The sequence below is a fragment of the Hevea brasiliensis genome, chromosome 3 (genome assembly GCF_030052815.1).
Source record: "Hevea brasiliensis isolate MT/VB/25A 57/8 chromosome 3, ASM3005281v1, whole genome shotgun sequence".
NCBI classification, from domain to species: domain Eukaryota; kingdom Viridiplantae; phylum Streptophyta; class Magnoliopsida; order Malpighiales; family Euphorbiaceae; genus Hevea; species Hevea brasiliensis.
The window spans coordinates 12,683,087-12,827,265 of NC_079495.1; the positions used below are offsets into that span (position 1 = coordinate 12,683,087).

A 144,179-nucleotide genomic window follows, 5' to 3' on the forward strand; every position below is an offset into this window, starting at 1 on the left:
TTTTTATAGGTACCCTAACTGCTATCATTTTTAAAAGAAGTCTAGAATAATTTGAAATTATGAGTAATTTTTACTTGTCTTCCTTTAACTATATAGATTATTTTGCTTTTGTTAATCATCTTCAATTCGTTACCAAAAAATCTTTAAACTTTAATTTTATTTTAGAAAAATTCCATTAACCTACAATTCAAAAATAATAATAATAATAATAATAATAATAATAATAATAATAATAATAATAATAATAATAACAGTGCCATCCCGACTTACACATTTATTATGCACATCTCCTTGTCACAAATAGTTCATAAATTTAAATTACAACATAATAGACATGAATAATATGATAATATCACAATCATTACGTTAAAGTTAAATTATATATTGCTTTTGAAATTTAGATCACTATCCATTACAATACAATTTATTCACTATCATCCTCACTATCATCATCATGTTCATGGAGTTCTTCTTCACCGCTTGCTATTGTATGATTTAGATCTGCCTAGTCCAATAGTTCCTCTTTTTCAATGGTTGTAAGCTCTAGTAGTTCACCACTTGAATCATCTAATGGTCCAATATGTTGATCTTCTACTTCCGTATTAATTTGTAACACTTCTACTACCTCATCTTGAAATGCTTGGTCTGGTATTTGCTTCGTTACATTTGTCTGAGGCATGATGACAACAGACCTAGGCTTCATTTTGCATACCGCATACCAATCAGCTTTGTCTCGTCTCAAGCTAGGATAAGGGATGTAAACCACTTGTTTAGCTTATGAAGCAAGTATGAATGGTTCATATTTATTTAATCTTTTATGGTGATTGATATCCACAAAGTTATAGTGTTTGTGAACCTTAATACCAACATCCGGAGTTAGATCAAACCATTCACACTTGAAGAGAACAGTTCTCTTTATTTGTAATGCAAGGTACTCAAGTTGAACTATCTCTTTCAAGATACCATAGTAATCATTGGAGTTGTCACCATATGTTGAACCCCTAATGCAAACTCCGCTATTTATTGTGGATCGATTAGCACCATGGCTGCTTGTGTGAAATCTATAACCATTTATGAAATATACAGGATATGATTTCACACTTCTTAATGGTCCCTCTACTAAATCCCTAATGAATTTATTATCAATATTTGAACGCCTTGCCTGATAAGTTAAAGAGAATTGAAATCGTTATTGTTACGTATTATATTTTTTAAAGATTGATAATGAAATGAGTTAAATAAATTGATACTTACATAACATTTGAACCAATCTGCAAATCTTTTTTCTAGTGCTTCATCAACTTCTGCATCACTAATATTACGTGACACTTGTCATATTTCCGTTAGGAACAAACTACATATACAATTAAATTGGGCCATTTTTAGAGGGAAAGGAAAATTCACAAGGACTTCTAGAAACTTAACTTAAATTTTGGATTGTTGATAAACTTACTTTACATATGTGTCAATTTCAGGGCAATTTAGTAGAAAATATATTTGGGTAGCCTTATATTCATCATCAGCCAACACCCTTGTTTTCACTCTACCAGATGGTCGACTGGGATACTTGAAAATTGATAAATATCCTTTGGTATCAGCATCATCCCCACCATCATCATTTCGGGGTACTTATCGATCCCGCGTTATTACATGACGCTCAAAGTAATGTGTACAAAAATTGGATGCTTCTTCAACTAAGTATGCATTACATATTGAACCTTCTACTTTTGCTTTGTTCTTTACATTTTACTTTAGGCGGTGGAGAAATCTAAAAAAAAAAAAAATGGCAAATGGCTTACAAAAAGTTTACAATACATTTCATAACATTTAAAGAAAAATAAGAAGTATCTATTACCTCTCAAAAGGATACATCTATCGATATTGTACTGGGCCTGTAATTTTTGCTTCATATGGCAAGTGGGTGGGAAGATGTTCCATTGAGTCAAAAAAGGCAAGAGGAAATATGCGCTCTAATTTGCAAATAATAATGGGAATTTCTGCTTCTAGACGCTCCTTATCTTGAACCTTAATATTTGTAGAAGTAAGATATTTGAAAAACAAGCTTAACTCAATTAATGCTTGCCAAACTATATTCGGAAGGAGCTCACGAAATGCAATAGGTAATAACCTCTACATAATATTTTTTTAATTGAAAAATTAAACTGATACTTTAATTTAAGAAAGCTGTGATTCTGAAATTTGTTTGGGAAGAAGTAAAGGAATCCACTTAATGGAATTGGAAAAGGAATATGTTGCCCAGTTGGAGAACAGGATTATGAGGATGAGAAAACACCACTTAAAACTAAATGTTAGGCAGTTGTTGTTATGATGGGAAGAGTCATCACATCAATATGTAATCAAATTCTCATAACCAATAATGCACCAATTAAATTACACATATAAACAAGGCATTCCTAGTCCTACAAGCATTGAAGAAAGATCTTCTTGATCTCAAGAGTGAAAGGAGTAATAAAATAAAATGCCCCACAAACATTATATATAGTATGGCCATGAAACATAAGTATTAAAAACCAATCAATAACTCCATGAAACATTACTGCTTGGGAAATATGCATAATATCAGCACCCTAAATGCCTAAATACAAAGAAAAATGGCAGATGAAATTTCAGATAAAAAAGACTAGAGAATGGAGAAATATATAAACACAGCAAGGTGAAATTATGCCTTATCATACTAAGATCCATGGAAAATTTTTTCACTAACAAAGACAGTACGCTGAATTTCTCCAAAAAATATACTTATTATCCAGGCTAAATTAACAACCACTTCTCTAAGACTCCACTAATTCCCATGGATAGGGTGACCAGACCTTTCAACAAAGATTATAAACAGATAAAACATGAGAGTATTTCCCTAGATGCACCAATCCCATTTCCAAAACCAGCATTGATTTTGAATAGGTAAATACTAATGAATTTTATACCCTATATGATTATTTGTTTAAAACAATTGATTTGGGTTTTATATTTTACTTATTTCTATTTAAAATTTCTTAAATTAATAAAAAAAAAAAAAAACCAACCCCTCTTAACACAATAAAATCCCTTTTAACACAATAAAATCCCCCAAAACCTTTTCTATTTCATTTTTCTTTTACTATGCAGCGAAGAATGAATATAGAGGGAGAGAGAGTCTTACATATAAGGATTGAATGAAAATATTTACTTAAAAATCTTCAGCTTTCATTACTTCCTTACAAAACCTTTCCTACACTTACCAACCTGATGACATAATGGAAAAACCTATTTTTTAAATTTAGACTAACCAATTTGGCATTCGCATAGTAGATTTGGTCTCCCAACATATCTAATTCTTTAATTTATACTAATTCACAAGATGAAAGCAAGCTAATAAACTTAGTTTATATTTAATAGTAAACTTCATTAAAACTTCAACTAACAATACTCTCGCCAATTTCCACTTATCACTTTAACTATATTTGCAGAAAAATGAAAATTGAAACTGCTGAGTTCTTATCTAAACTTGTGGTTAATTGCATCGAAATAGTGATAGGAAGACCAGAAAAAAAAAAAAAGAGTGCAATGTATTCAGATGTATCAAACAACCAAAAAATAGGTATAAAACAGAAAGATTCAATTCCAAATTTGCAATTGCAGATAATATATATCACTAAATGCCTATCTGAAATCAAAAACAAAGTAAGAAACAAAAAGGAATCTACCTCTAAGTCATCTGCAAAACAGTATCACGAGCGTGCCTAGCAAAGCAACAACAATAGATACGGCAGCAGGGAAGTAATAAACAGTAGCCAAATTGGGATTTCGGAAATGTGCCTCGGCCGAAAAGATGGATGAGGAGGTGTTTGGGTTCTGTAGTGATTAGAGATTGAGGAAGAAAAGGAAATGAGACTTGGGTTTCACGAGATAGATGAAAGATAGCTAATGTGTGGTGTCTTTAGCGATGGATTTTATAGGAGACGATCTCACCGTGGGTGAAAAAACGAGCTGACGAAAGAGAAGAAGCAGCTGGATCGACATTAGAGAAATTTATATAGTATGATCCAACGGTCTAGAATAAAGACCTAAAATAAATGGCTATGATCTCTTTCTTCCTTTTTATTTTATTGCTTTCATTTTTCTTTTCTTTAATTTCAATTCTTATTACATATATTTTTTTAATTTCTTTCCTTTCTTTTTCTTTTATTCTTTTAAAATGATAATGCTTCTAATAAAAATCATGGAATAAAATAAAACAATAAAAAATAAAAATTTAAGTAAAATTTAACAAAAAATCAGTATTGAAAGTAATAATGAAATAGGCATTCTGACAAATTTTGTTTAATATCAACCAACTCATCCCTCTAGAATTTTTCTTTTAAAATAATATATTTATTTTTTTTAAAGAAATACCAAAAATCTTAATGATGAGTCAAGCTACCTGTCACACCTTACCCTCTATAAGATATGATATGATCCTCAGAGCATACCTAATGAATTACCAAACTCCGCTACCGATAATCCATTAAATATATTACAAGGATTTTGACTAAATCAAATTTATTATTTTGTTTTAGAAAAACTGCGTGGTGACAGCTATAATTTTAACAAATCCAAAATATTAAACCTGTTAAAAATCAACCTATGATAAATTGTATACATAAATTTAAATCACTCAATAATTAAGTAATTTTTTTCTCTTCATTCCACTTCAAGAAAATAAAATCATCTCATTTACAATTCAAAAGAAACACTCATTTACAATTTTACCACTCAAAAGGATATTTAATTACAAATTTACAAACTTCAAAGTTACAAAATATTATTACAATTCTTTTTATGCAACTGCTCAATTGTCTTTTATGTACATATAGCTACTCATTTACATCAAAATATAATCTACAGGGTATACCTATTATACCCGTCGTCAATCAAAACACTGCTTCTAGTAGTTCACTCAACCACTTTATCTTTCCTTTGACCTGCGACAACATACAAAACCTATCGCTGAGTAATGCTACTCAGTAGTGCACAACTAATAATTTTAAAAGAAAAATTTAGTACCAACATATTTGCCAAATCATAAAAGGTATTTGCAAAATTCATATTTCCCATAAACCATGAAAATAACACATTATCTTTCAATCAATACCAAATCATTTGATTTCAATCACATTTTATTTAAGCAATCACAAATCACAAGTGTTACCAACATTCACGTAGTTTAGACCATGATACAAAATTTCCAATCAATGTCGCGTTGTACACTATGACAAAGCAATCTCAACCTTACTACTCATCTGAACTCAACCTCAACTGGAAAGCCAGAGAGGGAGGTAACACAATCAAATTTCAAACCCCAATTAGTCGTTACTAATGGAGAATACCGTAAGGGATCATCATGCCAACTGTGATTTCAAAATAATCTTAAAATAATTTTCCATTCAAATAATCACAATTACAAATCAAATAGTCACATTCAAACATTACAAATCCTCATAAATGGTTGGCAACACATCAATTCTCAAAACACTTCTAAATATATTTAAACCGACTCACCCCCTTGCTACAATGAAATTAAATAGCCAACATCCACCTTTTCCACAATTATAAATTCATTTCAAGATTCAAGAATGCTCAAGATAGTATAATCAATTCCTAAATGCAAAAGAAAATCATATTTGGCTTGTAAAAGTTCATTCACATCATTTACAATTTTTAAAACAAACATAAAGTCAAGTTGTGCACAAACACAAACCTTCTTTCAATTCTCTTTACTTGGCTTAACTCTTCCCTTCTTTGGAAGTCTCCTTATCCAATGAAATTACACAATTACAAAGTCTTAATACTCATTCTAACCTTCACCAATAGCCAATCAAATAAATTCCTAAGTACTATGCAATTTAATAAATTCAGGTTCAAGTGTGTTTGGGATCTGACTTTAGAACCCAATTTCAGCCTAGTTCCAGTTAAAATTTGATAAGGTGATCTTTATGAAAGTTATTCCTATATGTCTTAGCTTTAATTACCTTTTGAATCACTCAATTTGAAGTTCTGGATCTCTAGTTATAGCCAAAATACTAGACACTGTTCCGGGTGCCTTATCCTACTGATTTCAGGCTTTCTAGATTTTTACCTTAAATTTGCATTCTATATCCGAGTATCTTAAACTTAGAATTAGCATTAGGTCTCTGAAACAAAGTTTTAGGCCTTTGTTTTAAGTTTTCAAATCATTTTATAGCACCTCAATTGGACATGTACAAAGAAAGTTATGCTCTATTTACTACACAGAGGTCACAGGACAAAATTACTGAATTGCAAGAAATTTCAGTTTTGAAGTTCTACCTTACTCTAACATTTCAACCACTTTGCCCTCACATCTGGGTCTAGGTCCAAACATGAAATTTGTAGTCCTATGTCTTATGGTTATTTTGGCTTCAGAATCACCTAATTTGCATTTATATAGCTTGAGTTATGGTCACTTTACTAAAACTGGTCAGATGCCTAAATTTTCCTGTGTTTGTGTCTAGTCCGTAATCAAAGGCATTCCTAAGCTCACCTTTTTCAAGCAATTTAGGTGAGTTGGGGTCATAATTTATCTTCATAGTCTTCATATGAATTATTCCCCTGTGTCTTAAGATTACACAAGTTTAAGAATTACCCAATTTGGAGTTTTGTGGAGTGAGTTATGCTTAGTTAATTATGTATTGTTTATTTGGTTAATTTTTCCAGGTCTAGATTTACCAATCTAGATTCAAGCTCTAATTGAGGTATCCTACGGTCATTTTCTAGGCAAGTGTTCTTCATGAAAGTTTTAGTATTTTGTCTTAGGTTTCATCTCCCATTGGTTTCACACCAATTGGAGTTATGTAGCTCAACTTATAAGTATCTAACCACACTAGACTCAAGCTGTCCAGATTCAAAACCTAGGGCTCAATTCCATGTCCATTAATTCCTTTACCAAACCAACATCATTTCTCATTCAATGCATACCAATTGACCATAATATGACTTTATGAACATTAATTGAGCTTCATACCAAGAGAACCCTAATTGCTCAAAACCCTAATTACTCATCTTCCAATTCCAAGCAAATTCAAACACATAATTCATGTTTACATCATCATCCAAGCTAGAAATCAATTCTAATTGCATCAAAGTTCATAAACACTAACCCTATCATCTTGGCCGAAATTCTCCCCTTTAATATCATGCATGATTTTTATCACTTTCCATCAAAACTTCAAGAATCAAGCTTAAAATCTATGAATTCACAATTAGTTAAACATAAATCTCTACTTACCTCAAATAGCAAATTTCCAATCTTCCCAATCACTCCATTTTCTTGAGTTTTCTTGCTTTTTTTCTTCCAATCTAGGGCTAATTCAAAGTTTCCTATGAATTTTGTATGGAAATTGTGAGGGAAAATCAATGATTAAAAGCTTGGTTTGGAGCATCCATGGAGGTGAGAAGAGAGAGAATGGGACGGCTTGAAGGAGGAAGAAGATGAGAAATTTTCTTTTGTTTTTAATGTATTTTGTCTCTCATATATATAGATAAATATCCTAATTAAAATATAATAATAATTTTAATTATTATTATTTTTACAATCTTAATAATTCCTCCTATGTCCCTTCTCAATTTTCATACACCAATTACTTAATTAATTCCTATTTCAATATATTAGCCTCACTCATTTTAATGGACATTTAAGTCAAAAGTTAACTGTTGAAGTGGATTGACCAAAATGCCCTTCATCGGGTTATAGTCTATCTTTTTCAGTAATACCGGATGAGTCCTTAGTAGTTGTTCACCTTAGGTTTTGATTTACTTATTTGTGCCTATTCCCTTTTCATTTCTTTGCTTTATTAATTCCCCATAATTCCTCAATAAATCGTTAATTAAGGATTCTATAGGATCCCACATGAATTTGGGGTGACAACTGAACTCACAGTTGCTTCCCGTATAGGTCACCCATCGCTGAAAACTTAGGCTCATTTAACCAATTTATACTCAATTTCTTTTATTTTCCTTCAACCTTATTTGATCTTTATTAAATTAAAACATGACTCTTTACTCTAATTTAAGTGTGGTTCTAGACATTCTAGCTGTCTAAACAGACATTAGTTTCCAGAACAGTAGAATGTACGGAACTACCTAATGTGAGGGTGTTACACTTTCTTCATCAATAGTTTTCCTTCTCATTAATCCTATCTTTATATAAATATCTTTTATTTTTCTTCAAAAAGTGGTGATATAATTCAATTTTTTTATATTAACAATATTTATTTTAAACAGTCTAATTTAATTCAAATCATAAACTAAAGAAAGAAAAATTAAAAGTGTATTTTAATTATTGAATTATCTCAACCCAAAATTGAATTAGCCACTTCTAAATATATGCATGAAAATTTTATGAGGTGTTAATTGAATTACCACTTCTCTCAAATAGTAAAATTTAGTTTTTATTTGATTTTAATTTTATCGACTAAATAAATATAGCTAATAAATACCAACTAAAATAATATTTAGCTGATAACATTTCTCGCGAATTATAGAATTTTATTTGTATTACTTTTAATTTTACTGACTAATAACAAACTTAGTTGATAAATACCAACTAAATAATTATTCAGTCGGTATTATTTTTTTCGAATCATAAAATTTTATTTTTATTATCTTTAACATTATTGACTAATAATAATATTAGTTGGTAACTACTAACTAATTATCTATTTAGTCGGTAATATTTCTCTCGAATTATATAATTTTCTTTTTACTAGCTTTATTTTTACTGACTAAACATAACATTCGTTGGTATTTACCAATTAAATGACAATGTAATCTGTATTATTTCTCTCAAATTATAAAATTTTATTTTTATGAGCTTTAATTTTACCGACTAAAAATAAATTAGTTAGTAATACCAACTAAAACTCTATTTAGTCAGTAATATTTCCTTCAAATTAAAAATTTTTATTTTTATTACCATTAATTTTACCGATTAACAATAAAATTAGTTGGTAAATACTAACTAAATCACCATTTAGTCGATAATATTTCTCTCAATTTATAGAACTTTTAACTTTATGAGCTTTAACAGTACAGACTAAAAAAACGTAGTTGGTAAATACTAACTAAAATATAAGTTAATCGATAATATTTCTTTCGAATTATTAGATTTTATTTTTTTAAGATTTAGCTTTACCAACTAACAATCAAATTAGTTCGTAAATACCAACTAAATTGTCATATAGTCAGTAATATTTTTCTCGAATTATTAAATTTCACTTTTATTACCTTTAATTTTACAGTCTAATAAATAAATTAGTTAGTAACTACCAACTAAATCGCGTTTTAATCGTAATATTTCTCTCGAATTATGAAATTTTATTTTTATTACTTTTAATATTACCAACTAACATAAAATTAGTTGGTACATGCTAACTAATGTACTATGTAGTCAGTACTGTTTCTCTTGATTAATAAAATTTTATTTTTATTATCTTTAACGTTACTAACTAATAACAGTAATAGTTAGTAAATACCAACTAATTATCCATTTAGTCGGTAATATTTCTCTCGAATTATATAATTTTATTTTTATTAGCTTTATTTTTACCGACTAAACATAATTAATTGAATTACCACTTCTCTCAAATAGTAAAATTTAGTTTTTATTTGATTTTAATTTTATCGACTAAATAAATATAACTAATAAATACCAATTAAAATAATATTTAGCCGATAATATTTCTCGTGAATTATAGAATTTTCTTTGTATTACCTTTAATTTTACCAACTAATAACAAACTTAGTTGGTAAATACCAGCTAAATAATTATTCAGTCGGTATTATTTTTCTCGAATCATAAAATTTTATTTTTATTATCTTTAACATTATTGACTAATTATAATATTAGTTGGTAACTACTAACTAATTATCTATTTAATCGGTAATATTTCTCTCGAATTATATAATTTTCTTTTTACTAGCTTTATTTTTACTGACTAAACATAACATTCCTTGGTATTTACCAATTAAATGACAATGTAGTCTGTATTATTTCTCTCGAATTATAAAATTTTATTTTTATGAGCTTTGATTTTACCGACTGAAAATAAATTAGTTAGTAATACCAACTAAAACTCTATTTAGTCAGTAATATTTCTCTCAAATTAAAAATTTTTATTTTTATTACCTTTAATTTTACCGACTAACAATAAAATTAGTTGGTAAATACTAACTAAATTACCATTTAGTCGATAATATTTTTCTTAATTTACAAAACTTTTAACTTTATGAGCTTTAACAGCACAAACTAAAAAAATGTAGTTGCTAAATACTAACTAAATATAAGTTAGTCGGTAATATTTCTTTCGAATTATTAGATTTTAGTTTTTTAAGAATTAGCTTTACCAACTAACAATCAAATTTGTTCGTAAATACCAACTAAACTGTCATATAGTCGGTAATATTTTCCTCGAATTATTAAATTTCACTTTTATTGCCTTTAATTTTACCGACTAACAAGTAAATTAGTTAGTAACTACCAACTAAATCGCGTTTTAATCATAATATTTCTCTCGAATTATGAAATTTTATTTTTATTACTTTTAATATTACCGACTAACATAAAATTAGTTGGTACATGCCAGCTAATGTACAATGTAGCCAATAATGTTTCTCTTGATTAATAAAATTTTATTTTTATTATCTTTAACATTACTGACTAATAACAGTATTTGTTGGTAAATACCAACTAATTATCCATTTAGTCGGTAATATTTCTCTCGAATTATATAATTTTATTTTTATTAGCTTTATTTTTATCGACTAAACATAACATTTGTTGATATTTATCAATTAAATTGCAATGTAGTCGGTATTATTTCTCTCCAATTGTAAAATTTTATTTTCATGAGTTTTTTAGATTTACTGACTAAATAATATACAGTCGGTAAATACCAACTAAATACTTTTTAAGTCGGTACTATTTTTTTAGTTGTAAAACTATGTTGTTATGAGTTTTGAATTTCACCAACTAAAAAGCAAATAATCTGTAAATACCAACTAAAAATTAGATAGTCAGTAATTATCGACTATATATTTAGTTGGTAATATTTACTATTTCGTCACTTTCTTTGTCGTGCATTTTTGGCACCGATTTTACCTACTAAAAATTGTAATCGATAATATTTAGTCAATAAACAGTCGGTAATTTAATCAGTAAAAAATATTTTGCATTTTTATTTTATTGGCATAGCTATTTAGTCGGTAATTTGTAACCATATTTTTATAGTCGGTAAATTTAGTTGCTGTTTTTTAAATTTCTTGTAGTGTTTTTTTTTTTAAACTTATTTTGTAATTAATCAAACTCTTTAGTACTTTTATCAAATAAAATGTTAATAAACTTGTTTTACCTTTAAATATTTATACTTTTGTACTCTTTTTATTTTGCAGAAAATATATTTCTATAAAATATCTTTTGTATTTTTTAACATTAGAGGCACTCAGAAAAACGGGTTAAAGGAAAATATTTTTGTAATAAAAAAATTAAGTTATTTCTTAGGAAAATAACTTTCTCTTTTTAAAAGTCAATTTTTGGACTTTAAAAATCTTATTAAAGTATGAAAACAGTTGTACATGTGTGATATAAATATATACTATTAGTTTAACATTACAATCAAATAACGGATTTATAAAAAAATATTTTGATGAAATACATTTTCTTAGAAAACATTTTCCATGAAAAATATTTTTCATATATAAATTATTTTTCAAAACAAATGAAGCCTAAGGTAGTGTTTGGTATAAATAAATTTCATGAAATTTTATAGAATCTATTTGCAAATCTAAAATTTTAGTGTCTGGTTTAAATGTGTAACACTATGAATTTTTAAATAATTATTTTGTGTAGTCAATTGAGTATTGTCTGGTTTGGCGGGCTCAGGAGAGGTCGTATGATGTTGTTGCTGCTATTGTGGGCCTAAGGCCCTGTGCGTTGTTTTATTGAATTTTCATGTAGGGGGTTAGGTCTAGTTACAAGGGAAACTCATAAAATTTCAGCAATACCTTAGGATTTATTCTTACTTTTATAGATTAAATTAATTGATTAATTTTGTCAGTTAATTGATAGAGGTCAATGTATATGTATAGGTGAGAGGTGCCGGCCAATCTTCTTTTATCCAGTCAGACTAGCTATAGTCAGGTCATCCTCTCTGTGAGTAGATATAGATTTTATTTACGCTTTTGATATTATTATGTATTCAAGGCATGTTCATGCATCACTTATAGATATATGTACATAGTTATTTACTAGGCACGCCTTGTATTGCATTTGTGTTTGATGATGTTGTTGTGATTGTTGCTTTATGGCGATCTGGAGCTGTGTGTGTGAGTTAGTGTGTATGAGTTATGTATATGGATATGGATAGGACGGGTAGACGCAGTTGGAGCTTGACTCGCTAGGACCTGATCCTTATTATGGATAAGTTGGGGTAGGCACAGCTTTGAATTGATCTCGCTAGCCTCCACATTTGGTTATTAAGAGAAAGTCTGGCTTTGAGTTGATCTCGCTGGCAGAGGTTGGAACTAAAAGAGCTGTGTAGGGGATCAGCTCCCATATATATATGTGTGAGTATGGATGTGACACACGGGTGGGTGAGTGCTTCAGATTGCGTTTGAGGTGATTATGATTTGATTTGTTTGAAATATGTGAAGATGATGCATTTCACTCTTAGGATGCACTAGACATAGATAGTTATAGAAATTGTAAGTAAAATCAATATCTTACTTTATGAGTCAAACACTTACTCCTGTTCACCCATTTTTTTCAGGTTACAGGAGAGCTTATTTCTTGTGTCTAACCTACTTCCTACCTCACAGGTCTACTAGCAGTTATTTTCATATTTTGTATTGTTAAATTTAAATTCTAGACCTCCACATGTGTAGAATTAGTTTACTTAGCTTGGGATTGTAAGGTTAATTATTTTAGAATTGTAAACTTTTTAATATATGTATGTGGAATGAATGGATGGATGATCATTTTGGATGAGGGAGTTGGACTCCCATTTGATCTTATATTGAGTTGTTGATGATTGTGAGGGAAAGTTGAGCTCCCCATATATATGTATATTGTGATCACATGTTGGGTGAGCTAAAACTTCCCGTTGGATGGTCTAGCTTATGGTCAAACTCTGTTTGGTTGATTTCTTAGAAATGGGCTCAAAATATGGGCCTTATGGATGGTTTAGAGATTAGTTGGGCTTACTATGGGCTTCGGGGGCCTTATGTTGACCCAAGTCCTAGTGTCGATCTGGCCCATAATTTGAGTCATGACAATAATGGTATTAGAGCTTGGTTACAAATTCATGGTAAGTGCATGTCTAGAGATTTAAAAAGGGGTCTTGTTAGGAGGTCACATGCGGAGTATAGGTTCCTATTTCATCTTTTTCTGTAATTCCTTGTTTTTAGCTTTTGTGTTATACCTCGAGTAATATAAGAGTGCTGCAGTTAGTGTCTTGATTTTCGTGGAGTATATAGAGATGTGAAATAGAGTTAATAGACATGTTGAGATCCACCATGGGAATATGTACTCCAAAGAATGTTGTGTTTTTGTCAGTATGGTGCAAACAATGTACTTATCTAGTGCAAGGCACGGGGACATAAATGTGACTTTTGGTAGTATAGCTTGTAACAGCCCGATCCTTCTCCAGTTAGTATTGTCCGCTTTGGCCCATGGGCCTCACGGATTTGTCCCTTGGGAGGTTTCATTCCCAAAAGCGCGCTGACCATGTGAGGAAGGCTCCTACATATATGGCCCAAATCTTTTCTTCCCGTTTCCGATGTGGGACACGAAGTTTCCACCCCAGTGCGTAGCTGGTTGAACAAGCACATCCCAACCCCATCCCTGGGTCGTGACAAGCCCACCAACTTTCGCTTGGTGCGTCCTCGCACCACACACCGTACTAGAGGGAGACTAGCTCTGATACCAAAAAATGTGACGCCCCTTACCCGTCTACCGTATAGCCGAGCAAGAAGTGCCACATTCGGTGCCGGAGCACCCTATCTTGTTTTATCATATCTATTGTAAACTTTTGATGTCATTTAAAACATGTATTCTACACATAGAATACATGTTTTAAATGACATCAAAAGTTTACAATAGATATGATAAAACAAGATAGGGTGCTCTGGCACCGAATGTGGCACTTCTTGCTCGGCTATACGGTAGACGGGTAAGGGGCATCACATAGCTGCCCTAGATGGGAGTGAGGGTGTCACTGCTGGCAGTCGTTAGTGGATAGCCCAATCAGAGAAAGTTATAGTATCAGTTAATCCTAGAGAGATAAAAGATTGGGAAACTAGTTTTTTGGGATGTACCGTAATAACTATGCAATGTTCTCTATGTTTGTGCTAGAAGCTACAGATTACAGTACTGACATGGGATTATTGTGTAGAGCTGCGTGCTTTTTCGTGGTGTTCCAAGATGAGAGTGTTTATAGGTAACCTCTGGTTTGGTATAGATATGCCAGAACAAAGTTCTATATCTGTAGAGGAGTTGAAAACTCCTAGCTAGGGGTTTAAAACCCTTGAGTTAGAATATCAAATGTTATAGTTGGTCAGTAATTAAGGTCAGTCACTCGGTTACCCTAGCACCAATTGTAACGATCGGGCTCCAACCACTAGAGGAATTGTCTGCTTTGGCCATAAGCCTCACGGTTTTGTCCCATAGGTGGAATGGAGAACTTCCCAGGAGGTCACCCATCCTAGGATTTCTCTCAAGCGAGCACGCTTAACCCTGGAGTTCTTCCAACTCTCCAGGCCATTCCACCAAAAAGCGCCTCTAGTGATTAGTTCCCCCATCTTATATATCATTACTTTTGAGCCTAAGACCATCTCCATGCTTTGCCGATGTGGGATTTGCCTAAGGGACCTCAAATGTAATGGCTCAGCCCACTAGTGATATTGTCCGCTCTGGGCCGAAGCCCTCACGGTTTTAAAATCGTGAGGGCTTCGGCCCAGAGCGGACAATATCACTAGTGGGCCAGGCCATTACATTTGTGGTATCAGAGCCAGGTTTAGGCGGTCCTAGACCTAGATAGATAGAAAGAAATAGTTGCATCAAATGCATGGGCCTGTAGATAGAGTCGAGGTGACACTAATGCAGATCTATTCTTTGTCTGTTTTATAGGATCGACGACATCTGATCCTTCAGAGTACGGACCTCCAAGACCGATATAGGAGGAAGTAGAGAGTCACGCACCTGCACCTGCTTTTAATCAGGGGCGCAGTAGCAGTAGAGCAGAACCATCGTTGGGTACTTTAGTAAGGACACAACAGGCCTTCCTAGAGCAAATGACTCAATTGCTCCGTCAGTCCTTGGAGCTATGCCACCACCTCCCGGCTAGTATATAGGACCCGAGAGAGAGTTAGAAATGATGAGCGGTTTAGGAGAGACAGTAGTGCAAGAGAGGGTCGGACACAGTCGATCCAGCGTAGGCTTTCTGAGAGCAAGAGACCCGGGGTCTCGGGGTTAGATCGAGTAGAGAATAGAGGCAGAGGTTCCAATTTACCCGAGGAGAGGAGGTCATATGAGTGTATCAATTGACAGTGCAGGTCCTATAGCACGGAGATCAATCCCGATGCCAGTTTGTACACATTATAGGAAGAACCACAGAGGAAAGTGTAGATTACTAACGGGTGGATGTTTCAGATGTGGGTCCATAGAGCACGTTTTTTTAGAGATGGCCCATGGAGGAGTGCTCCCACAGCTCCACCACAGGACTCGAAGTGCGCCGACAGATCTGAGAGGGTAGAAGACCGATGAGACCAGAGGTGGTACATCACAAAGAGCTTCTAAGACTATAGAACACCCAGAAATTTGAAGTAGCATCCCGCGTGTACGCTATGGCTCGAGAGGAGCCAAATCCGGTAGATGTTATCAGAGGTACATTTCCTAATTATAATACCTTTAAGTATGTATTGATAGACCCTAACTATGTTCACCCCTATATATGCATTGTACCTCCTGTTAAAAGAGGATACCGATAGATGGGTCAGAAGATGACATACTTGTCACCAACCCTTTAGGTCACCAGGTGATTGTAGATTATCAACCGAAAAGGATCGTGTTAAAGATAATAGATGGAAATGAGAAGGAGGCTGTATATGAGATGAAAGAAGATGAGTACAGAACTGGTTGAAAAAAAAAAAAAAGAGTTAGTTTATTGGGATATACCGTAGTAACTATGCAATGCTCTTGATGTTTGTGCTGTAAGCTGCAGATTACAATACCAATATGGGACTATTGTGTAGAGCTACATATTTTCAATAGTAAATCGAGATAAGGATAAGATTGTAGAATAAGGATTAATAAGACAGACTAAAAAAAAAAAGTAAGGTATTATAACACAAAAAGGTGAAAAGACAAGGAGATAGCGGTCCCTCGATTAATTACAGTGTGTAAATTTCGAGGACGAAATTTTATTTAGAGGGGAAGAATTGTAACGCCCTCACCGTAGGTAGTCCGTACATTTTACTGTTCCGATGACTAACGTCTGTTCGGACAGTCAGGATGTTTGGAACTACACTTAAACTATAGTGAGGAGGCATAAATTAATGAAATAAATATTAAAAAAATATAGAAAAAAAAAATTTTGAGAAATAAAATAAAATTTAGAGAATTTATTAATTGGTATAAAAAAATAAAAATAACCCGATGAGCACCATGAAAGGCATTTTGGTCATTTCACCCCTAGAGGTGAATTTTGACTTAAATGTCAAATTAAAATTTGGAAATAGAATAATTAACATAAATTAATTTTTATGAATTTGAATTTGAATTTGAAAAATGAGAAGAGAAAGAAGAAGAAAAGAAAAGAAAAGAAAAGAAAAGGAAAGAAAAGGAAAGAAAAGAAAAGAAAGGAAATAGATTTATGAAATTTAAAAATAATAAAGTACACATAAATGTATATATATAAATAACCACAAGAGACAAAACTCCACCATCCATCTTCTTCTTCCTCTTCTCTCTCCCTCCTTGCCGTCTCCCTTAGTCTCTCCCTCCCCACCATTGTTATCAAGCTTAAAGCTTGATTTCCCAAGCTTTCACTCCCCAAAACCCATAGTCCCCTTCATTAAAAATTTAGCCCACATCATAAGGAAGCTCTAGGTACCCATAGGAAGAAGAAAAATTGAAGTTTTGAGAAAATTTCCAAGTGGGGTCACAAGAGGTTAGTGCTTTTCTCCCTTCCTTCTTCTTTAATACTTGAAAGTGACTTGAGATAAGTGAAAATTTCAATAAATTAACAAGAAATTCATGAACCCATGATGTCCCCAAATTTTGGCAGCCATGAAATGTGTTGGGCTTTATTGTGTTCAAATAATGTAAATGAGTTTAGAGATGATGATTGATATGATTATATGTATGAGAAGTGAAAAGGGATTGAATTGATTGAGTTTGAAACTTGGAAATTAGGGTTTGTGTACATGACTTGGAGATTTTGTGTAAATGCTTGAAATTTGACCTAATTGGGATGAGATTGTTGCTTATAGAAGTGTATTGCATGCCAATTGAAGTAAGGAAGTTGGAGGAGATTGAGTTTTGGAAGTGTCAATTTTCTGCAGGTTGTGTTTGTTGAGGGCAGTGTACATTTTAGGCCATAAATGAAATTGTGTGACCCCAATTGGTATGAGGCCAATTGGAGGTGAAACTAGACCCAAAATAGCCCATTTTCCATGAAGAAACCATACCCAAATTCTGTCCAAAACTTGAGCTAAATACTGCCCAAATTCGGATTTCCCTGCACCCAACCCAGAAAATGACTAAATGAACAGTACGTGTTCATTTGGTCATAACTCTCTCTATATTGGTCCAAATGACCTAAAATTTTACCCATGTAAAGTTTAGACATAGGGCTACACTTTTCATGAAGACCACTTAACCCAGTTTTGCCTTTAACAAATTCAAATTGTTAGCAGAAGTTGGGTCACTGAAACTGCCAACCCAGAAATGACCAAATGAACAATACGTGTTCATTTGGTCATAACTCTCTCTATACTGGTCCAAATGACCTAAACTTTTACCCATGGAAATTTTAGACATAGGGCTACACTTTTCATGAAGACCACTTAACCCAGTTTTGCCTTTAACAAATTCAAATTGTTAGCACAAGTTGGGTCACTGAAACTGCCAACCCAGAAAATGACCAAATGAACAGTACGTGTTCATTTGGTCATAACTCTCTCTATACTGGTCCAAATGACCTAAAATTTTACCCATGGAAAGTTTAGACATAGGGCTACACTTTTCATGAAGACCACTTAAAACCAGTTTTGCTTTTAACCAAATCAAATTGTTAGCACAAGTTGAGTCACTAAAACTGCCAACCCAGAAATTGTCCAAAATATTGTTCTCTGGTATGCTTGACCAGTTTTGGAAAAAATGCCATAACTTGGTGTCCAAAGCTGCAAATTGAGTGAAACTAGTGCCAAAAGTTTTATAAGACATAGCACAACAATTTTCATGTTTTGACCAAGCTCTAGAAACCATTGCATCCTAGGGAAAATATTAGCCAAAGTTAGGAAATGAAATCTAGAAAATGTTAAGTTGAACCCAGAATGCCATTTGATACCTGTGTGTTCATTTGGCCATAACTCCCACTAGGAAATTCCATTTGAGATGTGCCAATATGATCTAGAAACATGATACTTAGGGCTACAACATTGATTTAGACACCTTTGCCAAATTCTTAGTTTAAAGACCCTAAAAAGAGGGTCAAACATACTGCCCTGAAGTTGGTTATTGCCCTTATAGGACTGAGAGTCCAGGTTAATACACTGACTATAACTCACTATACCAAGCTTGAAAAATTATGAAATTGTACCTGGGAGTCCCTAAGACATAGAGGATCATATCTTGTGAAGGAATCTAATTCTAAAAATGACCATAAAATGATCAAATGACTGGTCAAAGTTTATTGACCAGGAATTGTAAATTCTGGACAGCTTAGAGACAAAGGGACCAGTTATGGTATTTTGACCATAACTTGAGTTCTATAACTCCAAATTCAGTGATTCAAAATTTGAAATTCAAGTTTAAACATAGAGAAGCAATTGTTAAGGAAGTGTGACTAAATAGACATCCTAACCTAGTCAAATTCCTAGATAAAGATAACACATCAACATGAACTTAAAGAAAGGTTCATGGGAAAAATGCTATATATGATAATTAAAATACCCATAAGGAAAATTAAATATTAAAAATGATATGAATATGTAAATTGGGACTAATGTCCTATTAATATGAAATTAATGGTACTAATGAACAGTACTAGAAAATAGTAATAGTGAATAGTGCTAAATTAATTAAAAATGTTTAATTGCCCATAGTATACCTAGACTTATTTATTTAGTTTGGATAAATTGGTATACCAATTAGGGACTATAGATAGCAGTACTGCCTACCGAGAAAATCATGAACTGACAATATATGTCTGGTATGATTGTTCTACAGGCTATATGCCTACTTACTGGCCATTGTGCCTACTTTATTTCTGGCTTTACAAGCCTGACAGCGGGTCTCGTGCCCGACAGCTGGCCTCGTGCCTGACAGATGTATATAGGGTAGACATATGGCTGTCTAACCCGTATACTCTCGTGTATCCAGCTTTTATAATTTATTATAGGTTTCTTGGGCATTGATAATAATTAATTAATACTGAATATACAATAAGTAAACAGGAAAGATCCCAATAATTTTAATTGTTTCCAAAGTGTAATAAAAAAAAATGTAAAAGACCCAGAATTTATGATTTGTAAATATTAATTCAATTGTTTAATTATTGTTATTATAAATTATGCACCACTAAGCGTTATGCTTAGCGCGTTGGTTTTCCATCGCGTAGGTACTGAAGATCAGCAGTCGCCATAGTAGTATTTCGATAGAGTTTCGACCAGATCTGCCACCGATCAGAGTCACCTCACCGGTCTGTTGTATTTTGGTAGGGCCCATGTGTAGACTAGTATTTTGGTTCATTATGTCTAGTCATGATGTAATTACTAGTTTATGATGTATTTCATTTTGGACTTGTAATTAAACTTTGAGATTGAAATGAAAACTTGTAATTTATTATCTATGAATTTCTATATGAATGCAATAGATAATACTTCATTTTGAGATCTCATAAATAATTGTAAATGATATGATACATGAGAATATGATATGGAATGTGTGAAATGAATATGGACATGTTAACAGGTGATTAGTGGAACCCGTCAGATGCTAATAAAATAAGGGAGGCTCTGTCCAGGTCTCCACAGAAATAAGATATAAAAAAAAAAAAAAATTCTACACATAGAATACATGTTTTAAATGACATCAAAAGTTTACAATTGATATGATAAAACAAGATAGGGTGCTCCGGCACCGAATGTGGCACTTCTTACTCGGCTATACGGTAGACGGGTAAGGGGCGTCACATTTAATGGCCCAGCCCACTGGTGATATTGTCCGCTTTGGGCCGAAGCCCTCACGGTTTTAAAACACGTCACTAGGGGTTACGAACCACCAACTTATAAACCCAGCATCTCTCCCGTGTTTTGTCGATGTGGGATTTGCCTAGGGTGTTACAATCCACCCCCCTTATGGGACTCAGCGTCCTCGCTGAGGTTTGCCCCACCATCGTTCAAGGTTGCACGCGGAGCGGCTCTGATACCACAAATGTAATGGCTCGGCCCACTAGTGATATTGTCCGCTCTGGGCCGAAGCCCTGACGTGTTTTAAAACCGTGAGGGCTTCGGCCCAGAGCGGACAATATCACTAGTGGGCCGGGCCATTACATTTGTGCATCTCTCCCGTGTTTTGTCGATGTGGGATTTGCCTAGGGTGTTACAATGAGCTAGAGTTATATCAGGACTCGTCATAAGATTAGAGGTTTCAGTATAGTTAAAGTAAAGGTAACAGCTATATAGTGAGACCATCTGGACTCGGATATAGGGTCTTGGATAATTTTGACCTTACAATGGAAGTTTTGCCTAAAGTTTAGTAAGAATAGTATACTCCTTGTGTGTCAGCAAGGTGCAAAGTACAACTTTGCTGCCTAAAGGAGATCGAAGGCTAGGAATAATGTTCATAGCCTATGAGATGATGTTATAGGGAATTTTAGAGTATGATAAGAGAGTAGATATCCTTATACAGTTGTGGTAATATAGTAGATGTAGTAACTCTCTTAACGTTAGATGTATTACAAAGTATGCTAATGTCCTTCAAGTGAGATAGTGGATTATTATTGGTGTTGATGACTAAATGATTGGCATCCCAGTTAGGACAATAAGCTGTGGTAGAGAGTTGTTGACTCAAGTACCGTAGAGAGGGTACAAGTTCCATTGTAGTAATTATAAGTGATCGGATCATGATGGATTAAAGGTCTTTGAATTGAATAACGAGTTTAGGTACCCAATATTTTATGTTTGGCTAATTGAGTGGGTATGGGAAAATAGAATCTCTGTACATATCCTCCATGAGGTAGTAGGGGGTAATATGTGGTCTAAAGAACATAAACAGAGATCATATAGTGAATGCATGGCTACTATTCCTTAAGTTCCTCCTTAGCTTTTTGTTGCTTGAGACAAAAGTATACTCTAAATAAAGGAAAGATAAGGACAGAAGTTAGCATAGATAAATCATAGAATATGTGTAAATATAGAAGAAGTGCAAAAGGGAAAGATAGAAGAGGTGGATCAAATGCAGCATGTAATGGCCCGGCCCACTAGTGATATTGTCCGCTCTGGGCTGAAGCCCTCACGGTTTTAAAACGCGTTACTAGGGGTTGTGAACCACCAACTTATAAACCCAACATCTCTCCAGTGTTTTGTCGATGTGGGATTTGCCTAGGGTGTTACAATCCACCCCCCTTATGGGACTCAGCGTCCTCGCTGAGGTTTGCCCCACCATCGCCCAAGAGGACACGCGAGCGGCTCTGATACCAATTGTAATGATCGAGCACCAACCACTAGAGGAATTGTCCGCTTTGGCCATAAGCCTCACGGTTTTGTCCCATAGGTGGAATGGAGAACTTCCCAGGAGGTCACCCATCCTAGGATTTCTCTCAAGCGAGCACGCTTAACCCTGGAGTTCTTCCAACTTTGCTGATGTGGGATTTGCCTAGAGTGTTACAATCCACCCCCCTTATGGGACTCAGCGTCCTCTCTGAGATTTGCCCCACCATCGCTCAAGGTTGCACGCGGAGCGGCTCTGATACCACAAATGTAATGGCCCGGCCCACTAGTGATATTGTCCGCTCTGGGCTGAAGCCCTCACGATTTTAAAACGCGTCACTAGGGGTTGTGAACCACCAACTTATAAACCCAGCATCTCTCCCGTGTTTTGTCGATGTGGGATTTGCCTAGGGTGTTACACACACATGCAAAGTATGTCTTCCAATGTCTAAATGGTTCTTTTAGACTGCCTATCTGTCTGAGGGTAAAAGGTTACACTAAAGTTTAACTATGTGCCAAGTGCCTCTTGTAGCTTCCTTCGGAACCGAGAAGTGAACTAGGGCCCCCTGTCAGATATTATGGATGCAGAAATTCCATGTGATCTGACCATTTCACGAATATAGAGCCTGGTGCATTGGGCAATAGAATAGGTGGTGCATTGCAAAAAGTGAGCTGACCTAGTTAGACGATCCACAATTACCCATATAGAATCATGTCCTCGTGTGGTATGAGGCAATCCAATCACGAAGTCTATAGTAATCATCTCCCACTTTTACTCTAGAATGGGAATCTCCTGCAACTTTTCTGACAGCCTCTGATGTTCAAACTTCACCTTCTGACAAGTTAAGCAGTTAGACACAAAATCTACTATGTCTCTCTTCATGCCATTCCACCAGTACCTTTCTTTCATATCATGATACATCTTGGTGGATCCTGAGTGAACACTGTAGGGTATGTAGTGTGCCTCTTGTATGATCTCATTCCTGAGGTTGTCCACATTTGGCACATATATGCTAGAGCCTTGTATAAGGGTATCATCTACATCAAATCCAAATTCACAATTTTTCCCCTGCTGCACTCTTTCTATAATTTGCATCAATTATGGGTCTCTGTGCTAAGAAACCCTAATCCTGTCCCGTAGATCAGGCCTTACTCTAAAATGTGCCAAAAGTGCACCCAAATCTATTATGGCCAAGATCAAACCCTGATCCATCAACTCATGCAACTCTCAAATCAACGGTCTCTTTTCCGTTGATATATGTGTTAAGCTACCAGAAGATTTCCTGCTCAAGGCATCTGCCATTACATTCACTTTATTAAGGTGATACTAAATGGTACAGTCATAATCTTTCAGAAGCTCCATCCATCTCCTTTACCTTAAATTTAAGTCTCTCTATTGGAAAATGTACTTTAAGCTTTTATGGTCAGTGTATATCTCACACATCTCACCATACATATAATGTCTTTAGATCTTTAATACAAAAATTACAGCTGCCATCTCCAGATCATGAGTAGGGTAGTTTTGCTCGTGCCTCTTTAACTGCCTTAAAATAAACACAACTTTACCATGCTACATTAAAACACACTGCAACCCAACTCTGGAAGTATCATAATACACTGTATACCCTTTTTCACTCACTGGCAAGGTCAACACTGGAGCTGTAGTTAAACATTCCTTAAGCTTTTGAAAGTTCTCCTCACACTCATCTGACCAGATAAATGGGACATTCTTTCGAGTCAACCAGGTCAAAGGAGCTGCTATTCTAAAAAATTCTGCATAAAATGCATGTAGTAGCCTACTATGCTTAGAAAACTTCATACCTTAGTAACTGTGGTAGACCTAAGCTAATCAGTTACTTCTTTAATTTTCTTGGGATCCACCTGAATACCTTCACTAAAGGCCACATGTCCTAAGAATGAAATATTCTCTAGCAAAAAGTCACACTTTAAAAACTTAGCATAGAGTTGATACTCCCTCAAAGTCTGCATAGATGATTGATAACACTTTACTTATATCTGCCCTTGCTGTAGCACACTAAATACCATCCAATTGTCAAACATTCTTTATAGCATCTATTGACATCAGAAAGTGAATTGGGTGTCTCTCCTGACTTGACAAAAGTTTAAGTATTCTCAAGCCACCAAGTCAATACCACTTATCATATCCTACTCCTTTCCTGAAAAAGGAGTTTCTTAACTTCTGCTTGAAACTTCTTACTATCTGACTTACTTCCTAACACAATAGCACTTAAAACAAGGCTCCACCGCTCCATCAACCTGCCAATTTACTATAACTCATTCTAAACGTCCCTTAGTGTTCCTCTCATACCATTCCTTTTGTCTTTCCTCACCTTATATCTTTTCCTTTGAAGATATTCATCCTATCAATGTTAACTTTAAACTTTTATTAATTCTTAATTCTAGCTTGATTTGCTAATTCCATTACTTTCAAATTCTAACTCTGCGATTTATTTCCACTGGCACATACAACATATAGTGTCATACTATAGCACTAGCCTACAACTCATATTATGGAACTTAAGCAATCCACCATGGATGATTCTTCCTGTATCTCCTTCCTAACAGGTCCATCATTACATTTTCATTCTGTATTATTCTTTATAGGGAATTACCCTTCAGGGTTAGATAGGTATCCTTAAACTTATAGGTCCCACCTATACTAACATGGCAGTGAAAAATGTGTGTTATACCACAATCCTAGATAAGATATGTCACGTAGTCATTCTCCTTGATGTAGCCAGATCTCTTGATCCTCTTTCATTCTTGACATTATATATGCACTTATCATCATTTGCCTCAGGAGGCTGTGTACGTACTAATGCCCATCAAATTCTCAATTGATTGGTCACCTTGACACAGCCTCCTTTCTTAAAACATGAGCTAATTTAAAAAGAATGAGAGATCTTCTCTTATAATTTATAATAATAAATAATGTTTAGCTCATACCTCTTAGTCTTCCTTTTTAATTCCATCATTTCTTTGTAATTATTGTGCTTTATTATAAGATATCAGTTGTATCTACCCTTTGTTGTACTATTATCGTACCTGACATATCATCTTAGAATTTACAATTTCCTTTTTTACTCTGCATTTATCCTCCATACTTATTATTATTTGTCCAATGCTCCTTCTACTTGGTTATATTCTAGAAGATAAAGCACTGATAGATTCTTTCAGATCTACTCCAATCTTACCAACAATCACTCCTCAAATTCATGTGCTTCTCAATATCTTATAATTACATCTATACCTATCTTGTCCTATCTTGACTTTTACTAGTATTCTACTATATATTATCATACTATTATTTATGTTTTCTTACATAATTATCCTATTGGTCACACTAAAAATATTTGTCTAACTCCAATTACAGACTCTAGGTCTCACCATCCTGAATTCTAATGTTAAACCTCTGTGCCATTATCTCTTATTTCTTTCTCTCATCAGGCATATTCAAATCTATTAGGCTGAGTTTTATTCAACTTACTACCTACTGACTTCACTTCTTTGTCTGCTAAAGCTATTCGGGCTATCGTTGCACACCCTCAAGTTACTATCTACTTTGGTTACCTACCTAACCTAGCTTCCCTCATACCATTAACACTCAAAAGGTCCTTGTCCCATTGCCTCTTATTCTACCTTGGGGACAGAAAATAGACAAAATTTATTCTAGATCCTTCAACTTTGAGTTTCATGTTCTAGCTCCTAACACTATATCAACTATGACCTGCTCTGAACTCTGCACTTCTAGGTCCTATACCATGACAAACGTCCTCTTTAATGTCATCCTTTTCTAAGCTCTTTATCCTTACTATTTTGTTTATCTTGTTACCTTTCCTAGAACTGCACTTTGCCTCCTCTATATCTTGACTCTACTTTTCCTAATCTTATCCTATTATGAGGCTTACAATTTGTTCTTTAGCCAACTCCTTTTGTCTTACTCAATTATTCTTTAGTTCTACTATTTTTATTAACCTGATTGTCATGTCAGAAACTTATATCCCTTCACTATCTCTATCAAGTCATCAACACCTAGATGTTACTTAGAATTAGTCCTCTAGCTAGTACTTCTACTGGTATTCATGTTATCTCTCCTGCTGCATTTGATCCACCTATTCTATCTTTCCCTTTTGCACTTCTTCTATATTTACACATATTCTATGATTTATCTATGCTAACTTTTGTCCTTATCTTTCCTTTATTTAGAGTATACTTTTGTCTCAAGCAACAAGAAGCTAAGGAGGAACTTAAGGAATAGTAGCCATGCATTCACTATATGATCTCTGTTTATGTTCTTTAGACCACATATTACCCCCTACTACCTCATGGAGGATATGTACAGAGATTCTATTTTCCCATACCCACTCAATTAGCCAAACATAATATATTGGGTACCTAAACTCGTTATTCAATTCAAAGACCTTTAATCCATCATGATCCGATCACTTATAATTACTACAATGGAACTTGTACCCTCTCTACGGTACTTGAGTCAACAACTCTCTACCACAGCTTATTGTCCTAACTGGGATGCCAATCATTTAGTCATTAACACCAATAGTAATCCACTATCTCACTTGAAGGACATTAGCATACTTTGCAATACATCTAACGTTAAGAGAGCTACTACATCTACTATATTGCCACAACTGTATAAGGATATCTACTTTCTTATCATACTCTAAAATTCCCTATAACATCATCTCATAGGCTATGAACATTATTCCTAGCCTTCGATCTCCTTTAGGCAGCAAAGTTGTACTTTGCACCTTGCTGACACACAAGGAGTATACTATTCTTACTAAACTTTAGGCAAAACTTCCCTTGTAAGGTCAATCCACTAACGATACTATAACTTTCTCTGATTGGACGATCCACTAACGACTGCCAGCAGTGACACCCTCACTCCCATCTAGGGCAGCTATACTACCAAAAGTCACATTTATGTCCCCGTGCCTTGCACTAGATAAGTACATTGTTTGCACCATACTGACAAAAACACAACATTCTTTGGAGTACATATTCCCATGGTAGATCTCAACACGTCTATTAACTCTATTTCACATCTCTATATACTCCACGAAAATCAAGACACTAACTGCAGCACTCTTATATTACTCGAGGTATAACACAAAAGCTAGAAACAAGGAATTACAGAAAAAGACGAAATAGGAACCTATACTCCGCATGTGATCTCCTAACAAGACCCCTTTTTAAATCTCTAGACATGCACTTCCCATGAATTTGTAACCAAGCTCTGATACCATTATTGTCATGACTCAAATTATGGGCCAGATCGACACTAGGACTTGGGTCAACATAAGGCCCCCGAAGCCCATAGTAAGCCCAACTAATCTCTAACCCATCCATAAGGCCCATATTTTGAGCCCATTTCTAAGAAATCAACCAGACAGAGTTTGACTATAAGCTAGACCATCCAACGGGAAGTTTTAGCTCACCCAACATGTGATCACAATATACATATATATGGGAGCTCAACTTTCCCTCACAATCATCAACAACTCAATATAAGATCAAATGGGAGTCCAACTCCCTCATCCAAAATGATCATCCATCCATTCATTCCACATACATATATTAATAAGTTTACAATTCTAAAATAATTAACCTTACAATCCCAAGCTAAGTAAAATAATTCTACACATGTGGAGGTCTAGAATTTAAATTTAACAATATAAAATATGAAAATAACTGCTAGTAGACCTGTGAGGTAGGAAGTAGGTTAGACACAAGAAATAAGCTCTCCTGTAACCTGAAAAAAATGGGTGAACAGGAGTAAGTGTTTGACTCATAAAGTAAGATATTGATTTTACTTACAATTTCTATAACTATCTATGTCTAGTGCATCCTAAGAGTGAAATGCATCATCTTCACATATTTCAAACAAATCAAATCATAATCACCTCAAAGGCAATCTGAAGCACTCACCCACTCGTGTGTCACATCCATACTCACACATATATATATGGGAGTTGATCCCCTACACAGATCTTTTAGTTCCATCCTCTGCCAGCGAGATCAACTCAAAGCCAGACTTTCTCTTAATAACCAAATGTGGAGGCTAGCGAGATCAATTCAAAGCTGTGCCTACCCCAACTTATCCATAATAAGGATCAGGTCCTAGCGAGTCAAGCTCCAACTGCGTCTACCCGTCCTATCCATATCCATATACATAACTCATACACACTAACTCACACACACAGCTCCAGATCGCCATAAAGCAACAATCACAACAACATCATCAAACACAAATGCAATACAAGGCGTGCCTAGTAAATAACTATGTACATATATCTATAAGTGATGTATGAACATGCCTTGAATACATAATAATATCAAAAGCGTAAATAAAATCTATATCTACTCACAGAGAGGATGACCTGACTATAGCTAGTCTGACTGGATAAAAGAAGATTGGCCGGCACCTCTCACCTATACATATACATTGACCTCTATCAATTAACTGACAAAATTAATCAATTAATTTAATCTATAAAAGTAAGAATAAATCCTAAGGTATTGCTGAAATTTTAACAGAGTTTCCCTTGTAACTATACCTAACCCCCTACATGAAAATTCAATAAAACAACGCACAGGGCCTTAGGCCCACAATAGCAGCAACAACATCATACGACCCCTCCTGAGCCCGCCAAACCAGACAATACTCAATTGACTACACAAAATAATTATTTAAAAATTCATAGTGTTACACATTTAAACCAGACACTAAAATTTTAGATTTGCAAATAAATTCTATAAAATTTTATGAAATTTATTTATACCAAACACTACCTTAGGCTTCATTTGTTTTGAAAAATAATTTATATATGAAAAATATTTTTCATGGAAAATGTTTTCTAAGAAAATGTATTTCATCAAAATATTTTTTTATAAATCCGTTATTTGATTGTAATGTTAAACTAATAGTATATATTTATATCACACATGTACAACTGTTTTCATACTTTAATAAGATTTTTAAAGTCCAAAAATTGACTTTTAAAAAGAGAAAGTTATTTTCCTAAAAAATAACTTAATTTTTTTATTAGAAAAATATTTTCCTTTAACCCATTTTTCTAAGTGCCTCTAATGTTAAAAAATACAAAAGATATTTTACAGAAATATATTTTCTGCAAAATAAAAAGAGTATAAAAGTATAAATATTTAAAGGTAAAACAAGTTTATTAACATTTTATTTGATAAAAGTACTAAAGAGTTTGATTAATTACAAAATAAGTTTAAAAAAAAAAACACTACAAGAAATTTAAAAAACAGCGACTAAATTTACCGACTATAAAAATATGGTTACAAATTACCGACTTATTACCGACTAAATAGCTATGCCAATAAAATAAAAATGCAAAATATTTTTTACTGATTAAATTACTGACTGTTTATTGACTAAATATTATCGATTACAATTTTTAGTAGGTAAAATTGGTGCTAAAAATGCACGACAAAGAAAGTGACGAAATAGTAAATATTACCAACTAAATATATAGTCGGTAATTACTGACTATCTAATTTTTAGTTGGTATTTACAGATTATTTGCTTTTTAGTTGGTGAAATTCAAAACTCATAACAACATAGTTTTACAACTCAAAAAATAGTACCGACTTAAAAAGTATTTAGTTGGTATTTACCGACTGTATATTATTTAGTCAGTAAATCTAAAAAACTCATGAAAATAAAATTTTACAATTGGAGAGAAATAATACCGACTACATTGTAATTTAATTGATAAATATCAACAAATGTTATGTTTAGTCGATAAAAATAAAGCTAATAAAAATAAAATTATATAATTCGAGAGAAATATTACCGACTAAATGGATAATTAGTTGGTATTTACCAACAAATACTGTTATTAGTCAGTAACGTTAAAGATAATAAAAATAAAATTTTATTAATCAAGAGAAACATTATTGACTACATTGTACATTAGCTGGCATGTACCAACTAATTTTATGTTAGTCGGTAATATTAAAAGTAATAAAAATAAAATTTCATAATTCGAGAGAAATATTATGATTAAAACGCGATTTAGTTGGTAGTTACTAACTAATTTACTTGTTAGTCGGTAAAATTAAAGGCAATAAAAGTGAAATTGAATAATTCGAGGAAAATATTACCGACTATATGATAGTTTAATTGGTATTTACGAACAAATTTGATTGTTAGTTGGTAAAGCTAATTCTTAAAAAAATAAAATCTAATAATTCAAAAGAAATATTACGACTAACTTATATTTTTGTTGGTATTTAGCAACTATATTTTTTTAGTTTGTGCTGTTAAAGCTCATAAAGTTAAAAGTTTTGTAAATTAAGAAAAATATTATTGACTAAATGGTAATTTAGTTAGTATTTACCAACTAATTTTATTGTTAGTCGGTAAAATTAAAGGTAATAAAAATAAAAAATTTTAATTTGAGAGAAATATTACTGACTAAATAGAGTTTTAGTTGGTATTACTAACTAATTTATTTTCAGTCGGTAAAATCAAAGGTCATAAAAATAAAATTTTATAATTCGAGAGAAATAATACAGACTACATTGTCATTTAATTGGTAAATACCAACGAATGTTATGTTTAGTCAGTAAAAATAAAGCTAGTAAAAAGAAAATTATATAATTCGAGAGAAATATTACCGACTAAATAGATAATTAGTTAGTAGTTACCAACTAATATTATTATTAGTCAATAATGTTAAAGATAATAAAAATAAAATTTTATGATTCGAAAAAAATAATACCGACTGAATAATTATTTAGTTGGTATTTATCAACTAAGTTTGTTATTAGTCAGTAAAATTAAAAGTAATACAAATAAAATTCTATAATTCGCGAGAAATGTTATCAGCTAAATATTATTTTAGTTGGTATTTATTAGCTATATTTATTTAGTCGATAAAATTAAAATCAAATAAAAACTAAATTTTACTATTTGAGAGAAGTGGTAATTCAATTAACACCTCATAAAATTTTCATGCATATATTTAGAAGTGGCTAATTCAATTTTGGGTTGAGATAATTCAATAATTAAAATACACTTTTAATTTTTCTTTCTTTAGTTTATGATTTGAATTAAATTAGATTTTAAAATAAATATTGTTAATATAAAAAATTGAATTATATCACCACTTTTTGAAGAAAAATAAAAGATATTTATATAAAGATAGGATTAATGAGAAGGAAAACTATTGATGAAGAAAGTGTAACACCCTTACATTAGGTAGTTAGTACATTCTCTTTACGGAAACTAATGTCTGTTTAGACAGCTAGAATGTCTAGAACCACACTTAAATTAGAGTAAAGAGTCATGTTTTAATTTAATAAAGATCAAATAAGGTTGAAGGAAAATAAAAGAAATTGAGTATAAATTGGTTAAATGAGCCTAAGTTTTCGTGATGGGTGACCTATACGAGGAAGCAAGCGTGAGTTGATTGTCACCCCAAATTCATGTGGGATCCTATAGAATCCTTAATTAACGATTTATTGAGGAATTATGGGGAATTAATAAAGCAAAGAAATGAAAAGGGAATAGGCACAAATAAGTAAATCAAAACCTAAGGTGAACAACTACTAAGGACTCATCCGGTATTACTAAAAAAGATAGACTATAACCCGATGAAGGGCATTTTGGTCAATCCACTTCAACAGTTAACTTTTGACTTAAATGTCCATTAAAATGAGTGAGGCTAATATATAGAAATAGGAATTAATTAAGTAATTGGCGTATGAAAATTGAGAAGGGACATAGGAGGAATTATTAAGATTGTAAAAATAATAATAATTAAAATTATTATTATATTTTAATTAGGATATTTATCTATATATATGAGAGACAAAATACATTAAAAACAAAAGAAAATTTCTCATCTTCTTCCTCCTTCAAGCCGTCCCATTCTCTCTCTTCTCACCTCCATGGATGCTCCAAACCAAGCTTTTAATCATTGATTTTCCCTCACAATTTCCATACAAAATTCATAGGAAACTTTGAATTAGCCCTAGATTGGAAGAAAAAAAAGCAAGAAAACTCAAGAAAATGGAGTGATTGGGAGGATTGGAAATTTGCTATTTGAGGTAAGTAGAGATTTATGTTTAACTAATTGTGAATTCATAGATTTTAAGCTTGATTCTTGAAGTTTTGATGGAAAGTGATAAAAATCATGCATGATATTAAAGGGGAGAATTTCGGCCAAGATGATAGGGTTAGTGTTTATGAACTTTGATGCAATTAGAATTGATTTCTAGCTTGGATGATGATGTAAACATGAATTATGTGTTTGAATTTGCTTGGAATTGGAAGATGAGTAATTAGGGTTTTGAGCAATTAGGGTTCTCTTGGTATAAAGCTCAAGTAATGTTCATAAAGTCATATTATGGTCAATTGGTATGCATTGAATGAGAAATGATGTTGGTTTGGTAAAGGAATTAATGGACATGGAATTGAGCCCTAGGTTTTGAATCTGGACAGCTTGAGTCTAGTGTGATTAGATACTTATAAATTGAGCTACATAACTCCAATTGGTGTGAAACCAATGGGAGATGAAACCTAAGACAAAATACTAAAACTTTCATGAAGAACACTTGCCTAGAAAATGACCGTAGGATACCTCAATTAGAGCTTGAATCTAGATTGGTAAATCTAGACCTGGAAAAATTAACCAAATAAACAATACATAATTAACTAAGCATAACTCACTCCACAAAACTCCAAATTGGGTAATTCTTAAACTTGTGTAATCTTAAGACACAGGGGAATAATTCATATGAAGACTATGAAGATAAATTATGACCCCAACTCACCTAAATTGCTTGAAAAAAGTGAGTCTAGGAATCTGCCCTGATTCTGGACTAGACCTGAAACCTGGGAAAATTTAGGCATCTGACCAGTTTTAGTAAAGTGACCATAACTCAAGCTATATAAATGCAAATTAGGTGATTCTGAAGCCAAAATAACCATAAGACATAGGACTACAAATTTCATGTTTGGACCTAGACCCAGATGTGAGGGCAAAGTGGTTGAAATGTTAGAGTAAGGTAGAACTTCAAAACTGAAATTTCTTACAATTCAGTAATTTTGTCCTGTGACCTCTGTGTAGTAAATAGAGCATAACTTTCTTTGTACATGTCCAATTGAGGTGCTATAAAATGATTTGAAAACTTAAAACAAAGGCCTAAAACTTTGTTTCAGAGACCTAATGCTAATTCTAAGTTTAAGATACTCGGATATAGAATGCAAATTTAAGGTAAAAATCTAGAAAGCCTGAAACTGTAGGATAAGGCACCCGGAACAGTGTCTAGTATTTTGGCTATAACTAGAGATCCAGAACTTCAAATTGAGTGATTCAAAAGGTAATTAAAGCTAAGACATATAGGAATAACTTTCATAAAGATCACCTTATCAAATTTTAACTGGAACTAGGCTGAAATTGGGTTCTAAAGTCAGGTCCCAAACCTGCCCTGAACCCAGAATTTATTTAATTGCATAGTACTTAGAAATTTATTTGATTGGCTATTGGTGAAGGTTAGAATGAGTATTAAGACTTTGTAATTGTGTAATTTCAGTGGATAAGGAGACTTCCAAAGAAGGGAAGAGTTAAGCCAAGTAAAGAGAATTGAAAGAAGGTTTGTGTTTGTGCACAACTTGACTTTATGTTTGTTTTAAAAATTGTAAATGATGTGAATGAACTTTTACAAGCCAAATATGATTTTCTTTTACATTTAGGAATTGATTATACTATCTTGAGCATTCTTGAATCTTGAAATGAATTTATAATTGTGGAAAAGGTGGATGTTGGCTATTTAATTTCATTGTAGCAAGGGGGTGAGTCAGTTTAAATATATTTAGAAGTGTTTTGAGAATTGATGTGTTGCCAACCATTTATGAGGATTTGTAATGTTTTAATGTGACTATTTGATATGTAATTGTGATTATTTGGATGGAAAATTATTTTAAGATTATTTTGAAATCACAGTTGGCATGACAGTCCCTTACGGTATTCTCCATTAGTAACAGCTAATTGGGGTTTGAAATTTGATTGTGTTACCTCCCTCTTTGACTTGCCAGTTGAGGTTGAGTTCAGATGAGTAGTAAGGTTGAGATTGCTTTGTCATTGTGTACAACGCGACATTGATTGGAAATTTTGTATCATGGTCTAAACTACGTGAATGTTGGTAACACTTGTGATTTGTGATTGCTTAAATAAAATGTGATTGAAATCAAATGATTTGGTATTGATTGAAAGATAATGTGTTATTTTCATGGTTTATGGGAAATATGAATTTTGCAAATACCTTTTATGATTTGGCATATATGTTGGTACTAAATTTTTCTTTTAAAATTATTAGTTGCGCACTACTGAGTAGCATTACTCAGCGATAGGTTTTGTATGTTGTCGCAGGTCAAGGGAAAGATAAAGTGGTTGAGTGAACTACTAGAAGCAGTGTTTTGATTGACGACGAGTATAATAGGTATACCCTTGTAGATTATATTTTGATGTAAATGAATAGCTATATGTACGTAAAAGACAATTGAGCAGTTGCATAAAAAGAATTGTAATAATATTTTTGTAACTTTGAAGTTTGTAAATTTGTAATTAAATATCCTTTTGAGTGGTAAAATTGTAAATGAGTGTTTCTTTTGAATTGTAAATGAGATGATTTTATTTTCTTGAAGTGGAATGAAGAGAAAAAAATTACTTAATTATTGAGTGATTTAAATTTATGTATACAATTTATCACAGGTTGATTTTTAACAGGTTTAATATTTTGGATTTGTTAAAATTATAGCTGTCACCACGCAGTTTTTCTAAAACAAAATAATAAATTTGATTTGTTCAAAATTCCTTGTAATATATTTAATGGATAATCGGTAGGCGGAGTTTGGTAATTCATTAGGTATGCTACGGGATCATATCATATCTTATAGAGGGGTAAGGTGTGACAGGTAGCTTGACTCATCATTAAGATTTTTGGTATTTCTTTAAAAAAAATATATATATTATTTTAAAAGAAAAATTCTAGAGGGATGAGTTGGTTGATATTAAACAAAATTTGTCAGAATGCCTATTTCATTATTACTTTCAATACTGATTTTTTGTTAAATTTTACTTAAATTTTTATTTTTTATTGTTTTATTTTATTCCATGATTTTTATTAGAAGCATTATCATTTTAAAAGAATAAAAGAAAAAGAAAGGAAAGAAATTAAAAAAATATATGTAATAAGAATTGAAATTAAAGAAAAGAAAAATGAAAGCAATAAAATAAAAAGGAAGAAAGAGATCATAGCCATTTATTTTAGGTCTTTATTCTAGACCGTTGGATCATACTATATAAATTTCTCTAATGTCGATCCAGCTGCTTCTTCTCTTTCGTCAGCTCGTTTTTTCACCCACGGTGAGATCGTCTCCTATAAAATCCATCGCTAAAGACACCACACATTAGCTATCTTTGATCTATCTCGTGAAACCCAAGTCTCATTTCCTTTTCTTGCTCAATCTCTAATCACTACAGAACCCAAACACCTCCTCATCCATCTTTTCGGCCGAGGCACATTTCCGAAATCCCAATTTGGCTACTGTTTATTACTTCCCTGCTGCCGTATCTATTGTTGTTGCTTTGCTAGGCACGCTCGTGATATTGTTTTGCTGATGACTTAGAGGTAGATTCCTTTTTGTTTCTTACTTTGTTTTTGATTTCAGATAGGCATTTAGTGATATATATTATCTGCAATTGCAAATTTGGAATTGAATCTTTCTGTTTTATACCTATTTTTTGGTTGTTTGATACATCTGAATACATTGCACTCTTTATTTTTTTTTTCTGGTCTTCCTATCACTATTTTGATGCAATTAACCACAAGTTTAGATAAGAACTCAGCAGTTTCAATTTTCATTTTTCTGCAAATATAGTTAAAGTGATAAGTGGAAATTGGCGAGAGTATTGTTAGTTGAAGTTTTAATGAAGTTTACTATTAAATATAAACTAAGTTTATTAGCTTGCTTTCATCTTGTGAATTAGTATAAATTAAAGAATTAGATATGTTGGGAGACCAAATCTACTATGCGAATGCCAAATTGGTTAGTCTAAATTTAAAAAATAGGTTTTTCCATTATGTCATCAGGTTGGTAAGTGTAGGAAAGGTTTTGTAAGGAAGTAATGAAAGCTGAAGATTTTTAACTAAATATTTTCATTCAATCCTTATATGTAAGACTCTCTCTCCCTCTAAATTCATTCTTCACTGCATAGTAAAAGAGAAATTTGAAATAGAAAAGGTTTTGGGGGATTTTATTGTGTTAAGAGGGATTTTATTGTGTTAAGAGGGGTTGGGTTTTTTTTTTATAACTTTAAGAAATTTGAAAAAGCAATAAGTAAAAGAGAAAACCCAAATCAATTGTTTTAACCCAATAATCATATAGGGTATAAAATTCATTAGTATTTACCTATTCAAAATCAATGCTGGTTTTGGAAATGGGATTGGTGCATCTAGGGAAATACTCTCATGTTTTATCTGTTTATAATCTTTGTTGAAAGGTCTGGTCACCCTATCCATGGGAATTAGTGGAGTCTTAGAGAAGTGGTTGTTAATTTAGCCTGGATAATAAGTATATTTTTTGGAGAAATTCAGCGTATTGTCTTTGTTAGTGAAAAAATTTTCCATGGATCTTAGTATGATAAGGCATAATTTCACCTTGCTGTGTTTATATATTTCTCCATTCTCTGGTCTTTTTTATCTGAAATTTCATCTGCCATTTTTCCTTGTATTTAGGCATTTAGGGTGCTGATATTATGCATATTTCCCAAGCAGTAATGTTTCATGGAGTTATTGATTGGTTTTTAATACTTATGTTTCATGGCCATACTATATATAATGTTTGTGGGGCATTTTATTTTATTACTCCTTTCACTCTTGAGATCAAGAAGATCTTTCCTCAATGCTTGTAGGACTAGGAATGCCTTGTTTATATGTGTAATTTAGTTGGTGCATTATTGGTTATGAGAATTTGATTACATATTGATGTGATGACATGGCCCACTCTTCCCATCATAACAACAACTGCCTAACATTTAGTTTTAAGTGGTGTTTGCTCATCCTCATAATCCTGTTCTCCAACTGGGCAACATATTCCTTTTCCAATTCCATTAAGTGGATTCCTTTCCTTCTTCCCAAACAAATTTCAGAATCACAGCTTTCTTAAATTAAAGTATCAGTTTAATTTTTCAATTAAAAAAATATTATGTAGAGGTTATTACCTATTGCATTTCGTGAGCTCCTTCCGAATATAGTTTGGCAAGCATTAATTAAGTTAAGCTTGTTTTTCAAATATCTTACTTCTACAAATATTAAGGTTCAAGATAAGGAGCGTCTAGAAGCAGAAATTCCCATTATTATTTGCAAATTAGAGCGCATATTTCCTCTTGCCTTTTTTGACTCAATGGAACATCTTCCCACCCACTTGCCATACGAAGCAAAAATTACAGGCCCACTGCAATATCGATAGATGTATCCTTTTGAGAGGTAATAGATACTTCTTATTTTTCTTTAAATGTTATGAAATGTATTGTAAACTTTTTGTAAGCCATTTGCCATTTTTTTTTATTTTTAGATTTCTCCACCACCTAAAGTAAAATGTAAAGAACAAAGCAAAAGTAGAAGGTTCAATATGTAATGCATACTTAGTTGAAGAAGCATCCAATTTTTGTGCACATTACTTTGAGCGTCATGTAATAACGCGGGATCGATAAGTACCCCGAAATGATGATGGTGGGGATGATGCTGATACCAAAGGATATTTATCAATTTTCAAGTATCCCAGTCGACCATCTGGTAGAGTGAAAACAAGGGTGTTGGCTGATGATGAATATAAGGCTACCCAAATATATTTTCTACTAAATTGCCCTGAAATTGACACATATGTAAAGTAAGTTTATCAACAATCCAAAATTTAAGTTAAGTTTCTAGAAGTCCTTGTGAATTTTCCTTTCCCTCTAAAAATGGCCCAATTTAATTGTATATGTAGTTTATTCCTAATGGAAATGCGACAAGTGTCACGTAATATTAGTGATGCAGAAGTTGATGAAGCACTAGAAAAAAGATTTGCAGATTGGTTCAAATGTTATATAAGTATCAATTTGTTTAACTCATTTCATTATCAATCTTTAAAAAATATAATACGTAATAATAACGATTTCAATTCTCTTTAACTTATCAGGCAAGGCATTCAAATATTGATAATAAATTCATTAGGGATTTAGTAGAGGGACCATTAAGAAGTGTGAAATCATATCCTGTATATTTCATAAATGGTTATAGATTTCACACAAGCAGCCATGGTGCTAATCGATCCACAATAAATAGCGGAGTTTGCATTAGGGGTTCAACATATGGTGACAACTCCAATGATTACTATGGTATCTTGAAAGAGATAGTTCAACTTGAGTACCTTGCATTACCAATAAAGAGAACTGTTCTCTTCAAGTGTGAATGGTTTGATCTAACTCCGGATGTTGGTATTAAGGTTCACAAACACTATAACTTTGTGGATATCAATCACCATAAAAGATTAAATAAATATGAACCATTCATACTTGCTTCATAAGCTAAACAAGTGGTTTACATCCCTTATCCTAGCTTGAGACGAGACAAAGCTGATTGGTATGCGGTATGCAAAATGAAGCCTAGGTCTGTTGTCATCATGCCTCAGACAAATGTAACGGAGCAAATACCAGACCAAGCATTTCAAGATGAGGTAGTAGAAGTGTTACAAATTAATACGGAAGTAGAAGATCAACATATTGGACCATTAGATGATTCAAGTGGTGAACTACTAGAGCTTACAACCATTGAAAAAGAGGAACTATTGGACTAGGCAGATCTAAATCATACAATAGCAAGCGATGAAGAAGAACTCCATGAATATGATGATGATAGTGAATAAATTGTATTGTAATGGATAGTGATCTAAATTTCAAAAGCAATATATAATTTAACTTTAACGTAATGATTGTGATATTATCATATTATTCATGTCTATTATGTTATAATTTAAATTTATGAACTATTTGTGACAAGGAGATGTGTATAATAAATGTGTAAGTCGGGATGGCACTGTTATTATTATTATTATTATTTTTTTTTTTTTTTTGAATTGTAGGTTAATGGAATTTTTCTAAAATAAAATTAAAGTTTAAAGATTTTTTGGTAACGAATTGAAGATGATTAACAAAAGCAAAATAATCTATATAGTTAAAGGAAGACAAGTAAAAATTACTCATAATTTCAATTTATTCTAGACTTCTTTTAAAAATGATAGCAGTTAGAGTACCTATAAAAATCACCATATTCGAATCCGAACCTAAATAAAATTTTCAATACTCGAATCGTTCCAAAACCGATTAAAATTTATCTTTAACTATCCGAATCCATCACAAACCCAATTATTATTACTCGAAAAATATTCAAACCTTTTAATTAACAATTTACATAAAGTATTTTTTTATTAATAATATATATTTTACAAATTTAATAAGTCTATAAAATTTTTAAATTCTATTTATTGAAAATATATATATATATTTATAAATATTATTATAAAAAATATATATTTTATATTTAACTAATTAGTTATATAAACGGGTTTGGATAATGAACACCTAATATATAAAACCGAATCTGGTAAGTATATTATTTTTCAAATCTGAATCCGTATCAAACCCGGCTATATGTATACTATCTAAGTTCTATCCTATTAAAGTTATATTGGGTCGGGCATAAATGTCCTCATTGGTTTTATTGTTGTTTTGTGTTAGAAGGTACGATTTGGAACTTCACATAGTTCATGCAAACCTACTTGGGCAGATAACAGTTGTTGGGGCAAAGCGAGGTTAGAAAAATAACTTTCATTTTTTAAAATAGAAAGTCATTTTTCCTTATTTTTTTAGGTTATTTTTTTTTATCAAGTTTCTTAAACACTCCCAAACATTAAAAAATAAAAAAAAAATATTAAAAAAAATATGAAAAACATTTTCCTTCAAACAAATATAGCCATAGTATTATGTGTTTAGTCCTTTTATATTTAATAATTTGTTCTTTTGTAGGGATTTGAAATGAATGCAAGGCCAATTCAACCATTTTATGGAAGATCCCTCTATTTATACAATCCATGTGAGATAATTGGAAATTTTGCTTAAACTTCTATAGGTTATTTCAGAAGAAATTAAGAGAAATCCAAACACGTTAATTGTATTCCATATATATCCTCCATGTTCAATTACAATATAATTAATAATAAAAATTAAATCTTTGAGAATATAATAAAATAAGATATTAGTATATTTTATTTTGTTGTATTGTTTAAGATGTGAATAAAGTTTTATTTCTTTTTTTAATAAATTTTATTAATTAATATTGACTTTGTTCGGAATAAATTATATACAAGAAAAAGAATTTAATAAAATTCATACATAATCATGTTTGTTTTTAATTTTTTTAAAAATAAATATTTATTTAAGTTATAAAATTTAAAATTCTTTTATTTTAAATATAAGAATTAATTAAATTAAATTCTCATAAAATTAATTTTAGATTTCAAACAGTAAATTTTGTTATTACGTGGATTGATTCACATTTAACTTTGCAGAAGTGCCTTCACTATGTATTTATGACTAAATAAAAATATTTAACCTTCAACCATATCCAAAGACTGAAATAAATTGAAAATTATATTGGATAGCATTAAATTGGAGAATATAAATTAGAATCAATTTTATACTTATATTTTTATAATTTTTAAATATATTATATAATTTTAATATAATTATTTATATATATTCATATGTAGATACATATGTTTTCTCCTATTTCTCTAATTTTTTTTAAATAATTTATAGTCATATCCAACGCACATCCTGTTAATATTTTTATAATTGACTTTTTTTTTTAATTTACTATTCACAGACTAAAACTAAATAGAAATAAGTCAAATTTACCTTTTATATTTTTTCAAAATGTCTAATTTAATTTATTTTTTCACTTTTATTTAATTTAATCTTTTTATTTTAATTTAAATTTAAATTGATTTAATGCACAATTCACTCATCACTTATGACTTAGTGTATGAGTTATTTTCTTTTTCTTTCTTCAATATTTGTAATGTTAATTAATTAATTAATCTTTTTAATGTTAATTAAATAATTATAATTAGTTAATTTTTTATATTTAACTCTTTAATATTAATTAACGATATGAAAAAAATAATATTTTATATTTTTAATTTTATTTAATTATAATTTTCTAATTTTAATTAAGAAAATGAAAATATAAAATAATATTTTTTATTTTAAATAATTAAAATTAATAACAATCATAATTTTTAATTTTAATTAATTATATGAAAATAAAACTATTGTTTACCATTTTTCAATTTAATTAATTAATAAAAATATAAAAATAATATTTTTTTCATACTTTCATTTTAATTACTTATATTAAATAATATTATTTTTATTATTTAATTTAATTAATTATAAAAATATAAAAATAACATTTTAATATTAAAAAATAAAAAAATATTAAAAATGGAAAATGCTCAATTTAGTCCCTGCACTTATTAGAAAAGTTCAATTTAGTCAATTTCTAATTTTTTTATCTACTTTAGCAAAAAAGTTTCAATTTAATATCAACTTTAACTCAAATTTTAAAATTTATAAGTTAAATTTCTTAATTTTTTTATTAAAATAAAAAATTAAAAAGTTTAATTTTTTTAATTTTGAGACTGAATTTATTGATTTCTTGATTTAAATCTAAAAATTAAGAAGCTCAATTTATTTATTTTCTTAATTTTTGAGCTAAATTGAGTCTAAATTGCAACTTTTAGGCTAAATTAGATAAAAAATTAAAAATAAACTAAATTAAATTTTTCAATAAGTACAGGTGTGGAATTGAGCTGTAATCTTAAACTAAATTATTATTATTTGAAAAATAATATTTTAATTAATAATTTATATTTTAAAAATTTAATAATTTTATAAAATATTTAAATTCTCTATTTAAATTATAATATATAAAATTTTATAAATATTATTATAATATATATATATATATTTAATTAATTACTTATATAAATAGATTCAGGTAATAAATTCTATATATATAAAAATCAAACCCTTTTTCAAACTTGAATTATTTTAAATCTGATTATATACCATCTAAATTTATTTTATTAAGATTTGGTCTGATTAGATACTTGTAAATACCCGATAAAGTAATAGAAATCGAATTCAATGAAAAATCAAATTGATTTATTTTTTAAATTTTGATTTTTCATTTAATTGATGTGATTTTGATTATTATTTGGGTTACCTCTGTTCGATTTCCATTTAAAAAAAATTAACTTATTGGCTAAAAGAAAGCTAATCCTTAACGATAATTTTATTCAATTTTTTTAATTTTAACAAAATTGGTCAAAATTTTAAAATGTATAAAATTTTATGTAAATTTCCGAAAATTTAAAAATTTATTGCAATTTTATCCATTTTTTTTATATATATCCTCTTACACTTCATTTTTTTATTGATCCAACCTTATCGATACTATTAACTACTTTCAACTTTATTTTGACATCCATTGTACATCAAAAAATTGAAATTTGAGTGGTAAGAGAAGATAAGGCTTAACTTTGTTTACCCTCATCCTTCATTAATTCACATCTTCCTAAACAGAGATAAAATAATTATTTCTCTTAATCTTTACACTCATCCAAACAGACCCTTGACCTTAGCATGAGGAACTCAATAGTACAGATAATACGAGGAACTCAATAGTATAGATAATTAAAATTATAAGGATAAAATAATATAAATAATTAAATATCAATTATTAAATTAATTATAAGGAAACGCGTAAATATGCCTTGCACTGGGACTTTGATAACATTATGTGTAAATACGCGTATATATCGATCCTCTTGTATGCGAATCAAATATCAATTTCATTCAAAACAAATTTTATAACATTCTTCCCTTCGTATTCAATTCAATGCCGATTCATTTTAAATTTTTCAGTGCAAAGGAGTATGATTCCTTCTCGGTGGATAGCTCTGTTATTTCTGTTGATGCTCTGAAACAGAAAATTGTTGAATTAAAGTATAAATCTAAATCCAATAGCTTGTGTTTGGGTACTGATTTGGACCTTGTGGTCGTTAATGCCCAGACGAATGATTGTTACGCTGATGATATGCTGATCCCTAACAATACTAGGGTTCTGATTCGTCGTGTTCCTGGATCACGACGTCGCAAGCCCATCGACAATACAACTATTGTTGTTAGGGAAAAGCAACGGCCACTTAGTTCCTCTTATTGTACTGGTTCTAATTCCTCCAAGATTAGCTCTGAAACTGCTATTACTGCTTCATGCAGAAGCAACCCTGCAAATACTGGTGTTAGTTCTGTTTGTTCAAGTACTGTCACTAGTTTGTCCACAACAAAACCCAATGGGGGTGATGGATTTCGATGTGACGATGGGTTTGGGGATGATGTGTTTGTGATTCCTAGAATGAAGCCAGTTCAGCATAGCAAGTCAACTGTAGATGCAGAATCTGATGAGGACAGCAAGATTAAGGCTTTAGTAAATGCTCCAGCCTTGGAATGGCGGTTGGAAGGTTCAAATGGTGTGAAAAATGGTAGGGGTTTTAGTGGATTGGTGAAGAAAATACCACCAGAGGGTTATGTATGTCACAGATGTAAAGTGCGAGGACATTTTATTCAGGACTGCCCAACAAATGGAGATCCAAATTATGATTGCAAAAGATTGAGGCCTCCTACTGGAATTCCCAAGTCGATGCTGATGCCAAACCGAGGTGGCTCTTATGTGTTGTCAAGTGGTGCAACTGCTGTTTTACAGCCAAATTATCATGCTTTTGAGAAGGAAATTTTTGGCTGCTTGCCTTCAAAGAGATCCTGGTCTGCTAGTGATCTTCCACCAGAACTTCTCTGCCCCTTGTGCAAACAAGTAATCAAGGATGCTGTCTTGACTAGCAAATGTTGTTTCAAGAGCTTTTGTGATAAGTGTATCAGGGTTCATCTAATCACCTCTAAGTTGAAATGTGTTTGTGGGGCAACAAATATCCTTACTGATTATCTGATTCCAAACATGACGCTTAGGGACACAATTAATTGCATTGTGAAATCTGGTCCTTGTTACAGCAGCAGTGGTGAAAATGCCAAAAGAAACTCTTTCCAAGATAAGGATATGGAATTGGCTCACTTTTCAGAACCTCAGATCTCTACAACAAAACCATCTGCAGAATCATTTCAGGAAGAGCAGAAGCCATCACCTGGTGATGTAGAAGATGGGGCAAATAAAAGAAAACTTATTGACGCTCCACACCAGACAACTAAGAAAGCTAGAACTACAGGAGCAACTAATGTATCTGAAGATACTATTGGGCCAATGAGAATGAAAGATACAGCATCACAAGAAGGTGTCATGGGGGTTGAAGAAAAAGTGCAGCAAATAGGGAAGAAAAAGGACGAGAGAGAAGTGGTCAAGGGTGAAGTCAAGCAAAAGGTGGTTTGTGGTGCGAGAGGAAAGAAAAAGAGAGAAAGAAGTCAAGATGTTGAGACTGAGAGCTATATGATGCCTATTGGTTCTTATGCATACAATCCAAACTGGGTTGGTGCGCAGGTGGGGTTGGAAGGATATATGGCACCTTATTATGCTGCTGGTGCGATGATCTATGGATTGAGCTCCTTTGGAACATCATTCAATGGTCTGATGAATCAATACACTTTTAGTATGCAGTGAATGGGTGACAGGAGATGACGCTGTGGGTTAAAAGCTTGGATGTTGACTTTTAATGGCAATCGTTCCTCTTTTTCTAGTTTCTTTTGGGTCTAAATGTACAGTAGGAGAACATAGATTTATGTTGGTCTAACATTGGCCAGTTTTGTAATCGCTGTTTTAATATTCTTATAAAACTCTCATATTCTTTTTTCCAATAATTTTGTTGTTTATTTCATTTATTTATTCTCACAACGAATGTGTCTTTTGCAAAAAAAATAAGGGTTGCAAGGAAGCTTGAAAGTATTGAACAAAGTGCACGAATCTTTTTTTGGATTTGGAAGGGCATTCATTGTTAGCATTCCATTTTGGTAGCCTATTTCATGAGTGCTATATGGTGAATTTTTTGGAAGATTATTCATAATTTTTTATTAAAAATTGCTATTATTGCGGTTTATTAATATTGTGGATCATCTTTTATAATCTAATGTTTGAAAATTGAAGAAAAATTAAGCTGTTGTGGTTCTTAATTAACAGGAGGAGAAAATTAAAGAATAAAAAATAAATTAAAAAAAATTAAATCAGACGAGATCGAATTAGTCAATGGATGACAAAAAAAATTAAAGAAAATTCTGTTTGTTTTTGTCCTCCCTTTTTGCTAATTATTTACATAAAAATAATTGCAAAAACCCACAAATGAATTCTATAGCATATGCTATTTCTTGCCATTTTTAATTGCCAAAAGGAGGAAGAAAATGCTCCGAAGTCAAGCCCCAAACATTGAAATCTACATCTTCAATCTTTCATTTCTCTACCATCTCCCTTTTGTGATTTGCAGACTGTTCTCCATATCTAAAAACTGCGACACGAGTCTTACCACTATGTGCAATATTTAACTCCATCAATAATTATATACTGATAATCTTGCATTACAAATTAACTAAAATGAAAGAATTACTTTTTAATTCTACATTACTGTTCCTAAATGCTTTTTAATGGCATGTGCAAATGTACCCAGGATTTCAGGACCCATTTGATTTGTATATTGGAAATGAAATCAATGTTGGAATCGGAATCGAGCGAAATCAAAAATAAAATGATAAATTTTCATTTATATTTAGTTCATTGTATAATTGAAGTCAAATTTCTTTTTAAGATATTTGATTTGCATATGTAAATTACAAAATTACAATCAAACTTATTTTGTACTTAATGAAAATTAATTTAAATTATTTTTTATACTTTTATATTTTTACTTTTTAATTTTAATTATTATAAGAGAATATAAAAAGAATATTTTTTATTTTTTTATTTGAATTAATTATAATTGCAATTATAATTTTTAATTTTATTTATGCATAAGTAAGAATAAAAATAATACATTTCATCTTTTTACTTTAGATAATTAAAGTTAATTATATTCAAAATTTTTATTTAAATCAATAGTATGAAAATATAAGAATTATATTTTTACTGCGTTTCATTCTAGTTAGGTGTAATTAATTATAATTATAATGTTCAATTTTAACTATTTATACGAAAATATAAAAATAATAATTTTATATTTTAATTATTATTATTATTATTATTTTATTTTTTATTTTAATTAATTATTAAGATTATTTTAATTATTATGATTTTTATAATTATAATTATAATTTTTAATTAATTATTTGAAATATAAAAATATTTTAATGACTATAATTATTTAACTATTGTAATTGTAATTATAATTTTTATTTTTATTTTTAATTAATTATTTTAAACATAAAATATTATTTTCATATTTTTATTTTAATTAATAATATGAAAATATAAAAATTGAAACATCTCAATGAATACATGGATAAGATAATCATTCTTATTCTTGTGTTTTGATTCCCAAAGAGAAATAATGATTCTTGTGAGAATTGGATTTCCTAGTTTGTGAGAATATAAATAAAAAAAATGAATTTTTAAACACCCACAAAAAGAATCATTCTAATTCATTTTCATTTCTAAGTCAATTTTTTGTGAGTCAAATGAGGCCTAAATACGATATTACAAAGATATGATGATAGAGATTGATTTGGGAATTAGTGTTAATGAATTACTTAGTAGGCTCTCATCCTACTGATGGTAAGATTTTTGCATCCTTAAAAGCAACTATTATTCGATTAAAACTTAACGTATAATCCAATGATAAATTTTTGCATTTCATTCAATGCCCATCTAAATTTTATTTATATTTATACATTCATTTATTCAATATGATTAGTAAATAATTACACAAGGAACTTAGAAATTATAATGTGATATTAGAAAATATGAATTAATATAGTTAAACATATCCATTTCAATTATTTTTAATATATATATACCATAAAATAAAAAATAAAATGCAACCACTTAATTAAACCAAATATTTTTATTTAATAGCTGAATTGCTTGCACGGCCAAAATCGCATCTGATTACAAAAAGAGATCCATCGGAACTATTGCTAAGCAATAAGGAGAAATTATATAATACAGCCATAATTCCATATATGATGCCTATTGGTTCTTATGCATATAATCCATACTGGGTTGGGGCGCAGGTGGGGTTGGAAGGATATATGACACCTTATTATGCTGCTGGTGCGATGATCTATGATTGAGCTCCTTTGGAACATCATTCAATGGTCTGATGAATCAATACACTTTTAGAATGCAGTAAATGGGTGACAGGAGATAAGGCTGTGGGTTAAAAGCTTGGATGTTGACTTTTAATCGCAACCGTTCCTCTTTTTCTAGTTTCTTTTGGGCCTAAATTTACAGTAGGAGAACATGGATTTACGTTGGTCTAACCTTGGCCAGTCTTTTAATCGCTGTTTTAATATTCTTATAAAACTCTCATATTCTTTTTTCCAATAATTTTGTTGTTTATTTCATTTATTTATTCTCACAACGAATATGTCTTTTGCAAGAAAAAAAAAATAAGGGTTGCAAGGAAGCTTGAAAGTATTGAACAAACAGTAGAACAAAGTGCACGAATCTTTTTTTGGATTTGGAAGGGCATTCATTATTAGCATTCCATTTTGGTAGCCTATTTCATGAGTGCTGTATGATGAATTTTTTGGAAGATTATTCATAATTTTTTATTAAAAATTACTATTATTGCAGTTTATTAATATTGTGAATCATCTTTTATAATCTAATGTTTGAAAATTGAAGTAAAATTAAGTTGTGGTTTTTAATTAACAGAGGAGAAAATTAAAGAACAAAAAATAAATTTAAAAAAATTAAATCAGATGAGATCGAATTAGTCAATGGATGACAAAAAAAAATTAAAGAAAATTCTGTTTGTTTTTGTCCTCCCTTTTTGCTAATTATTTACACAAAAATAATTGCAAAAACCCACAAATGAATTCTATAGCATATGCTATTTCTTGCCATTTTTAATTGCCAAAAGGAGGAAGAAAATGCTCCGAAGTCAAGCCCCAAACATTGAAATCTACATCTTCAATCTTTCATTTTTCTACCATCTCCCTTTTGTGATTTGCAGACTGTTCTCCATATCTAAAAACTGCGACACGAGTCTTACCACTATGTGCAATATTAACTCCATCAATATACTGATAATCTTGCATTACAAATTAACTAAAGTGAAAGAATTACTATTTAATTCTACATTACTGTTCCTTAATGCTTGTTAATGGCATGTGCAAATGTATTCTAGGATTTAAAATTATTTTTTTTTATACTTTTATATTTTTACTTTTTAATTTTAATTATTATAAGAGAATATAAAAATAATATTTTTATATTTTTTTAATTTGAATGAATTATAATTGCAATTATAATTTTTTAATTTTATTTAATTATAAGTAAGAATAAAAATAATACATTTCATCCTTGTACTTTAGATAATTAAAGTTAATTATATTCAAAATTTTTATTTAAATCAATTATATGAAAATAAAAAATTATATTTTTACTGTGTTTTATTCTAGTTAAGTGTAATTAATTATAATTATAATGTTTAATTTTAATTATTTATATTCAAATATAAAAATAAGAGTTTTATATTTTTATTATAATTATAATTATTTTATTTTTTATTTTAATTAATTATTTAATTATCAAGATTAGTTTAATTATTATGATATTTATTTATAATTAAATAAATGGATAAGATAATCATTCTCATTCTCATTTTTTAATTTTCAGGTTGAAAAGAGAAATGATGATTTATGTGAAAATTGAATTCTTTAGTTTGTGAGAATGGAAATGAAAAAAAACGAATTTCTAAATATTCATAAAGATAATCATTTCCATTCATTTCTATTTCTGGGTTAATTTTTGGCCAACCAAAAGAGGTCTAAAATAAGATATTACAAAGATAAATTAGTGTTAAGGAACTGCTGATGATAAGATTTTCGCATCCATAAAAGCAACTATTAGCTTAATTGCCGACTTTGAAAATTAAAAGGTCTAACTGAATGAAAAATATTTAGATATTCAATTGAAACTTAACCTATAATCCAATGATAAATTTTTGCATTTTCCCGATTCAATGCCTATCTAAATTTTATTTATATTTATGATTATCGAAAAATTAACCTTTATAATTAAAATTAAGCATTCATTTATTTAATATGATTAGCAAATAATTACACAAGGAACTTAGAAATTAGAATGTGATATTAGAAAATATGAATTTGATATTAGAAAATATGAATTAATATACTTACACATATCCATTTAAATTATTTTTAATATATATACTATAAAATAAAAAATAAAATGCAACCGCTTAATTAAAGCGTATATTTTTATTTAATCGCTGAATTGCTTACATGGCCAGAATTGCATCCAATTACAAAAAAGAGATCTTTCGGAACCATCGCTAAGCAATCAGGAGAAATTATATAATACTGCTGTGATTTCATAGAGGATGACCTACATAAAATAGCAAGCCAATGAAATTCATATAAATAGGTATAAGTGGATCCCATGATATTCAGTTTTTTTTATGTGTTGAAAGCAATTTTTTATTTCCTTTTAAATAATAACTACCTATCCTTGTTTGGTTCAATTCCATGATAAAATTCATTTCATTTGTAAATGAATTTCTTTGATATATTTTATATTAAATATGAAACTCATTTCAAATGAAATAAATTTTGTATTTGAAATAAATAAAGTAAAATAAAATGATGTATAATAAGAGAATAATTTTATCACTTGAAATACATATGATTTTAAGTTTATAATTTATTTGCAAATTCTATCAATTTTGATGGAATTTGGTTTAGTTATAATAAATTCCATGAAATTGATTATTAAGGCTTTCAAATGAATTTTCATTTTGTCACGACCGGAATTATGAGCCAGACCAGCATTAGGATTTGGGTTAGTATAAAGCCCCCGAAGCCCGTAGTAAGCCCAACTAATCTTTAACCTATCCATGAAGCCCATATTTTGAGCCCGTTTCTAAGAAATCAATCGGACAGAGTTCGACCATAAACTGGACCATCCAACAGTGAGTTTTTAGCTCACCCGACCTGTGATCACAATATACATATATATGGGGAGCTCAGCTCTTCCTCACAATCATCAACAACTCAATATAAGATGAAATGGGAGTCCAACTCCCTCATCCAACATGATTATCCATCCACTCATTCCACATACATATATTAATAAGTTTAGAATTCCAAAATAATTAATCTTACAATTTCAAGCTAAGTAAAATGATTTTACACATGCAGAGGTCCAGAATTTAAATTTAACAATACAAAATATGAAAATAACAGTTAGTAGACGTGCGAGATAGGAAGCAGGTTAGACACAAAAAATAAGCTCTTCTATAACCTGGAAAAAATAGGTGAACAGGAGTGAGCATTCGATTCATAGAGTAAGATATTGATTTTACTTATTATTTCTATAATTATCTATGTCTAGTGCATCCTAAGAGTGAAATGCATCATCTTCACATATTTCAAACAAATCAAATCATAATTACCTCAAAGGCAATCTGGAGCACTCACCCACCCGTGTGTTACATCCATATTCACACATATATATATGAGAGCTGATCTTCTACACAGCTCTCTTAGTTCCAACCTTTGCCAGCGAGATCAACTCAAAGCCGGACTTTCTCTTATTAACCAAATGTGAGGGCTAGCGAGATCAACTCAAAGCCGTGCCTACCCCGACTTATCCATAATAAGGATCGGGTCCAAGCGAGTTAAGCTCCAGCTGCGTCTACCTATCCTATCTATATCCATATACACAACTCATACACACCAACTCACACACACAGCTCCAGATCGCTAAAAAGCAACAGTCACAACAACATCATCGAATACAAATGTAATACAAGGCGTGCCTAGCAAATAACTATGTACATATATCTATAAGTGATGCATGAGCATGCCTTGAATACATAATAATATCGAAAGTATAAATAAAATCAATATCTACTCACAGAGAGGATGACTCAACTACAGCTAGTCCGACCGGATAGAAGAAAATTGGCCCGCACCATTCACCTATACATATACATTGACCTCTATCAATTAACTAACAAAATTAACCAATTAATTTAATCTATAAAAGTAAGAATAAATCCTAAGGTATTGCCAAAATTTTAACAGAGTCTTCCTTGTAACTAGACCTAACCCCCTGCATGAAAATTCAATAAAATGCAACACACAGGGCCTGTAATGGCCCGGCCCACTAGTGATATTGTCCGCTCTGGGCCGAAGCCCTCACGGTTTTAAAACGCGTCAATAGGGGTTACGAACCACCAACTTATAAACCCAGCATCTCTCCCGTGTTTTGTCGATCTGGGATTTGCCTAGGGTGTTACAATCCACCCCCCTTATGGGACTCAGCGTCCTCACTGAGGTTTGCCCCACTATCGTTCAAGGTTGCACGCGGAGCGGCTCTGATACCACAAATGTAATGGCCCGGCCCACTAGTGATATTGTCCGCTCTGGGCCGAAGCCCTCACGGTTTTAAAACGCGTCAATAGGGGTTACGAACCACCAACTTATAAACCCAGCATCTCTCCCGTGTTTTGTCGATGTGGGATTTGCCTCGGGTGTTACAGGGCCTTAGGCCCACAATAGCAATAACATCATACGGCCCCTCCTGAGCCCGCCAAACTAGATAATACTAAACTGACTACACAAAATAATTATTTAAAAATTCAAAGTGTTACATTCTTCCTCCCTTATAGAAAATTTGTCCTCGAATTTTGCACAAGACAGAATAATAATAAAGAACTACATATTAAACAAATACGGGTACTTGCTGCGCATACCCCACTCTGACTCCATGTGCATTTCTCCACAGATTGACTCTTCTATAGAACTTTAACTATGGGAATCTATTTTGATCAAAACCACCTTAGCTGATAGTCCACTATAGCTACTAGCTGCTCCTTGAAAGTCAAATTCTCATCTAACTCTACTGTGTCTAGTTGTAGCATATGAGAAGGGTCAGAAACATACTTCCTAAGCATGGAAATATAGGATACTGGAAGCTTGATGGCAACTCTAACAGATAAGCAACTGCTCTTACTCTATCCGTGATCTTAAAAGGTCCTACGTAACAGGGTGTCAATTTGCCTTTCTTTTTAAATCACATAACCCCTTTCATAGGAGAGACCTTTAAGAACACATAATCACCCACTACAAATTCTACATCTTTCCTCTTTGGATTTGCATAACTCTTCTGCCTTCTAAAAGCTATCTTTAAATGTTCTCTTATAAAAAAAACCATCTCTAAAGTGTACTACACTAGATCTAAGTCATGTACTCTCGCTTAGCCAACTTCTGTCCAACACAGAGGAGACCTACATTTCCTGCCATATAGTGCCTCATAAGGTGCCATTCTAATATTGGAATGATAACTATTATTGTACGCAAACTTCACTAATGGTAGCTGATCATGCCACTAACCTTCAAAATCTAGCACACACATGCAAAGTATGTCTTCCAATGTCTAAATGGTTCTTTTAGACTGCCTATCTGTCTGAGGGTAAAAGGTTATACTAAACTTTAACTATGTGCCAAGTGCCTCTTGTAGCTTCCTTCGGAACCGAGAAGTGAACTAGGGCCCCCTGTCAGATATTATGGATGCAGAAATTCCATGTGATCTGACCATTTCACGAATATAGAGCCTGGTGCATTGGGCAATAGAATAGGTGGTCTGCACAGGTAAAAAGTGAGCTGACCTAGTTAGACGATCCACAATTACCCATATAGAATCATGTCCTCGTGTGGTATGAGGCAATCCAATCACGAAGTCTATAGTAATCATCTCCCACTTTTACTCTAGAATGGGAATCTCCTGTAACTTTTCTGACAGCCTCTGATATTCAAACTTCACCTTCTGACAAGTTAAGCAGTTAGACACAAAATCTACTATGTCTCTCTTCATGCCATTCCACCAGTACCTTTCTTTCATATCATGATACATCTTGGTGGATCCTGAGTGAACACTGTAGGGTATGTAGTGTGCCTCTTATATGATCTCATTCCTGAGGTTGTCCACATTTGGCACACATATGCTGGAGCCTTGTATAAGGGTATCATCTACATCAAATCCAAATTCACAATTTTTCCCCTGCTGCACTCTTTCTATAATTTGCATCAATTATGGGTCTCTGTGCTGAGAAACCCTAATCCTGTCCCGTAAATCCGGCCTTACTCTAAAATGTGCCAAAAGTGCACCCAAATCTATTATGGCCAAGATCAAACCCTGATCCATCAACTCATACAACTCTCAAATCAACGGTCTCTTTTCCGTTGATATATGTGTTAAGCTACCAGAAGATTTCCTGCTCAAGGCATCTGCCATTACATTCACTTTAGTAAGGTGATCTTGAATATGCAGTCATAATCTTTCAGAAGCTCCATCCATCTCCTTTACCTTAAATTTAAGTCTCTCTATTGGAAAATGTACTTTAAGCTTTTATGGTCAGTGTATATCTCACACATCTCACCATACATATAATGTCTTTAGATCTTTAATGCAAAAATTACAACTGCCATCTCCAGATCATGAGTAGGGTAGTTTTGCTCGTGCCTCTTTAACTGCCTTAAAATAAACACTACTTTACCATGCTACATTAAAACACACCGCAACCCAACTCTGGAAGTATCATAATACACTGTATACCCTTTTTCACTCACTAGCAAGGTCAACACCGAGTGTAGTTAAACATTCCTTAAGCTTTTGAAAGTTCTCCTCACACTCATCTGACCAGATAAATGGGACATTCTTTCGAGTCAACCAGGTCAAAGGAGCTGCTATTCTAAAAAATTCTGCATAAAACGCATGTAGTAGCCTACTATGCTTAGAAAACTTCATACCTTAGTAACTGTGGTAGACCTAAGCTAATCAGTTACTTCTTTAATTTTCTTGGGATCCACCTGAATACCTTCACTAAAGGCCACATGTCCTAAGAATGAAATATTCTCTAGCCAAAAGTCACACTTTGAAAACTTAGCATACAGTTGATACTCCCTCAAAGTATGCATAGATGATTGATAACACTTTACTTATATCTGCCCTTGCTGTAGCACACTAAATACCATCCAATTGTCAAACATTCTTTATAGCATCTATCGACATCAGAAAGTGAATTGGGTGTCTCTCCTGACTTGACAAAAGTTTAAGTATTCTCAAGCCACCAAGTCAATACCACTTATCATATCCTACTCCTTTCCTGAAAAAGGAGTTTCTTAACTTTTGCTTGAAACTTCTTACTATCTGACTTACTTCCTAACACAATAGCACTTAAAACAAGGCTCCACCGCTCCATCAACCTGCCAATTTACTATAACTCATTCTAAACATCCCTTAGTGTTCCTCTCATACCATTCCTTTTGTCTTTCCTCACCTTATATCTTTTCCTTTGAAGATATTCATCCTATCAATGTTAATTTTAAACTTTTATTGATTCTTAATTCTAGCTTGATTTGCTAATTCCATTACTTTCAAAATTCTAACTCTGCGATTTGTTTCCACTGGCACATACAACATATAGTGTCATACTATAGCACTAGCCTACAACTCATATTATGGAACTTAAGCAATCCACCATGGATGATTCTTCCTGTATCTCCTTCCTAACAGTCCATCATTACATTTTCATTACGTATTATTCTTTATAGGGAATTACCCTTAAGGCTTAGATAGGTATCCTTAAACTTATAGGTCCCACCTATACTAACATGGCAGTGAAAAATGTGTGTTATACCACAATCCTAGATAAGATATGTCACGTATTCATTCTCCTTGATGTAGCCAGATCTCTTGATCCTCTTTCATTCTTGACATTATATATGCACTTATCATCATTTGCCTCAGGAGGCTGTGTACGTACTAATGCCCATCAAATTCTCAATTGATTGGTCACCTTAACACAGCCTCCTTTCTTAAAACATGAGCTAATTTAAAAAGAATGAGAGATCTTCTCTTATAATTTATAATAATAAATAATGTTTAGCTCATACCTCTTAGTCTTCCTTTTTAATTCCATCATTTCTTTGTAATTATTGTGCTTTATTATAAGATATCAGTTGTATCTACCCTTTGTTGTACTATTATCGTACCTCACGTAACATCTTAGAATTTACAATTTCGTTTTTTACTCTGCATTTATCCTCCATACTTATAATTATTTGTCCAATGCTCCTTCTACTTGGTTATATTCTAGAAGATAAAGCACTGATAGATTCTTTCAGATCTACTCCAATCCTACAAATAATCACTCCTCAAATTCATTTGCTTCTCAATATCTTATAATTACATCTATACCTATCTTGTCCTATCTTGACTTTTACTAGTATTCTACTATATATTATCATACTATTATTTATGTTTTCTTACATAATTATCCTATTGGTCACACTAAAAATATTTGTCTAACTCCAATTACAAACTCTAGGTCTCACCATCCTGAATTCTAATGTTAAACCTCTATGCCATTATCTCTTATTTCTTTCTCTCATCAGGCCTATTCAAATCTATTAGGCTGAGTTTTATTCAACTTACTACCTACTGACTTCACTTCTTCGTCTGCTAAAGCTATTCGGGTTATCGTTGCACACCCTCAAGTTACTATCTACTTTGGTTACCTACCTCACCTAGCTTCCGTCATACCATTAACACTCAAAAGGTCCTTGTCCCATTGCCTCTTATTCTACCTTGGGGACAGAAAATAGACAAAATTTATTCCAGATCCTTCAACTTTGAGTTTCATGTTCTAGCTCCTAACACTGTATCAACTATGACCTGCTCTGAACTCTGCACTTCTAGGTCCTATACCATGATAAATGTCCTCTTTAAAGTCATCCTTTTCTAAGCTCTTTATCCTTACTATTTTGTTTATCTTGTTACCTTTCCTAGAACTGCACTTTGCCTCCTCTATATCTTGACTCTACTTTTCCTAATCTTATCCTATTATGAGGCTTACAATTTGTTCTTTAGCCAACTCCTTTTGTCTTACTCAATTATTCTTTAGTTCTACTCTTTTTATTGACCTGATTGTCATGTCAGAAACTTATATCCCTTCACTATCTCTATCAAGTCATCAACACCTAGATGTTACTTAGAATTAGTCCTCTAACTACTCTAGCTAGTACTTCTACTGGTATTCATGTTATCTCTCCTGCTACATTTGATCCACCTATTCTATCTTTCCCTTTTGCACTTCTTCTATATTTACACATATTCTATGATTTATCTATGCTAACTTTTGTCCTTATCTTTCCTTTATTTAGAGTATACTTTTGTCTCAAGCAACAAGAAGCTAAGGAGGAACTTAAGGAATAGTAGCCATGCATTCACTATATGATCTCTATTTATGTTCTTTAGACCACATATTACCCCCTACTACCTCATGGAGGATATGTACAGAGATTCTATTTTCCCATACCCACTCAATTAGCCAAACATAAAATATTGGGTACCTAAACTCGTTATTCAATTCAAAGACCTTTAATCCATCATGATCCGATCACTTATAATTACTATAATGGAATTTGTACTCTCTCTACGGTACTTGAGTCAACAACTCTCTACCACAGCTTATTGTCCTAACTGGGATGCCAATCATTTAGTCATCAACACCAATAGTAATCCACTATCTCACTTGAAGGACATTAGCATACTTTGCAATACATCTAACGTTAAGAGAGTTACTACATCTACTATATTGCCACAACTGTATAAGGATATCTACTCTCTTATCATACTCTAAAATTCCCTATAACATCATCTCATAGGCTATGAACATTATTCCTAGCCTTCGATCTCCTTTAGGCAGCAAAGTTGTACTTTGCACCTTGCTGACACACAAGGAGTATACTATTCTTACTAAACTTTCGGCAAAACTTCCCTTGTAAGGTCAAAATTATCCAAGACCCTATATCCGAGTCCAGATAGTCTCACTATATAGGTGTTACCTTTACTTTAACTATACTGAAACCTCTAATCTTATGACGAGTCCTGATATAACTCTAGCTCATGCTTGGGTAACCGAGTCACTGACCTTAATTACTGACCAACTATAACATTTGATATTCTAACTCAAGGGTTTTAAACCCCTAGCTAGGAGTTTTTAACTCCTCTACAGATATAGAACTTTATTCTGGCATATCTATACCAAACCAGAGGTTACCTACAAACACTCTCATCTTGGAACACCACGAAAAAGCACGCAGCTCTACATAATAATCCCATTTCAGTACTGTAATCTGTAGCTTCTAGCACAAACATAGAGAACATTTCATAGTTATTACGGTACGTCCCAAAAAACTAGTTTCCCAATCTTTTATCTCTCTCGGATTAACTGATACTATAACTTTCTCTAATTGGGCTATCCACTAATTACTGCTAGCAGTGACACCCTCACTCCCATCTAGGGCAGCTATACTACCAAAAGTCACATTTATGTCCCCGTGCCTTGCACTAGATAAGTACATTATTTGCACCATACTGACAAAAACACAACATTCTTTGGAGTACATATTCCCATGGTGGATCTCAACACGTCTATTAACTCTATTTCACATCTCTATATACTCCACGAAAATCAAGACACTAATCGGCAAAGACTCTTATATTACTCGAGGTATAACACAAAAGCTAGAAACAAGGAATTATAGAAAAAGACGAAATAGGAACCTATACTCCGCATGTGACCTCCTAACAAGACCCCTTTTTAAATCTCTAGACATGCACTTCCCATGAATTTGTAACCAAGCTCTGATACCATTATTGTCATGACTCAAATTATGGGCCAGATCGACACTAGGACTTGGGTCAACATAAGGCCTCCGAAGCCCATAGTAAGCCCAACTAATCTCTAACCCATCCATAAGGCCCATATTTTGAGCCCATTTCTAAGAAATCAACCAGACAGAGTTTGACCAAAAGCTAGACCATCCAACGGGAAGTTTTAGCTCACCCAACATGTGATCACAATATACATATATATGGGGAGCTCAACTTTCCCTCACAATCATCAACAACTCAATATAAGATCAAATGGGAGTCCAACTCCCTCATCCAAAATGATCATCCATCCATTCATGCCACATACATATATTAATAAGTTTACAATTCTAAAATAATTAACCTTACAATCCCAAGCTAAGTAAAATAATTCTACACATGTGGAGGTCTAGAATTTAAATTTAACAATACAAAATATGAAAACAACTGCTAGTAGACCTGTGAGGTAGGAAGTAGGTTAGACACAAGAAATAAGCTCTCCTGTAACCTGAAAAAAATGGGTGAACAGGAGTAAGTGTTTGACTCATAAAGTAAGATATTGATTTTACTTACAATTTCTATAACTATCTATGTCTAGTGCATCCTAAGAGTGAAATGCATCATCTTCACATATTTCAAACAAATCAAATCATAATCACCTCAAAGGCAATCTGAAGCACTCACCCACCCGTGTGTCACATCCATACTCACACATATATATATGGGAGCTGATCCCCTACACAGCTCTTTTAGTTCCAACCTCTGCCAGCGAGATCAACTCAAAGCCAGACTTTCTCTTAATAACCAAATGTGGAGGCTAGCGAGATCAATTCAAAGCTGTGCCTACCCCAACTTATCCATAATAAGGATCAGGTCCTAGCGAGTCAAGCTCCAACTGCGTCTACCCGTCCTATCCATATCCATATACATAACTCATACACACTAACTCACACACACAGCTCCAGATCGCCATAAAGTAACAATCACAACAACATCATCAAACACAAATGCAATACAAGGCATGCCTAGTAAATTGTAACGCCCTCACCGTAGGTAGTCCGTACATTTTACTGTTCCGATGACTAATGTCTGTTCGGACAGTCAGGATGTCTGGAACTACACTTAAACTATAGTGAGGAGGCATAAATTAATGAAATAAATATTAAAAAAATATAGGAAAAATTTTGAGAAATAAAATAAAATTTAAAGAATTTATTAATTGGTATAAAAAAATAAAAATAATCCGATGGGCACCATGAAAGGCATTTTGGTCATTTCACCCCTAGAGATGAATTTTGACTTAAATGTCAAATTAAAATTTGGAAATAGAATAATTAACATAAATTAATTTTATGAATTTGAAATTGAAAAATGAGAAGAGAAAGAAGAAGAAAAGAAAAGAAAAGAAAAGGAAAGAAAAGAAAAGAAAGGAAATAGATTTATGAAATTTAAAAACAATAAAGTACACATAAATATATATATAAATACCCACAAGAGACAAAACCCCACCAACCATCTTCTTCTTCCTCTTCTCTCTCCCTCCTTGCCGTCTCCCTTAGTCTCTCCCTCCCCACCATTGTTATCAAGCTTAAAGCTTGATTTCCCAAGCTTTCACTCCCCAAAACCCATAGTCCCCTTCATTAAAAATTTAGCCCACATCATAAGGAAGCTCTAGGTACCCATAGGAAGAAGGAAAGTTGAAGTTTTGGGAAAATTTCCAAGTTGGGTCATAAGAGGTTAGTGCTTTTCTCCCTTCCTTCTTCTTTTAATACTTGAAAGTGACTTGAGATAAGTTGAAATTTCAAGAAATTAACAAGAAATTCATGAACCCATGATGTCCCCAAATTTTGGCAGCCATGAAATGTGTTGGGCTTTATTGTGTTCAAATAATGTAAATGAGTTTAGAGATGATAATTGATATGATTATATGTATGAGAAGTGAAAAGGGATTGAATTGATTGAGTTTGAAACTTGGAAATTAGGGTTTGTGTACATGACTTGGAGATTTTGTGTAAATGCTTGAAATTTGACCTAATTGGGATGAGATTGTTGCTTATAGAAGTGTATTGCATGCAATTTGAAGTAAGGAAGTTGGAGGAGATTGAGTTTTGGAAGTGTCAATTTTCTGCAGGTTGTAATTGTTGAGGGCAGTGTACATTTTAGGCCATAAATAAAATTGTGTGATCCCAATTGGTATGAGGCCAATTGGAGGTGAAACTAGACCCAAAATATCCCACTTTCCATGAAGAAACCATGCCCAAATTCTGTCCAAAACTTGAGCTAAATACTGCCCAAATTCGGATTTCCCTGCACCCAACCAAGAAAATGACCAAATGAACAGTACGTGTTCATTTGGTCATAAATCTCTCTATACTGGTCTAAATGACCTAAAATTTTACCCATGGAAAGTTTAGACATAGGGCTACACTTTTCATGAAGACCACTTAACCTAGTTTTGCCTTTAACAAATTCAAATTGTTAGCACAAGTTGGGTCACTGAAACTGCCAACCCAGAAAATGACCAAATGAACAATACGTGTTCATTTGGTTATAACTCTCTCTATACTGGTCCAAATGATCTAAAATTTTACCCATGGAAATTTTAGACATAGAGATACACTTTTCATGAAGACCACTTAACCCAGTTTAGCCTTTAACCAATTCAAATTATTAGCAAAAGTTGGGTCACTGAAACTGCCAACCCAGAAAATGACCAAATGAACAGTACATATTCATTTGGTCATAACTCTCTCTATACCGGTCCAAATGACCTAAACTTTCATCAATGGAAAGCTTAGACATAGGGCTACACTTTTCATGAAGACCACTTGACCCAGTTTTGCTTTTAACCAAATCAAATTGTTAGCACAAGTTGAGTCACTAAAACTGCCAACCAAGAAATTGTCCAAAATACTATTCCTTTGGTATGCTTGACTAGTTTTGGTAAAAATGCCATAACTTGGTCTCCAAAGCTGAAAATTGAGTGAAACTAGTGCCAAAAGTTTTATAAGACATAGTACAACAATTTTTATGTTTTGACCAAGCTCTAGAAACCATTGCATCCTAGGGAAAATATTAGCCAGAGTTAGGAATTGAAATCTGGAAAATGTTAAGTTGAACCCAGAATGCCATTTGATACCCGTGTGTTCATTTGGCCATAACTCCCACTAGGAAATTCCATTTGAGATGTGCCAATATGATCTAGAAACATGATACTTAGGGCTACAACATTGATTTAGACACCTTTGCCAAATTCTAAGTTTAAAGACCCTAAAAAGAGGGTCAAACATACTGCCCTGAAGTTGGTTATTGCCCTTATAGGACTGAGAGTCCAGGTTAATACACTGATTATAACTCACTATACCAAGCTTGAAAAATTATGAAATTGTACCTGGGAGTCCCTAAGACATAGAGGATCATATCTTGTGGAGGAACCTAAGTCTAAAAATGACAATAAAATGATCAAATGACTGGTCAAAGTTTATTGACTAGAAATTATAAATTTTGGACAGCTTAGAGGCAAAGGGACTAGTTATGGTATTTTGACCATAACTTGAGTTCTATAACTCCAAATTCAGTGATTTAAAAACTGAAATTCAAGTTTAAACATAGAGGAACAATTATTATGAAGGAAGTGTGACTAAATAGACATCCTAACCTAGTCAAATTCCTAGATAAAGATAACACATCAACATGAACCTAAAGAAAGGTTCATGGGAAAAATGCTATATATGATAATTAAAATACTCATAAGGAAAATTAAATATTAAAAATGATATGAATATGTAAATTGGGACTAATGTCCTATTAATATGAAATTAATGGTACTAATGAACAGTACTAGAAAACAGTAACAGTGAATAGTGATAAATTAATTAAAAATGTTTAATTGCCCATAGTATACCTAGACTTATTTATTTAGTTTGGATAAATTGGTATACCAATTAGGGACTATAGATAGCAGTACTGCCTACCGAGAAAAATCATGAACTGACAATATATGTCTGGAATGATTATTCTACAGGCTATATGCCTACTTACTGGCCATCGTGCCTACTTTATTTCTGGCTTTACAAGCTCGACAATGGTCTCGTGCCCGACGGTGGCCTCGTGGCTGATGATGTATCTGAGGGTAGATATATGGCTGTCTAACCCGTATACTCCCGTGTATCCAGCTTTTATAATTTGTTATAGGTTTCTTGGGCATTGATAATAATTAATTAATACTGAATATACAATAAGTAAATAGGAAAGACCCCAATAATTTTAATTGATTCCAAAGTGTAATAAAAAAATCTAAAAGACCCAGAATTTATGATTTGTAAATATTATTTCAATTGTTTAATTATTATTATTATAAATTATGCACCACTAAGCGTTATGCTTAGCGCGTTGGTTTTCCATCGCGTAGGTATCAAGATCAAGAATGCCACAGTAGTATTCGGACAGAGTTCCGACCAGATCTGCCACCGATCAGAGTCACCTCATCAGTCTTTTATATTTTGGTAGGGCCCATGTGTAGACTAGTATTTTGGTTCATTATGTCTAGTCATGATGTAATTACTAGTTTATGATGTATTTTATTTTGGACTTGAAATGAAAACTTATAATTTATTATCTATAAATTTCCATATGAATGCAATAGATGACACTTCATTTTGAGATCTCATAAATAGTTGTGAATGATATGATAAAAGAAAATATGATATGGAAATATGTGAGATAACTATGAATATGTTAACACGTGATAGTGGAACCCGCCAGATGCTAATAAAACAGAGGAGGATCTGTCCGGGTCTCCACAGAAATAAGATATATATATAAAAAAAAAAATTCTACACATAAATTACCTGATTTAAATGACATTAAAATTTACAATAGACATGACAAGACAAGATAGGGTGCTCCGGCACCGAATGTGGCACTTCTTGCTCAGCTATACAATAGACGGGTAAGGTGCGTCACATTTAGTGGTATCAGAGAAGAGGTTTAGGCGGTCCTAGACCTAGATAGATAGAAAGAAATAGTTGCATCACATGCATGGGCCTTTAGATAGAGTCGAGGTGACACTAATGCAGATCTGTTCTTTGTCTGTTTTATAGGATCGATGACATCTGATCCTTCAGAGCACGGACCTCCAAGACCGATAGAGGAGGAAGTAGAGAGTCACGCACCTGCACCTGCGTTTAATCAGGGGCGCAGTAGCAATAGAGTAGAACCATCGTTGGGTACTTTAGTAAGGACACAACTGGCCTTCCTAGAGTAAATGACTCGATTGCTCCGTCAGGTCACTGGAGCTATGCCACCACCTCCCCAGCTAGTATATAGGACCCCAGTAAAGAGAGTTAGAAATGATGAGCAGTTTAGAAGAGACAGTAAGGTAAGAGAGGGTCCGGACTTAGCTACCCAAAGACAATCAAGCATAGAGAGCAAGAGACCCAGGGGGTCTCAAGGTTAGATTCAGAGCAGGGAACAGAGGCAGATGTTCCGATTTACCCCGAGGAGAGGAGGTCAGATGAGTGTATCAATTGGCAATTCTGTGGGTCCTATAGCACGGAGATCAATCCCAATGCCAGTTTGTACACATTATAGGAAGAACCATAGAGGAAAGTGTAGATTACTAACGGGTGGATGTTTCAGATGTGGGTCCATAGAGCATTTTTTTTTTTTGAGAGATTGCCCATGGAGGAGTGCTCCCACAGCTCCACCACAGACTCAGAGGTCTGCCCCCACAGTACAGAGGGGTAGAAGACCAATGAGACCAGAGATAGTTGGTACATCACAGAGAGCTTCAGAGACTATAGAACAACCCGAGGTTGAAGTAGCACCCTGTGTGTACACTATGGCTCGAGAGGAGCCAGACCTGGTAGACGTTGTTAGAGGTACATTCTCTAATTATAATACCTTTAAGTATGTATTGATAGACAAATGTAATGGCCCGGCCCACTAGTGATATTGTCCGCTTTGGGCAGAAGCCCTCACGGTTTTAAAACGTGTCAATAGGGGTTACGAACCATCAACTTATAAATCCAGCATCTCTCCCGTGTTTTATCGATGTGGGATTTGCCTAGGGTGTTACAATCCACCCCCCTTATGGGACTCAGCGTCCTCGCTGAGGTTTGCCCCACCATCGTTCAAGGTTGCACGCGGAGCGGCTCTGATACCACAAATGTAATGGCCCGGCCCACTAGTGATATTGTCCGCTCTGGGCTGAAGCCCTCACGGTTTTAAAACGCGTCACTAGGGATTACGAACCACTAACTTATAAACCCAGCATCTCTCCCGTGTTTTGTCGATGTGAGATTTGCCTAGGGTGTTACAATCAAATGTAATGGCCAGGCCCACTAGTGATATTGTCCGCTCTGGGCTGAAGCCCTCACGGTTTTAAAACGCGTCACTAGGGATTACGAACCACTAACTTATAAACCCAGCATCTCTCCCGTGTTTTGTCTATGTGGGATTTGCCTAGGGTGTTACAATCCACCCCCCTTATGGGACTCAGCGTCCTCGCTGAGGTTTGCCCCACCATCGTTCAAGGTTGCATGCGGAGCGGCTCTGATACCACAAATGTAACGGCCCGAACCACTAGTGATATTGTCCGCTCTGGCCTAGCCCATACTAGGCCTCACGGTTTTAAAACGCGTCAATAGGGGTTACGAACTGTCAACTTATGAACCCAGCATCTCTCCCGTGTTTTGTCGATGTGGGATTTGCCTAGGGTGTTACATAGACCCTAACTATGTTCACCCCTATATATGCATTGTACCTCCTGTTGAAAGAGGATACTGATAGATGGGTCAGAAGATGACATACTTGTCACCAACCTTTTAGGTCACCAGATGATTGTAGATTATCAACCGAAAAGGATCGTGTTAAAGATAATAGATGGAAATGAGAAGGGGGCTGTATGTGAGATGAAAGAAGATGAGCACAGAACTGCTTGAAAAAAAAAAAAAAAAAAGAGATAGTCTATTGGGATATACTGTGGTAACTATGCAATGCTCTTGATGTTTGTACTGTAAGCTGCAGATTACAGTACCGACTTGGGACTATTGTGTAGAGCTACGTATTTCCAATAGTAAATCGAGATAAGGATAAGATTGTAGAACTAGGATTAATAAGACAGACTAAAAAAAAAAAAAAAAGTAAAGTATTATAACACAAAAAGGTGAAAAGACAAGGAGATAGCGGTCCCTCGATTATTTACACTGTGTAAATTTCGAGGATGAAATTTTATTTAGAGGGAAAGAATTGTAACGCCCTCACTAAAGGTAGTCTGTACATTTTACTGTTCCGACGACTAATGTCTGCTCAGACAATCAGGGTGTCTAGAACTACACTTAAACTATAGTGAGGAGGCATAAATTAATGAAATAAATATTAAAAAAAATGTAGGAAAAATTTTGGGAAAATAAAATAAAATTTAGAGAATTTATTAATTGGTATAAAAAAATAAAAATAATCCGATGGGCACCATGAAAGGCATTTTGGTCATTTCACCCCTAGAGGTGAATTTTGACTTAAATGTCAAATTAAAATTTGGAAATAGAATAATTAACATAAATTAATTTTATGAATTTGAAATTGAAAAATGAGAAGAGAAAGAAGAAGAAAAGAAAAGAAAAGAAAAGGAAAGAAAAGAAAAGAAAGGAAATAGATTTATGAAATTTAAAAACAATAAAGTACACATAAATATATATATAAATACCCACAAGAGACAAAACCCCACCAACCATCTTCTTCTTCCTCTTCTCTCTCCCTCATTGCCGTCTCCCTTAGTCTCTCCCTCCCCACCATTGTTATCAAGCTTAAAGCTTGATTTCCCAAGCTTTCACTCCCCAAAACCCATAGTCCCCTTCATTAAAAATTTAGCCCACATCATAAGGAAGCTCTAGGTACCCATAGGAAGAAGGAAAGTTGAAGTTTTGGGAAAATTTCCAAGTTGGGTCATAAGAGGTTAGTGCTTTTCTCCCTTCCTTCTTCTTTTAATACTTGAAAGTGACTTGAGATAAGTTGAAATTTCAAGAAATTAACAAGAAATTCATGAACCCATGATGTCCCCAAATTTTGGCAGCCATGAAATGTGTTGGGCTTTATTGTGTTCAAATAATGTAAATAAGTTTAGAGATGATAATTGATATGATTATATGTATGAGAAGTGAAAAGGGATTGAATTGATTGAGTTTGAAACTTGGAAATTAGGGTTTGTGTACATGACTTGGAGATTTTGTGTAAATGCTTGAAATTTGACCTAATTGGGATGAGATTGTTGCTTATAGAAGTGTATTTCATGCAATTTGAAGTAAGGAAGTTGGAGGAGATTGAGTTTTGGAAGTGTCAATTTTCTGCAGGTTGTGTTTGTTGACGACAGTGTACATTTTAGGCCATAAATAAAATTGTGTGATCCCAATTGGTATGAGGCCAATTGGAGGTGAAACTAGACCCAAAATATCCCATTTTCCATGAAGAAACCATGCCTAAATTCTGTCCAAAACTTGAGCTAAATACTGCCCAAATTCGGATTTCCCTGCACCCAACCCAGAAAATGACCAAATGAACAGTACGTGTTCATTTGGTCATAACTCTCTCTATACTGGTCCAAATGACCTAAAATTTTACCCATGGAAAGTTTAGACATAGGGCTACACTTTTCATGAAGACCACTTAACCCAGTTTTGCCTTTAACAAATTCAAATTGTTAGCACAAATTGGGTCACTGAAACTGCCAACCCAGAAAATGACCAAATGAACAGTACGTGTTCATTTGGTTATAACTCTCTCTATACTGGTCCAAATGATCTAAAATTTTACCCATGGAAAGTTTAGACATAGAGCTACACTTTTCATGAAGATCACTTAACCCAGTTTAGCCTTTAACCAATTCAAATTATTAGCAAAAGTTGGGTCACTGAAACTGCCAACCCAGAAAATGACCAAATGAACAGTACATATTCATTTGGTCATAACTCTCTCTATACCGGTCCAAATGACCTAAACTTTCATCAATGGAAAGCTTAGACATAGGGCTACACTTTTCATGAAGACCACTTGACCCAGTTTTGCTTTTAACCAAATCAAATTGTTAGCATAAGTTGAGTCACTAAAACTGCCAACCAAGAAATTGTCCAAAATACTATTCCTTTGGTATGCTTGACCAGTTTTGGTAAAAATGCCATAACTTGGTCTCCAAAGCTGCAAATTGAGTGAAACTAGTGCCAAAAGTTTTATAAGACATAGTAAAACAATTTTTATGTTTTGACCAAGCTCTAGAAACCATTGCATCCTAGGGAAAATATTAGCCAAAGTTAGGAATTGTAATCTGGAAAATGTTAAGTTGAACCCAGAATGCCATTTGATACCCGTGTGTTCATTTGGCCATAACTCCCACTAGGAAATTCCATTTGAGATGTGCCAATATGATCTAGAAACATGATACTTAGGGCTACAACATTGATTTAGACACCTTTGCCAAATTCTAAGTTTAAAGACCCTAAAAAGAGGGTCAAACATACTGCCCTGAAGTTGGTTATTGCCCTTATAGGACTGAGAGTCCAGGTTAATACACTGACTATAACTCACTATACCAAGCTTGAAAAATTATGAAATTGTACCTAGGAGTCCCTAAGACATAGAGGATCATATCTTGTGGAGGAACCTAAGTCTAAAAATGACAATAAAATGATCAAATGACTGGTCAAAGTTTATTGACTAGAAATTATAAATTCTGGACAGCTTAGAGGCAAAGGGACTAGTTATGGTATTTTGACCATAACTTGAGTTCTATAACTCCAAATTCAGTGATTTAAAAACTGAAATTCAAGTTTAAACATAGAGGAACAATTGTTATGAAGGAAGTGTGACTAAATAGACATCCTAACCTAGTCAAATTCCTAGATAAAAATAACACATCAACATGAACCTAAAGAAAGGTTCATGGGAAAAATGCTATATATGATAATTAAAATACTCATAAGGAAAATTAAATATTAAAAATGATATGAATATGTAAATTGGGACTAATGTCCTATTAATATGAAATTAATGGTACTAATGAACAGTACTAGAAAATAGTAACAGTGAATAGTGATAAATTAATTAAAAATGTTTAATTGCCCATAGTATACCTAGACTTATTTATTTAGTTTGGATAAATTGGTATACCAATTAGGGACTATAGATAGCAGTACTGCCTACCGAGAAAAATCATGAACTGACAATATATGTCTGGTATGATTATTCTACAGGCTATATGCCTACTTACTGGCCATCGTGCCTACTTTATTTCTGGCTTTACAAGCCTGACAGCGGGTCTCGTGCCCGACAGCTGGCCTCATGCCTGACAGATGTATACAGGGTAGATATATGGCTGTCTAACCCGTATACTCCCGTGTATCCAGCTTTTATAATTTGTTATAGGTTTCTTGGGCATTGATAATAATTAATTAATACTGAATATACAATAAGTAAATAGGAAAGACTCCAATAATTTTAATTGATTCCAAAGTGTAATAAAAAAATCTAAAAGACCCAGAATTTATGATTTGTAAATATTATTTCAATTGTTTAATTATTATTATTATAAATTATGCACCACTAAGCGTTATGCTTAGCGCGTTGGTTTTCCATCGCGTAGGTATCAAGATCGGCGCCACAAGAGTATTCGGACGAGTTCAGCCGGATCCGCCACCGATCAGAGTCACCTCATCAGTCTTTTGTATTTTGGTAGGGCCCATGTGTAGACTAGTATTTTGGTTCATTATGTCTAGTCATGATGTAATTACTAGTTTATGATGTATTTTATTTTGGACTTGAAATGAAAACTTATAATTTATTATCTATAAATTTCCATATGAATGCAATAGATGACACTTCATTTTGAGATCTCATAAATAGTTGTGAATGATATGATAAAAGAAAATATGATATGAAAATATGTGAGATGACTATGAATATGTTAACACGTGATAGTGGAACCCGCCAGATGCTAATAAAACAGAGGAGGATCTATCCGGGTCTCCACAGAAATAAGATATATATATAAAAAAAAAAAATTCTACACATAAATTACCTGATTTAAATGACATTAAAATTTACAATAGACATGACAAGACAAGATAGGGTGCTCCGGCACCGAATGTGGCACTTCTTGCTCAGCTATACAATAGACGGGTAAGGTGCGTCACATTTAGAGCTTGTCACGACCCAAGGATGGGGTTGGGACGTGCTTGTTCAACCAGCTACGCAATGGAGTGAGCTTCGTGTCCCACATCGGAAATGGGAAGAAAAGATTTGGGCCATATATGTGGGAGTCTTCCTCACCTGGTCAGCACGCTTTTGGGAATGAAACCTCCCAAGGGACAAATCCGTGAGGCCCATGGGCTAAAGCGGACAATACTGACTGGAGATGGATCGGGCTGTTACAATTTGGTATCAGAGCTGGTCTCCCTCTAGTATGGTGTGTGGTGCGAGGACGCACCAAGCGGAAGTTGGTGGGCTTGTCACGACCCAGGGATGGGGTTGGGACGTGCTTGTTCAACCAGCTACGCAATGGAGTGAACTTCGTGTCCCACATCGGAAATGGGAAGAAAAGATTTGGGCCATATATGTGGGAGTCTTCCTCACCTGGTCAGCGCGCTTTTGGGAATGAAACCTCCCAAGGGACAAATCCGTGAGGCCCATGGGCTAAAGCGGACAATACTGACTGGAGATGGATCGGGCTGTTACATAAATAACTATGTACATATATCTATAAGTGATGCATGAACATGCCTTGAATACATAATAATATCAAAAGCGTAAATAAAATCTATATCTACTCACAGAGAGGATGACCTGACTATAGCTCGTCTGACTGGATAAAAGAAGATTGGCCGGCACCTCTCACCTATACATATACATTGACTGTAACACCCTAGGCAAATCCCACATCGACAAAACACGGGAGAGATACTGGGTTTATAAGTTGATAGTTCGTAACTCATAGTGACGCGTTTTAAAACCGTGAGGGCTTTAGTCCAGAGCGGACAATATCACTAGTGGGCCGGGCCATTACATTTGTGGTATCAGAGCTGGACTCCCTCTAGTACGGTGTGTGGTGCGAGGACGCACCAGGCAGAAGCTGGTGGGCTTGTCACGACCCAAGGATGGGGTTGGGATGTGCTTGTTCAACCAGCTACGCACTGGGGTGGAAACTTCGTGTCCCACATCGGAAACGGGAAGGAAAGATTTGGGCCATATATGTGGGAGCCTTCCTCACCTGGTCAGCGCGCTTTTGGGAATGAAACCTCCCAAGGGACAAATCCGTGAGGCCCATGGGCCAAAGCGGACAATACTAACTGGAGAAGGATCGGGCTGTTACAATTTGGTATCAGAGCTGCTCCGCGTGCAACCTTGAACGATGGTGGGGCAAACCTCAGCGAGGACGCTGAGTCCCATAAGGGGGGTGGATTGTAACACCCTAGGCAAATCCCACATCGACAAAACACGGGAGAGATGCTGGGTTTATAAGTTGATAGTTCGTAACTCATAGTGACGGGTTTTAAAACCGTGAGGGCTTTAGTCCAGAGCGGACAATATCACTAGTGGGCCGGGCCATTACATTTGTCAGAGTTGGACTCCCTCTAGTACGGTGTGTGGTGCGAGGACGCACCAGGCGGAAGCTGGTGGGCTTGTCACGACCCAAGGATGGGGTTGGGATGTGCTTGTTCAACCAGCTACGCACTGGGGTGGAAACTTCGTGTCCCACATCGGAAACGGGAAGGAAAGATTTGGGCCATATATGTGGGAGCCTTCCTCACCTGGTCAGCGCGCTTTTGGGAATGAAACCTTCCAAGGGACAAATCCGTGAGGCCCATGGGCCAAAGCGGACAATACTAACTGGAGAAGGATCGGGCTGTTACATTGACCTCTATCAATTAACTGACAAAATTAATTAATTAATTTAATCTATAAAAGTAAGAATAAATCCTAAGGTATTGCTGAAATTTTAACAGAGTTTCCCTTGTAATTAGACCTAACCCCCTACATGAAAATTCAATAAAACAACGCACAGGGCCTTAGGCCCACAATAGCAGCAACAACATCATACGACCCCTCCTGAGCCCGCCAAACCAGACAATACTCAATTGACTACACAAAATAATTATTTAAAAATTCATAATGTTACACATTTAAACCAGACACTAAAATTTTAGATTTGCAAATAAATTCTATAAAATTTCATGAAATTTATTTATACCAAACACTACCTTAGGCTTCATTTGTTTTGAAAAATAATTTATATATGAAAAATATTTTTCATGGAAAATGTTTTCTAAGAAAATGTATTTCATCAAAATATTTTTTTATAAATCCGTTATTTGATTGTAATGTTAAACTAATAGTATATATTTATATCACACATGTACAACTGTTTTCATACTTTAATAAGATTTTTAAAGTCCAAAAATTGACTTTTAAAAAGAGAAAGTTATTTTCCTAAAAAATAACTTAATTTTTAGGTATTTATTAGTTATATTTATTTAGTCGATAAAATTAAAATCAAATAAAAACTAAATTTTAGTATTTGAGAGAAGTGGTAATTCAATTAATTATGTTTAGTCGGTAAAAATAAAGCTAATAAAAATAAAATTATATAATTTGAGAGAAATATTACCGACTAAATGGATAATTAGTTGGTATTTACTAACTATTACTGTTATTAGTTAGTAACGTTAAAGATAATAAAAATAAAATTTTATTAATCAAGAGAAACAGTACCGACTACATTGTACATTAGTTAGCATGTACCAGCTAATTTTATGTTAGTTGGTAATATTAAAAGTAATAAAAATAAAATTTCATAATTCGAGAGAAATATTACGATTAAAACACGATTTAGTTGGTAGTTACTAACTAATTTACTTATTAGACTGTAAAATTAAAGATAATAAAAGTGAAATTTAATAATTCGAGGAAAATATTACCGACTATATGACAATTTAGTTGGTATTTACGAACTAATTTGATTGTTAGTTGGTAAAGCTAAATCTTAAAAAAATAAAATCAAATAATTCGAAAGAAATATTATCGATTAACTTATATTTTAGTTAGTATTTACCAACTACGTTTTTTTAGTCTGTACTGTTAAAGCTCATAAAGTTAAAAGTTCTATAAATTGAGAGAAATATTATCAACTAAATGGTGATTTAGTTAGTATTTACCAACTAATTTTATTGTTAATCGGTAAAATTAAAGGTAATAAAAATAAAAATTTTTAATTTGAAGGAAATATTACTGACTAGATAGAGTTTTAGTTGGCATTACTAACTAATTTATTTTTAGTCGGTAAAATTAAAGCTCATAAAAATAAAATTTTATAATTTGAGAGAAATAATACAGATTACATTGTCATTTAATTGGTAAATACCAACGAATATTATGTTTAGTCAGTAAAAATAAAGCTAGTAAAAAGAAAATTATATAATTCGAGAGAAATATTACCGACTAAATAGATAATTAGTTAGTAGTTACCAACTAATATTATTATTAGTCAATAATGTTAAAGATAATAAAAATAAAATTTTATGATTCGAAAAAAATAATACCGACTGAATAATTATTTAGTTGGTATTTATCAACTAAGTTTGTTATTAGTCAGTAAAATTAAAAGTAATACAAATAAAATTCTATAATTCGCGAGAAATGTTATCAGCTAAATATTATTTTAGTTGGTATTTATTAGCTATATTTATTTAGTCGATAAAATTAAAATCAAATAAAAACTAAATTTTACTATTTGAGAGAAGTGGTAATTCAATTAACACCTCATAAAATTTTCATGCATATATTTAGAAGTGGCTAATTCAATTTTGGATTGAGATAATTCAATAATTAAAATACACTTTTAATTTTTCTTTCTTTAGTTTATGATTTGAATTAAATTAGACTGTTTAAAATAAATATTGTTAATATAAAAAAATTGAATTATATCACCACTTTTTGAAGAAAAATAAAAATATTTATATAAAGATAGGATTAATGGGAAGGAAAACTATTGATAAAGAAAGTGTAACACCCTCACATTAGGTAGTTCCGTACATTCTACTGTTCTGGAAACTAATGTCCATTTAGACTAGAATGTCTAGAACCACACTTAAATTAGAGTAAAGAGTCATGTTTTAATTTAATAAAGATCAAATAAGGTTGAAGGAAAATAAAAGAAATTGAGTATAAATTGGTTAAATGAGCCTAAGTTTTCAGCGATGGGTGACCTATACGGGAAGCAACTGTGAGTTCAGTTGTCACCCCAAATTCATGTGGGATCCTATAGAATCCTTAATTAAGGATTTATTGAGGAATTATGGGGAATTAATAAAGCAAAGAAATGAAAAGGGAATAGGCACAAATAAGTAAATCAAAACCTAAGGTGAACAACTACTAAGGACTCATCCGGTATTACTGAAAAAGATAGACTATAACCCGATGAAGGGCATTTTGGTCAATCCACTTCAACAGTTAACTTTTGACTTAAATGTCCATTAAAATGAGTGAGGCTAATATATTGAAATAGGAATTAATTAAGTAATTGGTGTATGAAAATTGAGAAGGGACATAGGAGGAATTATTAAGATTGTAAAAATAATAATAATTAAAATTATTATTATATTTTAATTAGGATATTTATCTATATATATGAGAGACAAAATACATTAAAAACAAAAGAAAATTTCTCATCTTCTTCCTCCTTCAAGCCGTCCCATTCTCTCTCTTCTTACCTCCATGGATTCTCCAAACCAAGCTTTTAATCATTGATTTTCCCTCACAATTTCCATACAAAATTCATAGGAAACTTTGAATTAGCCCTAGATTGGAAGAAAAAAAGCAAGAAAACTCAAGAAAATGGAGTGATTGGGAAGATTGGAAATTTGCTATTTGAGGTAAGTAGAGATTTATGTTTAACTAATTGTGAATTCATAGATTTTAAGCTTGATTCTTGAAGTTTTGATGGAAAGTGATAAAAATCATGCATGATATTAAAGGGGAGAATTTCGGCCAAGATGATAGGGTTAGTGTTTATGAACTTTGATGCAATTAGAATTGATTTCTAGCTTGGATGATGATGTAAACATGAATTATGTGTTTGAATTTGCTTGGAATTGGAAGATGAGTAATTAGGGTTTTGAGCAATTAGGGTTCTCTTGGTATGAAGCTCAATTAATGTTCATAAAGTCATATTATGGTCAATTGGTATGCATTGAATGAGAAATGATGTTGGTTTGGTAAAGGAATTAATGGACATGGAATTGAGCCCTAGGTTTTGAATCTGGACAGCTTGAGTCTAGTGTGGTTAGATACTTATAAGTTGAGCTACATAACTCCAATTGGTGTGAAACCAATGGGAGATGAAACCTAAGACAAAATACTAAAACTTTCATGAAGAACACTTGCCTAGAAAATGACCGTAGGATACCTCAATTAGAGCTTGAATCTAGATTGGTAAATCTAGACCTGGAAAAATTAACCAAATAAACAATACATAATTAACTAAGCATAACTCACTCCACAAAACTCCAAATTGGGTAATTCTTAAACTTGTGTAATCTTAAGACACAGGGGAATAATTCATATGAAGACTATGAAGATAAATTATGACCCCAACTCACCTAAATTGCTTGAAAAAAGTGAGTCTAGGAATCACTACGATTCGACTAGACTCAAACACAGGAAAATTTAGGCATCTGACCAGTTTTAGTAAAGTGGCCATAACTCAAGCTATATAAATGCAAATTAGGTGATTCTGAAGCCAAAATAACCATAAGACATAGGACTACAAATTTCATGTTTGGACCTAGACCCAGATGTGAGGGCAAAGTGGTTGAAATGTTAGAGTAAGGTAGAACTTCAAAACTGAAATTTCTTGCAATTCAGTAATTTTGTCCTGTGACCTCCGGGTAGTAAATAGAGCATAACTTTCTTTGTACATGTCCAATTGAGGTGCTATAAAATGATTTGAAAACTTAAAACAAAGGCCTAAAACTTTGTTTCAGAGACCTAATGCTAATTCTAAGTTTAAGATACTCGGATATAGAATGCAAATTTAAGGTAAAAATCTAGCAAGCCTGAAACTGTAGGATAAGGCACCCAGAACAGTGTCTAGTATTTTGGCTATAACTAGAGATCCAGAACTTCAAATTGAGTGATTCAAAAGGTAATTAAAGCTAAGACATATAGGAATAACTTTCATAAAGATCACCTTATCAAATTTTAACTGGAAGTAGGCTAAAATTGGGTTCTAAAGTCAGGTCCCAAACCTACCCTGAACCCAGAATTTATTAAATTGCATAGTACTTAGGAATTTATTTGATTGGCTATTGGTGAAGGTTAGAATGAGTATTAAGACTTTGTAATTGTGTAATTTCAGTGGATAAGGAGACTTCCAAAGAAGGGAAGAGTTAAGCCAAGTAAAGAGAATTGAAAGAAGGTTTGTGTTTGTGCACAACTTGACTTTATGTTTGTTTTAAAAATTATAAATGATGTGAATGAACTTTTACAAGCCAAATATGATTTTCTTTTGCATTTAGGAATTGATTATACTATCTTGAGCATTCTTGAATGTTGAAATGAATTTATAATTGTGGAAAAGGTGGATGTTGGCTATTTAATTTCATTATAGCAAGGGGGTGAGTCGGTTTAAATATATTTAGAAGTGTTTTGAGAATTGATGTGTTGCCAACCATTTATGAGGATTTGTAATGTTTGAATGTGACTATTTGATTTGTAATTGTGATTATTTGAATGGAAAATTATTTTAAGATTATTTTGAAATCACAGTTGGCATGACAGTCCCTTACGGTATTCTCCATTAGTAACAGCTAATTGGGGTTTGAAATTTGATTGTGTTACCTCCCTCTCTCGCTTGCCAGTTGAGGTTGAGTTCAGATGAGTAGTAAGGTTGAGATTGCTTTGTCATAGTGTACAACGTGACATTGATTGGAAATTTTGTATCATGGTCTAAACTACGTGAATGTTGGTAACACTTGTGATTTGTGATTGCTTAAATAAAATGTGATTGAAATCAAATGATTTGGTATTGATTGAAAGATAATGTGTTATTTTCATGGTTTATGGGAAATATGAATTTTGCAAATACCTTTTATGATTTGGCAAATATGTTGGTACTAAATTTTTCTTTTAAAATTATTAGTTGTGCACTACTGAGTAGCATTACTCAGCGATAGGTTTTGTATGTTGTCGCAGGTCAAAGGAAAGATAAAGTGGTTGAGTGAACTACTAGAAGCAGTGTTTTGATTGACGACGGGTATAATAGGTATACCCTTGTAGATTATATTTTGATGTAAATGAGTAGCTATATGTACGTAAAAGACAATTGAGCAGTTGCATAAAAAGAATTGTAATAATATTTTTGTAACTTTGAAGTTTGTAAATTTGTAATTAAATATCCTTTTGAGTGGTAAAATTGTAAATGAGTGTTTCTTTTGAATTGTAAATGAGATGATTTTATTTTCTTGAAGTGGAATGAAGAGAAAAAAATTACTTAATTATTGAGTGATTTAAATTTATGTATACAATTTATCATAGGTTGATTTTTAACAGGTTTAATATTTTGGATTTGTTAAAATTATAGCTGTCACCACGCAGTTTTTCGAAAACAAAATAATAAATTTGATTTGTTCAAAATCCCTTGTAATATATTTAATGGATTATCGGCAGGCGGAGTTTGGTAATTCATTAGGTATACTACGGGATCATATCATATCTTATAGAGGGGTAAGGTGTGACAGGTAGCTTGACTCATCATTAAGATTTTTGGTATTTCTTTAAAAAAAATAAATATATTATTTTAAAAGAAAAATTCTAGAGGGATGAGTTGGTTGATATTAAACAAAATTTGTCAGAATGCCTATTTCATTATTACTTTCAATCTGATTTTTGTTAAATTTTACTTAAATTTTTATTTTTTATTGTTTTATTTTATTCCATGATTTTTATTAGAAGCATTATCATTTTAAAAGAATAAAAGAAAAAGAAAGGAAAGAAATTAAAAAAATATATGTAATAAGAATTGAAATTAAAGAAAAGAAAAATAAAAGCAATAAAATAAAAAGGAAGAAAGAGATCATAGCCATTTATTTTAGGTCTTTATTCTAGACTGTTGGATCATACTATATAAATTTCTCTAATGTCGATCCAGCTGCTTCTTCTCTTTAAATCATTCGTTTTTCACCCACGGTGAGATCGTCTCCTATAAAATTCATCGCTAAAGACACCACACATTAGCTATCTTTCATCTATCTCGTGAAACCCCAGTCTCATTTCCTTTTCTTCCTCAATCTCTAATCACTATAGAACCCAAACACCTCCTCATCCATCTTTTCGGCCGAGGCACATTTCCGAAATCCCAATTTGGCTACTGTTTATTACTCCCCTTCTGTCGTATCTATTGTTGTTGCTTTGCTAGGCACGCTCGTGATACTGTTTTGCAGATGACTTAGAGGTAGATTCCTTTTTGTTTCTTACTTTGTTTTTAATTTCAGATAGGCATTTAGTGATATATATTATCTGTAATTGCAAATTTGGAATTGAATCTTTCTGTTTTATACCTATTTTTTGGTTGTTTGATACATCTGAATACATTGCACACTCTTTATTTTTTTTTTTTCTGGTCTTCCTATCACTAACATTTAGTTTTAAGTGGTGTTTGCTCATCCTCATAATCCTGTTCTCCAACTGGGCAACATATTCCTTTTCCAATTCCATTAAGTGGATTCCTTTCCTTCTTCCCAAACAAATTTCAGAATCACAGCTTTCTTAAATTAAAGTATCAGTTTAATTTTTCAATTAAAAAAATATTATGTAGAGGTTATTACCTATTGCATTTCGTGAGCTCCTTCCGAATATAGTTTGGCAAGCATTAATTGAGTTAAGCTTGTTTTTCAAATATCTTACTTCTACAAATATTAAGGTTCAAGAAAAGGAGCGTCTAGAAGCAGAAATTCCCATTATTATTTGAAAATTAGAGCGCATATTTCCTCTTGCCTTTTTTGACTCAATGGAACATCTTCCCACCCACTTGCCATATGAAGCAAAAATTACAGGCCCAGTACAATATCGATAGATGTATCCTTTTGAGAGGTAATAGATACTTCTTATTTTTCTTTAAATGTTATGAAATGTATTGTAAACTTTTTGTAAGCCATTTGCCATTTTTTTTTTATTTTTAGATTTCTCCACCACCTAAAGTAAAATGTAAAGAACAAAGCAAAAGTAGAAGGTTCAATATGTAATGCATACTTAGTTGAAGAAGCATCCAATTTTTGTGCACATTACTTTGAGCGTCATGTAATAACGCGAGATCGATAAGTACCCCGAAATGATGATGGTGGGGATGATGCTGATACCAAAGGATATTTATCAATTTTCAAGTATCCCAGTCGACCATCTGGTAGAGTGAAAACAAGGGTGTTGGCTGATGATGAATATAAGGCTACCCAAATATATTTTCTACTAAATTGCCCTGAAATTGACACATATGTAAAGTAAGTTTATCAACAATCCAAAATTTAAGTTAAGTTTCTAGAAGTCCTTGTGAATTTTCCTTTCCCTCTAAAAATGGCCCAATTTAATTGTATATGTAGTTTGTTCCTAACGGAAATGCGACAAGCGTCACGTAATATTAGTGATGCAGAAGTTGATGAAGCACTAGAAAAAAGATTTGCAGATTGGTTCAAATGTTATGTAAGTATCAATTTGTTTAACTCATTTCATTATCAATCTTTAAAAAATATAATACGTAATAATAACGATTTCAATTCTCTTTAACTTATCAGGCAAGGCGTTCAAATATTGATAATAAATTCATTAGGGATTTAGTAGAGGGACCATTAAGAAGTGTGAAATCATATCCTGTATATTTTATAAATGGTTATAGATTTCACACAAGCAGCCATGGTGCTAATCGATCCACAATAAATAGCGGAGTTTGCATTAGGGGTTCAACATATGGTGACAACTCCAATGATTACTATGGTATCTTGAAAGAGATAGTTCAACTTGAGTACCTTGCATTACCAATAAAGAGAACTATTCTCTTCAAGTGTGAATGGTTTGATCTAACTCCGGATGTTGGTATTAAGGTTCACAAACACTATAACTTTGTGGATATCAATCACCATAAAAGATTAAATAAATATGAACCATTCATACTTGCTTCATAAGCCAAACAAGTGGTTTTCATCCCTTATCCTAGCTTGAGACGAGACAAAGCTGATTGGTATGCGGTATGCAAAATGAAGCCTAGGTCTGTTGTCATCATGCCTCAGACAAATGTAACGGAGCAAATACCAGACCAAGCATTTCAAGATGAGGTAGTAGAAGTGTTACAAATTAATACGGAAGTAGAAGATCAACATATTGGACCATTAGATGATTCAAGTGGTGAACTACTAGAGCTTACAACCATTGAAAAAGAGGAACTATTGGACTAGGCAGATCTAAATCATACAATAGCAAGCGATGAAGAAGAACTCCATGAACATGATGATGATAGTGAGGATGATAGTGAATAAATTGTATTGTAATGGATAGTGATCTAAATTTCAAAAGCAATATATAATTTAACTTTAACGTAATGATTGTGATATTATCATATTATTCATGTCTATTATGTTGTAATTTAAATTTATGAACTATTTGTGACAAGGAGATGTGCATAATAAATGTGTAAGTCGGGATGGCACTGTTATTATTATTATTATTTTTTTTTTTTTTGAATTGTAGGTTAATAGAATTTTTCTAAAATAAAATTAAAGTTTAAAGATTTTTTGCTAACGAACTGAAGATGATTAACAAAAGCAAAATAATCTATATAGTTAAAGGAAGACAAGTAAAAATTACTCATAATTTCAAATTATTCTAGACTTCTTTTAAAAATGATAGCAGTTAGGGTACCTATAAAAATCACCATATTCGAATCCGAACCTAAATAAAATTTTCAATACTCGAATCGTTCCAAAACCGATTAAAATTTATCTTTAACTATCCGAATCCATCACAAACCCAATTATTATTACTCGAAAAATATTCAAACCTTTTAATTAACAATTTACATAAAGTATTTTTTTATTAATAATATATATTTTACAAATTTAATAAGTCTATAAAATTTTTAAATTCTATTTATTGAAAATATATATATATTTATAAATATTATTATAAAAAATATATATTTTATATTTAACTAATTAGTTATATAAACGGGTTTGGATAATGAACATCTAATATATAAAACCGAATCTGGTAAGTATATTATTTTTCAAAACTGAATCCGTATCAAACCCGGCTATATGTATACTATCTAAGTTCTATCCTATTGAAGTTATATTGGGTCAGGCATAAATGTCCTCATTGGTTTTATTGTTGTTTTGTGTTAGAAGGTACGACTTGGAACTTCACATAGTTCATGCAAACCTACTTGGGCAGATAACAGTTGTTGGGGCAAAGCGAGGTTAGAAAAATAACTTTCATTTTTTAAAATAGAAAGTCATTTTTCCTTATTTTTTTAGGTTATTTTTTTTTATCAAGTTTCTTAAACACTCCCAAACATTAAAAAATAAAAAAAAATATTAAAAAAAATATGAAAAACATTTTCCTTCAAACAAATATAGCCATAGTATTATGTGTTTAGTCCTTTTATATTTAATAATTTGTTCTTTTGTAGGGATTTGAAATGAATGCAAGGCCAATTCAACCATTTTATGGAAGATCCCTCTATTTATACAATCCATGTGAGATAATTGGAAATTTTGCTTAAACTTCTATAGGTTATTTCAGAAGAAATTAAGAGAATTCCAAACACGTTAATTGTATTCCATATATATCCTCCATGTTCAATTACAATATAATTAATAATAAAAATTAAATCTTTGAGAATATAATAAAATAAGATATTAGTATATTTTATTTTGTTGTATTGTTTAAGATGTGAATAAAGTTTTATTTCTTTTTTTAATAAATTTTATTAATTAATATTGACTTTGTTCGGAATAAATTATATACAAGAAAAAGAATTTAATAAAATTCATACATAATCATGTTTGTTTTTAATTTTTTTAAAAATAAATATTTATTTAAGTTAAAAAATTTAAAATTCTTTTATTTTAAATATAAGAATTAATTAAAAAAATTAATTAAATTAAATTCTTGTAAAATTTACTGTTTGATTCACTGTTATTATGTGGTTTGATTCACATTTAACTTTGCACAAGTGCCTTCACTATGTGTTTATGACTAAATAAACATAATGAACCTTCAACCATATCCGAAGACTGAAATAAATTCAATTTATTTTATTTAATAATTAAATTGAAAATTATATTGGATAGCATTAAATTGGAGAATATAAATTAGAATCAATTTTATATTTATATTTTTATAATTTTTAAATATATTATATAATTTTAATATAATTAATTATGTTTATTCATATGTACATACATATGTTTTCTCCTATTTCTCTAATTTTTTTTAAATAATCTATAGTCATAATTAATTAAATTAAAATTTTCTTTTACTGAATTTTAGCTAAAACCTTTTAATATATATATATATATATATATATATATATATATATATATATATATATATATATATATATATTATAGTTGTTTGAGCATTTTAAAATTTTATTTTTTATTTTTTTTAAATTTTACTTATTAAAGTTAAAATAGTAAGTAATTACCGACTATATCAAATAATCGATATATTTTTTTTAGTATTTATAATTTTATCTTTTATTTTTTTCTTAATTTTATTTATTAAATTCAATATTGTATGTAATTACCAATTATATCGCGTAGTTAGTATTTTTATCAACTTTGAATGTTTATATTTATCAATGTATATATAAAATGGCTTATATAAATTTCCTTATTATCCATGCTTAATTCATTTATCATCATGTTCATAAAGATGTGAATTTTTATTTACTTTAGGTTTATTTCTTTTTTATTTATTATTAATTAGAATTTTTAGTTAATTATTAAGAATATAATTCATTATTGAATTATAGATATATTTACATTTATAATTAAAACAATAAAAATTCGATATATTTCAATGCACATTAGTTCATAAATTATTTTAAAAATATATTCAATAAATAATTTTAAAAATATATTCAATAAATAATTTTATCAAAAATTGTTAATTTCAAATATTATTTTAATATTATAATTAATATATCATTTTTATTCCTAAGCTACAATTTAGTCCCTGAAGTTTAACAAAACTTATAACTTAATCTCTGCATTTTCAAAATCAAACAATTTAATCTATGAAATTTGACAAAACCTACAACTTAGTATCTACTATTAGAATTTCATTAAATTATTATTAACTTTAATAAAAATAACTAAAAATTTTCCTTATTTTTATTTTTAATCATAAAATATTTTAGTCCTAAGGTTTTATTTTCTTAATAATTTAGTCATAAAGTTTTTTTTTATTAATAATTTAATCTCTACATTTCTGAAACATGAGTCCTATTAAATTAAAAATTGATCAAAATTTTTAACGATAATCCTTAACGATAATTTTAACGATAATTTTATTCAATTTTTTTTTAATTTTAACAAAATTGGTCAAAATTTTAAAATGTATAAAATTTTATGTAAATTTCCAAAAATTTAAAAAATTTATTGCAATTTTATCCATTTTTTTATATATATATCCTCTTACACTTCATTTTTTTATTGATCCAACCTTATCGATACTATTAACTACTTTCAACTTTATTTTGACATCCATTGTATATCAAAAAATTGAGATTTGAGTGGTAAGGGAAGATAAGGCTTAATCTTGTTTACCCTCATCCTTCATTAATTCACATCTTCCTAAACAGAGATAAAATAATTGTTTCTCTTAATCTTTACACTCATCCAAACAGACCCTTGACCTTAGCATGAGGAACTCAATAGTACAGATAATACGAGGAACTCAATAGTATAGATAATTAAAATTATAAGGATAAAATAATATAAATAATTAAATATCAATTATTAAATTAATTATAAGGAAACGCGTAAATATGCCTTGCACTGGGACTTTGATAACATTATGCGTAAATACGCGTATATATCGATCCTCTTGTATGCGAATCAAATATCAATTTCATTCAAAACAAATTTTATAACATTCTTCCCTTCGTATTCAATTCAATGCCGATTCATTTTAAATTTTTCAGTGCAAAGGAGTATGATTCCTTCTCGGTGGATAGCTCTGTTATTTCTGTTGATGCTCTGAAACAGAAAATTGTTGAATTAAAGTATAAATCTAAATCCAATAGCTTGTGTTTGGGTACTGATTTGGACCTTGTGGTCGTTAATGCCCAGACGAATGATTGTTACGCTGATGATATGCTGATCCCTAACAATACTAGGGTTCTGATTCGTCGTGTTCCTGGATCGCGACGTCGCAAGCCCATCGACAATACAACTATTGTTGTTAGGGAAAAGCAACGGCCACTTAGTTCCTCTTATTGTACTGGTTCTAATTCCTCCAAGATTAGCTCTGAAACTGCTATTACTGCTTCATGCAGAAGCAACCCTGCAAATACTGGTGTTAGTTCTGTTTGTTCAAGTACTGTCACTAGTTTGTCCACAACAAAACCCAATGGGGGTGATGGATTTCGATGTGACGATGGGTTTGGGGATGATGTGTTTGTGATTCCTAGAATGAAGCCAGTTCAGCATAGCAAGTCAACTGTAGATGCAGAATCTGATGAGGACAGCAAGATTAAGGCTTTAGTAAATGCTCCAGCCTTGGAATGGCGGTTGGAAGGTTCAAATGGTGTGAAAAATGGTAGGGGTTTTAGTGGATTGGTGAAGAAAATACCACCAGAGGGTTATGTATGTCACAGATGTAAAGTGCGAGGACATTTTATTCAGGACTGCCCAACAAATGGAGATCCAAATTATGATTGCAAAAGATTGAGGCCTCCTACTGGAATTCCCAAGTCGATGCTGATGCCAAACCGAGGTGGCTCTTATGTGTTTTCAAGTGGTGCAACTGCTGTTTTACAGCCAAATTATCATGCTTTTGAGAAGGAAATTTTTGGCTGCTTGCCTTCAAAGAGATCCTGGTCTGCTAGTGATCTTCCACCAGAACTTCTCTGCCCCTTGTGCAAACAAGTAATCAAGGATGCTGTCTTGACTAGCAAATGTTGTTTCAAGAGCTTTTGTGATAAGTGTATCAGGGTTCATCTAATCACCTCTAAGTTGAAATGTGTTTGTGGGGCAACAAATATCCTTACTGATTATCTGATTCCAAACATGACGCTTAGGGACACAATTAATTGCATTGTGAAATCTGGTCCTTGTTACAGCAGCAGTGGTGAAAATGCCAAAAGAAACTCTTTCCAAGATAAGGATATGGAATTGGCTCACTGTTCAGAACCTCAGATCTCTACAACAAAACTATCTGCAGAATCATTTCAGGAAGAGCAGAAGCCATCACCTGGTGATGTAGAAGATGGGGCAAATAAAAGAAAACTTATTGACGCTCCACACCAGACAACTAAGAAAGCTAGAACTACAGGAGCAACTAATGTATCTGAAGATACTATTGGGCCAATGAGAATGAAAGATACAGCATCACAAGGAGGTGTCATGGGGGTTGAGGAAAAAGTGCAGCAAAAGGAGATTTCCAGTGAGGTAGAGAAGAAAAAGGACGAGAGAGAAGTGGTCAAGGGTGAAATCAAGCAAAAGGTGGTTTGTGGTGCGAGACGAAAGAAAAAGAGAGAAAGAAGTCAAGATGTTGAGACTGAGAGCTATATGATGCCTATTGGTTCTTATGCATACAATCCATACTGGGTTGGTGCGCAGGTGGGGTTGGAAGGATATATGGCACCTTATTATGCTGCTGGTGCGATGATCTATGGATTGAGCTCCTTTGGAACATCATTCAATGGTCTGATGAATCAATACACTTTTAGTATGCAGTGAATGGGTGACAGGAGATGACGCTGTGGGTTAAAAGCTTGGATGTTGACTTTTAATGGCAATCGTTCCTCTTTTTCTAGTTTCTTTTGGGCCTAAATGTACAATGGGAGAACATGGATTTACGTTGGTCTAACCTTGGCCAGTTTTGTAATCGCTGTTTTAATATTCTTATAAAACTCTCATATTCTTTTTTCCAATAATTTTGTTGTTTATTTCATTTATTTATTCTCACAACGAATGTGTCTTTTGCAAAAAAAATAAGGGTTGCAAGAAAGCTTGAAAGTATTGAACAAAGTGCACGAATCTTTTTTTGGATTTGGAAGGGCATTCATTGTTAGCATTCCATTTTGGTAGCCTATTTCATGAGTGCTATATGGTGAATTTTTTGGAAGATTATTCATAATTTTTTATTAAAAATTGCTATTATTGCGGTTTATTAATATTGTGGATCATCTTTTATAATCTAATGTTTGAAAATTGAAGAAAAATTAAGCTGATGTGGTTCTTAATTAACAGGTGGAGAAAATTAAAGAATAAAAAATAAATTAAAAAAAAAATTAAATCAGACGAGATCGAATTAGTCAATGGATGACAAAAAAAATTAAAGAAAATTATGTTTGTTTTTGTCCTCCCTTTTTGCTAATTATTTACATAAAAATAATTGCAAAAACCCGCAAATGAATTCTATAGCATATGCTATTTCTTGCCATTTTTAATTGCCAAAAGGAGGAAGAAAATGCTCCGAAGTCAAGCCCCAAACATTGAAATCTACATCTTCAATCTTTCATTTCTCTACCATCTCCCTTTTGTGATTTGCAGACTGTTCTCCATATCTAAAAACTGCGACACGAGTCTTACCACTATGTGCAATATTTAACTCCATCAATATACTGATAATCTTGCATTACAAATTAACTAAAGTGAAAGAATTACTTTTTAATTCTACATTACTGTTCCTAAATGCTTTTTAATGGCATGTGCAAATGTACTCAGGATTTCAGGACCCATTTGATTTGTATATTGGAAATGAAATCAATGTTGGAATCGGAATCGAGCGAAATCAAAAATAAAATGATAAATTTTCATTTATATTTAGTTCATTGTATAATTGAAGTCAAATTTCTTTTTAAGATATTTGATTTGCATATGTAAATTACAAAATTACAATCAAACTTATTTTGTACTTAATGAAAATTAATTAAAATTATTTTTTATACTTTTATATTTTTACTTTTTAATTTTAATTATTATAAGAGAATATAAAAAGAATATTTTTTATTTTTTTATTTGAATTAATTATAATTGCAATTATAATTTTTTATTTTATTTATGCAAAAGTAAGAATAAAAATAATACATTTCATCTTTTTACTTTAGATAATTAAAGCTAATTATATTCAAAATTTTTATTTAAATCAATAGTATGAAAATATAAGAATTATATTTTTACTGCGTTTCATTCTAGTTAGGTGTAATTAATTATAATTATAATGTTCAATTTTAATTATTTACACGAAAATATAAAAATAATAATTTTATATTTTAATTATTATTATTTTATTTTTTATTTTAATTAATTATTAAGATTATTTTAATTATTATGATTTTTATAATTATAATTATAATTTTTAATTAATTATTTGAAATATAAAAATATTTTAATGACTATAGTTATTTAACTATTGTAATTGTAATTATAATTTTTATTTTTATTTTTAATTAATTATTTTAAACATAAAATATTATTTTCATATTTTTATTTTAATTAATAATATGAAAATATAAAAATTGAAACATCTCAATGAATACATGGATAAGATAATCATTCTTATTCTTGTGTTTTGATTCCCAAAGAGAAATAATGATTCTTGTGAGAATTGGATTTCCTAGTTTGTGAGAATATAAATAAAAAAAATGAATTTTAAAACACCCACAAAAAGAATCATTCTAATTCATTTTCATTTCTAAGTCAATTTTTTGTGAGTCAAATGAGGCCAAAATACGATATTACAAAGATATGATGATAGAGATTGATTTGGGAATTAGTGTTAAGGAATTACTTAGTAGGCTCTCATCCTACTGATGATAAGATTTTTGCATCCTTAAAAGCAACTATTATTCGATTAAAACTTAACGTATAATCCAATGATAAATATTTGCATTTCATTCAATGCTCATCTAAATTTTATTTATATTTATACATTCATTTATTTAATATGATTAGTAAATAATTACACAAGGAACTTAGAAATTAGAATGTGATATTAGAAAATATGAATTAATATAGTTAAACATATCCATTTGAATTATTTTTAATATATATATACCATAAAATAAAAAATAAAATGCAACCACTTAATTAAACCAAATATTTTTATTTAATAGCTGAATTGCTTGCACGGCCAAAATCGCATCTGATTACAAAAAGAGATCCATCGGAACTATTGCTAAGCAATAAGGAGAAACTATATAATACAGCCATAATTCCATATATGATGCCTATTGGTTCTTATGCATATAATCCATACTGGGTTGGTGCGCAGGTGGGGTTGGAAGGATATATGGCACCTTATTATGCTGCTGGTGCGATGATCTATGGATTGAGCTCCTTCGGAACATCATTCAATGGTCTGATGAATCAATACACTTTTAGAATGCAGTAAATGGGTGACAGGAGATGACGCTGTGGGTTAAAAGCTTGGATGTTGATTTTTAATGGCAACCGTTCCTCTTTTTCTAGTTTCTTTTGGGCCTAAATTTACAGTAGGAGAACATGGATTTACGTTGGTCTAACCTTGGCCAGTCTTTTAATCGCTGTTTTAATATTCTTATAAAACTCTCATATTCTTTTTTCCAATAATTTTGTTGTTTATTTCATTTATTTATTCTCACAACGAATATGTCTTTTGCAAAAAAAAAAAAAAAAATAAGGGTTGCAAGGAAGCTTGAAAGTATTGAACAAACAGTAGAACAAAGTGCACGAATCTTTTTTTGGATTTGGAAGGGCATTCATTATTAGCATTCCATTTTGGTAGCCTATTTCATGAGTGCTGTATGATGAATTTTTTGGAAGATTATTCATAATTTTTTATTAAAAATTGCTATTATTGCAGTTTATTAATATTGTGAATCATCTTTTATAATCTAATGTTTGAAAATTGAAGTAAAATTAAGTTGTTGTGGTTTTTAATTAACAGAGGAGAAAATTAAAGAACAAAAAATAAATTTAAAAAAATTAAATCAGACGAGATCGAATTAGTCAATGGATGACAAAAAAAATTAAAGAAAATTATGTTTGTTTTTGTCCTCCCTTTTTGCTAATTATTTACACAAAAATAATTGCAAAAACCCACAAATGAATTCTATAGCATATGCTATTTCTTGCCATTTTTAATTGCCAAAAGGAGGAAGAAAATGCTCCGAAGTCAAGCCCCAAACATTGAAATCTACATCTTCAATCTTTCATTTCTCTACCATCTCCCTTTTGTGATTTGCAGACTGTTCTCCATATCTAAAAACTGCGACACGAGTCTTACCACTATGTGCAATATTAACTCCATCAATATACTGATAATCTTGCATTACAAATTAACTAAAGTGAAAGAATTACTATTTAATTCTACATTACTGTTACTTAATGCTTGTTAATGGCATGTGCAAATGTATTCTAGGATTTAAAATTATTTTTTTATACTTTTATATTTTTACTTTTTAATTTTAATTATTATAAGAGAATATAAAAATAATATTTTTATATTTTTTTAATTTGAATGAATTATAATTGCAATTATAATTTTTTAATTTTATTTAATTATAAGTAAGAATAAAAATAATACATTTCATCCTTGTACTTTAGATAATTAAAGTTAATTATATTCAAAATTTTTATTTAAATCAATTATATGAAAATAAAAAATTATATTTTTACTGTGTTTTATTCTAGTTAAGTGTAATTAATTATAATTATAATGTTTAATTTTAATTATTTATATTCAAATATAAAAATAAGAGTTTTATATTTTTATTATTATTATAATTATTTTATTTTTTATTTTAATTAATTATTTTAATTATCAAGATTAGTTTAATTATTATGATGTTTATTTATAATTAAATAAATGGATAAGATAATCATTCTCATTCTCATATTTTAATTTTCAGGTTGAAAAGAGAAATGATGATTTATGTGAAAATTGAATTCTTTAGTTTGTGAGAATGGAAATGAAAAAAACGAATTTCTAAATATTCATAAAGATAATCATTTCCATTCATTTCTATTTCTGGGTTAATTTTTGGCCAACCAAAAGAGGTCTAAAATAAGATATTACAAAGATAAATTAGTGTTAAGGAATTGTTCAGTAGGCTCTCATCCTGCTGATGATAAGATTTTCGCATCCATAAAAGCAACTATCATTGGTGGTAACTTGGGTTTTCCTCTTCAATAATAGCTGCTTAGCGCTAATCCTAAATTAATTGGGCTTTACTCCTTTAAAACATCTTATTTCACTTTACCTTTTGAACATGTTTACTTATTAGCTTAATTGCCGACTTTGAAAATTAAAAGGTCTAATTGAATGAAAAATATTTAGATATTCAATTGAAACTTAACCTATAATCCAATGATAAATTTTTGCATTTTCCCGATTCAATGCCTATCTAAATTTTATTTATATTTATGATTATCAAAAAATTAGCCTTTATAATTAAAATTAAGCATTCATTTATTTAATATGATTAGCAAATAATTACACAAGGAACTTAGAAATTAGAATGTGATATTAGAAAATATGAATTTGATATTAGAAAATATGAATTAATATACTTACACATATCCATTTAAATTATTTTTAATATATATACTATAAAATAAAAAATAAAATGCAACCGCTTAATTAAAGCGTATATTTTTATTTAATCGCTGAATTGCTTACATGGCCAGAATTGCATCCAATTACAAAAAAGAGATCTTTCGGAACCATCGCTAAGCAATCAGGAGAAATTATATAATACTGCTGTGATTTCATAGAGGATGACCTACATAAAATAGCAAGCCAATGAAATTCATATAAATAGGTATAAGTGGATCCCATGATATTCAGTTTTTTTTATGTGTTGAAAGCAATTTTTTATTTCCTTTTAAATAATAACTACCTATCCTTGTTTGGTTCAATTCCATGATAAAATTCATTTCATTTGTAAATGAATTTCTTTGATATATTTTATATTAAATATGAAACTCATTTCAAATGAAATAAATTTTGTATTTGAAATAAATAAAGTAAAATAAAATGATGTATAATAAGAGAATAATTTTATCACTTGAAATACATATGATTTTAAGTTTATAATTTATTTGCAAATTCTATCAATTTTGATGGAATTTGGTTTAGTTATAATAAATTCCATGAAATTGATTATTAAGACTTTCAAATGAATTTTCATTTTGTCACGACCGAAATTATGAGCCAGACCGGCATTAGGATTTGGGTTATTATAAAGCCCCCGAAGCCCGTAGTAAGCCCAACTAATCTTTAACCTATCCATGAAGCCCATATTTTGAGCCCGTTTCTAAGAAATCAATCGGACAGAGTTCGACCATAAACTGGACCATCCAACAGTGAGTTTTTAGCTCACCCGACCTGTGATCACAATATACATATATATGGGGAGCTCAGCTCTTCCTCACAATCATCAACAACTCAATATAAGATGAAATGGGAGTCCAACTCCCTCATCCAACATGATTATCCATCCACTCATTCCACATACATATATTAATAAGTTTAGAATTCCAAAATAATTAATCTTACAATTTCAAGCTAAGTAAAATGATTTTACACATGCAGAGGTCCAGAATTTAAATTTAACAATACAAAATATGAAAACAACAGTTAGTAGACGTGCGAGATAGGAAGCAGGTTAGACACAAAAAATAAGCTCTTCTATAACCTGTAAAAAACAGGTGAACAGGAGTAAGTGTTTGACTCATAAAGTAAGATATTGATTTTACTTACAATTTCTATAACTATCTATGTCTAGTGCATCCTAAGAGTGAAATGCATCATCTTCACATATTTCAAACAAATCAAATCATAATCACCTCAAAGGCAATCTGAAGCACTCACCCACCCGTGTGTTACATCCATATTCACACATATATATATGGGAGCTGATCCCCTAAACAGCTCTTTTAGTTCCAACCTCTGCCAGCGAGATCAACTCAAAGCCAGACTTTCTCTTAATAACCAAATGTGGAGGCTAGTGAGATCAATTCAAAGCTGTGCCTACCCCGAATTATCCATAATAAGGATCGGGTCCTAGCGAGTCAAGCTCCAACTGCGTCTACCCGTCCTATCCATATCCATATACACAACTCATACACACTAACTCACACACACAGCTCCAGATCGCCATAAAGCAACAATCACAACAACATCATCAAACACAAATGCAATACAAGGCGTGCCTAGTAAATAACTATGTACATATATCTATAAGTGATGCATGAACATGCCTTGAATACATAATAATATCAAAAGCGTAAATAAAATCTATATCTACTCGCAGAGAGGATGACCTGACTATAGCTAGTCTGACTGGATAAAAGAAGATTGGCCGGCACCTCTCACCTATACATATACATTGACCTCTATCAATTAACTGACAAAATTAATCAATTAATTTAATCTATAAAAGTAAGAATAAATCCTAAGGTATTGCTGAAATTTTAACAGAGTATCCCTTGTAACTAGACCTAAACCCCTACATGAAAATTCAATAAAACAACGCACAGGGCCTTAGGCCCACAATAGCAGCAACAACATCATATTACCCCTTATGAGCCCGCCAAACCAGACAATACTCAATTGACTACACAAAATAATTATTTAAAAATTCATAGTGTTACACATTTAAACCAGACACTAAAATTTTAGATTTGCAAATAAATTCTATAAAATTTCATGAAATTTATTTATACCAAACACTACGTTAGGCTTCATTTGTTTTGAAAAATAATTTATATATGAAAAATATTTTTCATGGAAAATGTTTTCTAAGAAAATGTATTTCATCAAAATATTTTTTTATAAATCCGTTATTTGATTGTAATGTTAAACTAATAGTATATATTTATATCACACATGTACAACTGTTTTCATACTTTAATAAGATTTTTAAAGTCCAAAAATTGACTTTTAAAAAGAGAAAGTTATTTTCCTAAAAAATAACTTAATTTTTTTGTTAGAAAAATATTTTCCTTTAACCCATTTTTCTGAGTGCCCCTAATGTTAAAAAATACAAAAGATATTTTATAGAAATATATTTTTTGCAAAATAAAAAGAGTATAAAAGTATAAATATTTAAAGGTAAAACAAGTTTATTAACATTTTATTTGATAAAAGTACTAAAGAGTTTGATTAATTACAAAATAAGTTTAAAAAAAAAACACTACAAGAAATTTAAAAAACAGCGACTAAATTTACCGACTATAAAAATATGGTTAAAAATTACCGACTTATTACCGACTAAATAGTTATGCCAATAAAATAAAAATGCAAAATATTTTTTACTGATTAAATTACCGACTGATTATTGACTAAATATTATCGATTACAATTTTTAGTAGGTAAAATTGGTGCCAAAAATGCACGACAAAGAAAGTGACGAAATAGTAAATATTACCAACTAAATATATAGTCGGTAATTACTGACTCTCTAATTTTTAGTTGGTATTTACAGATTATTTGCTTTTTAGTTGGTGAAATTCAAAACTCATAACAACATAGTTTTACAACTCAAAAAATAGTACCGACTTAAAAAGTATTTAGTTGGTATTTACCGACTGTATATTATTTAGTCAGTAAATCTAAAAAACTCATGAAAATAAAATTTTACAATTTTAGAGAAATAATACCGACTACATTGTAATTTAATTAATAAATATCAACAAATGTTATGTTTAGTCTATAAAAATAAAGCTAATAAAAATAAAATTATATAATTCGAGAGAAATATTACCGACTAAATGGATAATTAGTTGGTATTTACCAACAAATACTGTTATTAGTTAGTAACGTTAAAGATAATAAAAATAAAATTTTATTAATCAAGAGAAACATTATTGACTACATTGTACATTAGCTGGCATGTACCAACTAATTTTATGTTAGTCGGTAATATTAAAAGTAATAAAAATAAAATTTCATAATTCGAGAGAAATATTATGATTAAAACGCGATTTAGTTGGTAGTTACTAACTAATTTACTTGTTAGTCGGTAAAATTAAAGGCAATAAAAGTGAAATTTAATAATTCGAGGAAAATATTACCGACTATATGACAGTTTAGTTGGTATTTACGAACAAATTTGATTGTTAGTTGGTAAAGCTAATTCTTAAAAAAATAAAATCTAATAATTCGAAAGAAATATTACCGACTAACTTATATTTTAGTTGGTATTTAGCAACTACATTTTTTTAGTTTGTGCTGTTAAAGCTCATAAAGTTAAAAGTTTTGTAAATTAAGAAAAATATTATCGACTAAATGGTAATTTAGTTAGTATTTACCAACTAATTTTATTGTTAGTCGGTAAAATTAAAGGTAATAAAAATAAAAATTTTTAATTTGAGAGAAATATTACTGACTAAATAGGATTTTAGTTGGTATTACTAACTAATTTATTTTCAGTCGGTAAAATCAAAGCTCATAAAAATAAAATTTTATAATTCGAGAGAAATAATACAGACTACATTGTCATTTAATTGGTAAATACAAACGAATGTTATGTTTAGTCAGTAAAAATAAAGCTAGTAAAAAGAAAATTATATAATTCAAGAGAAATATTACCGATTAAATAGATAATTAGTTAGTAGTTACCAACTAATATTATAATTAGTCAATAATGTTAAAGATAATAAAAATAAAATTTTATGATTCGAGAAAAATAATACCGACTGAATAATTATTTAGCTGGTATTTACCAACTAAGTTTGTTATTAGTTGGTAAAATTAAAGGTAATACAAATAAAATTATATAATTCGCGAGAAATATTATCGGCTAAATATTATTTTAATTGGTATTTATTAGTTATATTTATTTAGTCGATAAAATTAAAATCAAATAAAAACTAAATTTTACTATTTGAGAGAAGTGGTAATTCAATTAATTATGTTTAGTCGATAAAAATAAAGCTAATAAAAATAAAATTATATAATTCGAGAGAAATATTACTGACTAAATGGATAATTAATTGGTATTTACTAACTATTACTGTTATTAGTTAGTAACGTTAAAGATAATAAAAATAAAATTTTATTAATCAAGAGAAATAGTACCGACTACATTGCACATTAGTTAGCATGTACTAACTAATTTTATGTTAGTTGGTAATATTAAAAGTAATAAAAATAAAATTTCATAATTCGAGAGAAATATTACGATTAAAACACGATTTAGTTGGTAGTTACTAACTAATTTACTTATTAGACTGTAAAATTAAAGGTAATAAAAGTGAAATTTAATAATTCGAGGAAAATATTACCGACTATATGACAATTTAGTTGGTATTTACGAACTAATTTGATTGTTAGTTGGTAAAGCTAAATCTTAAAAAAATAAAATCTAATAATTCGAAAGAAATATTATCGATTAACTTATATTTTAGTTAGTATTTACCAACTACGTTTTTTTAGTCTGTACTGTTTAAGCTCATAAAGTTAAAAGTTCTATAAATTGAGAGAAATATTATCGACTAAATGGTGATTTAGTTAGTTTTTACCAACTAATTTTATTGTTAATCGGTAAAATTAAAGGTAATAAAAATAAAAATTTTTAATTTGAAGGAAATATTACTGACTAAATAGAGTTTTAGTTGGTATTACTAACTAATTTATTTTTAGTCGGTAAAATTAAAGCTCATAAAAATAAAATTTTATAATTTGAGAGAAATAATACAGATTATATAACAGCCCGATCCTTCTCCAGTTAGTATTGTCCGCTTTGGCCCATGGGCCTCACGGATTTGTCCCTTGGGAGGTTTCATTCCCAAAAGCGCGCTGACCAGGTGAGGAAGGTTCCCACATATATGGCCCAAATCTTTTCTTCCCGTTTCCGATGTGGGACACGAAGTTTCCACCCCAGTGCGTAGCTGGTTGAACAAGCACGTCCCAACCCCATCCCTGGGTCGTGACAAGCACAAATGTAATGGCCCGGCCCACTAGTGATATTGTCCGCTCTGAGCCGAAGCCCTCACGGTTTTAAAACGCGTCAATAGGGGTTACGAACTGTCAACTTATGAACCCAGCATCTCTCCTGTGTTTTGTCGATGTGGGATTTGCCTAGGGTGTTACAATCCACCCCCCTTACGGGACTCAGCGTCCTCGCTGAGGTTTGCCCCACCATCGTTCAAGGTTGCACGCGGAGCGGCTCTGATACCACAAATGTAATGGCTCGGCCCACTAGTGATATTGTCCGCTCTGAGCCGAAGCCCTCACGGTTTTAAAACGCGTCAATAGGGGTTACGAACTGTCAACTTATGAACCCAGCATCTCTCCCGTGTTTTGTCGATGTGGGATTTGCCTAGGGTGTTACAGATTACATTGTCATTTAATTGGTAAATACCAACGAATGTTATGTTTAGTCAGTAAAAATAAAGCTAGTAGAAAGAAAATTATATAATTCGAGAGAAATATTACCGACTAAATAGATAATTAGTTAGTAGTTGCTAACTAATATTATTATTAGTCAATAATGTTAAAGATAATAAAAATAAAATTTTATGATTCGAAAAAAATAATACCGACTGAATAATTATTTAGTTGGTATTTATCAACTAAGTTTGTTATTAGTCAGCAAAATTAAAAGTAATACCAATAAAATTCTATAATTCGCGAGAAATGTTATCAGCTAAATATTATTTTAGTTGGTATTTATTAGCTATATTTATTTAGTCGATAAAACTAAAATCAAATAAAAACTAAATTTTACTATTTGAGAGAAGTGGTAATTCAATTAACACCTCATAAAATTTTCATGCATATATTTAGAAGTGGCTAATTCAATTTTGGGTTGAGATAATTCAATAATTAAAATACACTTTTAATTTTTCTTTCTTTAGTTTATGATTTGAATTAAATTAGACTGTTTAAAATAAATATTGTTAATATAAAAAAATTGAATTATATCACCACTTTTTGAAGAAGAATAAAAGATATTTGTATAAAGATAGGATTAATGGGAAGGAAAACTATTGATGAAGAAAGTGTAACACCCTCACATTAGGTAGTTCCGTACATTCTACTGTTCTGGAAACTAATGTCTGTTTAGACAGCTAGAATGTCTAGAACCACACTTAAATTAGAGTAAAGAGTCATATTTTAATTTAATAAAGATCAAATAAGGTTGAAGGAAAATAAAAGAAATTGAGTATAAATTGGTTAAATGAGCCTAAGTTTTCAGCGATGGGTGACCTATACGGGAAGCAACTGTGAGTTCAGTTGTCACCCCAAATTCATGTGGGATGTAACAGCCCAATCCATCTCCAGTCAGTATTGTCCGCTTTGGCTCTGATACCAAATGTAACAGCCCGATCCTTCTCCAGTCAGTATTGTCCGCTTTGGCCCATGGGCCTCACGGATTTGTCCCTTGGGAGGTTTCATTCCCAAAAGCGCGCTGACCAGGTGAGGAAGACTCCCACATATATGGCCCAAATCTTTTCTTCCCGTTTCCGATGTGGGACACGAAGTTTCCACCCCAGTGCGTAGCTGGTTGAACAAGCACGTCCCAACCCCATCCCTGGGTCGTGACATGGGATCCTATAGAATCCTTAATTCAGGATTTATTGAGGAATTATGGGGAATTAATAAAGCAAAGAAATGAAAAGGGAATAGGCACAAATAAGTAAATCAAAACCTAAGGTGAACAACTACTAAGGACTCATCCGGTATTTCTGAAAAAGATAGACTATAACCCGATGAAGGGCATTTTGGTCAATCCACTTCAACAGTTAACTTTTGACTTAAATGTCTATTAAAATGAGTGAGGCTAATATATTGAAATAGGAATTAATTAAGTAATTGGTGTATGAAAATTGAGAAGGGACATAGGAGGAATTATTAAGATTGTAAAAATAATAATAATTAAAATTATTATTATATTTTAATTAGGATATTTATCTATATATATGAGAGACAAAATACATTAAAAACAAAAGAAAATTTCTCATCTTCTTCCTCCTTCAAGCCATCCCATTCTCTCTCTTCTCACCTCCATGGATGCTCCAAACCAAGCTTTTAATCATTGATTTTCCCTCACAATTTCCATACAAAATTCATAGGAAACTTTGAATTAGCCCTAGATTGGAAGAAAAAAAGCAAGAAAACTCAAGAAAATGGAGTGATTGGGAAGATTGGAAATTTGCTATTTGAGGTAAGTAGAGATTTATGTTTAACTAATTGTGAATTCATAGATTTTAAGCTTAATTCTTGAAGTTTTGATGGAAAGTGATAAAAATCATGCATGATATTAAAGGGGAGAATTTCGGCCAAGATGATAGGGTTAGTGTTTATGAACTTTGATGCAATTAGAATTGATTTCTAGCTTGGATGATGATGTAAACATGAATTATGTGTTTGAATTTGCTTGGAATTGGAAGATGAGTAATTAGGGTTTTGAGCAATTAGGATTCTCTTAGTATGAAGCTCAATTAATGTTCATAAAGTCATATTATGGTCAATTGGTATGCATTGAATGAGAAATGATGTTGGTTTGGTAAAGGAATTAATGGACATGGAATTGAGCCCTAGGTTTTGAATCTGGACAGCTTGAGTCTAGTGTGGTTAGATACTTATAAGTTGAGCTACATAACTCCAATTGGTGTGAAACCAATGGGAGATGAAACCTAAGACAAAATACTAAAACTTTCATGAAGAACACTTGCCTAGAAAATGACCGTAGGATACCTCAATTAGAGCTTGAATCTAGATTGGTAAATCTAGACCTGGAAAAATTAACCAAATAAACAATACATAATTAACTAAGCATAACTCACTCCATAAAACTCCAAATTGGGTAATTCTTAAACTTGTGTAATCTTAAGACACAGGGGAATAATTCATATGAAGACTATGAAGATAAATTATGACCCCAACTCACCTAAATTGCTTGAAAAAAGTGAGTCTAGGAATCTGCCCTGATTCTGGACTAGACCTGAAACCTGGGAAAATTTAGGCATCTGACCAGTTTTAGTAAAGTGACCATAACTCAAGCTATATAAATGCAAATTAGGTGATTCTAAAGCCAAAATAACCATAAGACATAGGACTACAAATATCATGTTTGGACCTAGACCCAGATGTGAGGGCAAAGTGGTTGAAATGTTAGAGTAAGGTAGAACTTCAAAACTGAAATTTCTTACAATTCAGTAATTTTGTCCTGCGACCTCCGGGTAGTAAATAGAGCATAACTTTCTTTGTGCATGTCCAATTGTGGTGCTATAAAATGATTTGAAAACTTAAAACAAAGGCCTAAAACTTTGTTTCAGAGACCTAATGCTAATTCTAAGTTTAAGATACTCGGATATAGAATGCAAATTTAAGGTAAAAATCTAGAAAGCCTGAAACTGTAGGATAAGGCACCCGGAACAGTGTCTAGTATTTTGGCTATAACTAGAGATCCAGAACTTCAAATTGAGTGATTCAAAAGGTAATTAAAGCTAAGACATATAGGAATAACTTTCATAAAGATCACCTTATCAAATTTTAACTGGAACTAGGCTGAAATTGGGTTCTAAAGTCAGGTCCCAAACCTGCCCTGAACCCAGAATTTATTAAATTGCATAGTACTTAGGAATTTATTTGATTGGCTATTGGTGAAGGTTAGAATGAGTATTAAGACTTTGTAATTGTGTAATTTCAGTGGATAAGGAGACTTCCAAAGAAGGGAAGAGTTAAGCCAAGTAAAGAGAATTGAAAGAAGGTTTGTGTTTGTGCACAACTTGACTTTATGTTTGTTTTAAAAATTGTAAATGATGTGAATGAACTTTTACAAGCCAAATATGATTTTCTTTTGCATTTAGGAATTGATTATACTATCTTGAGCATTCTTGAATCTTGAAATGAATTTATAATTGTGGAAAAGGTAGATGTTGGCTATTTAATTTCATTGTAGCAAGGGGGTGAGTCGGTTTAAATATATTTAGAAGTGTTTTGAGAATTGATGTGTTGCCAACCATTTATGAGGATTTGTAATGTTTGAATGTGACTATTTGATTTGTAATTGTGATTATTTGAATGGAAAATTATTTTAAGATTATTTTGAAATCACAGTTGGCATGACAGTCCCTTACGGTATTCTCCATTAGTAACAGCTAATTGGGGTTTGAAATTTGATTGTGTTACCTCCCTCTCTGGCTTGCCAGTTGAGGTTGAGTTCAGATGAGTAGTAAGGTTGAGATTGCTTTGTCATAGTGTACAACGCGACATTGATTGGAAATTTTGTATCATGGTCTAAACTACGTGAATGTTGGTAACACTTGTGATTTGTGATTGCTTAAATAAAATGTGATTGAAATCAAATGATTTGGTATTGATTGAAAGATAATGTGTTATTTTCATGGTTTATGGGAAATATGAATTTTGCAAATACCTTTTATGATTTGGCAAATATGTTGGTACTAAATTTTTCTTTTAAAATTATTAGTTGTGCACTACTGAGTAGCATTACTCAGCGATAGGTTTTATATGTTGTCGCAGGTCAAAGGAAAGATAAAGTGGTTGAGTGAACTACTAGAAGCAGTGTTTTGATTGACGACGGGTATAATAGGTATACCCTTGTAGATTATATTTTGATGTAAATGAGTAGCCATATGTACGTAAAAGACAATTGAGCAGTTGCATAAAAAGAATTGTAATAATATTTTTGTAACTTTGAAGTTTGTAAATTTGTAATTAAATATCCTTTTGAGTGGTAAAATTGTAAATGAGTGTTTCTTTTGAATTGTAAATGAGATGATTTTATTTTCTTGAAGTGGAATGAAGAGAAAAAAATTACTTAATTATTGAGTGATTTAAATTTATGTATACAATTTATCACAGGTTGATTTTTAACAGGTTTAATATTTTGGATTTGTTAAAATTATAGCTGTCACCACGCAGTTTTTCTAAAACAAAATAATAAATTTGATTTGGTCAAAATCCCTTGTAATATATTTAATGGATTATCGGTAGGCGGAGTTTGGTAATTCATTAGGTATGCTAAGGGATCATATCATATCTTATAGAGGGGTAAGGTGTGACAGGTAGCTTGACTCATCATTAAGATTTTTGGTATTTCTTTAAAAAAAATAAATATATTATTTTAAAAGAAAAATTCTAGAGGGAATTAGTGGAGTCTTAGAGAAGTGGTTGTTAATTTAGCCTGGATAATAAGTATATTTTTTGGAGAAATTCAGCGTATTGTCTTTGTTAGTGAAAAAATTTTCCATGGATCTTAGTATGATAAGGCATAATTTCACCTTGCTGTGTTTATATATTTCTCCATTCTCTGGTCTTTTTTATCTGAAATTTCATCTGCCATTTTTCCTTGTATTTAGGCATTTAGGGTGCTGATATTATGCATATTTCCCAAGCAGTAATGTTTCATGGAGTTATTGATTGGTTTTTAATACTTATGTTTCATGGCCATACTATATATAATGTTTGTGGGGCATTTTATTTTATTACTCCTTTCACTCTTGAGATCAAGAAGATCTTTCTTCAATGCTTGTAGGACTAGGAATGCCTTGTTTATATGTGTAATTTAATTGGTGCATTATTGGTTATGAGAATTTGATTACATATTGATGTGATGACATGGCCCACTCTTCCCATCATAACAACAACTGCCTAACATTTAGTTTTAAGTGGTGTTTGCTCATCCTCATAATCCTGTTCTCCAACTGGGCAACATATTCCTTTTCCAATTCCATTAAGTGGATTCCTTTCCTTCTTCCCAAACAAATTTCAGAATCACAGCTTTCTTAAATTAAAGTATCAGTTTAATTTTTCAATTAAAAAAATATTATGTAGAGGTTATTACCTATTGCATTTCGTGAGCTCCTTCCAAATATAGTTTGGCAAGCATTAATTGAGTTAAGCTTGTTTTTCAAATATCTTACTTCTACAAATATTAAGGTTCAAGATAAGGAGCGTCTAGAAGCACAAATTCCCATTATTATTTGCAAATTAGAGCGCATATTTCCTCTTGCCTTTTTTGACTCAATGGAACATCTTCCCACCCACTTGCCATATGAAGCAAAAATTACAGGCCCAGTACAATATCGATAGATGTATCATTTTGAGAGGTAATAGATACTTCTTATTTTTCTTTAAATGTTATGAAATGTATTGTAAACTTTTTGTAAGCCATTTGCCATTTTTTTTTTTTTTAGATTTCTCCACCACCTAAAGTAAAATGTAAAGAACAAAGCAAAAGTAGAAGGTTTAATATGTAATGCATACTTAGTTGAAGAAGCATCCAATTTTTGCGCACATTACTTTGAGAGTCATGTAATAACGAGGGATCGATAAGTACCCCGAAATGATGATGGTGGGGATGATGCTGATACCAAAGGATATTTATCAATTTTCAAGTATCCCAGTCGACCATCTGGTAGAGTGAAAACAAGGGTGTTGGCTGATGATGAATATAAGGCTACCCAAATATATTTTCTACTAAATTGCCCTGAAATTGACATATATGTAAAGTAAGTTTATCAACAATCCAAAATTTAAGTTAAGTTTCTAGAAGTCCTTGTGAATTTTCCTTTCCCTCTAAAAATGGCCCAATTTAATTGTATATGTAGTTTGTTCCTAACGGAAATGCGACAAGCGTCACGTAATATTAGTGATGCAGAAGTTGATGAAGCATTAGAAAAAAGATTTGCAGATTGGTTCAAATGTTATGTAAGTATCAATTTGTTTAACTCATTTCATTATCAATCTTTAAAAAATATAATACGTAATAATAACGATTTCAATTCTCTTTAACTTATCAGGCAAGGCGTTCAAATATTGATAATAAATTCATTAGGGATTTAGTAGAGGGACCATTAAGAAGTGTGAAATCATATCCTGTATATTTCATAAATGGTTATAGATTTCACACAAGCAGCCATGGTGCTAATCGATCCACAATAAATAGCGAAGTTTGCATTAGGGGTTCAACATATGGTGACAACTCCAATGATTACTATGGTATCTTGAAAGAGATAGTTCAACTTGAGTACCTTGCATTACCAATAAAGAGAACTATTCTCTTCAAGTGTGAATGGTTTGATCTAACTCTGGATGTTGGTATTAAGGTTCACAAACACTATAACTTTGTGGATATCAATCACCATAAAAGATTAAATAAATATGAACCATTCATACTTGCTTCATAAGCTAAACAAGTGGTTTACATCCCTTATCCTAGCTTGAGACGAGACAAAGCTGATTGGTATGCGGTATGCAAAAATGAAGCCTAGGTCTGTTGTCATCATGCCTCAGACAAATGTAACGGAGCAAATACCAGACCAAGCATTTCAAGATGAGGTAGTAGAAGTGTTACAAATTAATACGGAAGTAGAAGATCAACATATTGGACCATTAGATGATTCAAGTGGTGAACTACTAGGGCTTACAACCATTGAAAAAGAGGAACTATTGGACTAGGCAGATCTAAATCATACAATAGCAAGCGATGAAGAAGAACTCCATGAACATGATGATGATAGTGAGGATGATAGTGAATAAATTGTATTGTAATGGATAGTGATCTAAATTTCAAAAGCAATATATAATTTAACTTTAACGTAATGATTGCGATATTATCATATTATTCATGTCTATTATGTTATAATTTAAATTTATGAACTATTTGTGACAAGGAGATGTGTATAATAAATGTGTAAGTCGGGATGGCACTGTTATTATTATTATTATTATTATTATTATTATTATTATTATTATTATTATTATTATTATTTTTGAATTGTAGGTTAATGGAATTTTTCTAAAATAAAATTAAAGTTTAAAGATTTTTTGGTAACGAATTGAAGATGATTAACAAAAGCAAAATAATCTATATAGTTAAAGGAAGACAAGTAAAAATTACTCATAATTTCAAATTATTCTAGACTTCTTTTAAAAATGATAGCAGTTAGGGTACCTATAATAATCACCATATTTGAATCCGAATCTAAATAAAATTTTCAATACTCGAATCGTTCCAAAACCGATTAAAATTTATCTTTAACTATCCGAATCCATCACAAACCCAATTATTATTACTCAAAAAATATTCAAACCTTTTAATTAACAATTTACATAAAGTATTTTTTTATTAATAATATATATTGTACAAATTTAATAAGTCTATAAAATTTTTAAATTCTATTTATTGAAAATATATATATATATATATATATATATATATATATATATATAAATATTATTATAAAAAATATATATTTTATATTTAACTAATTAGTTATATAAACGGGTTTGGATAATGAACACCTAATATATAAAACCGAATCTGGTAAGTATATTATTTTTCAAATCTGAATCCGTATCAAACCCTGCTATATGTATACAATCTAAGTTCTATCCTATTAAAGTTATATTGGGTCGGGCATAAATGTCCTCATTGGTTTTATTGTTGTTTTGTGTTAGAAGGTACGATTTGGAACTTCACATAGTTCATGCAAACCTACTTGGGCAGATAACAGTTGTTGGGGCAAAGCGAGGTTAGAAAAATAACTTTCATTTTTTAAAATAGAAAGTCATTTTTCCTTATTTTTTTAGGTTATTTTTTTTTATCAAGTTTCTTAAACACTCCCAAACATTAAAAAATAAAAAAAAATATTAAAAAAAATATGAAAAACATTTTCCTTCAAACAAATATAGCCATAGTATTATGTGTTTAGTCCTTTTATATTTAATAATTTGTTCTTTTGTAGGGATTTGAAATGAATGCAAGGCCAATTCAACCATTTTATGGAAGATCCCTCTATTTATACAATCCATGTGAGATAATTGGAAATTTTGCTTAAACTTCTATAGGTTATTTCAGAAGAAATTAAGAGAATTCCAAACACGTTAATTGTATTCCATATATATCCTCCATGTTCAATTACAATATAATTAATAATAAAAATTAAATCTTTGAGAATATAATAAAATAAGATATTAGTATATTTTATTTTGTTGTATTGTTTAAGATGTGAATAAAGTTTTATTTCTTTTTTTAATAAATTTTATTAATTAATATTGACTTTGTTCGGAATAAATTATATACAAGAAAAAGAATTTAATAAAATTCATACATAATCATGTTTGTTTTTAATTTTTTTAAAAATAAATATTTATTTAAGTTAAAAAATTTAAAATTCTTTTATTTTAAATATAAGAATTAATTAAAAAAATTAATTAAATTAAATTCTTGTAAAATTTACTGTTTGATTCACTGTTATTATGTGGTTTGATTCACATTTAAATTTGCACAAGTGCCTTCACTATGTGTTTATGACTAAATAAACATAATGAACCTTCAACCATATCCGAAGACTGAAATAAATTCAATTATTTTATTTAATAATTAAATTGAAAATTATATTGGATAGCATTAAATTGGAGAATATAAATTAGAATCAATTTTATATTTATATTTTTATAATTTTTAAATATATTATATAATTTTAATATAATTAATTATGTTTATTCATATGTACATACATATGTTTTCTCCTATTTCTCTAATTTTTTTTAAATAATCTATAGTCATAATTAATTAAATTAAAATTTTCTTTTACTGAATTTTAGCTAAAACCTTTTAATATATATATATATATATATATATATATATATATATATATATATATATAAAATAAGATATTATAGTTGTTTGAGCATTTTAAAATTTTATTTTTTATTTTTTTTAATTTTACTTATTAAAGTTAAAATAGTAAGTAATTACCAACTATATCAAATAATCGATATATTTTTTTAGTATTTTATAATTTTATCTTTTTTTTTTAATTTTATTTATTAAATTCAATATTATATGTAATTACCAATTATATCGCGTAGTTATTATTTTTATCAACTTTGAATGTTCATATTTATCAATGTATATATAAAATGGCTTATATAAATTTCCTTATTATCCATGCTTATTTCTTTTTTATTTATTATTAGAATTTTTCATTAATTATTAAGAATATAATTCATTATTGAATTATAGATATATTTACATTTATAATTAAAACAATAAAAATTCGATATATTTCAATGCACATTAGTTCATAAATTATTTTTAAAATATATTCAATAAATAATTTTATCAAAAATTGTTAATTTCAAATATTATTTTAATATTATAATTAATATATCATTTTTATTCCTAAACTACAATTTAGTCCTTGAAGTTTAACAAAACTTAAAACTTAATCTCTGCATTTTCAAAATCAAATAATTTAATCTATGAAATTTGACAAAACCTACAACTTAATATCTACTATTAGAATTTCATTAAATTATTATTAACTTTAATAAAAATAACTAAAAAATTTCCTTATTTTTATTTTTAATCATAAAATAATTTAGTCCTAAGGTTTTATTTTCTTAATAATTTAGTCATAAAGTTTTTTTTTATTAATAATTTAATCTCTACATTTCTGAAACATGAGTCCTATTAAATTAAAAATTTTAAATTTAAATTATTAAAATATAAATTAATTACTTTTGTGGTAGGATTAATTTGTAGGTTTATTAAAACATTCAAGACTAAATTGTTTGATTTTAAAATTACAAAGACTAATTTATAAGTTAAACTAAATCTCTAAGATTAAATTATCAAACAAAATATAATCTTAGAGACTAAATTGTTTTTATATTAAAAATAAAGTTAAAAATATTTTAATTTTTTTAACTAAAATTAATAATAATGTAATTAAATTCTATAATACTGACTAATTTATAAATTTTATTAAATTTTACAAACTAAATTATTTAATTTTAAAAATATAAAAACTAAATCAAACCTGTGGGTTAAGCTTTTTATTAAATTATAATTAAATACATTTATTACCGTTGCAAATAAGAAAATGCACGCGCTTCACAAGGAGAGTGGACTAAAGCCTTCCCCAGAGTTGTTCCCAGGTGGAAAGCCTGCCTCCTCTCCATTTAAAACAGGAATGTCTTGACCCATCAACAAGACCAAGAACAGCACTATCAAATATCAACACCAAACCACCATCATTGATATTGATTGCCACTTCAAACTCCATTCCAGGCGCAGCTTAAACATGAGTTCACTCCTTGTTTCTTTCATTCACTGCTCAGTTCCCATATCCACTGCTCTCGTGTCCGAAGTTGGTATGCTTTCTCTCTCTATATCTCATACTCACTGGTTGATGATACCAAATTCCTTGAATCTGGAATTGCTAATATACATTCTCATCACAGAAAAACCCAAAATCACATCTGAGTTTTGAAATATTTCTTAACATTCATTAGTTTAAATCCCCATCATTAGATGTTATACTGGTTAAACAACCAAATGGGTTCGCTTTAGTTGGGCTATTTGCCTTCAATTATTGGCTGTTCACTCGATTCTTGATTAATTGTGTGTTTCTAATCATTTTTTTTTTCTGTATCATTGATTTCTGCAATTCATGTGTTAAGATCAAGGAGATTCAATATTTTTCCGACCAAGGTCCCATTTTTATTTTGTTTAATAGAGAATTGTCTAGCTCTTGAGGTATCCTTGTCACTGTCAATGACATATCTGAGATAGATCATAGATTGATTTTCAGCATTTTTATGTCCTGTCTTTTGCTCTCCATTAATTTAGTTCTCTATGCCATACAATAAAACTATGCATTTGATCCTTTGCTTTCAAAGTTATAGAATAAAACTATGTCATTTGATCCTTTGCTTTCAAAGAAGGGTATTTTGTTACTAAGGTAACCGGAAAATTAAAACAACTAAAAACTAATATTTAAATTGAATCAGCAATAGCAAAAATAATAGTAGATTTGCATTAATATTGGCGAAAATTGTTACCAACTTGAAAAGTCAAAAGCAGAAGTGATTAACTTAAAACAATTGGTTAAAATTGATAAAGCATTGAACCATTAAGAGTTGAGACATGTGTGAAGTTCCAACAGATTTTACCATTTAAGCTAGCAAACAAGACCAAAGCCCACAATCACATGATCTTTTTTACTATAAAAATCACAAATGGTGGGTCCTAGGGATAAAAATATATTATATTAGCTTAGTTTAACTTAATTAGAAACTGTTAATACTCCACATGGTGTTCCAGGAAAACTTTGATATTTCAAATCAGAGACAATTAGATTTAGGAAATTTTTCTTTAGCTAATCATGAATGATTTACCTAAAACTAAAACAAGAGATTTCAAGGTTAGTACAGTACTTGGTTGCAAGTGGTAAAATCAATGTAGGAGGCTGAGATCAGATTGTAAAGAGAAACATCAACATTAAATGTGCAATGTAGAGTCTGATCCAAATGTGCAATGAAGATAAATTACTGCAGAAATAAATGATGCGAGACCCTAGAATGAGAGAAAACAGTAAATTAACACTTAAGCAGCACATCTTAAATGTGACAGGACTACTGAGTTGGTAATGTTTACTTGGTTATTACAAATGCTAAATGATAATGTGAATGAAGTTCTAGCAAATAGTAAACGATAATATGAGTGAAGTTCCCATTGTCTACATAGATTCTACATTAAAAAAATGGCAAATTATAACCAGTGATCATTTCAATAACAAATAGACAGTTACCAGGTATATAGGAAAAGGCGATTTGTCTGCTTCAAAGCCTTGGATCTCTGGCAAATGTAGGACTTTTTGCAAGAACTTTCACTGCCTAGAATCATAAACAAAAACCCACAAATAATCATCAAGAAGAGGGAAGTGCTAAAAAAAATGTTCAAGATCAAATTAGCTCACCAAATTTTTTAGCTATTGGATTAAATCATTTGTGGAATCATTAGACAAGTGATTGATCAACAACTTAAAATTCTTTTCAATTTAATTGATGAGAACTAGAGTTCATACAAGCTCGAGACTATCCTAGTTACTGTGCAATTGAACCAAAATCCACTCATTTGCCCAAAAACATAAACCTAAACAATCGATTATGTTCTTATGCATTTAGTTACTATGAAATTGAACCAAACAGAACGGAATAGATAAACTACGCTACAAGAGAGAGATTTCTGTTCATACCTCTTGAAATTTGTTAAACAGAAAAGCCATTGCAAAATTTCAGCAGCAGAGAAAATCGTCTTCTCCGTGTTCACCACCAGGTCAATGAACTTGCCCAAGGAAATGAACTTCCCCAATTTAAAATAGCGTCCTCTTGTCGCTGGGGATGTTGGAGGCTGCGTCGAAGTAGAAGACGAGAGACAGGAATCTGAGTTGTGCAGAGATGAAAGCAGATATGGCAGGGGAATCTGAGTTGAGCAGAGACGTTAGCGGTAAGGCAGCAGTGAAAATGGTACTATCCCAACGCACATCCTGTTAATATTTTTATAATTGACTTTTTTTTTTTTTTTTTTTTTTTAATTTACCATTCACAAACTAAAACTAAATTTACCTTTTATATTTTTTCAAAATGTCTAATTTAATTTATTTTTTCATTTTTATTTAATTTAATCTTTTTATTTTAATTTAAGTTTAAATTGATTTAATGCATAATTCACTCATCACTTATGACTTAGTGTATGAGTTATTTTCTTTTTCTTTCTTCAATATTTTTAATGTTAATTACTTAATTAATGTTAATTAAATAATTATAATTAGTTAATTTTTTATATTTAACTTTTTAATATTAATTAACAATATGAAAAAAAATAATATTTTATATTTTTAATTTTATTTAATTATAATTTTCTAATTTTAATTAAGAAAATGAAAATATAAAATAATATTTATTTAAAAAATATTTTTTATTTTAAATAATTAAAATTAATTACAATCATAATTTTTAATTTTAATTAATTATATGAAAATAAAACTATTGTTTACCATTTTTCAATTTAATTAATTAATAAAAATATAAAAATAATATTTTTTTCATACTTTCATTTTAATTACTTATATTAAATAATATTATTTTTATTATTTAATTTAATTAATTATAAAAAAATAAAAATAACATTTTAATATTAAAAAATAAAAAAATATTAAAAATGGAAAATGCTCAATTTAGTCCCTGCACTTATTAGAAAAGTTCAATTTAGTCAATTTCTAATTTTTTTATCTACTTTAGCAAAAAAGTTTCAATTTAATATCAACTTAACTCAAATTTTAAAATTTATAAGTTAAATTTCTTAATTTTTTTTATTAAAATAAAAAATTAAAAAGTTTAATTTTTTTAATTTTGAGACTGAATTTATTGATTTCTTGATTTAAATCTAAAAATTAAGACGCTCAATTTATTTATTTTCTTAATTTTTGAGCTAAATTGAGTCTAAATTGCAACTTTTAGGCTAAATTAGACAAAAAATTAAAAATAAATTAAATTAAACTTTTCAATAAGTACAGGTGTGGAATTGAGCTGTAATCTTAAACTAAATTATTATTATTTGAAAAATAATATTTTAATTAATAATTTATATTTTAAAAATTTAATAATTTTATAAAATATTTAAATTCTCTATTTAAATTATAATATATAAAATTTTATAAATATTATTATAATATATATATATATATTTAATTAATTACTTATATAAATAGATTCAGGTAATAAATTCTATATATATAAAAATCAAACCCTTTTTCAAACCTGAATTATTTTAAATCTAATTATATACCATCTAAATTTATTTTATTAAGATTTGGTCTGATTAGATACTTGTAAATACCCGATAAAGTAATAGAAATCGAATTTAATGAAAAATCAAATTGATTTATTTTTTAAATTTTGATTTTTCATTTAATTGATGTGATTTTGATTATTATTTTGGGTTACCTCTGTTCGATTTCCATTTAAAAAAAATTAACTTATTGGCTAAAAGAAAGCTAATCCTTAACGATAATTTTATTCAATTTTTTTAATTTTAACAAAATTGGTCAAAATTTTAAAATGTATAAAATTTTATGTAAATTTCTAAAAATTTAAAAATTTATTGCAATTTTATCCATTTTTTTTATATATATCCTCTTACACTTTATTTTTTTATTGATCCAACCTTATCGATACTATTAACTACTTTCAACTTTATTTTGACATCCATTGTACATCAAAAAATTGAAATTTGAGTGGTAAGGGAAGATAAGGCTTAACCTTGTTCACCCTCATCCTTCATTAATTCACATCTTCCTAAACAGAGATAAAATAATTGTTTCTCTTAATCTTTACACTCATCCAAACAGACCCTTGACCTTAGCATGAGGAACTCAGTAGTACAGATAATAGATAATTAAATTATTAAATTAATTATAAGGAAACGCGTAAATATGCCTTGCACTGGGACTTTGATAACATTATGCGTAAATACGCGTATATATCTATCCTCTTGTATGCGAATCAAATATCAATTTCATTCAAAACAAATTTTATAACATTCTTCCCTTCGTATTCAATTCAATGCCGATTCATTTTAAATTTTTCAGTGCAAAGGAGTATGATTCCTTCTCGGTGGATAGCTCTGTTATTTCTGTTGATGCTCTGAAACAGAAAATTGTTGAATTAAAGTATAAATCTAAATCCAATAGCTTGTGTTTGGGTACTGATTTGGACCTTGTGGTCGTTAATGCCCAGACGAATGATTGTTACGCTGATGATATGCTGATCCCTAACAATACTAGGGTTCTGATTCGTCGTGTTCCTGGATCGCGACGTCGCAAGCCCATCGACAATACAACTATTGTTGTTAGGGAAAAGCAACGGCCACTTAGTTCCTCTTATTGTACTGGTTCTAATTCCTCCAAGATTAGCTCTGAAACTGCTATTACTGCTTCATGCAGAAGCAACCCTGCAAATACTGGTGTTAGTTCTGTTTGTTCAAGTACTGTCACTAGTTTGTCCACAACAAAACCCAATGGGGGTGATGGATTTCGATGTGACGATGGGTTTGGGGATGATGTGTTTGTGATTCCTAGAATGAAGCCAGTTCAGTATAGCAAGTCAACTGTAGATGCAGAATCTGATGAGGACAGCAAGATTAAGGCTTTAGTAAATGCTCCAGCCTTGGAATGGCGGTTGGAAGGTTCAAATGGTGTGAAAAATGGTAGGGGTTTAGTTGATTGGGGAAGAAAATACCACCAGAGGGTTATGTATGTCACAGATGTAAAGTGCGAGGACATTTTATTCAGGACTGCCCAACAAATGGAGATCCAAATTATGATTGCAAAAGATTGAGGCCTCCTACTGGAATTCCCAAGTCGATGCTGATGCCAAACCGAGGTGGCTCTTATGTGTTGTCAAGTGGTGCAACTGCTGTTTTACAGCCAAATTATCATGCTTTTGAGAAGGAAATTTTTGGCTGCTTGCCTTCAAAGAGATCCTGGTCTGCTAGTGATCTTCCACCAGAACTTCTCTGCCCCTTGTGCAAACAAGTAATCAAGGATGCTGTCTTGACTAGCAAATGTTGTTTCAAGAGCTTTTGTGATAAGTGTATCAGGTTCATCTAATCACCTCTAAGTTGAAATGTGTTTGTGGGGCAACAAATATCCTTACTGATAATCTGATTCCAAACATGACGCTTAGGGACACAATTAATTGCATTGTGAAATCTGGTCCTTGTTACAGCAGCAGTGGTGAAAATGCCAAAAGAAACTCTTTCCAAGATAAGGATATGGAATTGGCTCACTGTTCAGAACCTCAGATCTCTACAACAAAACCATCTGCAGAATCATTTCAGGAAGAGCAGAAGCCATCACCTGGTGATGTAGAAGATGGGGCAAATAAAAGAAAACTTATTGACGCTCCACACCAGACAACTAAGAAAGCTAGAACTACAGGAGCAACTAATGTATCTGAAGATACTATTGGGCCAATGAGAATGAAAGATACAGCATCACAAGGAGGTGTCATGGGGGTTGAGGAAAAAGTGCAGCAAAAGGAGATTTCCAGTGAGGTAGAGAAGAAAAAGGACGAGAGAGAAGTGGTCAAGGGTGAAGTCAAGCAAAAGGTGGTTTGTGGTGCGAGAGGAAAGAAAAAGAGAGAAAGAAGTCAAGATGTTGAGACTGAGAGCTATATGATGCCTATTGGTTCTTATGCATACAATCCATACTGGGTTGGTGCGCAGGTGGGGTTGGAAGGATATATGGCACCTTATTATGCTGCTGGTGCGATGATCTATGGATTGAGCTCCTTTGGAACATCATTCAATGGTCTGATGAATCAATACACTTTTAGTATGCAGTGAATGGGTGACAGGAGATGACGCTGTGGGTTAAAAGCTTGGATGTTGACTTTTAATGGCAATCGTTCCTCTTTTTCTAGTTTCTTTTGGGCCTAAATGTACAGTAGGAGAACATGGATTTACGTTGGTCTAACCTTGGCCAGTTTTGTAATCGCTGTTTTAATATTCTTATAAAACTCTCATATTATTTTTTCCAATAATTTTGTTGTTTATTTTATTTATTTATTCTCACAACGAATGTGTCTTTTGCAAAAAAAATAAGGGTTGCAAGGAAGCTTGAAAGTATTGAACAAAGTGCACAAATCTTTTTTTGGATTTGGAAGGGCATTCATTGTTAGCATTCCATTTTGGTAGCCTATTTCATGAGTGCTATATGGTGAATTTTTTGGAAGATTATTCATAATTTTTTATTAAAAATTGCTATTATTGCGGTTTATTAATATTGTGGATCATCTTTTATAATCTAATGTTTGAAAATTGAAGAAAAATTAAGCTGTTGTGGTTCTTAATTAATAGGAGGAGAAAATTAAAGAATAAAAAATAAATTAAAAAAAAATTAAATCAGACGAGATCGAATTAGTCAATGGATGACAAAAAAAATTAAAGAAAATTCTGTTTGCTTTTGTCCTCCCTTTTTGCTAATTATTTACACAAAAATAATTGCAAAAACCCACAAATGAATTCTATAGCATATGCTATTTCTTGCCATTTTTAATTGCCAAAAGGAGGAAGAAAATGCTCCGAAGTCAAGCCCCAACCATTGAAATCTACATCTTCAATCTTTCATTTCTCTACCATTTCCCTTTTGTGATATGCAGACTGTTCTCCATATCTAAAAACTGCGACACGAGTCTTACCACTATGTGCAATATTTAACTCCATCAATATACTGATAATCTTGCATTACAAATTAACTAAAGTGAAAGAATTACTTTTTAATTCTACATTACTGTTCCTAAATGCTTTTTAATGGCATGTGCAAATGTACTCAGGATTTCAGGACCCATTTGATTTGTATATTGGAAATGAAATCAATGTTGGAATGGGAATCGAGCGAAATAAAAAATAAAATGATAAATTTTCATTTATATTTAGTTCATTGTATAATTGAAATCAAATTTCTTTTTAAGATATTTGATTTGCATATGTAAATTACAAAATTACAATCAAACTTATTTTGTACTTAATGAAAATTAATTTAAATTATTTTTTATACTTTTATATTTTTACTTTTTAATTTTAATTATTATAAGAGAATATAAAAAGAATATTTTTTATTTTTTTATTTGAATTAATTATAATTGCAATTATAATTTTTAATTTTATTTATGCATAAGTAAGAATAAAAATAATACATTTCATCTTTTTACTTTAGATAATTAAAGTTAATTATATTCAAAATTTTTATTTAAATCAATAGTATGAAAATATAAGAATTATATTTTTACTACGTTTCATTGTAGTTAGGTGTAATTAATTATAATTATAATGTTCAATTTTAATTATTTATACGAAAATATAAAAATAATAATTTTATATTTTAATTATTATTATTATTATTTTATTTTTTTATTTTAATTAATTATTAAGATTATTTTAATTATTATGATTTTTATAATTATAATTATAATTTTTAATTAATTATTTGAAATATAAAAATATTTTAATGACTATAATTATTTAACTATTGTAATTGTAATTATAATTTTTATTTTTATTTTTAATTAATTATTTTAAACATAAAATATTATTTTCATATTTTTATTTTAATTAATAATATGAAAATATAAAAATTGAAACATCTCAATGAATACATGGATAAGATAATCATTCTTATTCTTGTGTTTTGACTCCCAAAGAGAAATAATGATTCTTGTGAGAATTGGATTTCCTAGTTTGTGAGAATATAAATAAAAAAAAAAGAATTTTTAAACACCCACAAAAAGAATCATTCTAATTCAGACGAGATTGAATTAGTCAATGGATGACAAAAAAAATTAAAGAAAATTCTGTTTGTTTTTGTCCTCCCTTTTTGCTAATTATTTACACAAAAATAATTGCAAAAACCCACAAATGAATTCTATAGCATATGCTATTTCTTGCCATTTTTAATTGCCAAAAGGAGGAAGAAAATGCTCTGAAGTCAAGCCCCAAACATTGAAATCTACATCTTCAATCTTTCATTTCTCTACCATCTCCCTTTTGTGATTTGCAGACTGTTCTCCATATCTAAAAACTGCGACACGAGTCTTACCACTATGTGCAATATTAACTCCATCAATATACTGATAATCTTGCATTACAAATTAACTAAAGTGAAAGAATTACTATTTAATTTTACATTACTGTTCCTTAATGCTTGTTAATGGCATGTGCAAATGTATTCTAGGATTTAAAATTATTTTTTTTATACTTTTATATTTTTACTTTTTAATTTTAATTATTTTAAGAGAATATAAAAATAATATTTTTATATTTTTTTAATTTGAATGAATTATAATTGCAATTATAATTTTTTAATTTTATTTAATTATAAGTAAGAATAAAAATAATACATTTCATCCTTGTACTTTAGATAATTAAAGTTAATTATATTCAAAATTTTTATTTAAATCAATTATATGAAAATAAAAAATTATATTTTTACTGTGTTTTATTCTAGTTAAGTGTAATTAATTATAATTATAATGTTTAATTTTAATTATTTATATTCAAATATAAAAATAAGAGTTTTATATTTTTATTATTATTATAATTATTTTATTTTTTATTGTAATTAATTATTTTAATTATCAAGATTAGTTTAATTATTATGATTTTTATTTATAATTAAATAAATGGATAAGATAATCATTCTCATTCTCATATTTTAATTTTCAGGTTGAAAAGAGAAATGATGATTTATGTGAAAATTGAATTCTTTAGTTTGTGAGAATGGAAATGAAAAAAACGAATTTCTAAATATTCATAAAGATAATCATTTCCATTCATTTCTATTTCTGGGTTAATTTTTGGCCAACCAAAAGAGGTCTAAAATAAGATATTACAAAGATAAATTAGTGTTAAGGAATTGTTCAGTAGGCTCTTATCCTGCTGATGATAAGATTTTCGCATCCATAAAAGCAACTATCATTGGTGGTAACTTGGGTTTTCCTCTTCAATAATAGCTGCTTAGCGCTAATTCTAAATTAATTGGGCTTTACTCCTTTAAAACATCTTATTTCACTTTACCTTTTGAACATGTTTACTTATTAGCTTAATTGCCGACTTTGAAAATTAAAAGGTCTAATTGAATGAAAAATATTTACATATTCAATTGAAACTTAACCTATAATCCAATGATAAATTTTTGCATTTTCCTGATTCAATGCCTATCTAAATTTTATTTATATTTATGATTATCGAAAAATTAACCTTTATAATTAAAATTAAGCATTCATTTATTTAATATGATTAGCAAATAATTACACAAGGAACTTAGAAATTAGAATGTGATATTAGAAAATATGAATTTGATATTAGAAAATATGAATTAATATACTTACACATATCCATTTAAATTATTTTTAATATATATACTATAAAATAAAAAATAAAATGCAACCGCTTAATTAAAGTGTGTATTTTTATTTAATCGCTGAATTGCTTACATGGCCAGAATTGCATCCAATTACAAAAAAGAGATCTTTCGGAACCATCGCTAAGCAATCAGGAGAAATTATATAATACTGCTGTGATTTCATAGAGGATGACCTGTAACACCCTAGGCAAATCCCACATCGGCAAAACACGGGAGAGATGCTGGGTTCATAAGTTGACGGTTTGTAACTCCTAGTGACGCGTTTTAAAACCGTGAGGGCTTCAGCCCAGAGCGGACAATATCACTAGTGGGCCGGGCCATTACATTTGTGGTATCGAGCGCTCGCGCGCCATTGCCGCACGAGCGGCTCGATACCACAAATGTAATGGCGACCACTGATATTGTCCGCTCTGACCAAAACCTCACGGTTTAAATAAAATAGGGTTACGAACCGTCAACTTATGAACCCAGCATCTCTTCCGTGTTTTGTCGATGTGGGATTTGCCTAGGGTGTTACATGACCTACATAAAATAGCAAGCTAATGAAATTCATATAAATAGGTATAAGTGGATCCCATGATATTCAGTTTTTTTTATGTGTTGAAAGCAATTTTTTATTTCCTTTTAAATAATAACTACCTATCCTTGTTTGGTTCAATTCCATGATAAAATTCATTTCATTTGTAAATGAATTTCTTTGATATATTTTATATTAAATATGAAACTCATTTCAAATGAAATAAATTTTGTATTTGAAATAAATAAAGTAAAATAAAATGATGTATAATAAGAGAATAATTTTATCACTTGAAATACATATGATTTTAAGTTTATAATTTATTTGCAAATTCTATCAATTTTGATGGAATTTGGTTTAGTTATAATAAATTCCATGAAATTGATTATTAAGACTTTCAAATGAATTTTCATTTTGTCACGACCGAAATTATGAGCCAGACCGGCATTAGGATTTAGGTTAGTATAAAGCCCCCGAAGCCCGTAGTAAGCCCAACTAATCTTTAACCTATCCATGAAGCCCATATTTTGAGCCCGTTTCTAAGAAATCAATCGGACAGAGTTCGACCATAAACTGGACCATCCAACAGTGAGTTTTTAGCTCACCCGACCTGTGATCACAATATACATATATATGGGGAGCTCAGCTCTTCCTCACAATCATCAACAACTCAATATAAGATGAAATGGGAGTCCAACTCCCTCATCCAACATGATTATCCATCCACTCATTCCACATACATATATTAATAAGTTTAGAATTCCAAAATAATTAATCTTACAATTCCAAGATAAGTAAAATGATTTTACACATGCAGAGGTCCAGAATTTAAATTTAACAATACAAAATATGAAAATAACAGTTAGTAGACGTGCGAGATAGGAAGCAGGTTAGACACAAAAAATAAGCTCTTCTATAACCTGGAAAAAACAGGTGAACAGGAGTGAGCGTTCGATTCATAGAGTAAGATATTGATTTTACTTATTATTTCTATAATTATCTATGTCTAGTGCATCCTAAGAGTGAAATGCATCATCTTCACATATTTCAAACAAATCAAATCATAATTACCTCAAAGGCAATCTGGAGCACTCACCCACCCGTGTGTTACATCCATATTCACACATATATAGATGAGAGCTGATCTTCTACACAGCTCTCTTAGTTCCAACCTTTGCCAGCGAGATCAACTCAAAGCCGGACTTTCTCTTATTAACCAAATGTGAGGGCTAGCGAGATCAACTCAAAGCCGTGCCTACCCCGACTTATCCATAATAAGGATCGGGTCCAAGCGAGTTAAGCTCCAGCTGCGTCTACCTATCCTATCTATATCCATATACACAACTCATACACACCAACTCACACACACAGCTCCAGATCGCCATAAAGCAACAGTCACAACTACATCATCGAATACAAATGTAATACAAGGCGTGCCTAGCAAATAACTATGTACATATATCTATAAGTGATGCATGAGCATGCCTTGAATACATAATAATATCGAAAGTATAAATAAAATCAATATCTACTCACAGAGAGGATGACTCAACTACAGCTAGTCCGACCGGATAGAAGAAAATTGGCCCGCACCATTCACCTATACATATACATTGACCTCTATCAATTAACTAACAAAATTAACTAATTAATTTAATTTATAAAAGTAAGAATAAATCCTAAGGTATTGCAGAAATTTTAACAGAGCCTTCCTTGTAACTAGACCTAACCCCCTGCATGAAAATTCAATAAAATGCAACACACAGGGCCTTAGGCCCACAATAGCAATAACATCATACGGCCCCTCCTGAGCCCGCCAAACTAGATAATACTAAACTGACTACACAAAATAATTATTTAAAAATTCAAAGTGTTACATTCTTCCTCCCTTATAGAAAATTTGTCCTCGAATTTTGCACAAGGCAGAATAATAATAAAGAACTACATATTAAACAAATAAGGGTATTTGCTGCGCATACCCCACTCTAACTCCCATGTGCATTTCTCTACAGATTGACTCTTCTATAGAACTTTAACTATGGGAATCTATTTTGATCAAAACCGCCTTAGCTGATAGTCCACTATAGCTACTAGCTGCTCCTTGAAAGTCAAATTCTCATCTAACTCTACTGTGTCTAGTTATAGCATATGAAAAGGGTCAGAAACATACTTCCTAAGCATGGAAATATAGGATACTGGAAGCTTGATGGCAACTCTAACAGATAAGCAACTGCTCCTACTCTGTCCGTGATCTTAAAAGGTCCTATGTAACAGGGTGTCAATTTGCCTTTCTTTTCAAATCACATAACCCCTTTCATAGGAGAGACCTTTAAGAACACATAATCACCCACTACAAATTCTACATCTTTCCTCTTTGGATTTGCATAACTCTTCTGCCTTCTAAAAGCTATCTTTAAACGTTCTCTTATCAAAAGAACCATCTCTAAAGTGTACTGCACTAGATCTAAGTCATGTACTCTCGCCTAGCCAACTTCTATCCAACACAGAGGAGACCTACATTTCCTGCCATATAGTGCCTCATAAGGTGCCATTCTAATATTGGAATGATAACTATTATTGTATGCAAACTCCACTAATGGTAGCTGATCATGCCACTAACCTTCAAAATCTAGCACACACATGCAAAGTATGTCTTCCAATGTCTAAATGGTTCTTTTAGACTGCCTATCTGTCTGAGGGTAAAAGGTTATACTAAAGTTTAACTATGTGCCAAGTGCCTCTTGTAGCTTCCTTCAGAACCGAGAAGTGAAGTAGGGCCCCCTGTCAGATATTATGGATGCAGAAATTCCATGTGATCTGACCATTTCACGAATATAGAGCCTGGTGCATTGGGCAATAGAATAGGTGGTCTGCACAGGTAAAAAGTGAGCTGACCTAGTTAGATGATCCACAATTACCCATATAGAATCATGTCCTCGTGTGGTATGAGGCAATCCAATCACGAAGTCTATAGTAATCATCTCCCAGTTTTACTCTAGAATGGGAATCTCCTGCAACTTTTCTGACAGCCTCTGATGTTCAAACTTCACCTTCTGACAAGTTAGCAGTTAGACACAAAATCTACTATGTCTCTCTTCATGCCATTCCACCAGTACCTTTCTTTCATATCATGATACATCTTGGTGGATCCTGAGTGAACACTGTAGGGTATGTAGTGTGCCTCTTGTATGATCTCATTCCTGAGGTTGTCCACATTTGGCACACATATGCTGGAGCCTTGTATAAGGGTATCATCTACATCAAATCCAAATTCACAATTTTTCCCCTGCTGCACTCTTTCTATAATTTGCATCAATTATGGGTCTCTATGCTGAGAAACCCTAATCCTGTCTCGTAGATCCGGCCTTACTCTAAAATGTGCCAAAAGTGCACCCAAATCTATTATGGCCAAGATCAAACCCCGATCCATCAACTCATGCAACTCTCAAATGAACGGTCTCTTTTCCGTTGATATATGTGTTAAGCTACCAGAAGATTTCCTGCTCAAGGCATCTGCCATTACATTCACTTTAGTAAGGTGATACTGAATGGTACAGTCATAATCTTTCAGAATCTCCATCCATCTCCTTTACCTTAAATTTAAGTCTTTCTATTGGAAAATGTACTTTAAGCTTTTATGGTCAGTGTATATCTCACACATCTCACCATACATATAATGTCTTTAGATCTTTAATGCAAAAATTACAACTGCCATCTCCAGATCATGAGTAGGGTAGTTTTGCTTGTGCCTCTTTAACTGCCTTAAAATAAACACTACTTTACCATGCTACATTAAAACACACCGCAACCCAACTCTGGAAGTATCATAATACACTGTATACCCTTTTTCACTCACTGGCAAGGTCAACACTGGAGCTGTAGTTAAACATTCCTTAAGCTTTTGAAAGTTCTCCTCACACTCATCTGACCAGATAAATGGGACATTCTTTCGAGTCAACCAGGTCAAAGGAGCTGCTATTCTAAAAAATTCTACATAAAACGCATGTAGTAGCCTACTATGCTTAGAAAACTTCATACCTTAGTAACTGTGGTAGACCTAAGCTAATCAGTTACTTCTTTAATTTTCTTGGGATCCACCTGAATACCTTCACTAAAGGCCACATGTCCTAAGAATGAAATATTCTCTAGCCAAAAGTCACACTTTGAAAACTTAGCATACAGTTGATACTCCCTCAAAGTCTGCATAGATGATTGATAACACTTTACTTATATCTGCCCTTGCTGTAGCACACTAAATACCATCCAATTGTCAAACATTCTTTATAGCATCTATCGACATCGTAAAGTGAATTGGGGGTCTCTCCTGACTTGACAAAAGTTTAAGTATTCTCAAGCCACCAAGTCAATACCACTTATCATATCCTACTCCTTTCCTGAAAAAGGAGTTTCTTAACTTCTGCTTGAAACTTCTTACTATCTGACTTACTTCCTAACACAATAGCACTTAAAACAAGGCTCCACTGCTCCATCAACCTGCCAATTTACTATAACTCATTCTAAACGTCCCTTAGTGTTCCTCTCATACCATTCCTTTTGTCTTTCCTCACCTTATATCTTTTCCTTTGAAGATATTCATCCTATTAATGTTAACTTTAAACTTTTATTGATTCTTAATTCTAGCTTGATTTGCTAATTCCATTACTTTCAAAATTCTAACTCTGCGATTTGTTTCCACTGGCACATACAACATATAGTGTCATACTATAGCACTAGCCTACAACTCATATTATGGAACTTAAGCAATCCACCATGGATGATTCTTCCTGTATCTCCTTCCTAACAGGTCCATCATTACATTTTCATTATGTATTATTCTTTATAGGGAATTACCCTTCAGGGTTAGATAGGTATCCTTAAACTTATAGGTCCCACCTATACTAACATGGCAGTGAAAAATGTGTGTTATACCACAATCCTAGATAAGATATGTCACGTATTCATTCTCCTTGATGTAGCCAGATCTCTTGATCCTCTTTCATTCTTGACATTATATATGCACTTATCATCATTTGCCTCAAGAGGTCGTGGTAATGCACTAATGCCCATCAAATTCTCAATTGATTGGTCACCTTGACACAGCCTCCTTTCTTAAAACATGAGCTAATTTAAAGAGAATGAGAGATCTTCTCTTATAATTTATAATAATAAATAATGTTTAGCTCATAACTCTTAGTCTTCCTTTTTAATTCCATCATTTCTTTGTAATTATTGTGCTTTATTATAAGATATCAGTTGTATCTACCCTTTGTTGTACTATTATCGTACCTGACATATCATCTTAGAATTTACAATTTCCTTTTTTACTCTGCATTTATCCTCCATACTTATAATTATTTGTCCAATGCTCCTTCTACTTGGTTATATTCTAGAAGATAAAGCACTGATAGATTCTTTCAGATCTACTCCAATCCTACCAACAATCACTCCTCAAATTCATGTGCTTCTCAATATCTTATAATTACATCTATACCTATCTTGTCCTATCTTGACTTTTACTAGTATTCTACTATATATTATCATACTATTATTTATGTTTTCTTACATAATTATCCTATTGGTCACACTAAAAATATTTGTCTAACTCCAATTACAGACTCTAGGTCTCACCATCCTGAATTCTAATGTTAAACCTCTGTGCCATTATCTCTTATTTCTTTCTCTCATCAGGCATATTCAAATCTATTAGGCTGAGTTTTATTCAACTTACTACCTACTGACTTCACTTCTTTGTCTGCTAAAGCTATTCGGGTTATCGTTGCACACCCTCAAGTTACTATCTACTTTGGTTACCTACCTCACCTAGCTTCCCTCATACCATTAACACTCAAAAGGTCCTTGTCCCATTGCCTCTTATTCTACCTTGGGGACAGAAAATAGACAAAATTTATTCCAGATCCTTCAACTTTGAGTTTCATGTTCTAGCTCCTAACACTGTATCAACTATGACCTGCTCTGAACTCTGCACTTCTATGTCCTATACCATGACAAATGTCCTCTTTAATGTCATCCTTTTCTAAGCTCTTTATCCTTACTATTTTGTTTATCTTGTTAACTTTCCTAGAACTGCACTTTGCCTCCTCTATATCTTGACTCTACTTTTCCTAATCTTATCCTATTATGAGGCTTACAATTTGTTCTTTAGCCAACTCCTTTTGTCTTACTCAATTATTCTTTAGTTCTACTATTTTTATTAACCTGATTGTCATGTCAGAAACTTATATCCCTTCACTATCTCTATCAAGTCATCAACACCTAGATGTTACTTAGAATTAGTCCTCTAACTACTCTAGCTAGTACTTCTATTGGTATTCATGTTATCTCTCTTGCTGCATTGATCCACCTATTCTATCTTTCCCTTTTGCACTTCTTCTATATTTACACATATTCTATGATTTATCTATGCTAACTTCTATCCTTATCTTTCCTTTATTTAGAGTATACTTTTGTCTCAAGCAACAAAAAGCTAAGGAGGAACTTAAGGAATAGTAGCCATGCATTCACTATATGATCTCTGTTTATGTTCTTTAGACCACATATTACCCCCTACTACCTCATGGAGGATACGTACAGAGATTCTATTTTCCCATACCCACTCAATTAGCCAAACATAAAATATTGGGTACCTAAACTCGTTATTCAATTCAAAGACCTTTAATCCATCATGATCCGATCACTTATAATTACTACAATGGAACTTGTACCCTCTCTACGGTACTTGAGTCAACAACTCTCTACCACAGCTTATTGTCCTAACTGGGATGCCAATCATTTAGTCATCAACACCAATAGTAATCCACTATCTCACTTGAAGGACATTAGCATACTTTGCAATACATCTAACGTTAAGAGAGTTACTACATCTACTATATTGCCACAACTGTATAAGGATATCTACTCTCTTATAATACTCTAAAATTCCCTATAACATCATCTCATAGGCTATGAACATTATTCCTAGCCTTCGATCTCCTTTAGGCAGCAAAGTTGTACTTTGCACCTTGCTGACACACAAGGAGTATACTATTCTTACTAAACTTTATTCAAAACTTCCCTTGTAAGGTCAAAATTATCCAAGACCCTATATCCGAGTCTAAATGGTCTCACTATATAGGTGTTACCTTTACTTTAACTATACTGAAACCTCTAATTTTATGACGAGTCCTGATATAACTCTAGCTCATGCTAGGGTAACCGAGTCATTGACCTTAATTACTAACCAACTATAACATTTGATATTCTAACTCAAGGGTTTTAAACCCCTAGCTAGGAGTTTTCAACTCCTCTACAGATATAGAACTTTGTTCTGGCATATCTATACCAAACCAGAGGTTGCCTACAAACACTCTCATCTTGGAACACCACGAAAAAGCACGCAGCTCTACACAATAATCCCATGTCAGTACTGTAATCTGTAGCTTCTAGCACAAACATAGAGAACATTGCATAGTTATTACGGTACGTCCCAAAAAACTAGTTTCCCAATCTTTTATCTCTCTCGGATTAACTGATACTATAACTTTCTCTGATTGGGCTATCCACTAACGACTGCCAGCAGTGACACCCTCACTCCCCTCTAGGGCAACTATATTACCAAAATTCACATTTATGTCCCTGTGCCTTGCACTAGATAAGTACATTGTTTGCACCATACTGATAAAAACACAACATTCTTTGGAGTACATATTCCCATGGTAGATCTCAACACGTCTATTAACTCTATTTCACATCTCTATATACTCCACGAAAATCAAGACACTAACTGCAGCACTCTTATATTACTCGAGGTATAACACAAAAGCTAGAAACAAGGAATTACAGAAAAAGACGAAATAGGAACCTATACTCCGCATGTGACCTCCTAACAAGACCCCTTTTTAAATCTCTAGACATGCACTTCCCATGAATTTGTAACCAAGCTCTGATACCATTATTGTCATGACTCAAATTATGGGCCAGATCGACACTAGGACTTGGGTCAATATAAGGCCCCCGAAGCCCATAGTAAGCCCAACTAATCTCTAACCCATCCATAAGGCCCATATTTTGAGCCCATTTCTAAGAAATCAACCAGACAGAGTTTGACCATAAGCTAGACCATCCAACGGGAAGTTTTAGCTCACCCAACATGTGATCACAATATACATATATATGGGGAGCTCAACTTTCCCTCACAATCATCAACAACTCAATATAAGATCAAATGGGAGTCCAACTCCCTCATCCAAAATGATCATCCATCCATTCATTCCACATACATATATTAATAAGTTTACAATTCTAAAATAATTAACCTTACAATCCTAAGCTAAGTAAAATAATTCTACACATGTGGAGGTCTAGAATTTAAATTTAATAATACAAAATATGAAAATAACTGCTAGTAGACCTGTGAGGTAGGAAGTAGGTTAGACACAAGAAATAAGCTCTCTTGTAACCTGAAAAAAATGGGTGAACAGGAGTAAGTGTTTGACTCATAAAGTAAGATATTGATTTTACTTACAATTTCTATAACTATCTATGTCTAGTGCATCCTAAGAGTGAAATGCATCATCTTCACATATTTCAAACAAATCAAATCATAATCACCTCAAAGGCAATCTGAAGCACTCACCCACCCGTGTGTCACATCCATACTCACACACACACACACACACACACACACACACACACACACACATATATATATATATATATATATATATATATATATATATATATAAAATGCATCATCTTCACATATTTCAAACAAATCAAATCATAATCACCTCAAAGGCAATCTGAAGCACTCACCCACCCGTGTGTCACATCCATACTCACACACACACACACACACACACACACACACACATATATATATATATATATATATATATATATATATATATATATATATATGGGAGCTGATCCCCTACACAGCTCTTTTAGTTCCAACCTCTGCCAGTGAGATCAACTCAAAGCCAGACTTTCTCTTAATAACCAAATGTGGAGGCTAGCGAGATCAATTCAAAGCTGTGCCTACCCCAACTTATTCATAATAAGGATCAGGTCCTAGCGAGTCAAGCTCCAACTGCATCTACCCGTCCTATCCATATCCATATACATAACTCATACACACTAACTCACACACACAGCTCCAGATCGCCATAAAGCAACAATCACAACAACATCATCAAACACAAATGCAATACAAGGCGTGCCTAGTAAATAACTATGTACATATATCTATAAGTGATGCATGAACATGCCTTGAATACATAATAATATCAAAAGCGTAAATAAAATCTATATCTACTCACAGAGAGGATGACCTGACTATAGCTAGTCCATTGGATAAAAGAAGATTGGCGGCACCTCTCACCTATACATATACATTGACCTCTATCAATTAACTGACAAAATTAATCAATTAATTTAATCTATAAAAGTAAGAATAAATCCTAAGGTATTGCTGAAATTTTAACAGAGTTTTCCTTGTAACTAGACCTAACCCCCTACATGAAAATTCAATAAAACAACGCACAGGGCCTTAGGCCCACAATAGCAGCAACAACATCATACGACCCCTCCTGAGCCCGCCAAACCAGACAATACTCAATTGACTACACAAAATAATTATTTAAAAATTCATAGTGTTACACATTTAAACCAGACACTAAAATTTTAGATTTGCAAATAAATTCTATAAAATTTCATGAAATTTATTTATACCAAACACTACCTTAGGCTTCATTTGTTTTGAAAAATAATTTATATATGAAAAATATTTTTCATGGAAAATGTTTTCTAAGAAAATGTATTTCATCAAAATATTTTTTTTAAAATCCGTTATTTGATTGTAATGTTAAACTAATAGTATATATTTATATCACACATGTACAACTATTTTCATACTTTAATTAGATTTTTAAAGTCCAAAAATTGACTTTTAAAAAGAGAAAGTTATTTTCCTAAAAATATGGTTACAAATTACCGACTTATTACCGACTAAATAGCTATGCCAATAAAATAAAAATGCAAAATATTTTTTACTGATTAAATTACCGACTCTTTATTGACTAAATATTATCGATTACAATTTTTAGTAGGTAAAATTGGTGCCAAAAATGCACGATAAAGAAAGTGACGAAATAGTAAATATTACCAACTAAATATATAGTCGGTAATTACTGACTATCTAATTTTTAGTTGGTATTTACATATTATTTGCTTTTTAGTTGGTGAAATTCAAAACTCATAACAACATAGTTTTACAACTCAAAAAATAGTACCGACTTAAAAAGTATTTAGTTGGTATTTACCGACTGTATATTATTTAGTCAGCAAATCTAAAAAACTCATGAAAATAAAATTTTACAATTGGAGAGAAATAATACCGACTACATTGTAATTTAATTGATAAATATCAACAAATGTTATGTTTAGTCGATAAAAATAAAGCTAATAAAAATAAAATTATATAATTCGAGAGAAATATTACCGACTAAATGGATAATTAGTTGGTATTTACCAACAAATACTGTTATTAGTTAGTAACGTTAAAGATAATAAAAATAAAATTTTATTAATCAAGAGAAACATTATTGACTACATTGTACATTAGCTGGCATGTACCAACTAATTTTATGTTAGTCGGTAATATTAAAAGTAATAAAAATAAAATTTCATAATTCGAGAGAAATATTATGATTAAAACGCGATTTAGTTGGTTGTTACTAAGTAATTTACTTGTTAGTCGGTAAACTTAAAGGCAATAAAAGTGAAATTTAATAATTCGAGGAAAATATTACCGACTATATGACAGTTTAGTTGGTATTTACGAACAAATTTGATTGTTAGTTGGTAAAGCTAATTCTTAAAAAACTAAAATCTAGTAATTCGAAAGAAATATTACCTACTAACTTATATTTTAGTTGGTATTTAGCAACTACATTTTTTTAGTTTGTGCTATTAAAGCTCATAAAGTTAAAAGTTTTGTAAATTAAGAAAAATATTATCGACTAAATGGTAATTTAGTTAGTATTTACCAACTAATTTTATTGTTAGTCGGTAAAATTAAAGGTAATAAAAATAAAAATTTTTAATTTGAGAGAAATATTACTGACTAAATAGAGTTTTAGTTGGTATTACTAACTAATTTATTTTCAGTCGGTAAAATCAAAGCTCATAAAAATAAAATTTTATAATTCGAGAGAAATAATACAGACTACATTGTCATTTAATTGGTAAATACCAACGAATGTTATGTTTAGTCAGTAAAAATAAAGCTAGTAAAAAGAAAATTATATAATTCGAGAGAAATATTACCGATTAAATAGATAATTAGTTAGTAGTTACCAACTAATATTATAATTAGTCAATAATGTTAAAGATAATAAAAATAAAATTTTATGATTCGAGAAATAATCTTGATGAATAATTATTTAGCTGGTATTTACCAACTAAGTTTGTTATTAGTTGGTAAAATTAAAGGTAATACAAATAAAATTCTATAATTCGCGAGAAATATTATCGGCTAAATATTATTTTAATTGGTATTTATTAGTTATATTTATTTAGTCGATAAAATTAAAATCAAATAAAAACTAAATTTTACTATTTGAGAGAAGTGGTAATTCAATTAATTATGTTTAGTCGGTAAAAATAAAGCTAATAAAAATAAAATTATATAATTCGAGAGAAATATTACCGACTAAATGGATAATTAGTTGGTATTTACTAACTAATTACTGTTATTAGTTAGTAACGTTAAAGATAATAAAAATAAAATTTCATAATTTTAGAGAAATATTACGATTAAAACGCGATTTAGTTGGTAGTTACTAACTAATTTACTTATTAGACTGTAAAATTAAAGGTAATAAAAGTGAAATTTAATAATTCGAGGAAAATATTACCGACTATATGACAATTTAGTTGGTATTTACGAACTAATTTGATTGTTAGTTGGTAAAGCTAAATCTTAAAAAAATAAAATCTAATAATTCGAAAGAAATATTATCGATTAACTTATATTTTAGTTAGTATTTACCAACTACGTTTTTTTAGTATGTACTGTTAAAGCTCATAAAGTTAAAAGTTTTATAAATTGAGAGAAATATTATCGACTAAATGGTGATTTAGTTAGTATTTACCAACTAATTTTATTGTTAATAGGTAAAATTAATGGTAATAAAAATAAAAATTTTTAATTTGAAGGAAATATTACTGACTAAATAGAGTTTTAGTTGGTATTACTAACTAATTTATTTTTAGTCGGTAAAATTAAAGCTCATAAAAATAAAATTTTATAATTTGAGAGAAATAATATAGATTACATTGTCATTTAATTGGTAAATACCAACGAATGTTATGTTTAGTCAGTAAAAATAAAGCTAGTAAAAAGAAAATTATATAATTCGAGAGAAATATTACAGACTAAATAGATAATTAGTTAGTAGTTACCGACTAATATTATTATTAGTCAATAATGTTAAAGATAATAAAAATAAAATTTTATGATTCGAAAAAAATAATACCAACTGAATAATTATTTAGTTGGTATTTATCAACTAAGTTTGTTATTAGTCAGTAAAATTAAAAGTAATACAAATAAAATTCTATAATTTGCGAGAAATGTTATCAGCTAAATATTATTTTAGTTGGTATTTATTAGCTATATTTATTTAGTCGATAAAATTAAAATCAAATAAAAACTAAATTTTACTATTTGAGAGAAGTGGTAACACCTCATAAAATTTTCATGCATATATTTAGAAGTGGCTAATTCAATTTTGGGTTGAGATAATTCAATAATTAAAATACACTTTTAATTTTTCTTTCTTTAGTTTATGATATGAATTAAATTAGACTGTTTAAAATAAATATTGTTAATATAAAAAAAATTGAATTATATCACCACTTTTTGAAGAAAAATAAAAGATATTTATATAAAGATAGGATTAATGGGAAGGAAAACTATTGATGAAGAAAGTGTAACACCCTCACATTAGGTAGTTCCGTACATTCTACTGTTCTGGAAACTAATGTCTGTTTAGATAACTAGAATGTCTAGAACCATACTTAAATTAGAGTAAAGAGTCATGTTTTAATTTAATAAAGATCAAATAAGGTTGAAAGAAAATAAAAGAAATTGAGTATAAATTGGTTAAATGAGCCTAAGTTTTCAGCGATGGGTGACCTATACGGGAAGCAACTGTGAGTTCAGTTGTCACCCCAAATTCATGTGGGATCCTATAGAATCCTTAATTAAGGATTTATTGAGGAATTATGGGGAATTAATAAAGCAAAGAAATGAAAGGGGAATAGGCACAAATAAGTAAATCAAAACCTAAGGTGAACAACTACTAAGGACTCATCCGGTATTACTGAAAAAGATAGACTATAACCCGATGAAGGGTATTTTGGTGAATCCACTTCAACAGTTAATTTTTGACTTAAATGTCCATTAAAATGAGTGAGGCTAATATATTGACATAGGAATTAATTAAGTAATTGGTGTATGAAAATTGAGAAGGGACATAGGAGGAATTATTAAGATTGTAAAAATAATAATAATTAAAATTATTATTATATTTTAATTAGGATATTTATCTATATATATGAGAGACAAAATACATTAAAAACAAAAGAAAATTTCTCATCTTCTTCCTCCTTCAAGCCGTCCCATTCTCTCTCTTCTCACCTCCATGGATGCTCCAAACCAAGCTTTTAATCATTGATTTTCCCACACAATTTCCATACAAAATTCATAGGAAACTTTGAATTAGCCCTAGATTGGAAGAAAAAAAGCAAGAAAACTCAAGAAAATGGAGTGATTGGGAAGATTGGAAATTTACTATTTGAGGTAAGTAGAGATTTATGTTTAACTAATTGTGAATTCATAGATTTTAAGCTTGATTCTTGAAGTTTTGATGGAAAGTGATAAAAATCATGCATGACATTAAAGGGGAGAATTTCGGCCAAGATGATAGGGTTAGTGTTTATGAACTTTGATGCAATTAGAATTGATTTCTAGCTTGGATGATGATGTAAACATGAATTATGTGTTTGAATTTGCTTGGAATTGGAAGATGAGTAATTAGGGTTTTGAGCAATTAGGGTTCTCTTGGTATGAAGCTCAATTAATGTTCATAAAGTCATATTATGGTCAATTGGTATGCATTGAATGAGAAATGATGTTGGTTTGGTAAAGGAATTAATGGACATGGAATTGAGCCCTAGGTTTTGAATCTAGACAGCTTGAGTCTAGTGTGGTTAGATACTTATAAGTTGAGCTACATAACTCCAATTGGTGTGAAACCAATGGGAGATGAAACCTAAGACAAAATACTAAAACTTTCATGAAGAACACTTGCCTAGAAAATGACCGTAGGATACCTCAATTAGAGCTTGAATCTAGATTGGTAAATCTAGACCTGGAAAAATTAACCAAATAAACAATACATAATTAACTAAGCATAACTCACTCCACAAAACTCCAAATTGGGTAATTCTTAAACTTGTGTAATCTTAAGACACAGGAGAATAATTCATATGAAGACTATGAAGATAAATTATGACCCCAACTCACCTAAATTGCTTGAAAAAAGTGAGTCTAGGAATCTGCCCTGATTCTGGACTAGACCTGAAACCTGGGAAAATTTAGGCATCTGACCAGTTTTAGTAAAGTGACCATAACTCAAGCTATATAAATGCAAATTAGGTGATTCTGAAGCCAAAATAACCATAAGACATAGGACAACAAATTTCATGTTTGGACCTAGACCCAGATGTGAGGGCAAAGTGGTTGAAATGTTTGAGTAAGGTAGAACTTCAAAACTGAAATTTCTTGCAATTCAGTAATTTTGTCCTGTGACCTCCGGGTAGTAAATAGAGCATAACTTTCTTTGTACATGTCCAATTGAGGTGCTATAAAATGATTTGAAAACTTAAAACAAAGGCCTAAAACTTTGTTTCAGAGACCTAATGCTAATTCTAAGTTTAAGATACTCGGATATAGAATGCAAATTTAAGGTAAAAATCTAGAAAGCCTGAAACTGTAGGTTAAGGCACCCGAAACAGTGTCTAGTATTTTGGCTATAACTAGAGATCCAGAACTTCAAATTGAGTGATTCAAAAGGTAATTAAAGCTAAGACATATAGGAATAACTTTCATAAAGATCACCTTATCAAATTTTAACTGGAACTAGGCTGAAATTGGGTTCTAAAGTCAGGTCTCAAACTTGCCCTGAACCCAGAATTTATTAAATTGCATAGTACTTAGGAATTTATTTTATTGGCTATTGGTGAAGGTTAGAATGAGTATTAAGACTTTGTAATTGTGTAATTTCAGTGGATAAGGAGACTTCCAAAGAAGGGAAGAGTTAAGCCAAGTAAAGAGAATTGAAAGAAGGTTTGTGTTTGTGCACAACTTGACTTTATGTTTGTTTTAAAAATTGTAAATGATGTGAATGAACTTTTACAAGCCAAATATGATTTTCTTTTGCAATTAGGAATTGATTATACTATCTTGAGCATTCTTGAATCTTGAAATGAATTTATAATTGTGGAAAATGTAACACCCTAGGCAAATCCCACATCGACAAAACACGGGAGAGATGCTGAGTTTATAAGATGGAAGGTTCCTAACCCCTATTGACGCGTTTTAAAACCATGAGGGCTTCGGCCTAGAGCGGACAATATCACTAGTGGGCCGGGCCGTTACATTTGTGGTATCAGAGCTGCTCCGCGTGCAACCTTGAACGATGGTGGGGCAAACCTCAGCGAGGACGCTGAGTCCCATAAGGGGGGTGGATTGTAACACCCTAGGCAAATCCCACATCGACAAAACACGGGAGAGATGCTGAGTTTATAAGATGGAAGGTTCCTAACCCCTATTGACGCGTTATAAAACCATGAGGGCTTCGGCCCAGAGCGGACAATATCACTAGTGGGTCGGGCCATTACAGAAAAGGTGGATGTTGGCTATTTAATTTCATTGTAGCAAGGGTGTCACACCCCGGCTTAGGGGGCCCCAGCTCAAGCCCCTCTGTGGGTGGCCTTCTTGCCAGCGTACCCTTCTAGAGGCCGGCCTGCGACTCACAAGGTACTGTCCGCTTTGTGGAATTTAATCCCTTCGCTTCTGCAGAGCTAGGATTCGAACCCTTATCACTCACGGATTTGCTTCGCCTCTCACCAATTGAGCTTAGGGGGCCCCAGCTCAAGCCCCTCTATGGGTGGCCTTCTTGCCAGCGTACCCTTCTAGAGGCCGGACCTGCGACTCACAAGGTACTGTCCGCTTTGTGGAATTTAATCCCTTCGCTTCTGCAGAGCTAGGATTCGAACCCTTATCACTCACGGTTTTGCTTCGCCTCTCACCAATTGAGCTGCTCAATTGGTGAGAGGCGAAGCAAATCCGTGAGTGATAAGGGTTCGAATCTAACTGCGGCGATTTAATTCCAGCGAAGCTGATAATGTGAGTCGCAGTCCGCCTCTAGAGGGCACAAGAAGAAGGCCACCCATAGAGGGGCTTGAGCTGGGGCCCCCTAAGCCGGGGTGTGACAGAAGAACTCCATGAACATGATGATGATAGTGAGGATGATAGTGAATAAATTGTATTGTAATGGATAGTGATCTAAATTTCAAAAGCAATATATAATTTAACTTTAACGTAATGATTGTGATATTATCATATTATTCACGTCTATTATGTTATAATTTAAATTTATGAACTATTTGTGACAAGGAGATGTGCATAATAAATGTGTAAGTCGGGATGGCACACCAGACAACTAAGAAAGCTAGAACTACAGGAGCAACTAATGTATCTGAAGATACTATTGGGCCAATGAGAATGAAAGATACAGCATCACAAGGAGGTGTCATGGGGGTTGAGGAAAAAGTGCAGCAAAAGGAGATTTCCAGTGAGGTAGAGAAGAAAAAGGACGAGAGAGAAGTGGTCAAGGGTGAAGTCAAGCAAAAGGTGGTTTGTGGTGCGAGAGGAAAGAAAAAGAGAGAAAGAAGTCAAGATGTTGAGACTGAGAGCTATATGATGCCTATTGGTTCTTATGCATAGAATCCATACTGGGTTGGTGCGCAGGTGGGGTTGGAAGGATATATGGCACCTTATTATGCTGCTGGTGCGATGATCTATGGATTGAGCTCCTTTGGAACATCATTCAATGGTCTGATGAATCAATACACTTTTAGTATGCAGTGAATGGGTGACAGGAGATGACGCTGCGGGTTAAAAGCTTGGATGTTGACTTTAATGGTAATCGTTCCTCTTTTTCTAGTTTCTTTTGGGCCTAAATTTACAGTAGGAGAACATGGATTTACGTTGGTCTAACCTTGGCCAGTTTTGTAATCGTTGTTTTAATATTCTTATAAAACTCTCATATTCTTTTTTTCCAATAATTTTGTTGTTTATTTCATTTATTTATTCTCACAACGAATGTGTCTTTTGCAAAAAAAAATAAGGGTTGCAAGGAAGCTTGAAAGTATTGAACAAAGTGCACGAATCATTTTTTGGATTTGGAAGGGCATTCATTGTTAGCATTCTATTTTGGTAGCCTATTTCATGAGTGCTATATGGTGAATTTTTTGGAAGATTATTCATAATTTTTTATTAAAAATTGCTATTATTGCGGTTTATTAATATTGTGGATCATCTTTTATAATCTAATGTTTGAAAATTGAAGAAAAATTAAGCTGTTGTGGTTCTTAATTAACAGGAGGAGAAAATTAAAGAATAAAAAATAAATTAAAAAAAAATTAAATCAGACGAGATCGAATTAGTCAATGGATGACAAAAAAAAATTAAAGAAAATTCTGTTTGTTTTTGTCTTCCCTTTTTGCTAATTATTTACATAAAAATAATTGCAAAAACCCACAAATGAATTCTATAGCATATGCTATTTCTTGCCATTTTTAATTGCCAAAAGGAGGAAGAAAATGCTCCGAAGTCAAGCCCCAAGCATTGAAATCTACATCTTCAATCTTTCATTTCTCTACCATCTCCCTTTTGTGATTTGCAGACTGTTCTCCATATCTAAAAACTGCGACACGAGTCTTACCACTATGTGCAATATTTAACTCCATCAATATACTGATAATCTTGCATTACAAATTAACTAAAGTGAAAGAATTACTTTTTAATTCTACATTACTGTTCCTAAATGCTTTTTAATGGCATGTGCAAATGTACTCAGGATTTCAGGACCCATTTGATTTGTATATTGGAAATGAAATCAATGTTGGAATCGGAATCCAGCGAAATCAAAAATAAAATGATAAATTTTCATTTATATTTAGTTCATTGTATAATTGAAGTCAAATTTCTTTTTAAGATATTTGATTTGCATATGTAAATTACAAAATTACAATCAAACTTATTTTGTACTTAATGAAAATTAATTTAAATTATTTTTTATACTTTTATATTTTTACTTTTTAATTTTAATTATTATAAGAGAATATAAAAAGAATATTTTTTATTTTTTTATTTGAATTAATTATAATTGCAATTATAATTTTTAATTTTATTTATGCATAAGTAAGAATAAAAATAATACATTTCATCTTTTTACTTTAGATAATTAAAGTTAATTATATTCAAAATTTTTATTTAAATCAATAGTATGAAAATATAAGAATTATATTTTTACTGCGTTTCATTCTAGTTAGGTGTAATTAATTATAATTATAATGTTCAATTTTAATTATTTATACGAAAATATAAAAATAATAATTTTATATTTTAATTATTATTATTATTATTATTTTATTTTTTATTTTAATTAATTATTAAGATTATTTTAATTATTATGATTTTGATAATTATAATTATAATTTTTAATTAATTATTTGAAATATAAAAATATTTTAATGACTATAATTATTTAACTATTGTAATTGTAATTATAATTTTTATTTTTATTTTTATTTTTAATTAATTATTTTAAACATAAAATATTATTTTCATATTTTTATTTTAATTAATAATATGAAAATATAAAAATTGAAACATCTCAATGAATACATGGATAAGATAATCATTCTTATTCTTGTGTTTTGATTCCCAAAGAGAAATAATGATTCTTGTGAGAATTGGATTTCCTAGTTTGTGAGAATATAAATAAAAAAATGAATTTTTAAACACCCACAAAAGAATCATTCTAATTCATTTTCATTTCTAAGTCAATTTTTTGTGAGTCAAATGAGGCCTAAATACGATATTACAAAGATATGATGATAGAGATTAATTTGGGAATTAGTGTTAAGGAATTACTTAGTAGGCTCTCATCCTACTGATGGTAAGATTTTTGCATCCTTAAAAGCAACTATTATTCGATTAAAACTTAACGTATAATCCAATGATAAATTTTTGCATTTCATTCAATGCCCATCTAAATTTTATTTATATTTATACATTCATTTATTTAATATGATTAGTAAATAATTACACAAGGAACTTAGAAATTAGAATGTGATATTAGAAAATATGAATTAATATAGTTAAACATATCCATTTAAATTATTTTTAATATATATATACCATAAAATAAAAAATAAAATGCAACCACTTAATTAAACCAAATATTTTTATTTAATAGCTGAATTGCTTGCACGGCCAAAATCGCATCTGATTACAAAAAGAGATCCATCGGAACTATTGCTAAGCAATAAGGAGAAATTATATAATACAGCCATAATTCCATATATGATGCCTATTGGTTCTTATGCATACAATCCATACTGGGTTGGTGCGCAGGTGGGGTTGGAAGGATATATGGCACCTTATTATGCTGCTGGTGCGATGATCTATGGATTGAGCTCCTTTGGAACATCATTCAATGGTCTGATGAATCAATACACTTTTAGAATGCAGTAAATGGGTGACAGGAGATGACGCTGTGGGTTAAAAGCTTGGATGTTGACTTTTAATGGCAACCGTTCCTCTTTTTCTAGTTTCTTTTGGGCCTAAATTTACAGTAGGAGAACATGGATTTACGTTGGTCTAACCTTGGCCAGTCTTTTAATCGCTGTTTTAATATTCTTATAAAACTCTCATATTCTTTTTTCCAATAATTTTGTTGTTTATTTCATTTATTTATTCTCACAACGAATATGTCTTTTGCAAAAAAAAAAAAAAGGGTTGCAAGGAAGCTTGAAAGTATTGAACAAACAGTAGAACAAAGTGCACGAATCTTTTTTTGGATTTGGAAGGGCATTCATTATTAGCATTCCATTTTGGTAGCCTATTTCATGAGTGCTGTATGATGAATTTTTTGGAAGATTATTCATAATTTTTTTATTAAAAATTGCTATTATTGCAGTTTATTAATATTGTGAATCATCTTTTATAATCTAATGTTTGAAAATTGAAGTAAAATTAAGTTGTTGTGGTTCTTAATTAACAGAGGAGAAAATTAAAGAACAAAAAATAAATTTAAAAAAATTAAATCAGACGAGATCGAATTAGTCAATGGATGACAAAAAAAATTAAAGAAAATTATGTTTGTTTTTGTCCTCCCTTTTTGCTAATTATTTACACAAAAATAATTGCAAAAACCCACAAATGAATTCTATAGCATATGCTATTTCTTGCCATTTTTAATTGCCAAAAGGAGGAAGAAAATGCTCCGAAGTCAAGCCCCAAACATTGAAATCTACATCTTCAATCTTTCATTTCTCTACCATCTCCCTTTTGTGATTTGCAGACTGTTCTCCATATCTAAAAACTGCGACACGAGTCTTACCACTATGTGCAATATTAACTCCATCAATATACTGATAATCTTGCATTACAAATTAACTAAAGTGAAAGAATTACTATTTAATTCTACATTACTGTTCCTTAATGCTTGTTAATGGCATGTGCAAATGTATTCTAGGATTTAAAATTATTTTTTTTATACTTTTATATTTTTACTTTTTAATTTTAATTATTATAAGAGAATATAAAAATAATATTTTTATATTTTTTTAATTTGAATGAATTATAATTGCAATTATAATTTTTTAATTTTATTTAATTATAAGTAAGAATAAAAATAATACATTTCATCCTTGTACTTTAGATAATTAAAGTTAATTATATTCAAAATTTTTATTTAAATCAATTATATGAAAATAAAAAATTATATTTTTACTGTGTTTTATTCTAGTTAAGTGTAATTAATTATAATTATAATGTTTAATTTTAATTATTTATATTCAAATATAAAAATAAGAGTTTTATATTTTTATTATTATTATAATTATTTTATTTTTTATTTTAATTAATTATTTTAATTATCAAGATTAGTTTAATTATTATGATTTTTATTTATAATTAAATAAATGGATAAGATAATCATTCTCATTCTCATATTTTAATTTTCAGGTTGAAAAGAGAAATGATGATTTATGTGAAAATTGAATTCTTTAGTTTGTGAGAATGGAAATGAAAAAAACGAATTTCTAAATATTCATAAAGGTAATCATTTCCATTCATTTCTATTTCTGGATTAATTTTTGGCCACCCAAAAGAGGTCTAAAAGAAGATATTACAAAGATAAATTAGTGTTAAGGAATTGTTCAGTAGGCTCTCATCCTGCTGATGATAAGATTTTCGCATCCATAAAAGCAACTATCATTGGTGGTAACTTGGGTTTTCCTCTTCAATAATAGCTGCTTAGCGCTAATCCTAAATTAATTGGGCTTTACTCCTTTAAAACATCTTATTTCACTTTACCTTTTGAACATGTTTACTTATTAGCTTAATTGCCGACTTTGAAAATTAAAAGGTCTAATTGAATGAAAAATATTTAGATATTCAATTGAAACTTAACCTATAATCCAATGATAAATTTTTGCATTTTCCCGATTCAATGCCTATCTAAATTTTATTTATATTTATGATTATCGAAAAATTAACCTTTATAATTAAAATTAAGCATTCATTTATTTAATATGATTAGCAAATAATTACACAAGGAACTTAGAAATTAGAATGTGATATTAGAAAATATGAATTTGATATTAGAAAATATGAATTAATATACTTACACATATCCATTTAAATTATTTTTAATATATATACTATAAAATAAAAAATAAAATGCAACCGCTTAATTAAAGCGTATATTTTTATTTAATCGCTGAATTGCTTACATGGCCAGAATTGCATCCAATTACAAAAAAGAGATCTTTCGGAACCATCGCTAAGCAATAAGGAGAAATTATATAATCTTCTTTGTGATTTCATAGAGGATGACCTACATAAAATAGCAAGCCAATGAAATTCATATAAATAGGTATAAGTGGATCCCATGATATTCAGTTTTTTTTATGTGTTGAAAGCAATTTTTTATTTCCTTTTAAATAATAACTACCTATCCTTGTTTGGTTCAATTCCATGATAAAATTCATTTCATTTGTAAATGAATTTCTTTGATATATTTTATATTAAATATGAAACTCATTTCAAATGAAATAAATTTTGTATTTGAAATAAATAAAGTAAAATAAAATGATGTATAATAAGAGAATAATTTTATCACTTGAAATACATATGATTTTAAGTTTATAATTTATTTGCAAATTCTATCAATTTTGATGGAATTTGGTTTAGTTATAATAAATTCCATGAAATTGATTATTAAGACTTTCAAATGAATTTTCATTTTGTCACGACCGAAATTATGAGCAGGTGGCATTAGGATTTGGGTTAGTATAAAGCCCCCGAAGCCCGTAGTAAGCCCAACTAATCTTTAACCTATCCATGAAGCCCATATTTTGAGCCCGTTTCTAAGAAATCAATCGGACAGAGTTTGACCATAAACTGGACCATCCAACAGTGAGTTTTTAGCTCACCCGACCTGTGATCACAATATACATATATATGGGGAGCTCAGCTCTTCCTCACAATCATCAACAACTCAATATAAGATGAAATGGGAGTCCAACTCCCTCATCCAACATGATTATCCATCCACTCATTCCACATACATATATTAATAAGTTTAGAATTCCAAAATAATTAATCTTACAATTCCAAGCTAAGTAAAATGATTTTACACATGCAGAGGTCCAGAATTTAAATTTAACAATACAAAATATGAAAATAACAGTTAGTAGATGTTCGAGATAGGAAGCAGGTTAGACACAAAAAATAAGCTCTTCTATAACCTGGAAAAAACAGGTGAACAGGAGTGAGCGTTCGATTCATAAAGTAAGATATTGATTTTACTTATTATTTCTATAATTATCTATGTCTAGTGCATCCTAAGAGTGAAATGCATCATCTTCACATATTTCAAACAAATCAAATCATAATTACCTCAAAGGCAATCTGGAGCACTCACCCACCCGTGTGTTACATCCATATTCACACATATATATATGAGAGCTGATCTTCTACACAGCTCTCTTAGTTCCAACCTTTGCCAGCGAGATCAACTCAAAGCCGGACTTTCTCTTATTAACCAAATGTGAGGGCTAGCGAGATCAACTCAAAGCCGTGCCTACCCCGACTTATCCATAATAAGGATCGGGTCCAAGCGAGTTAAGCTCCAGCTGCGTCTACCTATCCTATCTATATCCATATACACAACTCATACACACCAACTCACACACACAGCTCCAGATCGCCATAAAGCAACAGTCACAACAACATCATCGAATACAAATGTAATACAAGGCGTGCCTAGCAAATAACTATGTACATATATCTATAAGTGATGCATGAGCATGCCTTGAATACATAATAATATCGAAAGTATAAATAAAATCAATATCTACTCACAGAGAGGATGACTCAACTACAGCTAGTCCGACCGGATAGAAGAAAATTGGCCCGCACCATTCACCTATACATATACATTGACCTCTATCAATTAACTAACAAAATTAACCAATTAATTTAATCTATAAAAGTAAGAATAAATCCTAAGGTATTGCCGAAATTTTAACAGAGTCTTCCTTGTAACTAGACCTAACCCCCTGCATGAAAATTCAATAAAATGCAACACACAGGGCCTTAGGCCCACAATAGCAATAACATCATACGGCCCCTCCTGAGCCCGCCAAACTAGATAATACTAAAGTGACTACACAAAATAATTATTTAAAAATTCAAAGTGTTACATTCTTCCTCCCTTATAGAAAATTTATCCTCGAATTTTGCACAAGGCAGAATAATAATAAAGAACTACATATTAAACAAATACGGGTACTTGCTGCGCATACCCCACTCTGACTCCCATGTGCATTTCTCTACAGATTGACTCTTCTATAGAACTTTAACTATGGGAATCTATTTTGATCAAAACCACCTTAGCTGATAGTCCACTATAGCTACTAGCTGCTCCTTGAAAGTCAAATTCTCATCTAACTCTACTGTGTCTAGTTGCAGCATATGAGAAGGGTCAGAAACATACTTCCTAAGCATGGAAATATAGGATACTGGAAGCTTGATGGCAACTCTAACAGATAAGCAACTGCTCCTACTCTGTCCGTGATCTTAAAAGGTCCTACGTAACAGGGTGTCAATTTGCCTTTCTTTTCAAATCACATAACCCCTTTCATAGGAGAGACCTTTAAGAACACATAATCACCCACTACAAATTCTACATCTTTCCTCTTTGGATTTGCATAACTCTTCTGCCTTCTAAAAGCTATCTTTAAACGTTCTCTTATCAAAAGAACCATCTCTAAAGTGTACTGCACTAGATCTAAGTCATGTACTCTCGCCTAGCCAACTTCTGTCCAACATAGAGGAGACCTACATTTCCTGCCATATAGTGCCTCATAAGGTGCCATTCTAATATTGGAATGATAACTATTATTGTACGCAAACTCCACTAATGGTAGCTGATCATGCCACTAACCTTCAAAATCTAGCACACACATGCAAAGTATGTCTTCCAATGTCTAAATGGTTCTTTTAGACTGCCTATCTGTCTGAGGGTAAAAGGTTATACTAAAGTTTAACTATGTGCCAAGTGCCTCTTGTAGCTTCCTTCGAAACCGAGAAGTGAACTAGGGCCCCCTGTCAGATATTATGGATGCAGAAATTCCATGTGATCTGACCATTTCATGAATATAGAGCCTGGTGCATTGGGCAATAGAATAGGTGGTCTGCACAGGTAAAAAGTGAGCTGACCTAGTTAGACGATCCACAATTACCCATATAGAATCATGTCCTCGTGTGGTATGAGGCAATCCAATCACGAAGTCTATAGTAATCATCTCCCACTTTTACTCTAGAATGGGAATCTCCTGCAACTTTTCTGACAGCCTCTGATGTTCAAACTTCACCTTCTGACAAGTTAAGCAGTTAGACACAAAATCTACTATGTCTCTCTTCATGCCATTCCACCAGTACCTTTCTTTCATATCATGATACATCTTGGTGGATCCTGAGTGAACACTGTAGGGTATGTAGTGTGCCTCTTGTATGATCTCATTCCTGAGGTTGTCCACATTTGGCACACATATGCTGGAGCCTTGTATAAGGGTATCATCTACATCAAATCCAAATTCACAATTTTTCCCCTGCTGCACTCTTTCTATAATTTGCATCAATTATGGGTCTCTGTGCTGAGAAACCCTAATCCTGTCCCGTAGATCCGGCCTTACTCTAAAATGTGCCAAAAGTGCACCCAAATCTATTATGGCCAAGATCAAACCCTGATCCATCAACTCATGCAACTCTCAAATCAACGGTCTCTTTTCCGTTGATATATGTGTTAAGCTACCAGAAGATTTCCTGCTCAAGGCATCTGCCATTACATTCACTTTAGTAAGGTGATACTGAATGGTACAGTCATAATCTTTCAGAAGCTCCATCCATCTCCTTTACCTTAAATTTAAGTCTCTCTATTGGAAAATGTACTTTAAGCTTTTATGGTCAGTGTATATCTCACACATCTCACCATACATATAATGTCTTTAGATCTTTAATGCAAAAATTACAACTGCCATCTCCAGATCATGAGTAGGGTAGTTTTGCTCGTGCCTCTTTAACTGCCTTAAAATAAACACTACTTTACCATGCTACATTAAAACACACCGCAACCCAACTCTGGAAGTATCATAATACACTGTATACCCTTTTTCACTCACTGGCAAGGTCAACACTGGAGCTGTAGTTAAACATTCCTTAAGCTTTTGAAAGTTCTCCTCACACTCATCTGACCAGATAAATGGGACATTCTTTCGAGTCAACCAGGTCAAAGGAGCTGCTATTCTAAAAAATTCTGCATAAAACGCATGTAGTAGCCTACTATGCTTAGAAAACTTCATACCTTAGTAACTGTGGTAGACCTAAGCTAATCAGTTACTTCTTTAATTTTCTTGGGATCCACCTGAATACCTTCACTAAAGGCCACATGTCCTAAGAATGAAATATTCTCTAGCCAAAAGTCACACTTTGAAAACTTAGCATACAGTTGATACTCCCTCAAAGTCTGCATAGATGATTGATAACACTTTACTTATATCTGCCCTTGCTGTAGCACACTAAATACCATCCAATTGTCAAACATTCTTTATAGCATCTATCGACATCAGAAAGTGAATTGGGTGTCTCTCCTGACTTGACAAAAGTTTAAGTATTCTCAAGCCACCAAGTCAATACCACTTATCATATCCTACTCCTTTCCTGAAAAAGGAGTTTCTTAACTTCTGCTTGAAACTTCTTACTATCTGACTTACTTCCTAACACAATAGCACTTAAAACAAGGCTCCACCGCTCCATCAACCTGCCAATTTACTATAACTCATTCTAAACGTCCCTTAGTGTTCCTCTCATACCATTCCTTTTGTCTTTCCTCACCTTATATCTTTTCCTTTGAAGATATTCATCCTATCAATGTTAACTTTAAACTTTTATTGATTCTTAATTCTAGCTTGATTTGCTAATTCCATTACTTTCAAAATTCTAACTCTGCGATTTGTTTCCACTGGCACATACAACATATAGTGTCATACTATAGCACTAGCCTACAACTCATATTATGGAACTTAAGCAATCCACCATGGATGATTCTTCCTGTATCTCCTTCCTAACAGGTCCATCATTACATTTTCATTCTGTATTATTCTTTATAGGGAATTACCCTTCAGGGTTAGATAGGTATCCTTAAACTTATAGGTCCCACCTATACTAACATGGCAGTGAAAAATGTGTGTTATACCACAATCCTAGATAAGATATGTCACGTATTCATTCTCCTTGATGTAGCCAGATCTCTTGATCCTCTTTCATTCTTGACATTATATATGCACTTATCATCATTTGCCTCAGGAGGCTGTGTACGTACTAATGCCCATCAAATTCTCAATTGATTGGTCACCTTGACACAGCCTCCTTTCTTAAAACATGAGCTAATTTAAAAAGAATGAGAGATCTTCTCTTATAATTTATAATAATAAATAATGTTTAGCTCATACCTCTTAGTCTTCCTTTTTAATTCCATCATTTCTTTGTAATTATTGTGCTTTATTATAAGATATCAGTTGTATCTACCCTTTGTTGTACTATTATCGTACCTGACATATCATCTTAGAATTTACAATTTCCTTTTTTACTCTGCATTTATCCTCCA

General features: G+C 31.3%; 2 protein-coding genes, 1 long non-coding RNA gene and 1 pseudogene across 5 annotated transcripts; 3 read left to right on the forward strand and 1 right to left on the reverse strand.

Moving 5' to 3' along the window:
* The first annotated feature begins 43,065 nt into the window (after positions 1-43,065).
* Positions 43,066-44,832, forward strand: LOC131178312 (E3 ubiquitin ligase PARAQUAT TOLERANCE 3-like). The gene has a single exon (XM_058143267.1). The coding sequence runs from the start codon at positions 43,066-43,068 to the stop codon at positions 44,830-44,832; it is 1,767 nt and encodes a 588-aa protein (XP_057999250.1).
* Positions 44,833-50,628: 5,796 nt separating this feature from the next.
* On the reverse strand, positions 50,629-108,641 carry LOC131178635 (uncharacterized). Of its 3 annotated transcripts, XR_009147575.1 has the most exons (4): positions 108,342-108,639; positions 107,895-107,979; positions 58,525-58,573; positions 50,629-50,643 (listed from the first exon to the last, which is right to left on the reverse strand). It is a non-coding gene; the product is annotated as an uncharacterized LOC131178635 (long non-coding RNA). The 3 variants fall into 3 exon arrangements; XR_009147574.1 differs by lacking the exons at positions 50,629-50,643; positions 58,525-58,573 and adding an exon at positions 106,112-106,514 and having other exon boundaries at positions 107,521-107,979; positions 108,342-108,641; XR_009147576.1 differs by lacking the exons at positions 50,629-50,643; positions 58,525-58,573 and adding an exon at positions 106,112-106,514.
* Positions 82,947-85,158, forward strand: LOC131178634 (E3 ubiquitin ligase PARAQUAT TOLERANCE 3-like). Its single transcript, XM_058143889.1, has one exon. It carries the CDS (start codon positions 83,280-83,282, stop codon positions 85,062-85,064), a length of 1,785 nt encoding a protein of 594 aa, XP_057999872.1. The 5' UTR covers positions 82,947-83,279; the 3' UTR covers positions 85,065-85,158.
* A 2,022-nt stretch (positions 108,642-110,663) lies between the features above and the next one.
* Positions 110,664-112,680, forward strand: LOC131178636 (E3 ubiquitin ligase PARAQUAT TOLERANCE 3-like; annotated as a pseudogene).
* The last annotated feature ends 31,499 nt before the right edge of the window (positions 112,681-144,179 follow it).

Excerpts from the sequence above, each read along its gene's own strand:
- LOC131178312 (XM_058143267.1), top strand. The coding sequence starts at position 43,066 with ATGCCGATTCATTTTAAATTTTTCAGTGCAAAGGAGTATGATTCCTTC.
- LOC131178634 (XM_058143889.1), top strand. The coding sequence starts at position 83,280 with ATGCCGATTCATTTTAAATTTTTCAGTGCAAAGGAGTATGATTCCTTC.